General features: G+C 40.8%; 1 long non-coding RNA gene, 1 other non-coding gene and 1 pseudogene across 2 annotated transcripts; all 3 read right to left on the bottom strand.

The window, feature by feature from the left end:
- Positions 1 to 42438: 42438 nt before the first annotated feature.
- On the bottom strand, positions 42439 to 93717 carry LOC149123098 (glycine cleavage system H protein, mitochondrial pseudogene; annotated as a pseudogene).
- On the bottom strand, positions 44722 to 44951 carry LOC127484068 (small nucleolar RNA ZL1). Its single transcript, XR_007910846.1, has one exon. It is a non-coding gene; the product is annotated as a small nucleolar RNA ZL1 (small nucleolar RNA).
- A 22334-nt stretch (positions 93718 to 116051) lies between the features above and the next one.
- On the bottom strand, positions 116052 to 121106 carry LOC149123097 (uncharacterized). The gene is made up of 2 exons (XR_016218091.1): positions 120662 to 121106; positions 116052 to 118606 (listed from the first exon to the last, which is right to left on the bottom strand). It is a non-coding gene; the product is annotated as an uncharacterized LOC149123097 (long non-coding RNA).
- Positions 121107 to 144179: the final 23073 nt, after the last annotated feature.

Here is a 144179-nt window from a genome sequence, read left to right as displayed (position 1 = left end):
GAAGGAAAGCTCACAGCAAAAGATCACAGGGAATTCAAAGCATATATTAGAACTTATCTTTGGCAAATGGCAGGGCAAAGTTACCACTTATCATTAGTCACATTGAACGTGAATGTCCTGAACTGTCCAGTTAAAAGACACAGATTGGTTGATTGGGTTAAGGAACAAAACCCATCTATTTGCTGCTTACAAGAAACACATCTTTCCAACAAAGATGCACACAGACTGAAAGTGAAAGGCTGGAAAAAGATATACCATGCCAATAGAAATGAAAAAAGAGCAGGCATAGCCATCTTAATATCAGACACCATAAACTTTACCACAAAAACTGTTAAGAGAGACAAAGAGGGACACTATATAATGATTAAGGGATCAATACAACAAGAAGATATAACAATTATCAATGTATATGCACCTAACTACAGGGCACCGGTTTATCTAAAAGATTTGTTAACGGACTTAAAGGGAGACTTAGACCCCAATACAATAGTACTGGGGGACTTCAATACTCCACCCTCAGAAATAGACAGATCAACAGGACAGAAGATCAACAAGGATACAGTAGATTTAAATGACACTATAGCCCAAATGGATCTAACAGATATATACAGAACTTTCAATCCTACAGCAAAGATTTTACATTCTTCTCAGCAGTACATGGAACCTTCTCTAGGATTGACCACATACTAGGCCATAAAGCAAGTCTTAGCAAATTCAAAAGAATTAGAATCATACCATGCAGCTTCTCAGACCATAAAGGAATGAAGTTGGAAATTAGCAACTCAGGAATCCCTAGAGCATACGCAAACACATGGAGATTGAACAACATGCTCCTGAATGAACAATGGGTCATAGAAGAAATTAAAAGAGAAATCAAAAAGTTTCTGGAAGTAAATGAGGATAACAGCACAACATACCAAAACTTGTGGGACGCAGCAAAAGCAGTGTTAAGAGGAAAGTTTATATCAATAGGTGCCTACATCAAGAAATTGGAAAGGCACCAAATAGATGAGCTTTCAACGCATCTCAAGGATCTAGAAAAACTGCAGCAAACCAGACCCAAATCTAGTAGGAGAGGAGAAATAATTAAAATCAGAGAAGAAATCAACAGGATTGAATGAAAAAAAAAATTACAAAAAATCAGCCAAACGAGGAGCTGGTTTTTTGAAAAAATAAACAAAATTGACACCCCATTGGCCCAACTAACTAAAAAAAGAAGAGAAAAGACCCAAATCAATAAAATCAGAGATGAAAAAGGAAATGTAACAACAGACACCACAGAAATAAAAAGAATCATCAGAAATTACTACAAGGACTTGTATGCCAGCAAACAGGGAAACCTATCAGAAATGGATAGATTCCTGGACACATGCGACCTACCTAAATTGAACCAGGAAGACATCGAAAACCTAAACAGACACATAACTGAGAAAGAAATTGAATCAGTAACATAGGCCCTCCCAACAAAGAAAAGCCCAGGACCAGATGGATTCACTGCTGAATTCTACCAGACATTTAAAGAAGAACTAACACCAATTCTTCTCAAACTATTCAGAACAATTGAAGAAGAGGGAATCCTCCCAAATTCTTTCTATGAAGCCAGCATCACCTTAATTCCTAAGCCAGAAAAAGATGCAGCACTGAAAGAGAATTACAGACCAATATCCCTGATGAACATAGATGCAAAAATCCTCAATAAAATTCTCGCCAATAGAATGCAACAACACATCAGAAAGATCATCCACCCAGACCAAGTGGGATTTATCCCTGGTATGCAGGGATGGTTTAATGTGCACACGACAATCAATGTGATACACCACATTAACAGACTGCAGAAGAAAAACCATATGATTATCTCAATAGATGCCGAGAAAGCATTTGATAAAATACAACACCCATTCATGATGAAAACTCTAAGCAAACTGGGCTTGGAAGGAACATTCCTCAATACAATCAAAGCAATCTATGAAAAACCCACAGCCAACATCCTATTGAATGGGGAAAAGTTGGAAGCATTTCCACTGAGATCTGGGACCAGACAGGGATGCCCACTCTCACCACAGCTATTCAATATAGTTCTGGAGGTTCTAGCCAGAGCTGTTAGGCAAGAAAAAGAAATTAAAGGGATACAAATTGGGAAGGAAGAACTCAAACTATCCCTCTTTGCAGATGATATGATTCTTTATTTAGGGGACCCAAAGAACTCTACTAAGAGACTATTGGAACTCATAGAAGATTTTGGCAAAGTAGCAGGGTATAAAATCAATGCACAAAAATCAACAGCCTTTGTATACACAGACAATGCCATGGCTGAGGAAGAATTTCTAAGATCAATCCGATTCACAATAGCTACAAAAACAATCAAATACCTTGGAATAAACTTAACCAAGGATGTTAAAGATCTCTATGATGAAAATTACAAAACCTTAAAGAAAGAAATAGAAGAGGATACCAAAAAATGGAAAATTCTTCCATGCTCATGGATTGGAAGAATCAATATCATCAAAATGTCCATTCTCCCAAAAGCAATTTATAGATTCAATGCAATACCAATCAAGATACCAAAGACCTTCTTCTCAGATCTAGAAAAAATGATGCTGAAATTTATATGGAGACACAGGAGACCTCGAATAGCTAAAGCAATCTTGTACAACAAAAACGAAGCTGGAGGCATCACAATACCAGATTTCAGGACATACTACAGGGCAATTGTAATCAAAATAGCATGGTACTGGTACAGAAACAGATGGATAGACCAATGGAACAGAATTGAAACACCAGAAATCAATCCAAACATCTACAGCCAACTCATATTTGATCAAGGATCCAAAACCAATCCCAGGAGTAAGGACAGTCTATTCAATAAATGGTGCTGGGAAAATTGGATTTCCACATGCAGAATCTTGAAGCAAGACCCCTACCTTTCACCTTACACAAAAATCCACTCAACATGGATTAAAGACTTAAATCTCATGGGAACGAGCCACGGAAGCCAAGCCGCGGGACTGAGCTGCGCAAGCTGCAGGGTCTGCGCGCAAGTGCTCGAAGGGGAGTGCAACAGCGGGGAGACTTGGGACGTCCAGGGCTCCGAGTCCACACATCAGCGCTGGAAGGGGAGCAGACCTGCGTGGAGAGCGTGGGAGCCCACAGTTCGGGACACCAGCGGCAGACTCAACACACCAGCGCTGGAACGCGAGGTGAGCCGAACCTCAATAACCCGAGACACCGGCAGGCAAGCGGAGAGAGGAGACTAGAGGGAACGACCCCCGGGGGGGGGACTTCACCAAGCTAACTGGAAGAGAGAGAGAGGGAAAAAAAAAGGTGACTGGTACGGACACGGGTTTCTCTCTCTCCGCTCACCTCTCAAGGGCGAGCAAGACAAAGAGCAGGCGCCATCTTGGACATACGTCATAAGCAGAGCGACCTCAGGTCTGCACCGGCCCTGAGCCTAGCAGAAAAACCTGACTCTGGGCGGGGCGAATTAACAGGAGATTAGGACCTAGTAAACTTGTGGTGCTACTGAACTGAGACTGTGAAAAAAGAGACAGTGGGGGAGAGAACTCACGGAATTCACGTGAGCACTCTCCAGAGACGCTACAATTCCGTAACTTTGGCAACCCAGTGGGAGACTGAAGGAGAATTTGAGCCCACTCTGAGGGCCGAACAGATTCCCTGTGTGGTCCTTGGGAAAGAGCTTCCGGTCTCTGGCTCCTGTGGGTATATCATTTGCCTGCTAACTACCTCCAACTTCGTTCAGCTGTGCAGAATAACTTCCCTTTTGAATCAAAAAAGAGAGAGAGAGAGAGAGAGGTTTAGCACGCCTAACCTGGGAGTGTCACCTTTGGCACACCAAACAGAGCTCTCAGGCCACACCCATCTCAAGCCCTAAGGCTCCATCAAAAACACATAGTCCACTTAATCTAGAGTCATAGTATAACAAGAAAAAGCACCACAGTGAAGAAACCAAATATCTCCAATATGACAAATAACAAACGCAAAAACCAAGGTAATAAAAACAAGGAAGTCACCATGAAGCCCTCAAATGAAAAAGACACCCCAATTCAAGATTATGAGGATGATGACATAGAAGAAATGCAAGAAGCAGATCTCAAAAAATTGATAAGAACATTAAGAAGTTCTCAAAAACAAATTCTTGAACTACAGAAATCCTTAATGGACAAGATAGAAAATCTCTCTCGTGAAAATGAAATATTAAGGAGGAATCAAAATGAAACGAAACAACTAGTACAACAGGAAACTGGGATAGTGACTGAAGTGAAGAATTCAATAGATCAAATGAAAAACACAATAGAGAGCCTTACAAACAGAATGGGAGAAGCAGAAGAGAGAATATCGGACTTAGAAGACAGAGAACAGGAAAGGATACAGTCAGACCAAAGAAAAGACGAGGAAATTAGAAATCTAAAACATATTGTCGGGAATCTTCAGGATACTATTTAAAAACCCAACATTCGGGTTCTAGGAGTTCCTGAAGGCATGGAGAAGGAGAAAGGATTAGAAGGCCTTTTTAGTGAGATATTAGCAGAAAATTTCCCAGGTTTGGAGAAGGACAGAGAAATCCTAGTACAGGAAGCTCACAGAACCCCTAATAAACACGACCAAAAGAGATCCTCACCACGACACGTTGTAATTAAACTCTCCACAGTGAAACATAAAGAAAAGATCCTAAAATGTGCAAGAGAGAAACGTCAGATTACTCTCAGAGGATCTCCAATCAGACTCACAGCTGACTTCTCATCAGAAACTCTACAAGCTAGGAGGGAATGGCGAGATATAGCCCAGGTACTAAGAGAGAACAACTGCCAGCCCAGAATATTATATCCTGCAAAGCTATCATTTGTGAATGAAGGTGAAATAAAGACTTTTCATAACAAACAGAAATTGAAAGAATTTGTTGCCACTCGTCCAGCCCTGCAAAAGATGCTTAAAGATGTGTTACACACAGAAACAAAGAAACACGGTCATCAATATGAAAGAAGGTAAAGGAAGGAAACCAAGGAAGGAAAGCTCACAGCAAAAGATCACAGGGAATTCAAAGCATATATTAGAACTTATCTTTGGCAAATGGCAGGGCAAAGTTACCACTTATCATTAGTCACATTGAACGTGAATGACCTGAACTGTCCAGTTAAAAGACACCGTTTGGCTGATTGGGTTAAGGAACAAAACCCATCTATTTGCTGCTTACAAGAAACACATCTTTCCAACAAAGATCCATACAGACTGAAAGTGAAAGGCTGGAAAAAGATATACCATGCCAACAGAAATGAAAAAAGAGCAGGCGTAGCCATCTTAATATCAGACACCATAAACTTTACCACAAAAACCGTTAAGAGAGACAAAGAGGGACACTACATAATAATTAAGGGATCAATTCAACAGGAAGATATAACAATTATCAATGTATATGCACCTAACTACAGGGCACCGGTTTATCTAAAAGATTTGTTAACGGACTTAAAGGGAGACTTAGACCCCAATACAATAGTACTGGGGGACTTCAATACTCCACTCTCAGAAATAGACAGATCAATAGGACAGAAGATCAACAAGGATACAGTAGATTTAAACGACACTATAGCCCAAATGGATCTAACAGATATATACAGAACTTTCAAGCCTACAGCTAAAGATTTTACATTCTTCTCAGCAGTACATGGAACCTTCTCTAGGATTGACCACATACTAGGCCATAAAGCAAGTCTCAGCAAATTCAAAAGAATTAGAATCATACCATGCAGCTTCTCAGACCATAAAGGAATGAAGTTGGAAATGAACAACTCAGGAATCCCTAGAGCATATGCAAACACATGGAGATTGAACAACATGCTCCTGAATGAACAATGGGTCATAGAAGAAATCAAAAGAGAAATCAAAAAGTTTCTGGAAGTAAATGAGGATAACAGCACAACATACCAAAACTTATGGGACGCAGCAAAAGCAGTGTTAAGAGGGAAGTTTATATCAATAGGTGCCTACATCAAGAAATTGGAAAGGCACCAAATAAATGAGCTTTCTATTCACCTCAAGGATCTAGAAAACCTACAGCAAACCAGACCCAAATCTAGTAGGAGAAGAGAAATAATTAAAATCAGAGAAGAAATCAACAGGATTGAATCAAGAAAAACATTCCAAAAAATCAGCCAAACGAGGAGCTGGTTTTTTGAAAAAATAAACAAAATTGACACCCCATTGGCCCAACTAACTAAAAAAAGAAGAGAAAAGACCCAAATCAATAAAATCAGAGATGAAAAAGGAAATGTAACAACAGACACCACAGAAATAAAAAGAATCATCAGAAATTACTACAAGGACTTGTATGCCAGCAAACAGGGAAACCTATCAGAAATGGATAGATTCCTGGACACATGCGACCTACCTAAATTGAACCAGGAAGACATCGAAAACCTAAACAGACCCATAACTGAGACAGAAATTGAAACAGTAATAAAGGCCCTCCCAACAAAGAAAAGCCCAGGACCAGATGGATTCACTGCTGAATTCTACCAGACATTTAAAGAAGAACTAACACCAATTCTTCTCAAACTATTCAGAACAATCGAAGAAGAGGGAATCCTCCCAAATTCTTTCTATGAAGCCAGCATCACCTTAATTCCTAAGCCGGAAAAAGATGCAGCACTGAAAGAGAATTACAGACCAATATCCCTGATGAACATAGATGCAAAAATCCTCAATAAAATTCTCGCCAATAGAATGCAACAACACATCAGAAAGATCATCCACCCAGACCAAGTGGGATTTATCCCTGGTATGCAGGGATGGTTTAATGTGCGCAAGACAATCAATGTGATACACCACATTAACAGACTGCAGAAGAAAAACCATATGATTATCTCAATAGATGCCGAGAAAGCATTTGATAAAATACAACACCCGTTCATGATGAAAACTCTAAGCAAACTGGGCTTGGAAGGAACATTCCTCAATACAATCAAAGCAATCTATGAAAAACCCACAGCCAACATCCTATTGAATGGGGAAAAGTTGGAAGCATTTCCACTGAGATCTGGGACCAGACAGGGATGTCCACTCTCACCACTGCTATTCAATATAGTTCTGGAGGTTCTAGCCAGAGCTATTAGGCAAGAAAAAGAAATTAAAGGGATACAAATTGGGAAGGAAGAACTCAAACTATCCCTCTTTGCAGATGACATGATTCTTTATTTAGAGGACCCAAAGAACTCTACTAAGAGACTATTGGAACTCATAGAAGAGTTTGGCAAAGTAGCAGGGTATAAAATCAATGCACAAAAATCAACAGCCTTTGTATACACAGACAAGGCCATGGCTGAGGAAGAACTTCTAAGATCAATCCCATTCACAATAGCTACAAAAACAATCAAATACCTTGGAATAAACTTAACCAAGGACGTTAAAGATCTCTACGATGAAAATTACAAAACCTTAAAGAAAGAAATAGAAGAGGATACCAAGAAATGGAAAAATCTTCCATGCTCATGGATTGGAAGAATCAACATCATCAAAATGTCCATTCTCCCAAAAGCAATTTACAGATTCAATGCAATCCCAATCAAGATACCGAAGACCTTCTTCTCAGATCTGGAAAAATTGGTGCTGAAATTTATATGGAGGCACAAGAGACCTCGAATAGCTAAAGCAATCTTGTACAACAAAAACAAAGCCGGAGGCATCACAATACCAGATTTCAGGACATACTACAGGGCAGTTGTAATCAAAACAGCATGGTACTGGTACAGAAACAGATGGATAGACCAATGGAACAGAATTGAAATACCAGAAATCAACCCAAACATCTACAGCCAACTTATATTTGATCAAGGATCTAAAACTAATTCCTGGAGCAAGGACAGTCTATTCAATAAATGGTGCTGGGAAAATTGGATTTCCACATGCAGAAGCATGAAGTGAGACCCCTACCTAACACCTTACACAAAAATCCACTCAACATGGATTAAAGACCTAAATCTACGACCTGACACCATCAAGTTATTAGAGAACATTGAAGAAACCCTTCAAGATATTGGCACAGGCAAAGAGTTTCTGGAAAAGACCCGGGAGGCACAGGCAGTCAAAGCCAAAATTAACTATTGGGATTGCATCAAATTGAGAAGTTTCTGTACTGCAAAAGAAACAGTCAGGAGAGTGAAGAGACAACCGTCAGAATGGGAAAAAATATTTGCAAACTATGCAACAGATAAAGGGTTAATAACCAGAATCTACAAAGAGATCAAGAAACTCCACAAAAACAAAACCAACAACCCAATTAAGAGATGGGCCAAGGACCTCAATAGACATTTTTCAAAAGAGGAAATCCAAATGGCCAACAGGCACATGAAAAAATGTTCAAGGTCATTAGCAATCAGGGAAATGCAAATCAAAACCACAATGAGGTTCCACCTCACCCTGGTTAGAATGGCTCACATTCAGAAATCTACCAACAACAGATGCTGGCGAGGATGTGGGGAAAAAGGGACACTAACCCACTGTTGGTGGGAATGCAAACTGGTCAAGCCACTATGGAAGTCAGTCTGGAGATCCCTCAGAAACCTGAAGATAACCCTACCGTTCGACCCAGCCATCCCACTCCTTGGAATTTACCCAAAGGAATTTAAATTGGCAAACAAAAAAGCGGTCTGCACCCTAATGTTTATTGCAGCACAATTCACAATAGCTAAGACCTGGAACCAACCTAAATGCCCATCAACGGTAGACTGGATAAAGAAATTATGGGATATGTACTCTTTAGAATACTATACCGCAGTAAGAAACAACGAAATCCAGTCATTTGCAACAAAATGGAGGAATCTGGAACACATCATGCTGAGTGAAATAAGCCAGTCCCAAAGGGACAAATACCATATGTTTTCCCTGATCGGTGACAACTGACTGAACACCAAAAAGGAAACCTGTTGAAGTGGAATGGACACTATGGGAAACGGTGACTTGATCAGCATAGCCCTGACTGTTAATGAACAACTTAATACATTATCCCTCTTAGTAGTTTTTTTGTCTGTTCTACTTAATATGACTGGTTTAATTCTGTAATTAATACACAGTTATTCTTAAGTGTTGAAAATTAACTGAAATGTGATCCCTGTTAAACATAAGAGTGGGAATAAGAGAGGGAAGAGATGTATAATTTGGGACATGCTCAAGCTGACTTGCCCCAAATGGTAGAGTTAGAAACATACCAGGGGATTCGAATTCAATCCCATCAAGGTGGCATGTACCAATGCCATCTCACTATTCCAAGTGATCAATTTCAGTTCACAATTGATCATAATGAAAGGACTAAGAGTCAAAGGGAGCACATAAGCAAGTCTAGTACCTGCTAACACTAACCGATAGAATAAATAAAGGGGAGAGTGATCCAACATGGGAAGTGAGATACTCAGCAGACTCATAGAATGGCAGATGTCCTAAATAGCACTCTGGCCTCAGAATCAGCCCTAAAGGCATTCGGAGCTGGCTGAAAAGCCCATGAGAGTATTTCAGGCATGGAAAGCCAAGACACTCTGGCAAAAGATCTCTGTGAGTGAGATCTCAGTGGAAAGAACAGGTCTTCAAAGAAGGAGGTACCTTTCTCTGAAGGGAGGAGAGAACCTCCACTTTGACTATGACCTTGTCTAAACAAGATAAGAGTCGGAGAACTCAAGGGGCTTCCATAGCCTTGGAAACTCATGACTGGAGCATAGGGGGATTGCTGATGCCATAGACAGGAGTGTCAATTGGTAAAGTCAACAACAGGAGTCACTGTGCACTTACTCCTCATGTAGGATCTCTGTCCTTAATGTGCTGTGCATTGAGATTTAATGCTATAACGAGTACTCAAACAATATATTTCACTTTGTGTTTCTGTGTGGGTGCAAACTGTTGAAATCTTTACTTAATGCATACTAAACTGATCTTCTGTAAAAAAAAAAAAAAGAAATTATCAACGCCCAACTTGACTCTCACTGGGATTAAACATGACAATAGGTCTGCTCTGATTTCATCATCATTTAAAAAAATCATCTATTATTTTTCACTTTATGTTTCTGTGTGGGAGCAAACTGTTGAAATCCTTACTTAATGTATACTAAGCTGATCTTCTGTATATTAAGATAATCGAAAATGAATCTTGATGTGAATGGAAGGGGAGAGGGAGTGGGAAAGGGGAGGGTTGTGGGTGGGAGGGACGGTATGGGGGGGAAGCCATAGTAATCCATTATTCGTACTTTGGAAACTTATATTCATTAAATAAAAGTTAAAAAAAAAAAGACTTAAATCTACGACCTGACACCATCAAATTATTACAGATCATTGGAAAAACCCTGCAAGATATAGGTACCGGCAATGACTTCTTGGAAAACACCCCAGTAGCACAGGCAGTCAAAGCCAAAATTAACATTTGGGATTGCATCAAATTGAGAAGTTTCTGTACTGCAAAAGAAACAGTCAGGAAAGTGAAGAGGCAACCGACAGAATGGGAAAATATATTTGCAAACTATGCAACTGATAAAGGGTTGATAACCAGAATCTACAAAGAAATCAATAAACTCCACAAGATCAAAACAAACAACCCACTTAAGAGATGGGCCAAGGACCTCAATAGACATTTTTCAAAAGAGGAAATCCAAATGGCCAACAGACACATGAAAAAATGTTCAAGATCACTAGCAATCAGGGAAATGCAAATCAAAACCACAATGAGGTTCCACCTCACCCCAGTTAGAATGGCTCACATTCAGAAATCTACCAACAATAGATGCTGCAGAGGATGTGGGGAAAAAGGGACACTAACCCACTGTTGGTGGGAATGCAAACTGGTTAAGCCACTATGGAAGTCAGTCTGGAGATTCCTCAGAAACCTGAAGATAACCCTACCATTCAACCCAGCCATCCCACTCCTTGGAATTTACACAAAGGAAATTAAATTGGCAAACAAAAAAAGCAGTCTGCACATTAATGTTTATTGCAGCTCAATTACAACAGCTAAGACCTGGAACCAACCCAAATGCCCATCAACAGTAGACTGGATAAAGAAATTATGGGACATTTACTCTATAGAATACTATATGGCAGTCAAAAACAACGAAACCCAGTCATTTGCAACAAGATGGAGGAATCTGGAAAACATCATGCTGAGTGAATTAAGCCAGTCCCAAAGGGACAAATATCATATGTTCTCCCTGATTGGCGACAACTAACTGAGCACCAAAGGGGAAACTTGGTTGAAGTGAAATAGACACTGTGAGAAACAGTGACTTGTTCAGCTCTTGTCCTGACAGTTGATGTACAATGTAATACTTTATCCATTTTAGTATTTTTTTTTGTTCTAGTACTATTGGTTGAACTCTGTAATTAACACACAATTATTCTTAGGTGTTTAAATTTTAACTGAAAAGTGATCCCTGTTAGGAATTTGGAAAACATTATGCTGAGTGAAATAAGCCAATCCCAAAGGGACAAATACCACTTGTTCTCCTTGATAGGTGACAACTAACTGAGCACCAAAAAGGAAACCTGTTAAAGTGAAATGAACACTAGGAGAAATGGTGACTTGATCAGCCCTCACCCTGATTGTTGATGAGCAGCTTAATATGTTATCCCTCTTAGTATTTTTTTTTTCGTTTGTTCTACTTAATACTTTTGGTTGAATACTGTAATCAATACACAATCATTCTTAAGTGCTGAAACTTAACTGAAAAGTGATCGCTGTTAAAAATAAGAGTGGGAATAAGAGAGGGAAGAGATGTGCAATTCGGGACATGCTCAAGCTGACTTGCCTCAAACAGTAGAGTTAGAAACATACCAGGGGATTCGAATTCAATCCCATCAAGGTGGCATGTACCAATGCCATCTCACTAGTCCCAGTGATCAATTTCTGTTCACAATTGATCGTAATGATAGGACTAAGAACCAAAGGGATCACAGAAACAAGAATAGTGTCTGCAAATACTAGCTGATAGAATCAAAAAGGGAGAGAACGATCCAACATGGGAAGTGAGATACACAGCAGACCCATAGAATGGCAAATGTCCTAAACAGCACTCTGGCCTCAGAATCAGCCCTTAAGGCATGCGGATCCGGCTGAAATGCCCATGAGAGCATTTCAGGCATGGAAAGCCAAGACACTCTGGTGGGAAAAAAAAAAAACCTAAATGAAAGATCTCTGCAAGTGAGATCCCAGTGGAAAGAATGGGTCATCAAAGAAGGAGGTACCTTTCTCTGAAGGGAGGAGAGAACTTCCACTTTGACCATGGCCTTGTCTAAATATGATCAGAGTCAGTGAACTCAGGGGGCTTCCATAGCCTTGGCAGCTCATGACAAGAGCCTAGGGTGATTACTGATGCCATAAACAAGAGTGTCAATTTGTTAAGTCAACAACAGGAGTCACTGTGCACTTACTCCTCATGTAGGATCTTTGTCCTTAGTGTGCTGTACATTGAGATTTAATGCTATAACTAGTACTCAAACAGTATTTTTCACTTTATGTTTCTGTGTGGGAGCAAACTGTTGAAATCTTTACTTAATGTATGCTATACTGATCTTCTATATATAAAGAGAATCGAAAATGAATCTTAACATGAATGGAAGGGGAGAGGGAGTGGATAAGGGGAGGGTTGCGGGTTGGAGGGACATTATGGGGGAAAGTCATTGTAATCAATATTCTGTACTTTGGAAATTCATATTCATTAAATAAAAGTTTAAAGAAAAAAAGACCTGTGTGTCTCTTTGTAACTCTTCTTTCAAAGAAATAAACTTTAAAAAAAAATAGACAAAACCTTGTATCATTTTATATGGTAAAAGTTGGACTCCTGCTACCCACTGACTTGTAATTTGTCAAACAATGCATACTCTGTATAGTAAATAATCCATTTTGTGACACTACTTTAAAAATTGATTGACTGATCTGAAAGTGTGATAAAATTTGTAAAGATAACAAACACTGTTAATTTGACATGTATGATGTTAATTTGCAAGAGGGTGAAATTTTTTATGATTAAAACTTCAAAAATAAAAAAGATAATAAACATTCCCCATTGTCATTGCAACAGATCTTCAAAAAGTTCTTGACAAGGTATGTAATATGCAGACACTATGCCTGGATTTCCATTTTTTTCCATATAAAAATAAATATATCTTTTAGTTCCATTGTTCAAAGTTTTTGAAGTACCTTTGAATACAAATTCAAAACAACTCAGTCTATTAAGGAAATGGATCTTCCTGGAGCACAATGGGTGTCTGATCAAGAGCTGTCCTTCCACACCCATCAGGATCACACCCTGTTGGACTCTGGTAAGTAATCTCCTATTCTTGAGCACTAACAGTTTGTCTATGAGTAAAGTCTGTGTTAGTCTCATAATGAATGGAATCCCATGGTGCATTTTTACTTTAACCCAAGTCATCCCTAGGTCTCATATTTGTGAATATGTGGGACCTCTCATTGCTTCTTCCTATCAAAAAGATGGAGAGATAAAGGAAGTTGGTCAATCCTCCCTAAGGCTTAGGATAGCTATATAATCATCATATCAATATGAAATCTCACCAAACATGAGCAGGAAATTCTGATTAATGCAAGTTTAGTTAGATTTTATGAAATATAGCTTTAGAATAAAACATGATAACATTGATATAAATATTAGGAAATTCACAGTGATCCCTTAATGAATATATACCATGTCTGTACTTTGCACATATTTGCATGCCTTAGTTTCCAATAAAAAGGGTAAAATTTCATTTGGTCACATTAAATATTAATATTTGCCAAACTACACATACACACACCTGAATAATATATATACCATACAGAATATCTGCACATGTGTCCAAAGGGTCGTTCAGAATGTATGTCCTAACAAATCAAACTAGAATTTTAATATGCCTCTGTGAAGATAAGCTTTATGACTGCTACTTGATACCAATTTCGCCAAAATGTTTTTGCCTTTATCTGCTGTCTGTTGCTATGACAGAATACTAAATACTGAGTAATTTACAAAGCAAAAATATTAACTGCCTCACCATTCTGAAGGCTGAGATATTCAAGAGCATGGTGCTAGCCTATCTGCTTGGTATCTGTTAAGTCTTCTATGTCACAACTTAGTCAAAGGTCAAAGAAAAAGAATGAACCACCAGGAGAGCGTATGGGCAGAGAAGGCCACTCTTGCAACAACTCACTCTTGCTGTATCTTTCAAGCCCTCAAAATGACCTGAACACTTCCCATTAGGTTCTACTTTCCCACACTGTAGCACTAGGCATTAAAGTTTCAACATATGTACTTTTAGGGGACAAATTCAAACCATAGCAGTCTTGGAATGTTTGGTTCCTTACATAGGAAATCCAAAAGTCTTTGCTCTTGCTATGGCTGAAATGTTGTCACTTTTATCTGTTGCCCTCACAACCCTGTGGTGTCACAGGCTGGAGAAAAGCCCATAATTAAACAGTGTTTGTCTCTTTATCCCACTACATCAATAGATTTTCCCCCCAGCGGAGTATAGTAGATCTCCAGAGAGCAAGCACATTTACAATGAAAACTAGAAAATATTGCTAAAAGTAATGGAGAATCTAAATCAATGGGAAGACACCACATGCTTATGGATTGAAAACATATTAAGATGGCAATTTTTCTCAAACTCATCTATAATTCAACATAATCCTTATAAAAATTCCAATTGTTTTTTCGGAAATTATCAAGCAGATCCTAAAATTCATTTGCAAATGCAAGTGATCCATAGTGGCCAATCTTAAAAAAAAAAAAGTTGAAGGACTTACACTTCCCAATTCAAAACTTCCTACAAATCTATAATGATCTCATCAGTAGGATACTGGCAGAAGATTAGACATATTGTGGCATGTGAATATCTCAGTAAATTTATTAAAAAGACTTGGGGGCCAGTGCTATGGCACAGTAGGTTAAGCATCCACTTGTACTGCCAGCATCCCATATGGATACCCTTTCAAGTCCCAGCAGCTCTACTTCCAATCCAGCTCCCTGATGGCCTGGGAAAGTAGTGGAAGATAGCCCTATAGTGCTTGGGCCCCGTACCCATGTGAGAGATCTGGAAAAAATTCCTGGCTCCTGGCTTTAGCCTGGCTCAGCCCCAGCTGTTGCAGCCATTTGGGGTTCTATGTGCTTCCTGTATTTGAATGGCCTTATCTTTCTCCAAATTGGGGAAATTTTCTATTTTCTATTTCACTGAATCAGTTTTAAAGCCATCTTTTTAAAAACACAACTTGATAAACTCTTAAGACTCGCTAATTTGGTTGTTTGATGGTATCACCATTGGTCCCAGATACTGTTTGTCTATTTTTTTGTCTGAAAAGATTTTTGAAATCTCATTCAAATATTCTGCCTCACCAACTCTGTTAAGGCTTTTGACTGTACTTATTTTTTTTACATTTATTGAATACTACGTTTCTTTTTTTAAAAGATTTATTTATTTATTTATTTATTTGGAAGTCAGAGTTACACAGAGAGACAGAGAAAGGTCTTCCATTCGATGGTTCACTCCCCAATTGGCCACAACAGCTGGAGCTGCGCCGGTCTGAAGCCAGGAGCCAGGAGCTTCTTCTGGTCTCCCATGCGCGTGCAGAGGCCCAAGGACTTGGACCATTTTCTACTGCTTTCCCAGGCCATAGTAGAGAGCTGGGTCAGAAGTGGAGCAGCTGGGTCTCGAATTGACACCCATATGGGATGCTGGTGCTTCAGGCCAGGATGTTAACCCACTGCACCACAGCGCCATTTCATGAATACTACATTTATAATATTTGTGTTTTTTCTTCCATATTTCTTTTATAGAACTTCTCCATGTCATATATAGATTTCCATATTCAATATAACGATTTCTCCACTTTTTAAAAAGATTTACTTTATTTATTTGAAAAACTTACAGAGAGAGGTAGAGACAGAGAGAGAAGTCTTCCATCTGCTGGTATACTCCCTAGATGGCCACACAGCTGGAGCTGCACCGATCTGAAGCCAGGAGCCAGGAGTTTCTTCTGGGTCTCCCACGTGGGTGCATGGGCCCAAGGACTTTGGTCATCCTCTACTGCTTTCCCAGGCCATAGCAGAGAGCTGGATCGGAAGAGGAGCAGCCGAGACTACAACCAGCACCCATATGGGATGCTGGCGCTTCAGGCCAGGGCTTTAACCTGCTGAGCCACAGCACCAGCCCCAATTTCTCCATGTTTTTGAGTAACCATACAATCATTCCTTTGAAACCCTTTTCAGGCATTTCATCAATCCCTCCATGTTCACAGTCCAACATTAATGTATTATTGTGTTCCTTTCGGGGAGTCATATTGCCTTCATTGTTGATGTTTCTTGTGCTTCTGCTTTCATTTTTCATGCATCTGGGGGATCACTTGCAACTGTCTCTTCTGGCAGAAGTTTTTGATGGAATGCTTTATTCCTGGGAATATGCCTCTGTTTTGTCAGAGGGCCTAAGAATTAGACTGAAGGTCCAGGGGTGTGTGCTACATGGGGTGAGGGACATCTGGCAGCTATTTTTGGAATGGGAAAAACTCCCAAGAGACCCAAGATGGACATGACAGAATGCCTCTAGCTATAGTCAGTGTGTGGGGGTGTGGATGTTGGAACAGGCTAGTGTGTTCAAAATCCCATCCCTTCTCCATGCCAGGGTGAACTTGCTGATGGACAGTCTAAAGTGAGCTCATAGCTTCAGTGTGCCTCATTCACACAGGCACATACGCCATCCAGAGCACCAACCTGCTCTGCTGTTGTTGGCCCATCAAAAAGATCTATCCCCAATGTGCAGGGAGCTCTGAGTCTCTACAGTGAATCCAAGATGGCACACAGGAACACATCCGTAACCCAAGAACCTCTCAGTTCTATGTCCTATGCCCAGAACTCCCAGTCACAGACTTCAGGAAGACCGTTTTCCACCCTGAAGGCTGCTTTGTCTGCAACTCAGCAACACCCTCTACTGCCAGAGGTGGCCATAGTGTTACCCAAGTCAGAACATCGTGCAAGTGATCAGGGAAGAGGAGGCAGTGGGCACAGAATATGGTCCCTAGAGCTGACAGAGCAAGCTTCCTTATTTCCAGAGTCCTAGCAGGCTTTCTAACCCAGACGCCCTGCCCCACTGCCCACCATGCAGTGCGGAGTGCTGTGTGGGCCTGGGCTACAATAGCCACTGCCCTCTCAGCTGAACGATGGGGCTCAGTCTGCTCTGCAGAAATGCAGGAATGTCTATCTAAGCTGGACTTACAGCCAGCAAGAACTGAAACGCTCTCACAGCCAGGGATGCTGGTTTGTATTGCTCTCCTTGGTCATGGCACCTCATTTTTTTATTTCCAGCAAGCATGATGGCAAGCAGGTAAGGTAGGAGCTATAGCTGTCAACAGCCATGGTAACGTGTCTGTCTTCTCTCTCTCCTGGCTTATGGTGTTTCTGTGTTGTACCATCACTACTTTTTGGCTCCCCTTTGTTAAGGCAACTTAGTGTATGAATAACTGTTCAAATTTCTGTCTCTGGGGAGACAATCACTGTAGCTTCTTACTCAACTGATATCTTGCCGCCAACCCTAGTTTTATGTTTCTAGACTAAAGTTACTTTATTTCTTGACTCAATGAAGTTTTGTTTGAACAATTCTGAGAATTATCTGATATGTCCTACATTTTGCCTGAACAATCTAGGTTGGATGCTTGAGGCTTCACCTTTAATTGGAACGAGAGATGATAGTGGATTATTCAGAAGGGCGTTGACTCTGATCTGACAGCTCAATGGACCAATGAACCTCCTCCTACAAGTTGTTAAGAGTCTATTTTTAAAGAGAAGATGAAGGCCAATATCCTTAAGGACAATGAAGTGATCAGGTATGTGTTCAGATAACTCTTAGTACACTAAAACCACCTATATTCAGGTTCTGCTTCTCAGGCAATCTAGCCTAAAGCAAGATTCTTCTCATAGCTAATTCATAGGGCAGGTCAGATCAGAAAGCACCTTTGAAGGAGGGAAGAGGTGAAATGGTTGAAATGGTCATTGAAATTTGTCAGTGAAGCCCATAACAAAGAGATCACAGCAGTTATCGAAAGTCTTCCATTAAGGAAAAGGTCTGGACCTGGTGGTTTTACTGCTCAATTCTACATGATAGTCAAAGGTGAAGTAACTCCAATACTCTTCAAACTATTCCAAAATACTCAACAAGATGGAACTCTGCCAAACTTTTTATGAGGCCAGCATTACCTTGATATCAAAACCAAGCAGACATGACATAGAAAGAAAACTACAGACCTATATCCTTAATGAACATAGATGCAAAGATTTTTGACAAAATATTAGCAAATCGAATCCAAAACCACATTAAAAAATCACATATCATGATTAAATGAGGCTTATCGCAGAAACATAATGGTGGTTCAACATCCACAAATAAAAATCATATTTCACATCAATGGAATGAAAAGATACGACCATCTCATCAAATGCTTTCTCTTCATCTATTAAGATTCAACACACCTTCATGAAGACACCCTCCACAAATTAGGAATAAGAGGGACATTCCTCAAGATTTTAAAGGCTATATATCACAAACCAATAGTCAATAGCATAGGAAATGGGAAAAAGCTGGAAGCATTTCCCCTCAGGTCTGGAACAAGACAAAGATGTCAACTTTCTCCACTCTTAGTCAATATAGTACTAAAAGTTTTAACAAGGGCAGTTAGGGAGGAGAAAGAAATAAAAGGCATCAAAATTGAAAACCAGGAAGTCAGACTATCCATGTTTTCAGATAACATGATGTTGTTCATGGAAAAACCTTCACACTCCTCCAAAAAGCTGTTACAATTGGTAAACCAATTCAGTAAATTGCAAGTTACAAAATAAACATGAAATAACACTAACTTTTTATATGCTAATGATGAACTTACAGAAAGAAATCCCATTCACAATAAACATAAAAAATTGTAATATTTAGGAATTAATTTAACAAAAGAGAAGAAAGATCTCTACAGTAAAAATTATTAACCTTTGATGAGAGAAATCATCAAGGACACACATATACCAAAAGAAAAAAGGGGGGGGAGATATTCCTTACTCATAGATTGGAAGAATAGTATCATTAAAATGTCTGTATTACCCAAAGCAATCTATAGGTTCAATGCAATTCCTATCAAAACACCAATGGCATTTGTCGCTCCCCCTCTTCGTGGAGGAACGACACAGGACCCTGCGCTGTTCTTTCGTCTGCTCGGCCCTCCCCGGGTTTGCTGCTGGTTCTTCCCGGGTTGGCTACTATCCCTTCCACCTCCGTGGAAGGGCAGTTCCCCCTGGCCACATTCCCCACTTCCGCAGGGGAGCGGCACACCGCCGGCCGGCTCTCTCGGGGGGCTGCACAGGTGTTCCCTCAGATGTTCCCCTTAGATGTTCCTGGTGCATGCCGTCTCTCTCCTCCTTTATAGTCCTCCTCTGCCAATCCCAACTCGGCTGCCCACACGCCGAGTACGCTGCTCTCCTCCAATCAGGAGCAAGTCCTACAGTTTATTGGTTGAACTGGAGGCAGCTGTGCAGAAGCTGTTTACTTCTCTCCCAGCGCCATATTGTGGGAGAGCAGATGCATAGAATAAGTCCTAATTCCAGCAACTCAGTCTAGTCCGGATTGCTCCCCACAGGCATTATTTACAGAATTAGAAAAAAAGCAATCCTAAAACTGATACGGAATCACCAAAGACTCAGAATAGCCAAGGCAATCCTGAGCAAGAAAAATCAAGCTGGAAGTATCACAATACGCAACTTCAAAGCACACAACAAAACTAGAGTAACCAAAACAGCATGGTACATGGCATAAAAACCTATACACAGATCAATGGTACAGAACACAGCATCCAGAAATTAATCCACATACATACAGCTAACTGATTTTTGACAGCAGTGCTCAGACCATACAATGGAATAAGGATAATCTCTTCAACAAATGCTGCTGTCAAAATTGGATGCATATATGTAGAAAAACAAAATTAGATCCATACCTCTTACCATATACAAAAATCAACCCACAAGCAATTAAAGATCTAAATTTAAGACCTGGGACTATGAATCTGCATGAAGAAAACATCAGGGAAACACTGCAAGGCACTGGTGTAGGGTATGATTTCTTGGATAAGACCCCCAGAGCACACACAACAAAGCACAACTAAACCTATATGGAACCTATATCAAATGGAACCTATATCAAACTCAGAAGCTTCTGCAAAGCAAAGAGACTGATCAATAGAGTGAAGAGACATCCAACAGATTGGGAAAAAATATTTGCAAACCATCTATCCAACAAAGGATTAGTATCCCAAATTTATCAGCAACTTAAAAACACAAAAAGTCAACAAATCCAGCTAAGAAATGCACAAAGGACTTCAATAGAGTTCTCAGAAAAAAAAATACAAATGCCCAAATATAAAAAAAGTCCAACATCATTAACTATCAGGGAAATGCAAATCAAAACTAAAATGAGGTATCACCTCACCAATGTAAGAATAGGTAATATCCAAAACAGAGCAACAAATGCTGGTGAGAATGTGGAGAAAGGGGGAACACTGTTATACCCTATTGGTGGGAATGTCAAGTATTGCAGAGACTGTGGAAAGCAATATGGAGATTTCTTTCAAGACTACAAATAGATTTTCCATGTGATCCAGCAATCCCACTGCTAGGTATATTCCCAAAAGACTTCAATACAATGTATCAAAGAGATACCTGTACCACCATGTTTATAGCAGTACTTTGCACAATAGCCAAAATTTGTAATCAATCAAAGTGTCCATCAGATGAATGGATAAGGAAAATGTGGTATACATACATGATGGAATGTTATTTAGTTATAAGAATGAAATTCTTACATTTGCAGCAAAATGGATACAACTGGAGGACATTTTGAATGAAGTAAGCCAGACCCTTAAAGACAAATACCACATGTTCTCCTTTCCATGTGGGAGCTAAAATTTAAGAAATACATGAAATTTGCATATCTTAAAAAATTTAATAAAAAACAAAGAAACGCCTGTGTCGCTCCCCCTCTTCATGGAGGAACGACACTAAACCCTGCCTAGGCTTCATATCCGAGTCACGGCACCATTATGTCGCTCCCCGTCTTCGTGGAGGAACGACACAGGACCCTGCGCTGTTCTTTTGTCTGCTTGGCCCTCCCCGGGTTTGCTGCTGGTTCTTCCCGGGTTGGCTACCGACCCTTCCACCTCCGTGGAAGGGGCGGTTCCCCCTGCCACATTCCCCACTTCCGCGGGGGAGCGGCACACCGCCGGCCGGCTCTCTCAGGGGCTGCACAGGTGTTCCTTCAGATAGATGTTCCTGGTGCATGTTGTCTCTCTCCTCCTTTATAGTCCTCTTCCGCCAATCCCAACTCTGCTACCCACACGCTGAGTACGCTGCTCTCCTGCAATCAGGAGCAGGTCCCACAGTTTATTGGTTGAACTGGAGGCAGCTGTGTAGAAGCTGTTTCCCTTCTCAGCGCCATATTATGGGAGAGCAGATGCATAGAATAAGTCTTAATTCCAGTAACAGTCTAGTCCGAGTTGCTCCCAGTTGCTCCCCACATGCCTGGATCAGTATTATAGCAAATACTTTTTATAAAACTTAGTTTTATACCTTTAGTCAAACCAGTGATTAAGAATGTTATACATGGGGCCGGCACTGTGGTGCAGCAGGTTAAAGCCCCAGCCTGCAGCTCCAGCATCCCATATGGCCACTGGTTTGTGTCACTCCCCCATTCGCAGAGGAACGACACAGGACCCTGCGCTGTTCTTTTGTCTGCTCGGCCCTTCCCGGGTTTGCTGCTGGTCCTTCCCGGGTTGGCTGCCGACTCCTCCACCTCCGTGGAGGGGCGGCACCCCCTTCCACTTTCCCCGCTTTCGCGGAGGAGCGGCACACAGCCGGCCGGCTCTCTCGGGGGCTGCTCAGGTGTTCCTTCAGATGTTCCTGGTGCATGTTGTCTCTCTCCTCCTTTATAGTCCTCTTCCACCAATCCCAACTCTGCTGCCCACACGCCGAGCATGCTGCTCTCCTCCAATCAGGAGCAGGATCAGCTCCTGCAGCTTATCAGTCAAATTGGCGAGAGGCAGCTGCATAGAAGTTTACTCCTCCCCAGTGCCATATTGTGGGAGAGCAGATGCATAGAATAAGTCTTAATTCCAGTAACTTAGTCTAGTCTCAGTTGCTCCCCACAGGTTTGAGTCCCAGCTGCCCTAGAAGAGGCTCCTGGCTCCAGACCAGCTCAGCTCTGGCCATTGTGGTCATTTGGGGAATGAACCAGTGGATGGAAGACCTCTCTCTCAGGCTCTTCCTATAACTCTTTCAAATAAATAAATCTTTAAAAAAAAGTTATGCTGCCAGAGTTTTAATGATATATAATTACTGTAAAATTTACTGAATATGGGTGAGATGGTGATTTTTCCATTCAATTATTATTTATAGCTGCTGTCTATTACCACACTAGTGTCTTTTTCCTTTTTACTTGTTAAACTTCTTATTCAGTGAAATATTAAGCCCTTTTACTGTAATGTAAATTAAAATATCTTGGAAAAACAAGAGGGAGAAGGAAGGATGGTAGGAGGGAGAAAAAGGAGAAAGGAAGGAAGGAACAGAATATTATTCTTAGAACATACCATATTGAATCTGTCAAAAGCCAAAAATTAAAATTTAAAAAGAAAAAGGTATTAGTGAAGGGTATGTTATTGATACATTATTACTACATGCAACTCAAATTCAAATCCACAGAGGACTTCTGGGAAACCATGTTGAAAACACCCATCAGAGAAGTTGTCTTTAATTATTTACCAAGGGTTTCAGGCTGCTCCTGAGAGTGTAATCTCCCCAGAACTTTCTCCCCTCCCATGTGACAAACAATCTCCAGAGGCCAAATAAAGCCATTAGGTAAAGAGTTGCAGCTTCTTGCTGGAACAAGCCTTTGGCAAGTATGGGCACAGTGAGAGCCAAAGGGATATAACAGGATATACAGACAACATTTAATTACAAAGTTCTGAGTCTTCTGCTGTCATCAGATAATAATGGGGGTCTTGAGCCCTAACAGTGGGTGTGGAGTAGTATTTGTAAATGAATTTAAGAGTATCAACAAGACTAACAAGCAAAACACCATTAACAAAACAGATCAGAGCAACAGTCAGGTCTCTGGCTTATCACAGTGAATGACGTTATCTGGTTTAGGAAACATAATAACATCTCGCATCCTCTTTCTGTAATCTTTTAAAGTTTAGTCACCTTGGGTGGGGTCAGCACCTGGGCTGAGTAGGTTAATCCTCCGCCTGCAGTGCTGGCATCTCTAATGGGCAATGGTTCTAGTCCCGGCTGCTCCTGTTCCAATCCAGCTCTCTGCTGTGGCCTGGGAAAGCAGTAGAAGATGGTTCAAGTCCTTGGGCCCCTGCACCCACATGGGAGACCCAGAAGAAGCACCTGGCTCCTGGCTTCAGATCATCTCAGCTCTGGCTATTGTCGCCATTTGGGGAGTGAATCAACAAACAGAAGACCTTTCTCTCTGTTTCTTCCTCTCATTGTCTATAACTCTACCTCTTAAATAAATAAAATCTTTTTTAAAAAAGTTTAGTAGTTATGAGACTCCCATCAGTATCACAAATTGGATTTCCTGGGAAGTAAACTACAAAGTGTAGATTAGCAGGCATGAGGAGGTTTACTGGAGAATAGAGTTGAAACTCAAGTCATAATGAAGGGAAGGGAACAGCAATGGGCAAAGGGACAAACTAGACACCAGTGCAGTCTCACCAGGACACCCAGCCAGCCCTTGGAGATGACTACAAGATAGGATAACATCAAGGGTGATGCTGAGATGAAAGGGTCAGGAATTTCTAACAGTAAGGCCACCACAAGACGCACCAAACACCAGTTAGAGGAAAGGTTTATTGTTGGGTCGGGGAAGTCAGCGGGCTGGGGGAGGAGGACAAGAGAGTGAGCGCATGTACCAGAACAGGTCCTATTACATCTTTGCTGGGGGTGCAGGGAAGTAGGAGCAGCAAATCCCATTAAGGTGGAGGTGGAGCCGATACATGGAGTTGGGCCACCTGGTCACTTGGCTTTCAGCAATGGTGGTGGAGGCTAGAGCCTAGGATGGTGTCCAGAATTAAATCACACCTCAGACAAGACCATGCCATTTTATTAACCCTTTATTGATCATTAGGGGGAGACTGCTTCAGCTAGGACCTGAGATTGGGTGAGACGTGTCTCTTCATTCAAGATAATCCCTGCAGATGGCAGGCAGCTGTGAGCATTCCCACAATGGGGGAAATATGATTTTATTCCTAAATGCAGTTCTAGACAAATGTCATGGCATCCAACACAAGCAGTATTATAATCACAAGTATCCAGCCATTAACTGACACACAGGTCTAGTGCACAGAACAACAATCCAGGTAAGCAATATATTTACAAAGTTCCCAGCTTTAAAAAATGTTAGTAACTTGGACAGATGTTATAGAACAAAGAATTATTTCCAGACCACTCCAAATAGGATTATGGTAAATAATGACAACTCTTCTTGCTTAGAAAATAGTCATTAAAATACAGTACAGGTTATATATCATCTGTTGACAGTAAAATGTAGAGATGTGACTTAATTGCTTCATTTCAAAGGTGGATAAGTAAAATGGTAAAGTAAAAATATTATGAAGAACATAAACATACATAGCAGGGATAATGTTTCTCTCTTGGTGTATATGAGAATCATAGCAAAAGAAATTACCCAATTTTTCTGTCAGCTTCCTTTGGATATTAAATTAAGTCTATAAATGTGTGATTAAAGAAAATATGGCTTTTAATACTCATGACAAATGTAGCAATTTGAAACAAAAATGTGAACTGTTTGCTCAATGCTATATTCCACATGATGAAACAAAAATAAAGCACACACAAAAATACTAACAAATCTGCATAGTGTTTTCCAAGGATACCTTAAACTGAAGCTTAAGAAATAACTGAGATCACTCTAAATAGTAAAGCAGTTTTCTCTAATACCTGTCCTCCTATTGTCTACCCTAGGGTCATCAATATTTTTAATAATTTCTGCAGAGGAAGTACGGTGCAGTGGACAATGGTACCAATTTGGAAGTTAGACTCCTTCCTCTTTTACTTTCTAAATATGACAAAGCTATGGGTAAACCTCCCACCTCTCTGCATCTGAGTTTCCTCATCTGTAAATAGGTAAACAGAAAGTTCCACCTCCTGTAAGTCAACATTATTTAGCTAGAAAGGTCTGTGCAAAACCATACAAGTGCCTCACTTCTGCCCTCAGAACTTGCCAAAGGCAAACTATCAGTGATTGGCCGATCTCCCACCAACGAGGTTAATGAGTTCTAAAGTATTCAGACACCACCACTTCCCTTAATGCCTTGTGGTACTCAACAGCTCATTTTATTATGCAAAAAGGTATGTATGAATTCTACATCTTCATGGCCCTGAGTGACAATGGACAGAGCAGAAACACATAGAAAAGAGCAGTATTTCCCTTTTCACCCAACTCAGCATAATTTTGGGGAACTCTGAATTGTGGATTCCCCTTTTATACTCTCCATCCAAAAACTTCAGTGGGATTCATACAATAATCCAAATTCACAGAACTCCCAATAGATGAGAAAAAATCTTCACCATGACACATTGTAGTCAAACCTTCAACAGGAAAAGACAATGTTCTGAAATGTACATGAGACAAACACCAGATTACTTTCAGATGATCTCCAATTAGACTCACAGCTGCTTTCTCATCATAAACACTACAGGCTAGCAGAGAAAGGAGAGAAATAGTTAAAGTCTTAAAAAAATAAAACTGTCAACCCAGAATACTGTACCTTGGAAACCTTTCATTTATGCAAGAAGGTGAAACAAAGACCATCCATAACAAAAAGAAATTGAAAGAACTGGTCACCACTTGTCCAACCTTACACATGATGCTTAAGGATGTGCTACACACAAAAACACAGAAAGATAATCATTATGAAATAACGTCAAAACAGAAAATCTAGTAACGGTACAAAATATCCAAAGCAAGCAATAGGAATATTTATGGGAGAATGGCAGGGCCAAGTCATTACTTACATATAATAACATTGAATGTAAATGACCTAAATCCTCCAATTAAAAGACACATGCTGAAAGAATGAATTAAGAAATAAGACCCAACTATTTGTTGCCTACAAGAAACACACCTTATCAACAAAGATACATGCAAACTAAAAGGGTAGAAAAAGATATTCCATGATAACAGAAAGCAAAAAATGAGCAGGTGTAACCATCCTAGTATCAGAGAAAATATAATTTAACACAAAAACTGTAGGAGGAGGAGGAGGAAGAAGGGTGAGGGAAAAAAAACACAAAGCTAATCAACAATATGGACTAAATGGACCTAACTGGTATCTACAGAACTAATCATACCACAGTTGCAGAATATACATTCTTGTCAGTTCAAGGAAATTTTTCTAAGATAGACTATATGCTAGGCCATAAAGAAAGTCTCAGAAAACTAAAAAATAAATAAATCATACCATGCCTCTTCTCAGACCACAAGGGAATGAAGATGGAAATTAACAACTCAAGAATCTTGAGGGGCCAGCACTGTGACACACCAGGTTAAAGCCCTGGCCTAAGGCACCAGCATCCCATATGGGTGTTGGTTCTAGTCCTGGCTGCTCCTCCTCCGATCCAGCTCTCTGCTGTGGCCTGGGAAAGCAGTATAAGATGGCCCAAATCCTTGGGTCCCTGCACCCATGTGGGAGGCCCAGAAGAAGCTCCTGGCTCCTGGCTTCAGATCAGCCCAGTTCCAGCCTTTGTGGCCAATTGTGGAGTAAACCAGCAGATGGAAGACCTCTCTCTGTGTCTCTACCTCTCTCTGTAACTCTGTCTTTCAAGTAAATAAAATAAATCTTAAAAAAATCAAAGAATCTTGAGAACACATGCAAACATACAGAGACCAAACAAGGTGCTCCTGAATGAACAGTGGGTCATAGAAGAAATCAAAAGGGTAATCAAAAAATTCTGAGAAACAATATAACATATCAAAACTTATGGATACAACAAAAGCAATGTTAAGAGGAAAGTTTATAGCGTGTGGTGTCTACATCAAGAAATTGGAAATACACCAAAATAAATCAACTATAAATACATCTCAAGGACCTAGAGCTACAACAACAAACCAAACCCAAAAAAAGAAATTAAATAAAATTGAAATAAGAAATCATTGAAATGATGTAAAAATTAGCTCAATCAAAAAAGAAAGAGGGAGAAGGCCCAGATTAATAAAATCATAGATTAAAAATGAAATGTAATAACATCAAGAATTACTAAAAACAGCTATATGCCAACAAACTGGAAATCTAAAAGAAATGGTTAGATTCCTGGACACATACAACCTATCTAAATTAAGCCATGAAGACATAGAAAACCTAAACAAACCAGTAACTAAGACAGAAACTCAATCAGTAATAAAGACCCTCCCAGCAAGTAAAAGCCCAGGATTGGATGGCTTCACTGCTGAATTCTACCAGATTTTTAAGGAGAACTAATTCCAGTTCTTCTCATGCTATTCAAAACAACTGAAAGGTAGGGAATCCTTCCAAACTCCTATGAGGCCAGCATCACCTTAATTCCAAAGCCAAAAAAAAGATCACAGAAAGAGAACTATAGACCAATACCCTTGATGAACATAGATGCTAAATTCCTCAAGAAAATACTAGCTAAGTTGAATCCAACAACACATCAGAAAGATTATTCAACAGGACCGAGTGGGATGTATCCCTGGTATGCAGCAATGGTTCTACATAGGCAAGTTAATAAATGTGATACATCACATCAACAAAATTACAAACAAAAACCATATGATTATCTCAATAGATGCAAAGAAAGCATTTGTTAAAATATCCCACCCTTTCATGATGAAACCTTATGTAAATAGGGTATAGAAAGAACATTCCTCTGAAACAATCAAGGCAATTTACGGCAAACCCATAGCTAACATCTTATGAATGGAAAAAACTTGTAAGCATTACCCCTTATATCTGGAACCAAATAAGGATGCCCACTTTCACCATTACTATTCAATATAGTCCTGAAAGTTTTACCCAGAGCCATTAGGGGAAAGAAAGAAATCAAAGGGATAAACATTGAAAAGGAGCAAAGTCTAATTACCCCTATTTGCAGATGACATGATTCTATACATATTGGGAGAACAAAAAGACTACACTAACAGAATATGACACTCCTAAGTTTGGTTAAGTGGCATGATATACTATTAAACATCAATAGCCTTTATAGGCAGATGATGTCATACTAAGCAAGAATTTTTATGATCAGTCTAATTCACAATAGCTACAGAAAATTCAACAGCACAGAATACATTTAAGGAGGTCAAAGTTCTCTGATGAATATTACAAAACATGAAAGAAATAGAAGAAAAAAAGGGAAAAATCTTACATTGTCGCTCCCCCTCTTCGTGGAGGAACGACACTAAACCCTGCCTAGGCTTCATATCCGAGTCACAGCACCATTATGTCGCTCCCCCTCTTCGTGGAGGAACGACACAGGACCCTGCGCTGTTCTTTTGTCTGCTCGGCCCTTCCCGGGTTTGCTGCTGGTCCTTCCCGGGTTGGCTACCGTCCCTTCCACCTCCGTGGAAGGGCGGTTCCCCCGGCCACTTTCCCTACTTCCGCGGGGGAGCGGCACACCGCCGGCCGGCTCTCTCGGGGGCTGCACAGGTGTTCCTTCAGATAGATGTTCCCGGTGCATGTTGTCTCTCTCCTCCTTTATAGTCCTCTTCCACCAATCCCAACTCTGCTACCCACACGCTGAGTACGCTGCTCTCCTGCAATCAGGAGCAGGTCCTGCTGTTTATTGGTTGAACTGGAGGCAGCTGTGTAGAAGCTGTTTCCCCCTCTCCCAGCGCCATATTGTGGGAGAGCAGATGCATAAAATAAGTCTTAATTCCAGTAACAGTCTAGTCCGAGTTGCTCCCAGTTGCTCCCCACATTACATGTTCATGGATTGGAAAAACATCATCAAAATACCCGTACTATTGGCCGGCACCACGGCTCACTTGGCTAGTCCTCCACCTGCTGCACCGGCACCCCAGGTTCTAGTCCCGGTTGGGGCGCTGGATTCTGTCCCAGTTGCTCCTCTTCCAGTCCAGCTCTCTGGGAAGGCAGTGGAGGATGGCCCAAGTGCTTGTGCCCTGCACCCACATGGGAGACCAGGAGGAAGCACCTGGCTCCTGGCTCGGATTGGTGCAGCCCACCAGCCACAGCACACCGGCTGCAGCTGCCATTCGGGGAGTGAACCAACAGAAGGAAGACCTTTCTCTCTGTCTCTCTCTCTCTCTCTCACTGTCTAACTCTGCCTGTCAAAAAAAAGAGAAAAATCCATACTATTGAAAGCAATTTAGAGATTCAATGCAATCCCAATCAAAATACCAACAACATTCTTCTCAGATATAGTTTTTTCTAAAACTATATAGAAATATAGAAATATCAGAGACCCCAAATAACTAAAGCAATCTTATACAACAAAAAGCCAGAAGCATTGTAAGACCAGATTTCCAGAAATACTATGGGGCAGTTATTATCAAAACAGCCTGGCACTGGCACAAAAATAGACACATACACCAATGGAAACAGAAGTTAATCCACATCTACAAACAACTTATCTTTGACAAAGGAGCTCAAATCAATCCCTGGACAAAGGACAGTCTCTCCAAAAAATGGTGCTGGGAAAACTGATCTCTGAAGTAAGATACAAATACCTACCTTACACCTGACACAAAAAACACAAAAATGGATCAAGAATTTAAATCCTTGACCTGAAACCATCAAATTACTCAAAGAGGACATTGGAAAATTCTGTAAGACATTGGTTTAGGCAGACTTCTTGGGAAAAAATCCAGTTGCACATTTCAAGCCAAAATATACAAATAAGATTACATCAAGCTGAGAAACTTCTCTTGCCAAGGAAATACTCAGCAATATGAAGATGCAACCAACAGAATGGGAGAAAATACTTACCAACTATGTAACTGATAAAGCATCAATATCCAGGTTCTATAAAGAGCTAAGAAACTCAATAAGACATACACTCGAATTAAGGAATAGGCAAGAGAAAGTTCAAATGGCCAACAGACACATGAAAAAATGTTCAGGATCACAGAAAATTGCAAATCAAAACCACAACGAGGTTTCACCTCATCCCAGATAAAACGGCTTTCATACAAAAATCAACAAGTAACAAACGCTGGTGAGGATGTAGGGAAAAAGATACCCTAATCCACAATTGGTGTGAATGTAAACTGGTACAGCCACTGTGGAAAACAGCATGAAGATACCTCAGAAAGCTGAAAATTTAACTACCACATGACCCAGCAATCCCATTCCTGGAAATTTACCCAAACAAAAGGAAATCAGTATATGTAACAGTTATCTGTACCCCCATGTTTGTTGCAGTTCAATTCACAATAGCAAAGATATGTAATCAACCCAAATGATCATCAACTGATGACCAGATAAATTGTGGGATATGTATGCTTTAGAATACTACTCAGTCATTAAAAAAGAATGAAATCCTGTCTGTTACCACAAAATGTATGCAACTGGAAACCATTATATTTAATGAAATAAGGCAGTCCCCAAAAGACAATTCCATAGGTTTACCCCAATTTCTGGTTACAAATAGAGGGAGTGAAGCAGTAGATAAAAGATCTGTCTCTCCCTCTCTAACTATACCTTTTAAATAAATTTTTTAAAAAGTTTCATATAATTTAGCAGAAGCTATCTGGTTCTGGGCTTTTCTTTGTTGGGAGACATTGATTTAATCCCATCACTCAGTCTGTTCAGGCTTTCCATGTCTTCATGGTTCAATTTTGGTGGGTTTTATGTGTCCAGAAAGTTATTCATTTCATCCAGGTTTTGCAATTTTTATGTATAACTGTTCGTAATCCCCAATGATCCTCTGTAGGTAGAATCTTCAAAAAGTCCTTAATAAGTATGACTTTTTAAAAAATGTATTTCAAAAATGTTACACCAAAATAAATTTTTTGTTCTAACTTATCCCTCATGAGTTTTTTAAATTACTCTTGTATTCTAAGGCTGTAAGACCTCACCCAGGTATTTGAGATGAACATCCCTCAACAGTGCTCAACAAAGCTAACAGGTACAATGGCACAGAGAACCACAGGAGGAGAAGATGGGGTCACTGAAGGCCTCAGACTTCACCAAACCTTGACGGAAGCAATAGAGGCCCAATTATTCCATTTCTCAGACTATCCCATAATACAGGGTACTCTACTGCTTTCTGGAATTCCTCTTTCACCTCAATATGGGTTTTTTGTTCTCAAAAAAGAATGATAAATTCTAGCCTGTGGCCATATGGACTTGAATCTCCTCATGGTCATACCTCATCTATTACCCCTGCCTGGGAATAGAGTTAACAGAGGCAGTTATGACCAAGGCTGTTAGTACCATGTATTTTTTTTTTTTTTTTGACAGGCAGAGTGGATAGTGAGAGAGAGATAGAGAGAAAGGTCTTCCTTTTGCCGTTGGTTCACCCTCCAATGGCCACTGCAGCCGACTCACTGTGGCCGGCGCATCACGCTGATCCGAAGCCAAGAGCCAGGTGCTTCTCCTGGTCTTCTATGCGGGTGCAGGGCCCAAGGACTTGGGCCATCCTCCACTGCACTCCTGGGCCACAGCAGAGAGCTGGCCTGGAAGAGGGGCAACCGGGACAGAATCCGGCGCCCTGACTGGGACTAGAACCCGGTGTGCCGGCGCCGCAGGTGGAGGATTAGCTTATTGAGCCGTGGTGCCAGCCAGTACCATGTCTTCACTGTCCACTTCCTAAAGCACATTAATAGAAAAAGGCATGGTATAGCAGTTTGTGCAACATGCATAGGTTCATGTCTTGTCTATGTTATAGAGCTGTCTGATCTTAAGCAAATCACTTAATGCTCTGGCAAGTAGTTTTTCAACTTTTTAAGTAAGATGAATTATTAGTTCTAGTTATAAATGTCTTGAGCTCTTATAGCAATTGTCAGGTCTTTCTAGAATAGTACTAATTGAAATCTGTGATGATGGCAATATTCTACATCTATGCTCTTCAACAATGGCAGCCACTAGCCAACTGTGACTACTAAGCAGTTGGAGTAAGGCTACTGTGACTGAGCAATTAGTTTTTACAATTTTATTTAATTTTAATAACCACATGTGACTAGTAGCTACTGTACTAGACAAAACTCTAGAAACACAAGTACGAGAAGAGAGAATGTTTAATAATATGCACTCAGTTATTGCATTGTTAACTGTGTTGTTACAGGGATTAAATGAAAATACAGGGATTAAAAGAAAACTTCAAACTGGCCAATAGCAGCATGAAATGTTAGCTTTTCTATTAATAGTAAAGCTTAAACTCCATCTCCTCTGAGCCATCAAAGGGTCTCAACCTCCTTTTTCTGTGGCTCAGTAGTTTTACAACCATTGAAAGAAGCTCATTTTACTTCTTGTTAGGTGCCCTTCCGAGCAAGGTAAGATGGCTAATTACATATGCCATTAACCAAATGCAATTTCAACTAATTGGCAAAAAGCATCATATAGTAGCAATTTTTGAAGACCAAAGTTGTTTGAAATATAAGGTCATACTTCACAAGTTTGTCCCTAGGAACAAAGAATTCTTAATATTCACTGTCTCACTGTGAATTCTATTCAAATCTGACTTTTAAGTGCAGTGTGCCAGAACTATGAAGTTTTATCATGGAACCAAAATTCACTGAATCCCTGTTCTAGGATTAGCAGCTCTTCCAGGCATCATAGAAGATGTAAAGGCATCCAAGACATTGTCCCTGACCCTCATGAAGCCTGCGTTCTGCTCTATTTGCAGGGTTTCAGTGGCTCCCCTTTGCTCCTATGATGGCATCTTTAGCAAAGACAGTGATGCATCACATGGCAGCACCAGCTCTCCTGCTGAGCCTGATCTTTCCAGTTATCCCTCCTGGAGTTTAGTGCTTTAGTCTCATTGGATTGCATCGTGCTCTCTTTCATCAGTGCACCCCTGCAACGCACTGAAGTCCCCCAACCCTGCCACTGCTGCCAATTCATCAAGCTGTTACTCTCCTGCATATTTTCCCTAACACAGAGAATTTCATTCACTGCTACTTTTAAACATTAACATGATTTCTCCTTCTTTGAAACCTGTCCTAAAACCTCCCTTTTATTTTGATTTTGCAGCTTAACAATATGGTGATGGCCATGACGGGTATAGTATTTTGCTACTCCTTCTACCTTAAATTATAAGTTCCTTGAAGATAATCACCAAGTCTTCTGAGTATACAACCTCCTACATCCAAGGTTTGCCAAACTTATTGAATAAAAGAGAAAAACTTCATGTAAAATGTTTAACTAGATTATAAGGCAATATATAACAGGATGCATCATATTTTCAAGTAGTTACAAGAACATAAATGGAGAAAAAAATCTCCTATAGTAAGACTCAGGAAAATTTTGTTATTTTTGCTAGAGGTAACAACTAAACTGGTATCTAAAATGCAAGGTAGAAATGAGAAGCAAAACATATTGCATGTGGCAGGCAGGTGACATGTGACCAATATTTATTATTCCTAAGATCATGTAGTTCATGAGAGCAGTGAGAAGCCCAAGTCCAGAAAGGATAGTGCATGCATGGTTCCTGTCCACAGAGAGCTTAGGATTTAACTGAGCAGAAAAGAATTTTTGTATATTCTTATAATGAAGGATGCAACTGAACTCAGATTATGAGCCTGACATTCATAAAAATAATTCTATTTCTTCCTCGAGAAAGCAGAGTCCAGAAAGAGCATATAGAGGCCAGAGGGAAGTAGGGGACAGTCTTAATCAAGATACCTTCAAGATGCTTAGCTGTTTGTGCCTTTCGCAATGAAAACAAGATAAAAGGTGCATACAAACCCACCCAGGAGTAATTGATGAAGAGATTGTATCACATTGGGGGTTGTTCTCTCCAACCCGTTGACACACAAGTCTGGGCAAGTATAAGTTCTCTCAACTGTTTCTTTCTCTCAGCATCCCATCCATGAAAAAGTGCCCCTCTACTTCTATATCCAGAAGAAAATCCACAATGAAGGATATGAATCTGACTCCCCGAATAGCAGTTGTGGGGCTCCTGATGCAAGAGTTGGCTCCTCTTGGGGAAAAAAAAAAAAAAGTCAAGCAGATCAAGGTCTTCTCCACGGACCTCCGAGGTGTTCCTGTGGCTGATCCCTGTGTGTACCGAGTGAACTCAACTGCCGAGCAACGTGCTCTGTGCTTCCAGGGTCTATGGAGTAGAAAGAAGCAAAACGATGACACTTGAATTGCCTCTCACTTTTCCCTCACTCACCTTCTTTAATCTTCATTGCCCCGGGCTGCATCTCTCAAAGCTCTAAGCACCTTAATCCTTATCTCAGGCTCAATTTCTAAACACTCCTCCTTAAGACATTGTCTTATCCCTCCTTTTCCCACGCACAGTGATTTGTTGATTCAGTGTTTACTGAATGACACAATGAGGACTATAACCTATAGACTGTGTATAATAGAGATGGCTAATTATAGCTTATCGGTTTATCTAAACTATAGCATATATCCCTGCAAAGAAGTGTTCCTAAATAGTACCTAATGATGGAACAGTTTTTACTATGTGCAATATTCTATATGCTTTGCATAGATTCACATGTAATACTCACAAAAACCTATGAGACCGTGTAATGACCATTCTCTTTTTGTACATGAACACACATGCCAAGGGACCTTCATGTCACTTAGTAAAGGTAGCTAGTAGCAGCTTACATCGCACTGCTTCTGCTTCCTATCTTCACACCGTCTGCCCTTTCCTTCCTCACCCTAAGCTCCACTATCAGCCCTTCACCTTAATCTACATTTCTAGATGACCAGGGAAGACACATAGTAAGCTCGTGGCTCCATTTTAGAACTGTACAGCCTCTTACTACAGTAAGACACCTGAATCATACTAGAAATTACTCAGCTTCAACTAAACCTCCTCTGCAAGGGGATTTCAGTTTGCCCAGTAGAACAGGCACAGACTGCTACAGAATTAGCAAGAAATCATGCAATAGAGACTTACTTTAAATGTAACATAACCCCTGGTTGCAAGACCATGGGCAAGAAAAATTATAGCTTTAACCTGTTTATTGCTCACTCCCCTAAAGATGAAATAATTGCCATCCATTGCAAAAGCTGCCTACAGTGATTCACCTGTGAACAAGAGCAGACTTTGCCCCTTTATTAACTATGCTATGTTGGCTATCACAAAAATCACGGTAGTTTATGCAAAAAAAGTGCAATATGCACTATTAAAATATAACATGTTGGTACTGTGGAAAACATGCATGAATGAGAAGAACTTGGATATAGGAGCAGTTGAGGTACTATCTTTAAGGAAAAAGTGATCCAGAGTTAGAGTTACATTCAATTAACATTTACTGTCCTGATACCACGTGCTAACTGTACACAATACAATGGTCAACAAAGCATTGTCTCACAGATAAGGTCACCACATAAGGCACAAGGTGTGACTTCAGAGTACATATTCAGTTTGAATTTCTAAAACATGATTTGATGATTGGTATGAGTGTAAAAGCTTCTCAAGATGTGCCATGGCTTTCACAGGGGTTTTACATAGAAACCACATGGTACTTCAGAGTTCCAAGAACTGTACTGATCATCATAGTAAGTATTACTCCCGTATATATGTAAATTGAAGAATCGTGGAGATCATAAGACTGTTGGTGATACATTTAAAAACTGGAACTTGATCTCAACCCACACTGACATTTATAAAGGATCACTGAGGGCCCACTATACTTATGAACTAAAGTTTGTCAATTCAAAATTTGGGCTTAACAAAACTTATCTCAAAATTGTCCTAAAGCCTTCATTGTATAGCAGGAATGGAACTACTCAGGCACTTCCTGTATATGCAGGTCCCTGAAATATCCAAATAAAATACATAGTGACTGAGACTTACTTTGATCATCTCTAGAAGTGGAACCAAAAGTTTGATGACTTAAAACTAGTAATTGGTACACAAACCAAGTCTGATTGCAAAACCAGCCATGTTTCTTTTATAGTCAGGCTTCCTTGCTCGTGCTGGGTAAGGAAATGTCTGCTGCTGTCTCTTACTGTTGGTTTTGAACTTGTCACTAAAAATTCAAAGCAGAAATAGACCTTGGAAACTGCGGCTAATTCCTGCATATCATAAATGGAGACAAAAATGTTCACATGCTCAAAGAAACATAGAACTGAGAGCATTTGACAGGCATTAGTGTTCTATTGTGATAGCAGAAAAATTCCACTGATGTGTTTACTCCCTCCAGAGACAAGTTTGGTTATATCCTTTGCAGAAATATCCTCAAAATGCCTGTAAGGAAAACCAATCAATTTAGAATAACTGTCATTTTTACTTTAAATGTACCTCAGGTGAAAAAGAAAGAAATCAGCTAAATCTTGCCATAACAATATGCAGAAGGTTCTTCAATCAAGATTTTTAAGTAAATGCCAGAGTCAACAGAGACCATGAGTATCTTTAGTTAGAGTAAGATTGCTGCATTATTTATTATCTCATTATGAACCTACATGTTTTAATGAGTTCATTTCTCCCGAGGCCCATTCACCAGCAGGTATGAGAAAGAAGAGGAAAAGGTCATGGGGAAAACCATGAGGAATATGTTGATGCTGAATGGAACATGAAAACCCAATTTGGGAGCACTTATATTCATGGGCTTGCTTTTTCATTGCCTTGACAAAATAAAGAATACAAAATCCAAAAGCACTCTCTACCCTCCCTCTCTCTCCCAGCTTCATTTCTTCTTACCAGGTATAGGATTTTCTTTTTTACAAGTATTGGTTTCAGCTAGTTAAAGCTATTAAACCTACGTTGGCATGCCTCATTCAACTTGTAAAATAAAATACTTTTCTTTAAAACATAAAATTATATGAGTACTTCAAAATGTTCATGAAAAGTTGAATTAAAAGACTTTGCCACCAAAAAGCCCAAAAGCCATGCACACAAGTGATCCTTAGGAAGTTCATAAAAATGTGTGCCTGGGCCGGCGCCGCGGCTCACTAGGCTAATCCTCTGCCTTGTGGCGCCGGCACACAGGGTTCTAGTCCCGGTCGGGGCGCCGGATTCTGTCCCGGTTGCCCCTCTTCCAGGCCAGCTCTCTGCTGTGGCCAGGGAGTTGCAGTGGAGGATGGCCCAAGTGCTTGGGCCCTGCACCCCATGGGAGACCAGGAGAAGTACCTGGCTCCTGCCATCAGATCAGCACGGTGCGCTGGCCGCAGCATGCCGGCCACGGCGGCCATTGGAGGGTGAACCAACGGCAAAGGAAGACCTTTCTCTCTGTCTCTCTCTCTCACTGTCCACTCTGCCTGTCAAAAAAAAAAAAAAATGTGTGCCTGATACTGATCCCTGTGTGTGCCGAGTGAACTCCACTGAGACATGATTGGGCTATTTACAAAGGGGTAAGAGCCCAGATAAGGAAACCAGAAACCGACAAGATGAGACTTCCTCCTCTTGCTCCTTTACAGGTAGAGGTGGTAAGATAGCCCACGTATTACTAGACCCAGGGTCTGTTTACTGAAACATGGGGAGACCCCTGGCCCTCTCGAGAGGAGGAAAGCATCCTACAAAAGCTGTGGTCTTGTTTTGGAAATGCAGCTACTACAAACCTGAAGCCCGCCGGGAAGAAGTCCCAGGAACACATCCTCTAGCCTCTCTGCCCTTTGATTTCCCAGTGAGACCTCCTTTTGGCCAAACCCACCTGGAAGCCAGGAGCAGGGGGTCCATAGGATCAGAGGATGGAGCTCCGCCTGCTGCGGAACAAGCAGAACAGATCACAATCAAAGTGAATCCAGAACGAAAGGTCCCTGCTGGAATTCCCTATCATTTCTATAAAACATGGAGAATAAAATTCAGCTAGGCTTTTAACTTCTCCTTCCATATAGCATGAAGAAGATGGCCACTCTGTGTTCCCAAGTTTATAGATCACTCTATAAATAGATCATCATCTCATTGGTAATCTCCATCTCAACTGCCAATTCATGACAGAATGTCCGGTCTTGCTATAGCCAGAAATTTACATCTCACTTACCTGTGTCATCAAAAGTATGACTGTAACTGCAAAGGACTCAACTCAGATTATCAGTAAAAAATCCACAGAGTCAGGGCAACTCAGAGATCCCCAAGAAACCTGCCACTGAATCCTAGGGCAACACCTCAAAGCAATGCCCTGATTGCAGTCATGATCAAGTTACTTACTTATCCACAAGTTCCAAAGTACAAAAATCAACTGGAAATAAGGATTTACCAACTCCCTGGGCTCCATCTTTAATACAACCAAGTGTGATGCCCACCCTGTTAGTACCTAATGCATTGAACAAATTAAGCAAACTGCAAAGACCATTTTCATTTACCAACAGATCTCAGAGTTAAAAATACGCTTGGGTATTGTTTCTGTTTATTTGCCTCAAACTTCGCCTCAGGCTCATTGAGTACTGCTTAACCAAAAGCGCATCTCAGTAATGGTTCAAGATAAAATTCCAACTTCAGAAAATGTGTTGGTAACTTGAAAAATTAAAAAAAAAAAAGAAACCCACAAGGATATGCAAGATATTCTGCCTCTGCTATGGAAATAGCAAGTATTCTTTTATAATTTTATTGCCCCAAGATGTACAGTAGTGATGAACATTGCAGAAATTGAGTCATTCATGCTACAGAGTTCTCCAATGTGTGCAATTTGGGCATAAAGTGCCAGAAATTGCTTCTTTTAACAGATCCATTCTATTTTGAATAATATAATCAGAAACCCCATTCCATATCTTCCTGAAAGATCATTAGAATAGGAATTATGTGCTGTCTCTACTGTGTAAATATTTTTTCATTTTTAAAATTTAGAGGCTGGCACTATGGCAGATAAAGCCACTGCCTGCAGTGCCAGCATCCCATATGGGCGTGGGTTCAAGTCCCGCTGCTCCACTTCCAATCCAACTCTCTACTATGGCCTGGGAAAACAGTGGACGATGGCCCAAGTCCTTGGACCCCTGCACCCATGTGGGAGACCTGGAAGAAGCTTCTGGCTCTTGGCTTCAGATCGGCCCAGCTCTGGCTGTTGTAGTCAACTGGGGAGTAAACCAGAGGATGGGAGACCCCTCTCTCTACATCTCCTCCTCTCTGTGTGTAACTCTGACTTTCAAATAAATAAGTAAATTTTTAAAAAATAATTTCCATAAAATAAGATAAATGGAATGTATGCCTTGGAGACAGACTTGGACTCAAATTCTGGATCTGCCACTCGCTATGTGACCCACTTAGCCCTGGTCCTTCAGAAAGCCGAACCTGGGGAAAGGATTAAAGTTCTCACACCTCAAATGGCAAGCACTAGGGCACAGCAGCCAGGACGAAAGAGGAGAGAATTGAGAACAGAACAGTGTAATAGGATATATTACCAAGCTGGCTACTACTCACGACAAGCTGGGAAAAGACTAACTAGATTAAGCAAAAGGTGCTTTCCCTTGGTAACAAGACTTTTGTGAAGGTTAATAGCACAGGTGTGCACACACACACACACATATCTGTACACACAGACATTAGTCCATTGAAGAGGGGTAGAGGAGAGAGGTTCAGTTGGTCCATGTTTATCCCAAAGGACATTAACTCCCCCACACTTTTAAGTTGTATCATCTGATTCCTCATGAGTCACTCGAGAGGCCAGACGGCATGCCCAGTGGTAGGTGGTTGCTTTAATATAACTTATATGCCTTGTAACAAATTGCTATAAACTTATTTTTCCTAGAAATGAATTTAATGACAACACAACATATGAAAACTTATGAGATACAGAAAAGCAGTATTTAAGTTTATAGCAGCTACTGCCTACATCAAGAAGTTGAAAAGGCATCAAATAATGATCTAAGAATGCATCTCAAAGACCTAGAAAAATAACAAACCAAACCCTAATTAGTACAAGGAAAGAAATAATTAAAACTAGAGAATAAACAAAATTGAAACAAAGTAGTGAAATGAAGAGCTGCATTTTTGATAAAAATAAACAAAATCAATACACTATTGAACTACCCAGAACAAAAAGAATACAAGTATTTTTAAGAGGTATTTTTCATCTTTTCATTTTATTTAATTTTATATTATTTGAGACACAAAGAGAGCATGTTCCCATCCACTGGTTCACTCCTTAAATGCCCACAATAGCCAGGAGGCCAAAAGTAGAAACTCAGTCCAAGTCTCCCACATAAGTGGCAGGAACTTGACAACTGGAATCATTCCTGCTGCCTCCCAGGGTCTGCATTAGCAGCAAGCTGGAATTGGGAGCTGGGAATCAAATCCAGGCATTCTAATGTGGGAAGCTAATTTTCTAAGTGCTATGCCAAACACTCCTCTTCTATTGAATTTATAGTAACATATGCATAGGGGTGCTGAAGAGTAGACTAGGAAATGTAGCACACTACATTTAACACCCAACTATTAAGTCACTTACTGTCTCTATCACCTTTCTGAGAAATACTGGCAGTAATGGGTTCTTACCTAGCTTGGGCAGAGTAATATAAGAGGTCACCTTCAAAATAAAAAGGTAAATTTATATAATTATCATGCCAATTCTGGGGGCAGATTATGTGTGACTTGTGCATTTCCAAAGCAGAGAGTCAGATTAGATAACCTGATTAATAGTTACTCCAATAGACAGTTATCTGGATACTCTACTGTTAAGGGAACAAATCGACAGTTCAGCAGTGATGTGGCCATTAGGACACCCCTGGAAAGATGCTTGCTTTTGCTGAAGAGCTGAGAAGATTTGCATGTTATTTACCTACTGACTTCCAAGTTCTCATATTTTCATTTTACCATCAGAAGGTGGTAATATCTCAGTATTTCATTTTTCCTATAGTAGCTGAGGAAATGATGCAGGAGTAAGCTCTTGCTTTGTGTGTATGAATATCTATTTATTTGTACATGAATTTAACCCACCCCCCTGAAACTGTTACAGTTGACTAATTTAGAGATAGTAAGTATGCCATATATATTATCCACTTGATAATAACATTTGGCACCCTAAGTAAGCAGTGGTCCAGCTTTAAAAATACTCCATGTCTGAGTCAGCGCCACAGCTCACAGCCTTCACTGATGGCCATTTCTGCTCCCATTTCTTAAGTAGAAACCTGTATATGGTTTCAGTTCTTAAGAATACCATGTGCTGGGGCCAGCGCCGTGGCTCACTTGGTTAATCCTCCACCTGTGGCACCGGCATCCCATATAGGCGCCGGGTTCTAGTCCCAGTTGTTCCTTTTCCAGTTCAGCTCTCTGCTGCGGTCCAGGGGGGCAGTGGAGGATGGCCCAGGTGCTTGGGCCCCTGCACCACATGGGAGACCAGGAGGAAGCACCTGGCTCCTGGCTTCGAATCGGTGCAGCGCGCTGGCCGTAGCAGCCACTTTTGGGGTGAACCAACAGAAAAAGGAAGACCTTTCTCTCTGTCTCTCTCACTGTCTAACTCTGCCTGTCTAATAAAAAAAATACCATGTGCTGTGCTGATCAAAAAAGATTCCCATTTCCTTGTTTTTCCTCTTCTCATTTCTAATCTAGCATGGTGAAGTAGTCAACAGTTTCTTTGTGCCTGTATTAAAGATGACAAAAGTACTTGATTCTACCAGAATTAATTTGCAACTAAAAGGAAACATTTCTTGGAACCTTTCATTGTTATGGTTTAAACTTCCTTTTAAAACATAACTTTCTATAAGTTAAAATTAGCATTTTCATAGATACTAGCCAAGTCAATCAAATGTTAACCTCAAAACATGATTAGGGAGGAAGTTGAAAATTTTGTTTCTTATTTTGCTGCAGAGCTGCTGCTTCATGGTATAAAACAGCACAAGCAAATGCAGTATATTATAAAACTAAGATAGTAGTACAGTGCCAGAGAAAGAACAATCCTAACAAATGCTGTCCTGCATTCCCAGTTACTTCCAATGGAAAGATCATTACATATTTTGACCCCAATCCAGGGATGAGTATAGCAAGTTACATTACATTATGTTACATTAGGCTTAAGATAACAATGTTATCCTTGAATTACATTGTTTGTCTAACTAGTTTTTACCACAGATAGCTTCATGTATTCTGAATACTAATGCCTAGAGCCTAGTATAAAAATCACAAGGTACTGCGAAAAAGATGCGTAGTGTTTATCTGCAATCATTACAAAATTAGGGGATATTTTCTTCCAGCAGCAAGGGTGGAAGTAGTGCTTCTTCCCATCAATATTGCTAGAAGTTGCTATCTTAAGTCCTGTCCACTGCTAATTTAAGGTAACTGTGGTGGATTTAGTTATTCCCTGCTAGTTCATGTAAGGGTTCTACTTTCATTCCTCAATAGATTTTAGGTATTTCTCATAGGTGTCTTCACTCATTAGTTCATTTAGTTCTGAAGGGCTACTCAATGTCATCTTGATCAGCCACCCATCTTCATAACGAGATTTGTTGACAAGTCCTGGGTTTTCTGCAAAGGCTTCATTAATTTCAGTTACTTCTCCTGCTAGAGCTGAACAGAGTTCACTGGCAGCTTCCACACTTTCCAAAGCACCAAGCTCATCTTGTTTTTTCAGTTTTGTCCCAACTTCAGGCAGACTACAATAAACAACATCTTCCAAAGCTCCCTGTGCAAAACTGCTGATTCCCACTGATTCAAAACCATTTGTCTGTTGTTATCCATTATTTTTTGTGTGTGTGAATTTAGGCACCGAGAGTCGAGCGGTTACAGTGTGGGCTGTGAGCAGGCTGCAGGCCACGCTTGCGTGCACTGCATCACTTGCACACAACACCATGTTCACAGGGCAGCCGAGGGTCCCTGTGCTAAGACAAGGCCACCAGACCAGGATGGGGTGAGGTGGGGTGGGGCCCAAACTTAGCTTCTAAAACAGTTATTATCTCACAGCTTCAATGGGCCAGGGGTCCAGCATGTTCTAGCTGGTTCCCTTCTTAGTGTCATAAGGTTGAGATTAAGGTGCCAGGGGACTGTAACCCCATGTGGAGGCACAACTGGACAAAGATGCACTTCCAAGCTCCCGTGGATTGTTGATGGAAATCGTCTCCTTGTGGCCATGGACCCTATGCTATTACTAGTATTACTAGCTCTTGGTAAGGGACCATCTGAGTCCCTAGTGGCCTCTCTTGAGCCTTAACTATGTTGCTCTCCTCACACCATAGCAATTTGCCTCAAAGCCAGTGAAAGTACCATTTCTCTGATGACTCACCTTCTGTTCTAAGAACGCCCTTGCTGTGTTCATGCCTCTCCAAAATTCACACGTAGAAACCGAATCCCCCAGCAAGATGTTATTTGTAGATAAGTTCTTCAGTAAATGATTAGGTCATGGGGTAAAATCCTCATAAAGCAATTAATGCCCTCCTAAAACAGATCCATGGAGCTCCCTCACCCTTCTACCACGTGAGGATGCAGAAGAAAATGGCTGTCTACATGGGCCCTCAGACACTAAATACACCCGCTCCCTTATCCTGGACTCCACAGCTACCAGAACTTTGAGAAATGAGTTTCTGTTGTTGGGTAGCCTTAGCAGTTAGGATGTGCAGGTCCTGCATCAGGTTTAAGCATTGGCTCCAGCCCCTGATGCCTGTTCCTACTCATCTGCCAACCGGGAAACAGTAGGTGATAGACCAAAGACTTGGGTCCCTACCGCCCACGTATGAGATATGGGTTGAGTTCCCAGCTCATGGTTTCAACCTGCCTCTCCCAGCCATTGCAGGCATTTGGTGAGTGAACCAGTGGATGAGAGATTACTCTGTCTCTGCCTTTCAAGTTAAAAAGAAAAATCTGTTATTTCTAAGCTACCAGTCTGTGCTATGTTCCAGCAGTCTGAACTGGCAAAGATTTTCCTGATTAGTTCAGGCCCACACAAAATAACTTCCCTTATGATTGACTCAAAGTCTATAGATTAGTAACTTAATCATGAAATTTTCTGTTCTGGAATGTGTACCCCAGGGGCAGAATCTTAGGATCTGTTTAGAACTTTGTCTGATATAATCCATTTCCAAAAGTAGAAGGGTGGCCAAGTATTGCTGTGAAAAAGAAAAAGGGAATTGGGACAGTGAGAACACATACAAGGCTTGTGTCACACTATACTAACCTTTGTCAATTCTCTGTGGTATTTTCTCCATGTTAAAGGTGGGCCAGCCTGTGCCGCGGCTCACTGGGCTAATCCTCTGCCTGCGGCATCGGCACTCTGGGTTCTAGTCCCGGTTGGGGCGCCGGATTCTGTCCTGGTTGCTCCTCTTCCAGTCCAGCTCTCTGCTGTGGCCAGGAAGGCAGTGGAGGATGGCCCAAGTGCTTGGGCCCCTGCAACTGCATGGGAGACCAGGAGGAAGCACCTGGCTCCTGGCTCAGATTGGCGCAGCGTGCCAGCTGCAGCTCGCCAGCCATAGTGGCCATTTGGGGGGTGAACCAACGGAAGGAAGACCTTTCTCTCTGTCTCTCTCTCTTTCACTGTCTAACTCTGCCTGTCAAAAAAAAAAAAAAAATGGGCCAACTAAAGCTAAAGACTTGCATCATTTGGTGGTGGTGAGGTATGTTAGCCTATGTATTATTGCTTATTCTCATTTCCTCTGTGCCATACACTGAACTACATACTGTGTATGCACTCCAACTCCGTCTGTTATGGCCCAACAGAAAGCATGGAACCAGCTCTCTATAAGCAGCCACACACATTTGTACTCCCAGACATGTGTGTGCATGCCCGGGCAAAGATACTCTCTCTCTCTCTCTCTCTCTCTCTCTCTCTCTCAAACATACACACACACACACACACACACACACACACCTCTTTGAGGCTGCCGCAGGTATTGCTTATCCCTTTGCACATTCTCATTCAGTTCCTTCCACTCCCAATAAACTCATGTATTTGGCCTTCAAAGCTCCATTTTACAGGTGAGGCTATCCATCATCTAACTGACTGTGCATCAGATAACATACTTAGCAAAGCATCTCACATAAAAGCATATTTTAAATGGTGACTACATTAGAAATTGTGTGAATATTATTGAGTTATACTTTTCTATTTGTATAAAATTAAACCAAACTACACCAGTAAGAATGCCTAATGATGACCTGACTGCCCTAAGAATGAACACAATTAAAATTCTTTTTTTTAACTTTTATTTAATGAATATAAATTTCCAAAGTACAGCTTATGGATTACAATGGCTTCCCCGCCATAACGTCCCTCCAACCCGCAACCTTCCCCTTTCCCACTCCCTCTCCCCTTCCATTCACATCAAGATTCATTTTCGTTTCTCTTTATATACAGAAGATCAGTTTAGCATACATTAAGTAAAGATTTCAACAGTTTGCTCCCACACAGAAACATAAAGTGAAAAATACTGTTTGAGTACTAGTTATAGCATTAAATCTCAATGTACAGCACACTAAGGACAAAGATCCTACATGAGGAGTAAGTGCACAGTGACTCCTGTTGTTGACTTAACAAATTGACACTCTTGTTTATGGCATCAGTAATCACCCTCGGCTCTTGTCATGAGCTGCCAAGGCTATGGAAGCCCCCTGCGTTCACTGACTCTGATCATATTTAGACAAGGCCATGGTCAAAGTGGAAGTTCTCTCCTCCCTTCAGAGAAAGGTACCTCCTTCTTTGATGACCCATTCTTTCCACTGGGATCTCACTCGTGGAGATCTTTCCTTTAGGTTTTTTTTTTCCCCCAGAGTGTCTTGGCTTTCCATGCCTGAAATACTCTCATGGGCATTTCAGCCAGATCTGCATGCCTTAAGGGCTGTTTATGAGGCCAGAGTGCTGTTAGGACATTTGCCATTCTATGCATCCGCTGTGTATCTCACTTCCCATGTTGGATCATTCTCTCCCTTTTTGATTCTATCAGCTAGTATTTGCAGACACTATTCTTGTTTATGTGATCCCGTTGGTTCTTAGTCCTATCATTACGATCAATTGTGAACAGAAATTGATCACTGGGACTAGTGAGATGGTATTGGTACATGCCACCTCGATGGGATTGAATTCGAATCCCCTGGTATGTTTCTAACTCCACCGTTTGAGGCAAGTCAGCTTGAGCATGTCCCGAATTGCACATCTCTTCCCTCTCTTATTCCCACTCTTACATTTAAGAGCGATCACTTTTCAGTTAAGTTTCAGCACTTAAGAAGAATTGTGTATTGATTACAGTATTCAACCAAAAGTATTAAGTAGAACAAACGAAAAAAAAAATACTAAGAGGGATAACATATTAAGCTGCTCATCAACAGTCAGGGTGAGGGTTGATCAAGTCACCATTTCTCATAGTGTTCATTTCACTTTAACAGGTTTCCTTTTTGGTGCTCAGTTAGTTGTCACCTATCAAGGAGAACAAGTGGTATTTGTCCCTTTGGGATTGGCTTATTTCACTCAACATAATGTTTTCCAAATTCCTAACCGGGATCACTTTTCAGTTAAAATTTTAACACCTAAGAACAACTGTGTGTTAATTACAGAGTTCAACCAATGGTACTAGAACAAAAAAAAAAAATACTAAAATGGATAAAGTACTACATTGTACATCAACCGTCAGGACAAGAGCTGATCAAGTTACTGTTTCTCACAGTGTCCATTTCACTTCAACAAGTTTCCCCTTTGGTGCTCAGTTAGTTGTTGCTGATCAGGGAGAACATATGATATTTGTCCCTTTGGGACTGGAACCAACCCAAATGCCCATCAACAGTAGACTGGATAAAGAAATTATGGGACATGTACTCTATTGAATACTATACAGCAGTCAAAAACAACGAAACCCAGTCATTTGCAACAACATGGAGGAATTTGGAAAACATCATGCTGAGTGAATTAAGCCAGTCACACTTAAAATTCTTAAAAGACAGCCTAAATATTTTAAGTATTGATTAAAATGACCTAAGTTTAGATTTAAGAGTATGTGTGTACATATTTGCTGGATCCAAACATGTACTACTTAAGTACAGAGGTAGATGCCAGAAAGTATCATTTTCCCCTTAAACCTACCCAAACTGCACAACAGGCTACTTACAGCATTAAGAATTAACAAATCTTGGGGCCGGCGCCATGGCAGCGCTGGCATCCCATATGGGCACTGGGTTCTAGTCCCGGTTGCTCCTCTTCCGCTGTAGCTCTCTGCTGTGGCCCGGGAGGGCAGTGGAAGATGGCCCAAGTGCTTGGGTCCCTGCACCCGCATGGGAGACCAGGAGGAAGCACCTGGCTCCTGGCTTCAGATCAGTATAGTTCCAGCCGTAACGGCCATTTGGGGAGTGAACCAATGGAAGGAAGACCTTTCTCTCTGTCTCTCTCTCTCACTGTCTAACTCTATCTGTCAAATAAAAAAAAATTAACAAATCTTCAAAAATATGAATTCAAAATTAAGTATGTACTTTTTATACCTTTTTAACATTAAGGCATTTGAAAAGCAGAGCGACAGGAGAGAAATCTTCCACCACTCACCACCCCCAGGTCACTCCCAAAATGATCTCATCAGCTGAGGCTGAGCCAGGAACTGCACCTGGTTTCCCATGTGGGTGGCAGGAGACCAAGTACTTGGACCATCTTCCACTGCCTTCCCAGATGCATTTGCAAGAAGCTGGATCAGAAGTAGAGCAACCAGGGCTTGAACCAGCATTCCTATATGGTATGTTGGTGTTATAAGCAGTGACTTCCATGGCATGAAAATGCCATACCCTTTTCTCTTCTTTTAATCATTGAGCTACTTGTTATCTCTACCCAGAAATAGGGATTACTTCCAAGTTTATGTTCCTTATGCCCCTTCTCTTTTTCCCCCTTCTTGCTTTTGCTGTTTCATGAAAATGAAGACAAAATAAAGTTACCAGATTATAGGATTAAGATCCAAAAGCAAATTATACTTTTTAATGTTTTTACCAGAGACAGAATCACTACAATCTAGGGTACCTTAGTCATTTTTAAGTGACTGTATCATCTCCAATCAAAATATATACAAAATGAAACTATGGAACTTGACCATATCAGATGATTTGGAGTAAGTTACACCATGATAATAAACAACCCTTCAAACATCAACATCCTATGACAGCAGAGGTTTTTTGCTCACTACCTTTGCATTTGTACCATGAATCAGCAGCTTTGGCTCTACTCCACAAAGTTTCAGTCCATGCCTGGACTAACCCCCTAACTAGAGTATGTCTCATTTTGTGGGAGAAGGAAAACGAGACCAAGTAGCAGACCGTGCAACGATGCCTGGAGCTTCTTTTTCAGGTATGACATATCATCTTCATTTAGTGGCCATTTCACTTCACAGCAATCACATAGCCAAGTGTGACATCAAATCACTAAGGGAAAGTAGCAAGTACTTTACACAATCAACTCTATATCAAGTCATAGTTAGGTTATGAAGTTACCCACTACACTCAAAGCAAAAGCAACGCAATGCTTTGTATGTTACTCGTGATGATTCCCCAATGAATGATTTCAAACATCCCACCAATTTGGGTTCATGAAATCAATAGGTGCATTTATCTGCATAAAATCTCAAATGATGACAGAATACCTTAGCTCAGCAGTTCAAGATGTAACTTATAGGACCAACAGATCTCCTGCAAGCCTGGGGCGAGACCTCCCTATCTAACACTATTGATCAGTCAGAAGTCTTGCATGTCCAGCCGGTGTCTCTGTCCAGTACAGTCCATTAAAAGTCAAGCATCTTAGCTGATAATCTCACTCTCTGGCAAGTTTATTCCTGAGGGGCACTGTCTCAGAAGACATTTAATACCTAGTTTACAGATCAACATGATAAACACTCTTGTAATCTAGACCCTTCTAAGTTGCCTTTTTTAAGTACAACACGTTCACATATAGAACTTGGCAGTGATACTCTTCCAAGACTGAAGAGCTTAATATCATAGGAACACACACTATTCAATGCTTACAACAAAATTCTTCTTTAACAAATTACCTTATTTTCAGTGAGTATTACAGCAGATGCTGTGTTATATCACAGTTTCTCATTCAGGGTTAATATACTCACTCCACCAGCCACAAGGAATGTTGGCTCCTAACGGCCATCATCTGTGACCATGTACAGGCATTTCCCAATGTCAAGAAGCCACATATGCCAAGGCTGGTGTTTTGTCATAGTGGGTAAGGCCACTGCATCTTACTCTGTCATCCCATATGTACACTGGTTCATATCCCAGCTGTTCTACTTCTGACCCAGGTCCCTGCTAATGGCCTCGGAAAAGCAGGGCAAGAAGCAAAAACATCTGGGCCCTCGCCACCCCCTTGGGAGACCCAGATTGAAACTCCTGGCTTTGGCCAGGCCCAGCCCCAGTCATTAGGGAATATACCAGGGGATGGTATATATCTCCTTCTTACTTTCAAGTTAATAAATCTTTAGGAAAAAAAGAGTCACAAATGTCACTGTCCCTAACCAGGGCAAACTTCCCATTCAATAACTGGCTGACATTATGTGCTGTTAGAAAAATCTGTATCATTTTCTAACTTGGAAAATCTCAATGCCCATTTTTAGTCTCAGATTGACTGAAGCTGTTATCACAATGGTATTATGAATCAGCTTCTCCCTGGGTCCATTCTGCATTCATTGTTCCTTCAAAAAGGTATTGATCTAGAGAACTCTCCCATATAAGCTTGTTACATGAAAACTATAATATGTCAGAGTCTATTTCTCTGGAATCCTGATCTGCAGCAGTTGATAATGAAAACGATTATTCAAAATAAACTATAAAATAGATTTTGGAGCAGAGTCACTCACTGTACAGCTAGCAAAGGAGATACCATCATTGGTAGTAGGAGAAATATAGATATCCTTTGGCTTTCTAGAGTGGTATAAGTGCTAGAACTTTTTTTTTTTTTTTTTGACAGGCAGAGTGGACAGTGAGAGAGAGAGATAGAGAGAAAGGTCTTCCTTTGCCGTTGGTTCACCCTCCAATGGCCGCTGCGGCCGGCGCATCGCGCTGATCCGATGGCAGGAGCCAGGAGCCAGGTGCTTTTCCTGGTCTCCCATGGGGTGCAGGGCCCAAGCACCTGGGCCATCCTCCACTGCACTCCCTGGCCACAGCAGAGAGCTGGCCTGGAAGAGGGGCAACCGGGACAGAATCCGGCGCCCCAACCGGGACTAGAACCCGGTGTGCCGGCGCCGCTAGGTGGAGGATTAGCCTAGTGAGCCGCGGCGCCGGCCTAGTGCTAGAACTTTTATGGTTGATAAACTAGAATAGAAAGGAACATTCACTGTCAAGTATAATGTACAAAGCAATTTAGAGGTGTAGGGGAAATAGTTATTTGAAGGATTATAGAATCCAGTGCTGTTGCTGGATATTTCAATTCACTGAAGAAAGTAATGAAAGGCTGAAGATTATTAATCATCCATTTAAGGCATACTATGAAAGGCCAAAGACATCCTTGGCAACATATAAATAGATTCTTAAGTCCTACAGGCAGTGAGAAATCATAGCTAAATGCAAGAACTCCAAGAGAAGTTGAACTCAAATTCAAATCCTCTACTCCAAAATCAGCCATTTGATTGATAAAGTCAGAAAGCATGGAATGGAGACATCTGGTTTGCTCAAAAATCTTGAGTCCCATAACTCATGTAAAAGTTGTGGGCCTATGGAAATAACCTGCCAACTTCTTTCATGTTGAAGATCCCCACTGAGGAGCCTGAGACCTGGTCATCACATCCTTTTTAAGCTGTAGCTACCAGTTAATTTATCATAAAAAATTATACCATAGAGTATAAAGATGTTCTCAATGGATCACCAGACATTATTTCCTATTTCTGTCATTTAACAGTCTTATCTCTTTCTCCTGGAAGCCAGGATGATGATGCCTTGCTGACTCTTTTCATGGTATAAGCCTCAAGTGTGTAGGCAGCAGTCATAGCTTAATGTATTGGGATTTTTTTGGCAACATGCCAACAGAAATACTTCCATTCTAGGAACCAGGATTCTCAAACCTGGACAACCTAAAATTATAGAATAAGAAGCATAAGTTTAAGTGGGCAATAGGAATGATATTAAGTCAAGCTATTTCTACTTAATATCCCTGGTTTCTAGGCTGTTGGATTTTACTTTTTGGAACATGAGATGACATCATGCTAAGTAATAATCATGGACAGAGGGTATACCAGTATGTGGCAGTCATTCTCACAAGGCATCATCTCCATGCTGGCTCCTCGGCTGCATATTCAAAAGCCATTTTATCCATTTACCTGTCTTATGATTATTATGGTATGTAACTGAAATAGCAGATCTCGTAGTCATATACCCATGGCCACATCTCCTTTCCTAAGTGAGTCATTGAGGCAATGTTATCAAATACTCTGCATTCAAAGATCTTGTTGCTGGCAGAGGCCTCTGAAATATGTGTCAGTTCCAGTCACAATGAATCACCATTTCTCTCATTGGGGAAGGGATACAATGTTATTGCTACCAAATGACCAGTTGATCTCCTCAAAGGAGGACACCAAGTCAGGGGCTTCGCACCAGTATTTTCTACTGGCAGGTTGAAAAATCTGGCAGTATCAGAAGCTAATTAAACCTTGGTAAGCAGAAACCCATGCTATTGGAACCAAAAATATCCTCTATTCTTGCCAAAATAGCTATTCAAGTGCCAAACTGGTACTCTAGCCAAATCCATCTACTTGGTTATTAACCACCTCCTCTGTGATTGGCATATCCTAGAACATGCTAACATGTGACTTGAAGACCTTCACATTTCATGCCAACTCTTTCAGCTTTTACTATGACTGTTCAAGATCTTTTCCCTCTTCACCTTTCAATCTTTCTCCTTCCAGGTCCAATCAAGCCACCTTCTATTGCGCATAGTTTAAAGCCTGGTTCACCCTTTAGTTAGGCCACCTAGAACAGAAGAGGTGCTAAGCAAGGGTGAAGGGGGTCTACAACAGGTATTAGAAAGGCAGTTTAATATCAGTTGTATTGTCAAGATGATCTCCACAAACAGGGGATGTAACTTGTCTCATGGATTCTTTTTCCATTAAAGCACATCTAGGAAAATAAATCAATGACAATCCTGGAGTCACTCTTTGAAGATGGTAGGAATTCTTTTAATGAAGCAAGTGGATCCAAGTGCCACAAAAACTTAATGGATCGAGATCAAGGCATCTATTTTCCCTACTCCTAGGAATGCACTTGCTACCACAGGTTCACAATTATATTTTGCACATGGAACTACTCTCAGCTCAAAGAATCCGCTTTAGCCAAAATTATGTCTCCCCCACCCAACCCAACTCATGAAAGGTTAAATAGCCTGGTCCTTTTGCCAGTTTGGAACTTCCCTGAAATGTCATACCTGCTGCAGAGCTCCTACTGTTACTGTGTATCAGTTACATCACTGTTTAGTTTCTCCAATTGAAAAATCCCACTTTTCTTATTCTTATACAGATGTTGTTCCCAAGAGCATTCCCCAGTTACCAACACACAAATGACATAGCCTTGGAGTATGTTTCCCAGGGCATGCTATCAACAACAGGCTTAGGTTGTCTAACAAACGCATCTTTTGAGATTGTTTCTCCTCTGTAACTTCCTTCTATTTGTCACTTATAAAATGTCAGATTTCTGAATTCTGAAGTCCTCCATTCTGATAAGTTTTTATTCAACTTGACCCATAACCCATTCCCTTCTAGGACTAAAGGAATCAGTGTTCAGTATTCTGGATGTTTAACAGGGATCCATGATGGCCCAACTTAATTCCAAATAAAATACCTTACTAATTCAGTAACCAAATCACAAGATGCCTAAGAAATTGGCCACCAGCTAGAATAAATGGATTTCATAATTCAAGAACATAACCAATGGGTTAAACTTCCACTTGCAATGTGGGCATCCCACACCAGAGCACCAGTTTGAGTCCAGGCTACTTGGCTTTTAGTCCAACTCCTTGATAATACACCTGGGTAAGCAGTGGAAGACAACTCAGGTATTTCAGTCCCTGTCACCCATGTAGGAGACTTAGATGGAGTTCAACATCTGGGTTCAGCCAGGCCCAGCCCCTGCCCTTGTGGCCATTTAGGGAGTAAACTAGTAGATGGAAGATCTGTCTGTGTCACTCTGACTTTCAAATAAAAGCAGATAAATCTTAATTTTTTAAAAAAGAATACAGACAGTCTGAGCCAGGTAATGAGGAACTTCATAATGACAGAACCCTAGGAAACAAAGAGGTCCAATACAGCCAATAATAGAGTCAACCAGAAGTGACCAAAACCATTGATGAATACAAACGTGAAATGACTGGTTTAAAATGGCCTCAAACTACAGAAGCAAAAAGTCATCTCTTCGGAGTAAGTTCAAAGACAAAAATGAAAACCGAGTTGCACTCTGTAGGTTGGGCGACTTTCCTTTCTTAACCAGTAAAAACAGTATCTGTCCCTTCACATTGACATGCTGACAGAGCAAGAGGAATAGTAACTCAACTACTTGATTTTTCCCTTTTTCATCTTAGTGAAGAATTGATAGGAATGTTCCTTTTAACATTGCTACTTAGTAGATATTTTCTGATTATTTTAACTTCCAAGCCATGTCCTCTGACATTCTTTTATAGAGTATATCAAATACACAGCTCAATGACATTTTACATCTGTATATTCTCATGTAACTGTCACTTGGATCAAAATAAAACATTTTCATGGCCCCAGAAAGTTCTCATGCCCCTTTCCAGTCATCTCATAACCACTGAAGGTAAGGACTTTCTAATTTTTATCCCCATAGCCTAAATGTCAATGCCTCTTTTCAAGAGAAATCAAGTCCAGAAACTTTGTTTCCAAGTTCTCCTTGCCATAGTTGGGGAAAAATGATGAAAAGGAGCTAGATGGGACAAGAAAATAAGCAGTCAGGTATTTTCCTTTGAGAGTTCATTTTGAAGTGCTTTCTCTCCTTCTTGATGCACCTACAGTCCCAAGAAACACAACCCAAGTTCAGTTCTCAAAGGATGATTTTGCTACATTAAATGCTCAAATGACTTCACTATCTCATCTAATAAATTCCTCAAGAGAAACATCCGAATGTTGAACTAGATATCAAGTTATCACAACGTAGCCAAGTTCACTCATGGAAGTTAATGATTGCACTGCCCAGAAAGGCATGACCTCGAGCAAGGCCACTGTAGGCAGTGAAAGCAATTCCTGGAAGGACAGCGGGGGACCTGCTGACAGCACCCTCAGTAGCCAGGGCAGCAAGTCCTTCCTTGAAGCAGGACCTGGGCAGGGCCTTATCACACAGATGAGGTTAATTAACACATTCAAAAGCTAAACACACAATTAAAAATCATATTCAATATTGTGTTTCAAAGCAAAGGTTAGTAGCAAAGGTTAACATAAAAATGAAGAACCAATATGCTTTTTTGTTCAAATTAAGGGTGTTTAACATCTCTGAAATTATTATTTTCGTATGCAAATCAGTGTCAGGTTCACATCACTTTTGCTATGAAACATGGTTTTAATCACTCATCCTGCAATCCTTCAGAGCTAGCTTCTATCTTTTATCCGTTTCAGAACCATAGATGGGCCTCTTAAGGTGGATGGGGTGCAGGTTATGAAAGACAGAGAAACTTACCCTGTGACTTAAACATTTATAATATGTCCTAGAATCAACTAGTGATTACGTAAGAATAACAAACCAGCATTAAGAACAGAAACACACAAGTTCAGAGAGCTCAGTTTCCATCTGCATTCTGTTTCTCTGGGTCCTAGTAGGTATCACATCAGACCTCAAGACTGTCCACTCCATTTCTGGAGTGGCTGAAGTTAAACAGTTCCCACTGGGGGTGTGCTTCCTTCCTTCCTCCATCTTCTAGAATTCATTCCGTTGGAGGGTTCACCCATTGGAACATCTTGGCTCATGTAATCTGCATGAGCTTATTTATCTCTCCCCTTTCCCCCTGGCCACATGGATTGGCTCAGGGATCAGCATGTGAGCCAGGAAGAGTCAGTGAAATCTTTCAGTGATGTTTCTGGGAAAGGAGGAGGGGAAAAGCATTGTGAAACCTGAGATTTCTGCAGCCATTTCAAGGATGAAGTGGATGGACACAGGTGAGTCTTGGTGTTAGCATTCGAGCCTCTGGATAGAGAACACAAGGTTAGGCCTCCCCCTGGGTTTACCATTTGTGTACATCTGTGGGGTTTTTGTGCTTTTGAGAATATAAACACACAAAAATTCACATCTGTTTATATGAGGTTAATACAATTATAAAGTAAACACCAATGAAATCACAAATCAAGGTAAGAAATGAATTTCCAGCACCTCAGAAGGAACCTGTTGGTTGTCTCACTGCCTAGCAGTAACCACTTCCCTCATTCTTAAATGTTTCTTCTACATTATGTAGTTTGTTTGTCTTCCAGATCTACCAGCCACCTTTAACTCTGCTGTCTACCCCTACAGAAAGAAACTTATGGATTTTATCAATAGATTCCCTTATCTTCTGATTTCCACTTGAATGTAACCAAAGGGAGATATTAGACTATGATTAGAATGTGGGGAGAATTGGTCACCTAGGACAGTGTCTTGCAGTAGCTATGTCTCTTCTTTGCAGCTTTTACCAGTGTGGCCCTTTCTTCTGGGGTTCTCATGCCATCGTGGTCCCAAGCTTCTTAGGACCTCAGCATCTGCACTCTGGTGATACTACTTCTCACCTCAGGCCAGTTCCTACCTTTGCTGATCTCTTAGGATCCAACATTCAACCTTTGGCCTCTGTTCCGTCATCATGTCTTCATTTCTCTGCCTTTTATTCCCTCTATTGAAATACTTAGAATGGTTTCTATTTTTCTGAGAAGACTATGAGATTAAGAGCAAGAAAAAAACAACATCAACTAAAGGAACATCTTTCACTATTCCCTCACCAATTTTGTTTGTTAATCAGGACACAGAAGTTTCTCCTACACAAAACTTTTATTGTTGGTTTCTTTCCAAATTTTTGTTGGGGTAAAATAGCTATAACATAAAATATACTGTTCTAGCCATTTCTAGGTATACAGTTCAATTGTATTGAGTTTATAATATGTAACCCATCACCATTGCCCATATCTAGCATTCTTTTCATCGTGCAAAATAAAACTCTGTACCTATTAAATAAAAACTCCCTATACCTCACTCCCCCTGCAACCATAATGCTATGATCTGTTTCATCATTTTCACTACTTAAGAACCTCATATGAGTGGAAAAATACATTGTCTCCTTATTTGGGGTGTTTATATATTTGTTTGCTTATCTTTTATTCACAATTGTCTGTTTCTGTTCATGAAAGGATTTTCTTTAGTAAGTGCTATCAAGGTTATCCTATCAGGATAAACTTGGGGATACTGTATCATCTTTTAATCTGTTTTATATTGGGGATACTTCTTTAATAACTGATGAAACTCACTGGTAAATTTAAGTTATTTGGATTTTTCTTTGTTTTTAATTATGGCTTCAATTACTATCACTAGATAACAATTCTTGTTTTCAATTTCTAACATTTTTATTAATATGAAGGGAACATATTTCATATATTTCACAGGTACAATTCTAAGAAGAGACCCATACTTCCCTCCCTTTCTCCATTCTCCCTCATCCCCCTCCTTCTTTCAGTTTTTTTCCCAAGAATAAGAGTCAGTCTATCCATCCTCACAGACTTAATGCACACTACCATGATACTGAGCAAATAACAAGTGGAAACACCACAGTCCCACATAAGTATAAACAAGACCCAAAAAAACAAAGTCCAGTTCATCCCTATACATTTTTTAGATTCTACATTAACTACCACATATCAGCAAAATATTTGTCATTTTGGAACGTGCTTATTTCAGTAAGCAAAATGGAATCCAGTTGCATCCATATGGTTGCAAAAGACAGGACTTCATTCTCTTTTATGGCCAAGTAGTACTCTATAAAATATATATACCACATTTTCTTTATCCAGTCCTGAGTTGGTCTTCTATTTTGACTCTGTATCTAAGCTATTATGAATTGTACTGCTATAAACATGGTAGTACATATAACTCTCATATGCCAATTTCCTCTGGGTAAGTTCCCAGGAGTGGGATGACTGGGTCATATGCTATCTATTTTCAGATTTCTGAGGAATCTATACTATCTTCTATAATGTTTACATTCCCACCAACAGTGGATTTGGGTAGCTTCTCCCCTACCCCAACACACATCTTCACTAGCATTTGTTTGATTTTTGCATAAGAGCCACAACTTCACTGTGTTTAAAACTTTTTATTTTTCCCATTTGATTCTTTGAGCTGTTTCTGTCTTTGTAAATGAGTCATTTGTAAGTTCTAGAAAACTATCAGTTACTATCTTCTTAAATATCACCTCCTCTTGCCTCTGTCACTCTTTTTGGACTCCAATCAGAAATACACTATGTATTTTCACTATCTGTAGTAAGCCATTATTATCCTCATGTGATTTTTCCATCTTTGTGCTGTACTCAACTTTTAAAAAACTATCCCCTAGCCCTACTCTACTCACCTAAGTGCCATCTTCTTTTAGACCCATCCATTAAGAAATTTCTTTAAAAGGTAGAATGACAGAATAGGGGTAGGGGGAATGAGATACAGACAGACATCTTATATCCACTGGTTCACTCCTCAAATGGCCACAACAGGCAGGGCAAGGCCAGGCCAAAGCCAGGAGCTTCTTCCTGGTCTCTCATGTGGGTGCACAAAGTCCAACTACTTGGGTCATCTTTTATTGATTTCCCCAGCCATTAGCAGAGAGCTGGATTTTAAGTGGAAAAGCTAGGACACAAACTGGTGCCCATATGTGATACTGGTGTCACAGGCAGAGGCTTAGATCGGTATGTCATAAAGGCAGTCCCCACTGAGTTTTAAGAGGCATTTTGTCACAGCATAATTTAATTACCTATGAGTTTTAAATTTGGGTTACTATATATATTTACTAAGCTTATTTTCATAGTTTCCTGTTCTCTCCTCACATTTTCAAGTTTGTCATTTGTCTCATTTTATAATCAGTTTCTGATCATGCCAGTATCTCTAGCCTTTGTGGTCTGTCTCTGCTAAGTACTACTCCTTCTAGCAGATTTCATGTGCCTCATTAGTTCCCCTGGGACCTTTCAGTGTGCTTTGGCTGACTCCCTACTGCCAGCATCAGTACTCTGTACCTGATGGCTGTTTGTCAAAACTATGGCAAGCCGTGCTACCCATGTGTGGGACTGCCTAGAAGTAACAGGGAATTCCCAGTAACCGCGTTGAAACAACAATCAATAGTCAAGCACAACTGGCATTTTGAAGTTGCCTTCTCTCTCAGATGGGATTTAAAAAAAATGTTCTTTACCGTTTCCTTTAGTTCTCTCATGAGTTTATTACATTTTAATTCCCTGCTTTTGGTTTTGTTAACTGCCTTCCTGTACCACTTCTTCACATCCCAGTGAATGTCATCTGATATCTTAGGTTACATGATCAGTTGCTTCCCTTTCAATCTGCTAATAACGGGAAACAAAATTCTGACTATGTTTTGTTTACTTTCTGGGCTCAATTGTTTCCCTCCTCTTATCTGAATTTGTAAGCTAATTTAGATTTTTTAAGAGCCTAGGATAAAGCATTTGGATTTGCTCCTGTTAATCTTTTTGGACCAAAGTAATGTAAACTTCAGAGAACAATTCATTTGAGGGCCTACCGACCAACTGTTCGAACCTCTCAGTGCCTCTTACCTTCTTGCTCTGCTCAGCACCGAAGTCAGTTTCTCCTGCAGTTCCCTGGGGGTAATACCTAGAGAAGATTTAATCTCAACCTCTTGTACTATGAAAAGTGGTCTTTTGAGCCCCAGCTTTATTAAGGGAGGGTCTCCCATTGAATGCTCTATTTGAGGAAATGCTGTGTTTCATGGTTTGGTTAAGTTTCATGAAAACTCCTACTGTCTTTAATGTTGACCAATTCACCTCTCAACTCCTGTCTTTGATGTTTACCCTGTAATCTCTCACTCAGAATTTTTAACTCAGAGTTTCAATGGAAGAGTTAATTCAAATACTTAACTATATCACCAGAAATAGAATACTAGTACCTTTTATTGAAAGCCAGCTTTAGATAGGTTTTTTTTTTTTTTGTCCCTCCTGCACAGAGGCCTAATGATTCAGATAAAGAGAACGGGCTACTCCTGCATCAAAGTGTACTAGGTTGACCGGATAGTAAGGATACTTTCTCTGCATTTTCACCAACCTATCATATCTGAATGACACTTCTCAGAACCTTTTCTCTAGTATACTCTGGGCATACCCATCATTTCCTGCATATTAATTTGTGGGTTCTGCATCCATGCAGTCTGTAAGGACCCTCAGAACCATTCTTTTTAGACTCACGTCAGTCAATATTTGAGGGTCTTGTATAGTCGCTACAAATACAATGGCATGCAGAAGGAGCCAAGGTTTCTTCCCTCATTTAGCTCACGTACAAAAGAATAAAGCAGACATCAACAGGATGACCACATAAGGAAATGTGTGCACAGACATGGTGCACTCAGAGTGTATGACATGGCTCTGAGTTCTAGCAAGCAAACCAGGGAATGGTTCTAAGAATGGATGTCATTCACATCTATTAAAAACATTTGGTCTTAGGAATCAAAGGTAGGGGAACACTTTTCTTACTTTGAAGTTGTTTTTAATAAACTATTTGTGGGCCAGCCTAATGGCACAATAGGTTAAGCCACCACCTGTGACACCAGCATCCCCTTTGAGTGGCCTTTCAAGTCTTACCTTCCCTGCTTCCTACCCAATTCCACACTGATGTGCCTGGGAAAGCAGCAGCAGATGGCCCAAGTGCTTGGGCCTTTGCCAACCACATGGGAGACCTGGATAGAGCTCCAGGCTCCTGGTTTCAGCCCAGCCCTGACCATTATGGCCACTTTAGGAGTGACCTAGTAGATAGATCTTGCTGTCTCTCCCTTTCTGTTACTCTCACTCTGCATTTCAAGCAGATGGATTTTAAAGAAAAAAAAAAACGAACATGAGGGTCTCTAACCTGATTAACTTGTCAAGTAAATTCTTTCAACTCCTATCATGCCATTGAACTCTTCCTGGTATACTTTCAACAGCTGAATTCAAACTTTAGGCATTCATGATACATTTAATACCCATGTTGTCCTAGTCTTATTTTCAACAAATTACAGCTGGCTATGGATTCTTGTCAGTCTTTTTTTTTAATTTATTTTACAGATAGAGTTAGTGAGAGAGAGAGACAGAGAGAAAGGTCTTCCTTCCATTGGTTTACCCCCTAAGTGGCCGCTACAGCCGGAGCTATGCTGATCCGAAGCCAGGAGCCAGGTGCTTCCTCCCAGTCTCCTATGCAGGCACAGGGCCATCCTCCACTGCCTTCCCGGGCCACAGCAGATAGCTGGACTGGAAGAGGAAAACCAGGACTAGAACCAAATGGGATGCTGGTGCCGCAGGCGGAGGACTAACCAAGTGAGCCATGGCGCCAGCCTTGTCAGTCTATCTTAAGAAGTTGGCTCCATTGGAGAATTCAAGAACCTCTGCTTCAACATGAGACACTAATAAGTGGTGTGCATTATCATTTGGACATGTTTTTCAGTAAAGTGTTTAAGATTTATGGGGCCATTTTTTATGTGTGTGATTATTGCTGATGTTTTCACACTACATTCGCCATTTTCAGAGCTCAAAGCAGCAAGTACTACTCACTAAATCACGCCCAGCCATCTCATAATTCACTCCAGCAAGGCACTAACTGAACCAGAACCATTTTGTGTTTCCATCTGCAAAGTAAGACCTGAGAAGTGGAAAACTATGTTTTTCAGCCAAAGTAGGGCAATTCAATGTTTTATAAAAGTCACCTTCAATTTTCCTGTCTCCCGATGTGTATTTCTTCACTGAACTCTAATTCTGTAGAATTTCATTTTGAAACAAAGAACTTTAAAATACAGCAACACTTAAAAAAAAACCACACACAACTTTGTACTTTCATATTAAACCAATAGGCTTAAAAATGTAATTTTCCTAGATCAAGACTTAATTCCCAACTGTGAAATTCCATTTAGAAAATGCTCGTCATGATAGACACACCACATGCAGTACAATTCCAAAACAAACAAGTATGCATCACAGTCAGCTGTCTAACACTTAAGCCAGCAAGTCAAGGAAAACAATTTGTGTTCACACTTCATATTGTATTTGATCACATTCATTTCACATGAGGATTGATGAATGAATTAAGCTAACATTTACTTTTTCAGTTTCTTCATTATTATCACATTTGTATGTTATTAGGACAATAATTTGTCAAGGTGCTGGAACACATTTTATTGAAAGTGTTTGTCAGTTACAAAAACTTTTTTATTATAAAACTGTCCTTTATGTAGTTCTGAGAAACTCTGCAGAGTCCTTGTTCAACAGTTTATGGATACACACATACTATCTTCCACTTCTGGTTCCCATCGCTTAGAAGAAAAGTTCTATGAATCAGTTACAGAAGAACCAAGACATTTTCAAAGAAATATCATGAGTAAGCTAAGTTTTCCACATTTGGCCTTAAATCAGAAGAATAGGATCAGTGACCAAAATGAACTACCCATTGTCATTAATGGCTAGTATTTAACCCCAAGTAACATTTTTATGAGCCAAAATATTTTTTTAACTTTTATTTAATGAATATAAATTTCCAAAGTACAGAATATGGATTACAATGGCTTCCCCCCCATAACGTCACTCCAACCCGCAACCCTCCCCTTATCTACTCCCTCTCCCCTTCCATTCACATCAAGATTCATTTTCGATTCTCTTTATATACAGAAGATCAGTTTAGCATACATTAAGTAAAGATTTCAACAGTTTGCTCCCACACAGAAACATAAAGTGAAAAATACTGTTTGAGTACTAGTTATAGCATTAAATCTCAATGTACAGCACACTAAGGACAAAGATCCTACATGAGGAGTAAGTGCACAGTGACTCCTGTTGTTGACTTAACAAATTGACACTCTTGTTTATGGCCTCAGTAATCACCCTAGGCTCTTGTCATGAGTTGCCAAGGCTATGGAAGCCCCCTGAGTTCACTGACTCTGATCATATTTAGACAAGGCCATGGTCAAAGGGGAAGTTCTCTCCTCCCTTCAGAGAAAGGTACCTCCTTCTTTGATGACCCATTCTTTCCACTGGGATCTCACTCCCGGAGATCTTTCATTTAGGTTCTTTTCCCCCAGAGTGTCTTGGCTTTCTATGCCTGAAATACTCTCATGGGCATTTCAGCCGGATCCGCATGCCTTAAGGGCTGATTCTGAGGCCAGAGTGCTGTTTAGGACATTTGCCATTCTATGGGTCTGCTGTGTATCTCACTTCCCATGTTGGATCATTCTCTCCCTTTTTGATTCTATCAGCTAGTATTTGCAGACACTAGTCTTGTTTATGTGATCCCTTTGGTTCTTAGTCCTATCATTACGATCAATTGTGAACAGAAATTGATCACTGGGACTAGTGAGATGGCATTGGTACATGCCACCTCGATGGGATTGAATTCGAATCCCCTGGTATGTTTCTAACTCTACTGTTTGAGGCAAGTCAGCTTGAGCATGTCCCGAATTGCACATCTCTTCCCTCTCTTATTCCCACTCTTATATTTAACAGCAATCACTTTTCAGTTAAGTTTCAGCACTTAAGAAGAATTGTGTATTGATTACAGTATTCAACCAAAAGTATTAAGTAGAACAAACAAACAAAAATACTAAGAGGGATAACATATTAAGCTGCTCATCAACAGGCAGGGTGAGGGCTGATCAAGTGACCATTTCTCACAGTGTTCATTTGACTTTAACAGGTTTCCTTTTTGGTGCTCAGTTAGTTGTCACCTATGAAGGAGAACAAGTGGTATTTGTCCATTTGGGATTGGCTTATTTCACTCAACATTTGAAAGAGCAGGTGTAGCCATCTTAATATCGGACAACATAAACTTTACCACAAAAACTGTTAAGAGAGACAAAGAGGGACACTATATAATGATTAAGGGATCAATACAACAAGAAGATATAACAATTATCAATGTATATGCACCTAACTACAGGGCACCGGTTTATCTAAAAGATTTGTTAAGGGAATTAAAGGGAGACTTAGACCCCAATACAATAGTACTGGGGGACTTCAATACTCCACTCTCAGAAATAGACAGATCAACAGGACAGAAGATCAACAAGGATACAGTAGATTTAAACGACACTATAGCCCAAATGGATCTAACAGATATATACAGAACTTTCAAGCCTACAGCTAAAGATTTTACATTCTTCTCAGCAGTACATGGAACCTTCTCTAGGATTGACCACATACTAGGCCATAAAGCAAGTCTCAGCAAATTCAAAAGAATTAGAAACATACCATGGAGCTTCTCAGACCATAAAGGAATGAAGTTGGAAATTAGCAACTCAGGAATCCCTAGAGCATACACAAACACATGGAGATTGAACAACATGCTCCTGAATGAACAATGGGTCATAGAAGAAATTAAAAGAGAAATCAAAAAGTTTCTGGAAGTAAATGAGGATAACAGCACAACATACCAAAACTTGTGGGACGCAGCAAAAGCAGTGTTAAGAGGAAAGTTTATATCAATAGGTGCCTACATCAAGAAATTGGAAAGGCACCAAATAGATGAGCTTTCAACGCATCTCAAGGATCTAGAAAAACTGCAGCAAACCAGACCCAAATCTAGTAGGAGAAGAGAAATAATTAAAATCAGAGAAGAAATCAACAGGATTGAATCAAGAAAAACATTCCAAAAAATCAGCCAAACGAGGAGCTGGTTTTTTGAAAAAATAAACAAAATTGACACCCCATTGGCCCAACTAACTAAAAAAAGAAGAGAAAAGACCCAAATCAATAAAATCAGAGATGAAAAAGGAAACATAACAACAGACACCACAGAAATAAAAAGAATCATCAGAAATTACTACAAGGACTTGTATGCCAGCAAACAGGGAAACCTATCAGAAATGGATAGATTCCTGGACACATACAACCTACCTAAATTGAACCAGGAAGACATCGAAAACCTAAACAGACCCATAACTGAGACAGAAATTGAAACAGTAATAAAGGCCCTCCCAACAAAGAAAAGCCCAGGACCAGATGGATTCACTGCTGAATTCTACCAGACAATTAAAGAAGAACTAACTCCAGTTCTTCTCAAACTATTCAGAACAATCGAAGAAGAGGGAATCCTCCCAAATTCTTTCTATGAAGCCAGCATCACCTTAATTCCTAAGCCGGAAAAAGATGCAGCACTGAAAGAGAATTACAGACCAATCTCCCTGATGAACATAGATGCAAAAATCCTCAATAAAATTCTCGCCAATAGAATGCAACAACACATCAGAAAGATCATCCACCCAGACCAAGTGGGATTTATCCCTGGTATGCAGGGATGGTTTAATGTGCGCAAGACAATCAATGTGATACACCACATTAACAGACTGCAGAAGAAAAACCATATGATTATCTCAATAGACGCCGAGAGAGCCAAAATATTATCTTGTGATGCTGTGTGATTTTAGCTCTCCAGCTTACCTATTCAAGACAGAGATCAGTAAATCAGACTTGAGAGAATTTCAGATCATCTTCTGATCACCTTTCATCTCCCAAGCCTTTATTTCTCCCTACTCTAGTTTTTCCTCAAAGCAGACTGGAAAGGTTTGAAAGGGGACTTAAGATCTCTGCAGAGTTCAGAGCTTAGAGATGGGTAGTATCTTCCTAAGTGTTGTTAACAGAAATCAACCTCACTAAGCATTAAATACAGATTTCAAACCTGTCCCTGCACTCAGCTGTTGTCTATTGCTACAGCTACAGTGCTATACCAGTATCTTCCACCTGATAATATTTAGGGCAAACTTGTTGTATAGCCAAGGGCCAACAAACTTTGTCAAGTACTGATCCCAGAGGTCCTTATCACTTTCCTCTCTAAGGGGAATTGGAAGCTGGGTCAGAACACCGTTAAGTATCCTAGGCTTCAGCCCCATCGGTCTGAAACCAGGGGTCTCCCTTATCTTCTGTACACCTGGGCAATGAGTCAGATTTCCTGATTTTAACTTAATAGTACAATAACCCTGCCCAGAAGTCGCTTAGGTCTCTATCCAATAGGTTTATAATGTGGTTATGCGAAGATCTGTTCATGACCCTAGTAGACAAACTGTAATCTGCCAAGAGAGGGGGCTCTGGGGGGTTCTTAAAGGAGAAAGATTTGAGGACAGGAGAATCCCAAGACAATAAGGGAGAGCTGGACAAGGACCAAACTGAGCCTTGGCAATGTGAATAGGCTGTGGCACTGGCTCATCTCACTGTGACAAATGTGCCAGCACTGACCAATATTGTCTTTAAGACAAATACAATGAAGATGGCTGGGAGATGGATTCAATTTATGGTTGCCTATACATCAGCTTGGCTCCCCCTTGGCAACGAGGTGAAAAGAGGAATGTGCAATTCTTTCAACAGGGATGCTCTATTCCATTCCAATTGGAGGGGTTTACATTTTCATGTTAAACTGACTCCTGAATGGATGACTCGTGTGAAAAATAGACAAGGATTTCACCAGCTATAATGTGCCAGTAATAGCCAAATGCAAGTACTACCCTTGACACTGGGGACACAGAGCAGAGAGATGTGTATTTCCTCATTGAAGCCTTACATTCTGGTCTGTTAACAATCAAGAAGATAGGATGCAGGTGTTCTGCGCAGTTCAGTCACCCACATCCCGTGCTCTAGTGCCTGGCTTGAATCCCAACTCCTCTACTTCCTGTCCAGCTTTCTAGCAGTGATGTTCTGGGAGGTCACAGGTGACGGCTCAAGTACTTAGGTCCCTGCCACTAACGTGAGAGATGTAGATGGAGTTGCAGGCTCCTGACTTCGACCTGCCCAGTCCTGGCTATTGTAGGCATTTGGTAAGTGAACATTCTGATTGAGATCTCTACTCCCCACCCCCTAGCAAGTAAAGTTGAAATAAAGATTTTGAGAATTAAGTACTGCATTCTAGAACAAATGCTGAGGAAAAATAAGAAGCAGCCAAGTCACAACATGTTAGGTAAGATAATCACAGAAGTCTTCAATAAGAAGTAGCTTTTAAGATCTAAATGAGGAGCAGGTGTTAAGACATAGCCGGTAAAGCCACTGCCCCAGTACCACATGTGGGTACCCATTCAAAACCAGCTGCTCCATTTCCAATCCAGCTCCCTATTAATATACCTGGGAAAGCAGCAGAAGAGAGCCCAAGTGCTTGGGCCTCTGAACCCATCTGGGAGACCTCGAAGAGGCTCCAGGCTCCTGGCTTCAGTCTACACAGCTCTGGCCATTGCTGCCGTTTTGGGAGTGAACCATCAGATAGAAGTGCTCTTTCACTCTCTCTCTGACTCTGCCTTTCAAATCATTAAATAAATCTTTTAAAAATCTGGATGAGTTGAGGTACCTTATCATATATATTCCTTGGGGAAGAGAATTCCAAGCAGAGAGAACAGCAAGAAGGGCCCAAAGCAGCAGTGTTTATGGGCTGCTTGGAAGAGGCAGTAACAGCCCAAGGTCATGCCTTTTCTATGCTTTACAGAGCCCCATGTGATCAGGTTCCTTAAACAAGGTAGGAAATCAGTGTACCATTGGCAGCATCACCTGACTTGTATTTTCATTAAGCCAGTCTGGAAAGCCAGGATTTCGTAAAGATCATAAATATGGATATTAAATCAATTACAAAAGGAATATCATTGAAGAGTTAACTGAAAGCTAAAACATATCAAAGAATGAGAGGGAGTGGAGTAGAGATAGGAGGCAATAAAGGACAACAGCAAAGAGGAGTAGAGGGGGGTAGCGGTCCAACCACAGGAGACTGAAAGCCAAGTGTTTACAGAGCATAAAGAAACAAATAGGGAGGAGGACATGCAGGGGAAGTGCAACGTTAATAGGACTTCAGACTCCTAGGTAGGGTGGGGTGAAAGCAAATACCCCGTGCTGGAGCATTACAGGAGTCAGGGCCCACTTTCAATTACAAGTGAAATGAACCTTCTCAGTAGAGGCTCTGGGAAAAGGACATTTTAACCATAACTGACTTCATGTTCTGGGACAGAATGAAAAGCTTCAAGAGACAGTGAGAGTAAGGGAAATGATTCGGAAGAAGCAACAGTTAAAAAGTGGGGGATGGAGAATGACCTTGGGTTTCCCATGCCTCAGAGAGCCCGCCTTCACGTTCCAGCTTCACTTCCAATTCTAGCTTCCTACACGTACACGCCCTGGAAGGCAACAGGTGATGGTTCCAGTGACTGGGTCCCTGCTCCCAATATGGGAGACCTAGATTGAGTTTCCAACTCCTGGCCTCTCTCTTTCTTCCTCCCTCCCTCCTTTTCAAATAAGAAATATTCATTAAAAATAGGTCCTGTTCACCAAAGTTTTGTGATAGGACCTAATGAATATTCTCATTTCACCCTCTGCTATCCACCAATTCCAGCTGGATATTGTACTATTTTCGATGAGGAAAGTGAGGCTTCGAGCTCTGTGTTTTAGAACGCCCACTGCATAACTGGTAGGTTCAAGATTAGCACGTTGGTCTAAATGTTGCCTAGTTACCTCATTGGCACTGTGCTGGCTGAGAGAGCACACAACTGTTGCTTGGTGGAGATCTTCGTTTGCTGAGCCAACCACAACCAAAAGTAACTGCAAGGAAATGACACTTAGCCAAGGCAGGTCTGCGGGCTCTTCAGGATGAACGCCAGGAAGCACTACCCCAGGGCCCAGAGCTTTTCCTTTCAAGAGACTACCTACATCAGCATCCCTCAGTTTAGAGCCTGAGAATACCAGCCAGTCTCTCTGACCCACTGTGACAAGATCTGGGACAGAATCTACAGCCTATGGGGGCCGACGTTTTGTTGCAGTGGGTTAAGCCAGCATCCCACGTCAGAGTGCTGATTCGAGTTCCACGTCTGGTTCAGCTTCCTGCTGATGCACCTGGGAAAGCAGCAGCAGATGACCCAAGTATTGAGGTTCCTGCCACTTTCATGTGAGACTCAAATGGAGTTCCAGGCTCCTACTTCAGCCTGGCCCAGCCTGGCCCAGCCTGGCCCAGCCTGGCTGTTGCAGACATTTGGGAAGTGAAACAGTAGATGGAAGATTCTCTCTCTCTCTCTTCCACACCCCCGACTCTCTCATAGCTCTGACTTTCAAATAAATAAATCTTTTGTTGTTGTTGTTTGTTTTTTAAAAAGATTTATTTATTTATTTGAAAGTCAGGGTTACACAGAGAGAGAAGGAGAGGCAGAGAGAGGTCTTCCATCCGCTGGTTCACTCCCCAAATGATTGCAATGGCCGGAACTGTGCCAATCCGAAGCCAGGAGCCAGGAGCTTCTTCTAGGTCTCCCACGCAGGTGCAGAGTCCCAAGGACTTGAGCCATCTTCTACTGCTGTCCAAGGCCATAGCAAAGAGCTAGATCAGAAATGGAGCAGCCACGACTTGAACTGGTGCCCATATGGGATGCTGGCACTGTAGGCAGCGGCTTTACCTGCTATGCCACAGCACTGGCCCATAAATAAATCTTTAAAAAAATCTATGGCCTGAATTCACACCTTTGAGAAGGAAGCCCCAGCACTGGAGATTCTCTCCACGCCAGTAGAAGAGGACCACACCAGCTGAATGGGGCCCTAACCACTCACATTCTCTCCCTTTCAATGGACTGAGCAGCATCCTGGGAATTAGAAGAGCTATGTCTCCCTTCATCTTGTGCTGTATATAAGAAAACAGTGACACTCTTTGATATACAGGAGATGTATTCTTGAAACACGTATAGAAACATAAGTTTTCTATTAATAAATCATAACTTACAATCCATTTCTAAAGAAACAATTCTGGCCTCAAGATGTCATGACAAAGAACATAAAATGCCACATAACAAAGTAACACGTTGGTAAAATATTCAGGATGTGAATTGAAAACTATACTGCAAACGTGCTTTTGTCAACTACCAGAAACCAAAGTGAGAGCTGTGGAGTGTGCTGTGGAGTGTGCTTCTCATGCCACTAGAGGTGCAGGCAAGAATTCATTTTACAAACACCAAACAAAACAACAAAAAATAAACAAGCAGTGGCTCAGACTGCTAACTGCATGGAACAAATGCTCTTCCATTCAGTCCCCTGTGTGTCTGAGGAGTCATTAACACCCCTTGAAATGTGCGGGTTACATACATGATTGCATCTACTTGATAGCATGGCAAATCTGCCTTTACTCTTAAAGCTGATTAAACTAAAGCCTCCCCCAAATTTACAGATTTCTGACTCCCCTTAATCCAGGTGGTGAAGCCTTAAAGAAATGCAAAATACCTCACAGGTGCCCCAAATAGTGCCATGTCTAATCGCAGAGGTATGCAACTGTGCCAGAGTGCCTGCAGTTCTCGGGAGAACTAGCAGCCCGGGGATTTGTACCAAAGTTCTAACTGAGTCCTGGGTCAGCTGTGCTCAGCCCAGCCTCAGGACTCCTTTGATGACAAGGGGATATCCTGTATTTCACACATTTGCTGAGAAACACATTCCACATAGAATGCCTGACATGAGTAGGCACCCCAGTACTGAAGGTCACAAGTTCAAATGCCCAAGAGGCCAGGCATAAACGGGAAATGAGAGCAGGCAGGCACCGGCCTCCTACAGAGCAGCTGCTGTCCCACTGCCCAGAGGGCTGGTGGGAGATGGAGCCAGTGCTGACGGAGCTTCTGCTTTCTCCGTACTAGAGCAACTCTGAATTTTTATTTCTTCTTAAGATTTATTTATTTATTTATTTGAAAGGCAAAATGATAGTGAGGGAGAGACAGAGAGATTTCCTACATGCCAATTCACTCCCCAAATGTCTGCAACAGCTGGGATTGTGCCAGGCCCAAGCCAGGAGCCAGGAACTCCATCTGGGTCTCCCACATGGATGGCAGGGGCCCAAGGACTTGGGCCATCACGTTTTGCTTTCCTGGTGCCTTAGCAGGGAACTGGATTGGAAGTGGAGCAGCTGAGATATGAACCTGCAGTCATATGGGATGCTGGTGTTGCAAGCTGTGGCTTCACTTGCCATGCCACAATGTGGGCCCTACACACTGCGTTTTTAAAAGTTCCTTCCCACCTCTCTACCCCTCATATCTACTCTGTGATTTATAGCCACGATTAAGAACCAAATATTAACCTTGTTAAGCTCTCAAACTGGATGGGCTTAAAACAAAATACAACTAAACAAACAAAAACTCCGCATCCCAGACTCTCAGAATCAAAAACTAGTAGCTAGAGGGAGGGCCCAGGAGTTTTCTTTGTTATTTAGCCTCCCAGATGGTTGTGATTCTTGAGTACTTTCTTTCTAATTTCCCAGCACAGCACAATGATTATAAAGTTTCTGGTTAGCTGGGTGTATAAGGGTACTGCAGAAAGTTTGTAAGAAAACAAAATTAAAAGATGTTTATTTTGCTGCAAAATGTTTTTGCGATCCAAAAATAGTGTTTTTTTTCCATAATATTCATTTTCATGAGCTTTTGGTAGGGCCCTCAAATTGGGCCATGTCAATGGACTCAGCTGCTCATAATTAACAGGCGTGCTCCATCCTTGTTAAGTATGAAATCATTCTTTAAAGGCTTGCTTTCAGCATCTCTCAATCAGCATAATTAGTTGAACACCTGTTAGGTATCCTGAGCTGTGACCTGAGTGTTACAATGAGATACAGAGGAAATAAGGACACAAACACTTTTCATATTCCATGCCCAACCCCAGTAACCATAAACACAACCAAAAGTGACAAGGGAATATAGTCAAGGAAACAAGAAAATGCACCTCTCCAGTATATCGTACCCTTCCTCATAAGACTGGAGCTGCTGGACTACCACCAAGACATTCAGGGAGCACCAGCATGGATCTGAAGAGCCTCCGCTGACTTCCAGCTGCCAAGCATCAGAGAAACCTTGACTAAATGCTGGAGTTCTGAATGCACTAAAACAAGTCATTTCCTTGCAGAAGAGAGGGGATGGATGTTCTCTCCCATAGAGTTTTACTTTTCCTTGCAGACGCCAGTTGAGTGCTGTTTATACTCAAAGCCCTCTTGGATTTTGATGTGAAACAACTTTCCACGTCTACCTACAGCCCATGTTTCTTCCACAGAACAAGGGGTCACGAGGCAAATCTGAATGGTTGCCAGGAATATGCACCAGGGAAGGCTCACTCCTTCCTTCTGGTGAGTCCACGTTAATTACTGTCCATTCTGTTTAACTGCCTCTTCCTTAAGACAAGGATCCTTCCTAGGGGGCACCCATGCTATGCACATAACATATTTGGGTAAGTGTGCCTCTCCAGTTATGTTCAGATGTCTGGACAAAATCACATCCAACCTGTACCTATCATCCCCTCCCACAACACCACAAAGAAAATGATTAGAAGCAGCATGTACTATCACTTAGTTTTGCCTCTGAATTCACACACAAAATGTGTAAACTTTGCAAACTTTAAATAATCTGGGGAAAAGTGAAGGCAGAGAACATAGGAGAGTTGAGTAGCTGAGTTAGTCTCATGTTTGTGCACCATCTTCATGGCTGTTAGGTTCCAGTCCTTTCGGAGTCCAACCTCCTTGGGCCCCTTAAATTCTCCCACTTTATTATCTAGGGGGAAAGCCATTGTTTGAAAACCTTTTCTTACCTTTGACTTTGCAACTATGTTCTCACAATCTGTTCTTCAACTGATTCTTTAGACCAAGAATCAGATGCCGTGTCCCTTTGGGGAGGAAAAAAAAAAGGTGTCTTTGCTCATTCCATTCCATGGTCATCACCACAGGGATGAGTTAAATCTCACATTACAGGGTTCTGTGCCCCGTTTGTGATTGAGTACATCTGGGGTAGAGTCTGAGATTTTGTGTTTCTTTTTTTAAACTTTTATTTAGTAAATATAAATTTCCAAAGTACAGTTTATGGATTACAATGGCTTCCCCCCATAACTTCCCTCCCACCCGCACCACTCCCATCTCCCACTCCCATCCCCATTCCATTCACATCAAGATTCATTTTCAATTGTCTTTATATATAGAAGATCGATTTAGTATATATTAAGTAATGATTTCAACAGTTTGTACCCACACAGAACATAAAGTGTAAAATACGGTTTTAGTACTAGTTATAGCATTAATTCACATTGAACAACACATTAAGGACAGAGATCCTACATGAGGAGTAATAACACAGTGACTCCTGTTGTTGACTTAACAATTTGACACTCTTGTTTATGGTGACAGTAATCTCCCTAGGCTCTAGTCATGAGTTTCCAAGGCTATGGAAGCCTTTTGAGTTCGCCGACTTCAATCTTATTTAGACAAGGCCATGGTCAAAGTGGAAGTTCTCTCCTCCCTTCAGAGAAAGGTACCTCCTTCTTTGATGACCCATTCTTTCCACTGGGATCTTACTCGTGGAGATCTTTCCTTTAGGTTTTTTTTTTCCCCCAGAGTGTCTTGGCTTTCCATGCCTGAAATACTCTCATGGGCATTTCAGCCGGATCCGCATGCCTTAAGGGCTGATTATGAGGCCAGAGTGCTATTAGGACATTTGCCATTCTATGGGTCTGCTGTGTATCTCACTTCCCATGTTGGACCATTCTCTTCCTTTTTGATTCTATCAGCTAGTATTTGCAGACACTATTCTTGTTTATGTGATCCCTTTGGTTCTTAGTCCTATCATTACGATCAATTGTGAACAGAAATTGATTACTGGGACTAGTGAGATGGCATTGGTACATGCCACCTCGATGGGATTGAATTCGAATCCCCTGGTATGTTTCTAACTCTACCGTTTGAGGTAAGTCAGCTTGAGCATGTCCCGAATTGCACATCTCTTCCCTCTCTTATTCCCAGTCTTACATTTAAGAGCGATCACTTTTCAGTTAAGTTTCAGCACTTAAGAAGAATTGTGTATTGATTACAGTATTCAACCAAAAGTATTAAGTAGAACAAACGAAAAAAAAAAATACTAAGAGGGATAACATATTAAGCTGCTCATCAACAGTCAGGGTGAGGGTTGATCAAGTCACCATTTCTCATAGTGTTCATTTCACTTTAACAGGTTTCCTTTTTGGTGCTCAGTTAGTTGTCACCTATCAAGGAGAACAAGTGGTATTTGTCCCTTTGGGATTGGCTTATTTCACTCAGCATAATGTTTTCCAAATTCCTAACAGGGATCACTTTTCAGTTAAAATTTAAACACCTAAGAATAATTGTGTGTTAATTACAGAGTTCAACCAATGGTACTAGAACAAAAAAAAATACTAAAATGGATAAAGTACTACATTGTACATCAACCATCAGGACAAGAGCTGAGCAAGTCACTGTTTCTCACAGTGTCCATTTCACTTCAACAAGTTTCCCCTTTGGTGCTCAGTTAGTTGTCGCCAATCAGGGAGAACGTATTATATTTGTCCCTTTGGGACTGGCTTAATTCACTCAGCATGATGTGTTCCAGATTCCTCCATCTTGTTGCAAATGACTGGGTTTCGTTGTTTTTGACTGCTGTATAGTATTCCATAGAGTACATGTCCCATAATTTCTTTATCCAGTCTACTGTTGATGGGCATTTGGGTTGGTTCCAGGTCTTAGCTATTGTGAATTGAGCTGCAATAAACATTAATGTGCAGACTGCTTTTTTGTTTGCCAATTTAATTTCCTTTGTGTAAATTCCAAGGAGTGGGATGGCTGGGTTGAATGGTAGGGTTATCTTCAGGTTTCTGAGGAATCTCCATACTGACTTCCATAGTGGCTTCACCAGTTTGCATTCCCACCAACAGTGGGTTAGTGTCCCTTTTCCCCCACATCCTCTCCAGCATCTATTGCTGGTAGATTTCTGAATGTGAGCCATTCTAACTGGGGTGAGGTGGAACCTCATTGTGGTTTTGATTTGCATTTCCCTGATTGCTAGTGATCCTGAACATTTTTTCATGTGTCTGTTGGCCATTTGGATTTCCTCTTTTGAAAAATGTCTATTGAGGTCCTTGGCCCATCTCTTAAGTGGGTTGTTTGTTTTGATCTTGTGGAGTTTCTTGATTTCTTTGTAGATTCTGGTTATCAACCCTTTATCTGTTGCATAGTTTGCAAATATTTTTTCCCATTCTGTCGGTTGCCTCTTTACTTTCCTGACTGTTTCTTTTGCAGTACAGAAACTTCTCAATTTGATGCAATCCCAAATGTTAATTTTGGCTTTGACTGCCTGTGCTTCCAGGGTCTTTTTTAGAAGTCTTTGCCAGTACCTATATCTTGCAGAGTTTCTCCAATGCTCTCTAATAATTTTATGGTTTTGGTTCATAGATTTAAGTCTTTAATCCATGTTGAATGGATTTTTGTGTAAGGTGAAAGGTAGGGGTCTTGCTTCATGCTTCTGCATGTGGAAATCCAATTTTCCCAGCACCATTTATTGAATAGACTGTCCTTATTCCAGGAATTGGTTTTAGATTCTTGATCAAATATAAGTTGGCTGTAGATGATATGATTGGGTTGATTTCTGGTGTTTCAATTCTTTTTTTTTTTTTCATTATTCAATATCCATTTATTCCGGGATCAGATAGGCCAGGTTTTCCAAGACATCCCACGTAAAGGTATGGTGATATTTTCTTTTTTTTTTTTTTGTAGTCATTACATTTATTTATTTTTTTTAAACTTTTATGTAATGAATATAAATTTCCAAAGTACGACTTCTGGATTACAATGGCTTCCCCCCCATACCGTCCTTCCCACCCACAACCCTCCCCTTTCCCACTCCCACTCCCCTTCCATTCACATCAAGATTCATTTTCGATTATCTTAATATACAGAAGGTCAGCTTAGTATACATTTAGTATGGATTTCAACAGTTTGCTCCCACACAGAAACATAAAGTGAAAAATAATAGATGATTTTTTTAAAATGATGATGAAATCAGAGCAGACCTATTGTCATGTTTAATCCCAGTGAGAGTCAAGTTGGGAATTGATAATTTCTTTTTTTTTATAGAGGATCAGTTTAGTATGCATTAAGTAAGGATTTCAACAGTTTGCACCCCCATAGAAACACAAAGTGAAATATATTGTTTGAGTACTCGTTATAGCATTAAATCTCAATGCACAGCACATTAAGGATAGAGATCCTACATGAGGAGTAAGTGCACAGTGACTCCTGTTGTTGACTTTACCAATTGACACTCCTGTCTATGGCATCAGTAATCTCCCTATGCTCCAGTCATGAGTTTCCAAGGCTATGGAAGCCCTCTGAGTTCTCCGACTCTTATCTTGTTTAGACATGGTCATAGTCAAAGTGGAGGTTCTCTCTTCCCTTCAGAGAAAGGTACCTCCTTCTTTGAAGACCTGTTCTTTCCACTGGGATCTTACTCACAGAGATCTTTTTGCCAGAGTGTCTTGGCTTTCCATGCCTGAAATACTCTCATGGGCTTTTCAGCCAGATCCGAATGCCTTTAGGGCTGATTCTGAGGCCAGAGTGCTATTTAGGACATCTGCCATTCTATGAGTCTGCTGAGTATCTCACTTCCCATGTTGGATCACTCTCCCCTTTATTTACTCCATCAGTTAGCGTTAGCAGGTACTAGACTTGTCTATGTGCTCCCTTTGACTCCCAGTCCCTCCACCATGACCAACTGTGAACTGAAATTGATCACCTGGAACAGTGAGATGGCATTGGTACATGCCACCTCAATGGGATTGAATTGGAATCCCCTGGTATGCTTCCAACTCCACCACTTGGGGCAAGTCAGCCTGAGCATGTCCCAAATTGTACATCTCTTCCCTCTCCCATTCCCACTCCCATGTTCAACAGGGATCACATTTCAGTTAATTTTCAACACTTAAGAATAACTGTGCATCAATTACAGAACTAAACCAGTCATATTAAGTAGAACAGATAAAAAAAACTACTAAGAGGGATAATGTATTAAGTTGTTCATTAACAGTCAGGGCTATGCTGATCAAGCCACCGTTTCCCATAGTGTCCACCTCACTCCAACAGGTTTCCCTCTTGGTGTTCAGTCAGTCGTCACCGATCAGGGAGAACATATTATATTTGTCCCTTTGAGACTGGCTTATTTCACTCAGCATGATGTGTTCCAGATTCCTCCATTTTGTTGCAAATGACTGGATTTTGTTGTTTCTTACTGCGGTATAGTATTCTAAAGAGTACATATCCCATAATTTCTTTATCCAGTCTATCGTTGATGGGCATTTAGGTTGGTTCCAGGTCTTAGCTATTGTGAATTGAGCTGCAATAAACATTAGGGTGCAGACCTCTTTTTTGTTTGCCAATTTAAATTCCTTTGGGTAAATTCCAAGGAGAGGGATGGCTGGGTCGAACGGTAGGGTTATCTTCAGGTTTCTGAGGGATCTCCAGACTGACTTCCATAGTGGCTTCACCAGTTTGCATTCCCACCAACAGTGGGTTAGTGTCCCTTTTTCCCCACATCCTCGCCAGCATCTGTTGTTGGTAGATTTCTGAATGTGAGCCATTCTAACCGGGGTGAGGTGAAACCTCATTGTGGTTTTGATTTGCATTTCCCTGATTGCTAATGACCTTGAACATTTTTTTCATGTGTCTGTTGGCCATTTGGATTTCCTCTTTTGAAAAATGTCTGTTGAGGTCCTTGGCCCATCTCTTAAGTGGGTTGTTGGTTTTGTTTTTGTGGAGTTTCTTGATCTCTTTGTAGATTCTGGTTATTAACCCTTTATCTGTTGCATAGTTTACAAATATTTTTTCCCATTCTGTCGGTTGTCTCTTCACTCTCCTGACTGTTTCTTTTGCAGTACAGAAACTTCTCAATTTGATGCAATCCCAAATGTTAATTTTGGCTTTGACTGCCTGTGCCTCCCGGGTCTTTTCCAGAAACTCTTTGCCTGTGCCAATATCTTGAAGGGTTTCTCCAATGTTCTCTAATAACTTGATGGTGTCAGGTCGTAGATTTAGGTCTTTAATCCATGTTGAGTGGATTTTTGTGTAAGGTGTAAGGTAGGGGTCTTGCTTCATGATTCTGCACGTGGAAATCCAATTTTCCCAGCACCATTTATTGAATAGACTGTCCTTGCTCCAGGAATTAGTTTTAGATCCTTGATCAAATATAAGTTGGCTGTAGATGTTTGGGTTGATTTCTGGTGTTTCAATTCTGTTCCATTGGTCTATCCATCTGTTTCTGTACCAGTACCATGCTGTTTTGATTACAACTGCCCTGTAGTATGTCCTGAAATCTGGTATTGTGATGCCTCTGGCTTTGTTTTTGTTGTACAAGATTGCTTTAGCTATTCGAGGTCTCCTGTGCCTCCATATAAATTTCAGCACCATTTTTTCCAGATCTGAGAAGAAGGTCTTCGGTATCTTGATTGGGATTGCATTGAATCTGTAAATTGCTTTTGGGAGAATGGACATTTTGATGATATTGATTCTTCCAATCCATGAGCATGGAAGATTTTTCCATTTCTTGGTATCCTCTTCTATTTCTTTCTTTAAGGCTTTGTAATTTTCATCGTAGAGATCCTTAACGTCCTTGGTTAAGTTTATTCCAAGGTATTTGATTGTTTTTGTGGCTATTGTGAATGGGATTGATCTTAGAAGTTCTTCCTCAGCCATGGCATTGACTGTGTATACAAAGGCTGTTGATTTTTGTGCATTGATTTTATACCCTGCTACTTTGCCAAACTCTTCTATGAGTTCCAATAGTCTCTTAGTAGAGTTCTTTGGGTCCCGTAAATACAGAATCATGTCATCTGCAAAGAGGGATAGTTTGAGTTCTTCTTTCCCAATTTGTATCCCTTTAATTTCTATTTCTTGCCTAATAACTCTGGCTAGAACCTCTAGAACTATATTGAATAGCAGTGGTGAGAGTGGGCATCCCTGTCTGGTACCAGATCTCAGTGGAAATGCTTCCAACTTTTCCCCATTCAATAGGATGTTGGCTGTGGGTTTTTCATAGATTGCTTTGATTGTATTGAGGAATGTTCCTTCCAAACCCAATTTGCTTAGAGTTTTCATCATGAACGGGTGTTGTATTTTATCAAATGCTTTCTCGGCATCTATTGAGATAATCATATGGTTTTTCTTCTGCAGTCTGTTAATGTGGTGTATCACATTGATTGTCTTGCGCACATTAAACCATCCCTGCATACCAGGGATAAATCCCACTTGGTCTGGGTGGATGATCTTTCTGATGTGTTGTTGCATTCTATTGGCCAGAATTTTATTGAGGATTTTTGCATCTATGTTCATCAGGGAGATTGGTCTGTAATTCTCTTTCAGTGCTGCATCTTTCTCTGGCTTAGGAATTAAGGTGATGTTGGCTTCATAGAAAGAATTTGGGAGGATTCCCTCTTCTTCGATTGTTCTGAATAGTTTGAGAAGAATTGGAGTTAGTTCTTCTTTAAACGTCTGGTAGAATTCAGCAGTGAATCCATCTGGTCCTGGGCTTTTCTTTGTTGGGAGGGCCTTTATTACTGTTTCAATTTCTGTCTCAGTTATGGGTCTGTTTAGGTTTTCTGTGTCTTCCTGGTTCAATTTAGGCAGGTTGCATGTGTCCAGGAATCTATCCATTTCTGATAGGTTTCCCTGTTTGCTGGCATACAAGTCCTTGTAGTAATTTCTGATGATTCTTTTTATTTCTGTGGTGTCTGTTGTTACATTTCCTTTTTCATCTCTGCTTTTATTGATTTGGGTCTTTTCTCTTCTTTTTTTAGTTAGTTGGGCCAATGGGGTGTCAATTTTGTTTATTTTTTCAAAAAACCAGCTCCTCGTTTGGCTGATTTTTTGGAATGTTTTTCTTGATTCAATCCTGTTGATTTCTTCTCTGATTTTAATTATTTCTCTTCTCCTACTAGATTTGGGTCTGGTTTGCTGTAGGTTTTCTAGATCCTTGAGGTGATTTGAAAGCTCATCTATTTGGTGTCTTTCCAATTTCTTGATGTAGGCACCTATTGATATAAACTTTCCTCTTAACACTGCTTTTGCTGCGTCCCATAAGTTTTGGCATGTTGTGCTGTTATCCTCATTTACTTCCAGAAACTTTTTGATTTCTCTTTTGATTTCTTCTATGACCCATTGTTCATTCAGGAGCATGTTGTTCAATCTCCATGTGTTTGCGTATGCTCTAGGGATTCCTGAGTTGCTAATTTCCAACTTCATTCCTTTATGGTCTGAGAAGCTGCATGGTATGATTCTAATTCTTTTGAATTTGCTGAGACTTGCTTTATGGCCTAGTATGTGGTCAATCCTAGAGAAGGTTCCATGTACTGCTGAGAAGAATGTAAAATCTTTAGCTATAGGATTGAAAGTTCTGTATATATCTGTTAGATCCATTTGGGCTATAGTGTCGTTTAAATCTACTGTATCCTTGTTGATCTTCTGACCAGATGATCTGTCTATTTCTGAGAGTGGAGTATTGAAGTCCCCCAGTACTACTGTATTGGGGTCTAAGTCTCCCTTTAAGTCTGTTAATAAATCTTTTAGATAAACTGGTGCCCTGTAGTTAGGTGCATATACATTGATAACTGTTATATCTTCCTGTTGAATTGATCCCTTAATCATTATATAGTGTCCCTCTTTGTCTCTCTTAACAGTTTTTGTTGTAAAGTTTATGTTGTCTGATATTAAGATGGCTACGCCCGCTCTTTTTTCATTTCTGTTGGCATGGTATATCTTTTTCCAGCCTTTCACTTTCAGTCTGTATGGATCTTTGTTGGAAAGATGTGTTTCTTGTAAGCAGCAAATAGATGGGTTTTGTTCCTTAACCCAATCAGCCAATCGGTGTCTTTTAACTGGACAGTTCAGGCCATTCACGTTCAATGTGACTAATGATAAGTGGTAACTTTGCCCTGCCATTTGCCAAAGATAAGTTCTAATATATGCTTTGAATTCCCTGTGATCTTTTGCTGTGAGGTTTCCTTCCTTGGTTTCCTTCCTTTACCTTCTTTCATATTGATGACCGTGTTTCTGTGTTTCTGTGTGTAACACATCTTTAAGCATCTTTTGCAGGGCTGGACGAGTGGCAACAAATTCTTTCAATTTCTGTTTGCAATGAAAAGTCTTTATTTCACCTTCATTCACAAATGATAGCTTTGCAGGATATAATATTCTGGGCTGGCAGTTTTTCTCTCTTAGTACCTGGGCTATATCTCGCCATTCCCTCCTAGCTTTTAGAGTTTCTGATGAGAAGTCAGCTGTGAGTCTGATTGGAGATCCTCTGAGAGTAATCTGACGTTTCTCTCTTGCACATTTTAGGATCTTTTCTTTATGTTTTACTGTGGAGAGTTTAATTACAACGTGTCGTGGTGAGGATCTCTTTTGGTCGTGTTTATTAGGGGTTCTGTGAGCTTCCTGTACTAGGATTTCTCTGTCCTTCTCCAAACCTGGGAAATTTTCTGCTAATATCTCACTAAAAAGGCCTTCTAATCCTTTCTCCCTCTCCATGCCTTCAGGAACTCCTAGAACCCGAATGTTAGGTTTTTTAATAGTATGCTGAAGATTCCCGACAATATGTTTTAGATTTCTAATTTCCTCTTCTTTTCTTTGGTCTGACTGTATCCTTTCCTGTTCTCTGTCTTCTAAGTCCGATATTCTCTCTTCTGCTTCACCCATTCTGTTTGTAAGGCTCTCTATTGTGTTTTTCATTTGATCTATTGAATTCTTCACTTCAGTCACTATCACAGTTTCCTGTTGTACTAGTTGTTTCATTTCATTTTGATTCCTCCTTAATATTTCATTTTCACGAGAGAGATTTTCTATCTTGTCCATTAAGGATTTGTGTAGTTCAAGAATTTGTTTTTGAGAACTTCTTAATGTTCTTATCAATTTTTTGAGATCTGCTTCTTGCATTTCTTCTATGTCATCATCTTCATAATCTTGAATTGGGGTGTCTTTTTCATTTGAGGGCGTCATGGTGACTTCCTTGTTTTTATTACCTCGGTTTTTGTGTTTGTTATTTGACATATTGGAGATATTTGGTTTCTTCACTGTGGTGCTTTTTCTTGTTATACTATGGCTCTAGATTAAGTGGACTATCTGTTTTTGATGGAGCCTTAGGGCTTGAGATGGGTGTGGCCTGAGAGCTCTGTTTGGTGTGCCAAAGGTGACACTCCCAGGTTAGGCGTGGTAAATCTCTCTCTCTCTCTTTCTTTTTTTTTTTTTTTTTTTGATTCAAAAGGGAAGTAATTCCGCACAGCTGAACGAAGTTGGAGGTAGTTAGCAGGCAAATGATATACCCACAGGAGCCAGAGATCGGAAGCTCTTTCCCAAGAACCCCACAGGGAATCTGTTCGGCCCTCAGAGTGGGCTCAAATTCTCCTTCAGCCTCCCACTGGGTTGCCAAAGTTACAGAATTGTAGCGTCTCTGGAGAGTGCTCACGTGAATTCCGTGAATTCTCTCCCCCACCGTCTCTTTTTTCACAGTCTCAGTTCAGTAGCATCACAAATTTACTAGGTCCTAATCTCCTGTTAATTCGCCCCGCCCAGAGTCAGGTTTTTCTGCTAGGCTCAGGGCCGGTGCAGACCTGAGGTCGCTCTGCTTATGACGTATGTCCAAGATGGCGCCTGCTCTCTGTCTTGCTCGCCCTTGAGAGGTGAGCGGAGAGAGAGAAACCCGTGTCTGTACTAGTCACCCTTTTTCTCTCTCTCTCTCTCTCTCTCTCTTCCAGTTAGCCTTGTGAACTTCCCCCCCCCCCGGGGGTCATTCCCTCTAGTCTCCTCTCTCCGCTTGCCTGCCGGTGTCTCGGGCTATTGAGGTTCGGCTCACCTCGCGTTCCAGCGCTGGTGTGTTGAGTCTGCCGCTGGTGTCCCGAACTGTGGGCTCCCACGCTCTCCACGCAGGTCCGCTGTGAGTCACGCGTTCCGGAAGAGTTTCATCTGCTGTTTCCTACCCTACTCTTCCTTGAACCTGCAGTATCTCCACTTTTATTAAACTATCTCTCCCCAGACTATCAGTGTGCTTCCTTCCTATTCCGCCATCTTGCCGGAATCTGGTGTTTCAATTCTGTTCCATTGGTCTATCCATCTGTTTCTGTACCAGTACCATGCTGTTTTGATTACAACTGCCCTGTAGTATGTCCTGAAATCTGGTATTGTGATGCCTCTGGCTTTGTTTTTGTTTTACAAGATTGCTTTAGCTATTCGAGGTCTCCTGTGTCTCCATATGAATTTCAGCATCATTTTTTCCATATCTGAGAAGAATGTCTTTGGTATTATGATTGGTATGGCATTGAATCTATAAACTGCTTTTGGGAGAATGGACATTTTGATGATATTGATTCTTCCAATCCATGAGCATGGAAGATTTTTCCATTTTTTGGTATCCTCTTCTATTTCTTTCTTTAAGGTTTTCTAATTCTCATCATAGACATCATTAACATCCTTGATTAAGTTTATGCCAAGGTATTTTATTTTTTTGTGGCTATTGTGAATGGATATTAGAAGTTATTTTTCAGCCATGGCATTGACTGTGTATACAAAGGCTGTTGAGTTTTGTGCATTGATTTTATATCCTGCTACTTTGCCAAACTCTATAACTTCCCATAGTCTCTTTGGATCCCCTAAATAAAGAATCATATCATCTGCAAAGAGGGATAGTATGACTTCTTCCTTCCCATTTTGTATCCTTTTAATTTCTTTTTCTTGCGTAATGGCTCTGGCTAAAACTTCCAGGACTATACTGAATAGCAGTGGTGAGAGTGGGCATCCCTGTCTGGTACCAGATCTCAGTGGAAATGCTTCCAACTTTTCCCCATTCAAGAGGATGCTAGCCGTGGGTTTTTCATAAATTGCTTTGATTGTATTGAGGAATGTTCCTTCCATACCCAGTTTGCTTAGAGTTTTTATCATCAAAGGGTGTTGTATTTTATCAAATGCTTTCTCAGCATCTATTGAGATAATCGTATGGTTTTTCTTCTGCAGTCTGTTAATGTGGTGTATCACATTAATTGTTTTGTGAATATTGAACCATCCCTGCATACCAGGGGTTAAATCCCACTGTGGTCTGGGTGGATGATCTTTCTGATGTGTTGTTGCATTCTATTGGCGAGAATTTTATTGAGGATTTTTGCATCTATGTTCATCAGGGAGATTGGTCTGTAATTCTCTTTCAGTGCTGCATCTTTCTCTGGCTTAGGAATTAAGGTGATGTTGGCTTCATAGAAAGAATTTGGGAGGATTCCCTCTTTTTCGATTGTTCTGAATAGTTTGAGAAGACTTGGAGTTCTTCTTTAATTGTCTGGTAGAATTCAGCACTGAATCCATCTGGTCCTGGGCTTTTCTTTGTTGGGAGGGCCTTTATTGCTGTTTCAATTTCTGTGTCAGTTATGGGTCTGTTTAGGTTTTCTATGTCTTCCTGGTTCAATTTAGGTATGTTGTATGTGACCAGGAATCTATCCATTTCTGATAGATTTCCCTGTTTGCGCATATAAGTCCTTGTAGTAATTTCTGACGATTTCTGTGGTATCTGTTGTTACGTTTCCTTTTTCATCTCTGCTTTTATTGATTTGGGTCTTTTCTCTTCTTTTGTTTTAGTTAGTTGGGCCAATGGGGTGTCAATTTTGTTTATTTTTTCAAAAAACCAGTTCCTCGTTTGGCTGATTTTTTGTATTTTTTTTTCTAGATCCTTGAGATGCAGTGAAAGCTCATTTATTTGGTGCCTTTCCAATTTCTTGATGTAGGCACCTATTGCTATAAACTTTCTTCTTAACACTGCTTTTGCTGTATCCCATAAGTTTTGGCATGTTGTGCTGTTATCCTCATTTACTTCCAGAAACTTTTTGATTTCTCTTTTGATTTCTTCTATTACCCATTGTTCATTCAGGAGCATGTTGTTTAGTCTCCATGTGTTTGCATATGCTCTAGGGATTCCTGAATTGCTAATTTCCAACTTCATTCTCCTATGATCTGAGAAGCTGCATCATATGTTTCTAACTGTTTGAATTTGCTGAGACTTGCTTTATGGCCTAGTATGTGGTCCGTCCTAGAGTAGGTTCCATGTACTGCTGAGAAGAATGTGAATTCTTTAAGTGTACGATGAAAAGTTCTGTAGAGATCTGTTAGATCCATTTGGGCTATAGTGTCATTTAAATCGACTCTATCCTTGTTGATCTTCTATTGTTGATCTGTCTATTTCTGAGAGTGGAGTACTGAGGTCCCCCAGTACTATTGTATTGGAGTCGAAGTCTCCCTTTAAGTCCCTTAACAAATCTTTTAAATAAACTGGTGCCCTGTAATTAGGTGCATATACATTGATAATCATTATATCTACTTGTTTAATTGATCCCTTAATCATTACATAGTGCCCTCTTAGTCTCTCTTAACAGTTTTTGTGTTAAAGTTTATTTTGTCTGATATTAAGATGGCTACACCCGCTCTTTTTTCATTTCTGTTAGCATGGTATATCTTTTTCCAGCCTTTCACTTTCAGTCTGTATGCATCTTTGTTGGAAAGATGTGTTTCTTGTAAGCAGCAAATAGGTGGGTTTTGTTTTTTAATCCATTCAGCCAATCTGTGTCTTTTAACTGGACAGTTCAGGCCATTAACATTCAATGTGACTATTGATAAGTAGTAACTTTGCACTGCATTTGCCAAAGATATTTTCTAATACATGCTTTGAACTTCCTGTGATCTTTTGCTGTGAGGTTTCTTTCCTTTACCTTTTTTCATATTGATGACCGTGTTTCTGTGTTTCTGTGTGCAACACATCTTTAAGCATCTTTTGCAGGGCTGGACAAGTGGCAACAAATTCTTTCAATTTCTGTTTGCAATGAAAAGTCTTTATTTCACCTTCATTCACAAATGATAGCTTTGCAGGATATAATATTCTGGGATGGCAGTTTCTTTCTCTTAGTACCTGGGCTACATCTCGCCATTTCCTCCTAGCCTATAGGGTTTCTGATGAGAAGTCTGCTGTGAGCCCAATTGGAGATCCTCTGAGAGTAATCTGACATTTCTCTCTTGCACATTTTAGAATCTTTTCTTTATGTTTCACTGTGGTGAGTTTGATTACAATGTGTCGTGGTGAGGATCTCTTTTGGTCATGTTCACTAGTTTTTTTTTTTTTTTTTTTTTTTTTTTACAGGCAGAGTGGACAGTGAGAGAGAGAGACAGAGAGAAAGGTCTTCCTTTGCCATTGGTTCACCCTCCAATGGCCGCCGCGGCTGGCTTACCACGATGATATGAAGGCAGGAGCCAGGTACTTATCCTGGTCTCCCATGGGGTGCAGGGCCCAAGCACCTGGGGCATCCTCCACTGCACTCCCGGGCCACAGCAGAGAGCTGGCCTGGAAGAGGGGCAACCGGGACAGAATCCGGCGCCCCGACCAGGACTAGAACCCGGTGTGCTGGCGCTGCTAGGCGGAGGATTAGCCTATTGAGCCGCGACGCCGGCCCTACTACGGGTTCTATTAGCTTCCTGTACTAGGATGTCTCTGTCTTCTCCAAACCTGGGAAGTTTTCTACTAGTATCTCACTAAAAAGGCCTTCTAATCCTTTCTCCCTCTCCATGCCTTCAGGAACTCCTAGAACCTGAATGTTGGGTTTTTTAATAGTATCCTGTAGATTCCCAACAATGAGATTTTGTGTTTCTAACACATTACCAAGTGATGCTGAGTCACGGGTCCAGGTGTCACACTTTGAGAACTTCTCAACTAACACGGATTTCCTGGGGCTGTCTGAGCAACGTGCTGTGTCACAGCGAGGAAATAAACTGCATCACGAGCTACATTGAGATGCATGGCTCGGCCCCACTCCCTCCCTCCCCTTCAGCCACACTTCCAAGGACACTGTATCCACTTCTGAGGACACTGTATCCACTTCCAATGACACTGTATCCACCTCTCCTGCCAGATTTGTGTGCACGATGCCTTTGAGGACGAGGTTTACTATAGGATTTTTCTGTGGGTTTTTCAGATTTGCATTATCCTATCTCTTCATCTGGTGAACTCAGTAGCTTGAAAAATCTTTAAAACAAATCTTTCATGCTGTTTCAACAAGCTTAAAAAATAGGAAATGGAAGACTGCAGGAGCACTCAGAGTACAGCGCCTTTAGGTCCTTTTTGCATCTGCAGGATCAAAATGCCCAGTTGCACTACCATAATTATAGCCACCCTGGCACAAACCTCATACCCCAGGGATTGCTCAGAGAGAGTTATGGAAAGGTTACTTATCAAAAACACACATTGGGTTCAAACTTGTCTCCCATCAGCCCATTTTAGCAGCCATGACTTGTTAAATAAATTTGAAAATGATTCAGTCTCCAAGTAACTGTAACTACCAGTTGAGATAAACAGTAAGACAATACAGGATTTTTTTCTCCAAACAGCAAACACTTATTCTTTGCTTTAATCTAATTAAATCAAAGGTTTAATGATGTAAATGAGATTATTCAGTGAGCTTGAGTTCAGACTCAGTGAAGGAACAATTAAGAACTTCTCTATTATTGAAAACCAGTGTTCCATGGCCGGCACTGTGGCTCAATAGGCTAATCCTCCACCTGCGGCGCTGGCACACTGGGTTCTAGTCCCGGTCAGGGCGCTGGAATCTGTCCCAGTCACCCCTCTTCCAGTCCAGCTCTCTGCTGTGGCCTGGGAGTACAGTGGAGGATGGCCCAAGTCCTTGGGCCCTGCACCTGCATCGGTGACCGGGAGAAGCACCTGGCTCCTGGCTTCGGATCAGCACAGTGGGCTGGCCTCAGTGGCCATTGGAGGGTGAACCAACAGTAAAGGAAGACCTTTCTCTCTGTCTTTCTCTCTCACTGTCCACAAACAAAAAAACAGTGTTCCAGCTTTCCTGGAGAACAGACTTGGTGCTTAAATTTAGACTTTCCACATTTCCCTACCGGGAGAAGTCAATAGGTCAGAACTGAGAAATTCTGGCATGATATGAGCTTGGATATTTATAAAGTCTCATTTAGGCTGAGGAAGAAAACAGGAACACACATCCAAAACGGTATTGTGCCCTCCCTTTACCTGCACCATCCACCTTGACTGATGCATGTTCTGCAGGTGATGATTCAAGGTTTTACATAAGACTTTTTAATTCCAGCACCCTCTCTGAAACTGTAACTGAATCAAACCTTAGATTTGTTCAACATTCAACAAATATTTATCTAGAACCTACCATGTGCCACTTAGTTAACACTTATTATTCATACCAATTTAATTCACATGTTTTATTTAAAATTTTGTCTGTTCTTAGATTTGAGCACCAGAAGAGGAAATCTGGACGACTCTAGAATGAGAGTTAAACTCCCAACAAGCTGCTTCCTGGGGCACACCAAAAGCCCCCTGGCTTCATGTTTCTCTCTGAAGAAAGATAAGCAGTACCACAACAGGGCTTCTCAAACGTTAGCAGGCATCAGAACCTCCCACAGGACTCCACAAACGCAGATGCCCAGATGCCGGGGTCTACCCTCAAGTTTCTGATTCAGAAAGTCTGGCGTGAGGTTTGAGAATCTTCATTTTAACAGCTTTCCAGCTGCTGCTGCTGGTTCAGGGACCACATTTCGACTAGAGGAAAGTGGTTATTGTCAAAATGTTTCTGTCTTGCTGGTCCACCCCTTTCCAGGTTCACAAGTCAGACTTTCTGGGTTTGTGTTTATTTGCTTTTGATTTTTTTTCTCTCCATGCCTAGCGGTACTTTCAGGTTGCCAGTGTCTTCAGCTATAGATGAGGCAGAAAGAAATCAAGGAACCCAGCACAATGTCATTCCTGAACTCCTTGGTCACCCTGTCTTCTTTTTCTACCATTCAGAGTCTTGTGTTTGCTTTATTTTAACATCCGGGCATTATGCTATGTGAAATAAACCAGGCACAGAAAGACAGGTACTGTATGATCTCACTCACATCTGGAAGCTAAAAAGGTCAAACTTAAAGAACTGGAGAATATAATGATGGTTACCAAGTCCTGGAAGGCAAGAGTCATGCAGAATGGGAAACTGTTGACTAAGGGGTATAAGGTGGCAGCTAGATGTTTTCAAGGTCTATTGCACAGCATAGTGACTGGGGTTAATAATAATGTATATTTCCAGTTGCTAAAAGAATAGATTTTAAATGTTCTCAACACAAAGAAACAGGTATGTGAGATGATGGATACACTTGTTAGTTTGATATAAGCATTCCAGTGCATACATAAATCAAAACATCACATTGTACCCCATAGGTATAATCATTTATAAATGAAACATAAAACTTAAAAAAAAAAAACACAAAGAAGATTTTAAAGGCCCAGGGTGTTTAGTTGTCCTTACCATGAGAAATAGGGAAAATTACATTGACTCCTTCTTCCCCTGAAATGGACGTCTCTAAACCTCACTTTGAGAACCCCTCCATTAAAGGACCTCTCACATTCCTGCCTGATCTAAACCCTATGATGACAATTTGTAAAAAGAACTCCCTGAGTCTACAACACAAGGGCAGAGCAGACAGTACACAGCACACAGCCAAGGCTGGCTCTCTGGGCCTCTCTGTCCTTCCTTCTGTTCTGATTAGCCCTGATGAGCAAGATCAGGTGTGGACTATGGGGTCTCTGCTAACCCCCAGTTGCCAGGGTTCACCTACCACACTTGTCCAGACTGCACCACTCAAAAAGCGTTGTGGGTTCTACTCTTTGTTAACCCAGGACCCACTCTCTAGAGCTTCCCACCTTACCAGAACCGATCTGGCAAACCTTTCTGCAATGGTACTGGGAAGTGCTAAATGACTTGTGCCTCCCATTAATGTCTTTTTTTTTAACAGGATGTTTACTTTTCCTGAACTCATAGGAGAGCTGGGTGGTGGTTTCGGATACTTTGGATCATCTTAGTCAAAGTCAGCTTCACTTCTTGCCTGGGCTCCCTCACTGTTCTTCTCTATAGACTCTCACTCCTTTCCAACCTCCTCTCAACACCAGAGGTCTGAGTGAGCAAAATGAGATTCTCCAGGTTGGCTGAAAACATTTCCAGGGCCTCCTGCAACGCTCAAAACAAGCAGTGAAAGGCATGGTATGTCTGGTGTGGCCCTGTGCGGGCTGGCCCCGCCCACCTTGCATCCACCCCCCATTCACTCTCCCCTGCATTTGGACACAGTGACCTGGCTGCCTGCACAACCTCCCTGGTTCAGTACTCCTTCCAACAACTGGACTTCTGCTCTTGCTGTTCACTGTCCTGAAACGCAGTCCCTACTTAGCTAGTGAACTCCTACTCATTGTCCCGCACATAGGAACTCAAGGATGTCCCTGATCACTTAGATCTGGCCACATTCTTCTGTTATTTATAGCACTGTTCCCATGCCTCACAGCACCTGTGATCAAATAGTCACTTTTTTTTTTTTTGTACATGTTATACCTGTAGCACTTAGCACAATGCCTGGTACAATGTATTCAGTAATAAATTTCACTTGAATGCAGTATATTGGAGCAGGAGAGAATTCTTCTAAAATATCACACCTTAATCATATTTTGTGCTGAAAAACATCTTCTTTTTAACTTCAATCAATAGTTTCCAGTACACAGTGGTTGTTCAAACATGCTGCCAGAGATCAAAGTTTTCACATTTTATCTAATTTGTTACAGAATTTGGCATAGTGCTCAATATTCAACATGGTGGAGTTTTGCCATTTACAAGAGCTCTGTCTGGATACTGTGGCTAATCCCTCAACACATAAACAAACCCCCATTTTGTACTCCACAAAAGTGTGGTTTAATGATGCCAAATAAGCCTTTAACTCCTGGTACTTCAATGAAACAATTGTTGAATGTCCTGAATCTCATTTTGCATTTATACAGAAACATGGTAGTGAGTTTCCACTGAGATCACTGCTGGTTCAGCATTAAACTTGTCTCTCAGTTGATGAACCATTGTAGAGCTAACCAAAGTATGTTTTGAAATGCTACAAATCACATTTCTTGTTCCATAGAATACCTGAGGCAAACTGGCCAAGGACAGAATGCTAGCTACAAACCGTAGATGGTTGAATTCCACAAGAACCATCACTTTCTTTGGCCTTGTCCAGAGTCACAGACCCTGTAAGTTGAACAGACATCTACCCACAGGCGCCAGGTGCAAGAATCTTGATAAACTACAAGTCTCAGACTAAATTATAATAACGAGTTACATACGACAAGATCCTAGTTCATTTATTTAGATGTAATGTGCACAATCTATAATCAGCATATATTTACAGATATTTTTAAAAGAAACATGTTTTGACGCATTGCATTTATAGAATTGAGCTAAAGATTGTCAGATATTCGTGGGATATCAAAACCCTTTTATATAATATAAAAACATGACTCTTATACAAGAGTGCTTATTCAAAGCTGCACTTCAGTGAGAAAAACTGATTTGGAGCATAAGAAAATGCACCCATCAGAATTATTTTAACACCCAATCAAAAATGGTCAGACACCCAGAGGAGGTTGTATGTGTCAACTTTCAGAATTCAGTAACTAAGAATACTAGCAGCTGCTGTAGCGCTTTATAAAAAATATGAATCCATTGAAAAGTATAAGCCATCATAACATACCCACCATAAACAGGGAAAGCACATAACGAAACCAGAAAATTTGAACTGGGTCATGCAAAAAATAGTAAGAGGTGATTTGAAGAAAAATGACTTTGGACTAAGGCAAACATGGTTAACAGGCATCATCATTTAACTTCCCACTCTGATGTGCTGGTGGGGACTGCCCAGAGAGTTAGGCTTAAATAATTGAGAGGCAGAGGCTAAACTTAGCAGGAAAGAATAATCTTGAAATATCTGCCTTGGTCTTGGGAGAAAAGGGCAGCGGGGCACATGCCATGTTTTACACAAAGTGTTGGCTTTCTTTGAGGTGATACTTTTCACAAGGAATTGATGTAGGGTTTTGTTTACTTTAGCAGAATTTCTACTGAAGGGCTAATGCATAGTGGACAATCAAGTCCCACTGGGATGTGGTAAGGTTTACCAGCTAACTAAGTGGCTTACTGCACATAGCAGCCTCACAGCAGGATCAGTTCCAGGGCCAGCCTTGGCATTTTCCAGGCACTACACAGGCCTTTAGGGTCACTCACTATCAGTTAAAAGCCTGGTGGTTAAATATGGAAATGAAATTCAGTACTTGCTTTGTGCATGTGATTGTTGTTAGATATTATCCTTGAAACAAGTTGGCAATTTTAGCTGAGAAAGTAAAGACAGTTGATGAGTATACATGTAAACAATACTAACTCTGCAATGTGAAACAAAGAGCCCTTTAGAATGGAGCCTTGAAGGAATACAATTTTGGAAGCAAGTTTAGTGTAAGAAAGAAAATATTTTAGGCTGAGCATTCCTTTTTGCTTCTGCTGTTTCCTGCAAGGACCCCATGGCTCTTTACCAATACTACTGAAGGCTTGCTTCCTGTTGACTCGCCATTCCCCTGCCTCTTGGCTGTGGGTTTACTGGATGTTTTTCTAGGACATACCAGAGGGGGAAAAGACACTTCACAGAGCTGAAAAACCACAGCTGTGGTCTACTGGTCCCTTCCTGCTTATCCTGAGCTTCCAGAGCAGATGAAGCCATGAATGGGTTGTGCTGTGTTTTGCATTTTCAATATTCATTGGGATAAGGGAGCAGCAGACATAGTGCCTATAGTTCACAACAATTTATTGTATATATTATAAAGAACTAGAAAAGAGGAGTTCAACAGTTTCCCAACACAAAATAACAATGTTTATGAAGATGGAAATGCTAGTTACTTTGAGCATTAACATATTGTATATGTGCATCAAATTATCACACTGTACTCCATACAGATGTATAATTAGTATATGTATGTCAATTTAAAAAATTAACATACTGATGACAGGACAGGGGACACTGTACCACTTCATAACCCAAGGCATTTTTTGGCTGGATCAGAACACAAATGGCATCATGGCTTCCATGGCACAGAAAAAGTTTTGAATGTTCTGAGCTAGCTTTTCTGGCTAGAAAGGCTCCACGCCTAACCACAGATGCTTGCCCAGCGTGGATGAATAAAGTTTTCAAACCTGCAAGTATGCATCTACTATTTACCTAAGTAAACCCTGTGCTTGCGGCCAAGAAGAATGGTATGTAGGAAACCGTTTTACTGAGCTTCTCTGACCATAACCTGTAATGTATAGGTGAAAATTTTAATGATCATATTTCTGAATGGAAAATATAGAATCCAGTGTAGCCTTCTGTATTCTGTATTTCTTTCTATTAAGAATTTGGCTATGTGCACATTTTGGCATCAAATAGCACCATGTTAAGTCAGGTGCTACAGAACCAGGGCCTGAGAAGAGGATTCTTGTGTGCGTTCAGGTGAGTTGCCCAGGAGAGCTTGCAGGAGATGAGGCAGGAGGAAAGCAGCTTAGGGCCAGGTACAAAGCAAAGTAAGAATGCACTCTCAGTTGAAGACTGGCTTCAGCCTGGTCTGGGAAGCTCTGGGGTAAAAATGGCACAACAGAGTTAGCTGCACCTTAAGAGGAAGGGACCAGCCTCTGTACACATGTGCCATAGTCATTAACCAAGCCCAGTTCTCACATGGGGTGTCTGGGATGCTGACCAGCACTCACAGCAGCTGGCCGATCTGGGCAGGAGCACCAACAGCACTCACTACAGGTGTTTTCATTGGTAACTGGGCACCAACGACTGTTCCATTAACCAACTGGTTTCTCCTGCTTCACCCTCCTTTCCTTTAGCCCAGGGATTGGCCATCTTTTTGTAAAAGCAGGTTATGCAGGCCCACATATCACCTGTGCCACAACTGCTCAGCTCTACTGTCATGGCACTAAAGTACCCATAGATACAAGCAATTGAGCCTGATTTGCTCCAATAAACTATATTAACTAAGCAACAGGCCACAGTCCAGTGGTGAACCCTAAGCCACTGCTAGGGCCCATCTACTTCCTGGCTTATTTCCTTGACCACTTGCAATTACATGCAATTGTGCCCTTTAATTCCCTATCATCCCTCCTTCCTGCTAGGCTGTCTTCCTGTCATCTTCTTACCCTTTCTAGTCTTCTTATTCTCTTACTCAATTTTAGAAATACTGTACCATTTGAAGTGCCTCATATCTGCTCTATAAAGTCCTCATTGTTCTCTCTTTCATTGACTCCTTTCCCTGTGTTTTCTTACCATCACATCTCTCCTTTAGTTCTTATTTATCTCTGATCCATCCACAAATCTATAAATCCTAAAACACAGTCTTCTCAGGCTAGTCTTGTAGAATGCAGCAAACACAGCGAATCCACTAACCAGTAACACACATCCTGTGCTCTTCCAGCTGCCTGTAAGGATCGGGGCTTTCTGCTTTCTGCTTCTCTTTCTCCAGCCATTTCTTTGGTATTAGGAACACTGGTTCATGTTTTATCTGACGTGTCTCCAACAAGAAATCCTATTGATCTGCAACCAGTCTGGTAGCCCAGTCTAACCTCACAAACTCCTCAAGGAGGATCTAAGGCCATTACATAATCAATACTCAGGAAGACAATCAGACACAGGGGGTGGAGGCATCTGTAGAGCAGAGATCAATTTGTTTTCCATGTGGAGGGCTATTTTATCCCCTCTTTTTAACATTGCTTGGAACTCACTTCTGAAAAGAACAATCTGAAAACTCCATGGGCAGGAGGCATTCTTCTAGCATGGGGGACTGAGAGGCAAGAAGGCCTAGAGATGCAGCAGAAAACTCAGGATGAGTCGTCATAGTTCACTCTTAGTTATGACCAGTTCTGCAAAGGAAGAAATTACCTCAAGGTGCTGATCACAGCTCTGATTACTATTAAGGAAATCACTGTCACTGGAGGGCCCACAGCACATATCCCTAGAGACTCCGTGGAATGACAGCATTCACAGTAAGCAGCTGATCAGGATTTGAGGATTCAGTTAATCCTGTAGATTGTAGACTCCTGGAGCAGTAAAATAGTTAAAGGTGACTGTGTGCAGAAGGGTGAGGGACATGGACGATAGGGTCACTGAGACACATCACACTGTGAGAGCAACTTTACTTCTCATGGGAAAAATCCCAGGAAAAAAACATCTGTTATTGGAAGACATTCGCAAACCATTGGTTCTAAAAGTTACATCAGTGAGAGTAAAGTTTCATCTTAAGTACTAAGGCAGTTTCAATCCCAAACTTCAAATTATAATAGCACTTACGTATCTGATCCTACTTGGAACAATAGGATTTCATCATGGTTGGGCTGAGAATACATTTCTAGAATAAGGCAGACTCAGCTCACACAGGGAAGTGTACTGTGGGCCTGACAGTATGAAGACATAGTAGGAAGCAGAGCATCACTCTCTTTTTGTTTTTCCCTCTTTTCTCTTGTATTCACTAAGGGTTGGGGACTACCATTGCTGGGAATGCAGAACTGTGAATTTTATTTAGGTTTCTTGTTATTTGTGGGGAGCAGTTTGCTTACCAGAAAGCAGGGGAGTCTTAATATTTCCAGAAACAGATCCTGAGACGAGGAATAGAGTGTATTTGTTTATTTTTGAAACAATCCAGGAAACAATAGCAAGGGCACAAGAAATAAAAGAGGGAAGGGAAGGTATAAGCCAATCTACCACTGTGGGCAACTAGCTTCCTTCCACTAGGAAATTCCTCTGGAAATCAGAGTAGAACAGGCAATTCAGACATTATGCACCCAAGTCATTGATTAAAGGCTGATCATGGAACATTAATTCTGTGGCACTTCTAGCCTGCCTTGGGCATAAGCAGTGGGCCTCAGCTGTCTTAGAAAACATTCCAGCAAAGAAATGCACCTGCTGATGATTTGAAACAAGAAAGAAAGTGGACTGCAAACATGAGTCTCATAAGGGTTTCAGTAGGGTACAAAAGTATCTCCTTCAGGGTATAATCCTGAGCTCAAAACATGTGTATTTTGGTGAGAAACAGCAAAAGTGCAGAGCCCAAAGGAACAGTCCTCTTTTGGATACTCAGAGTATGTGGCCAGGACACTAAATGGAAGAAAAGAGTCTTAAAAAGACCTGAAGGAGAAAATCTTACCATCTCACACTTAGAAACTATATTAAAAGAAAAGAAAGTTTTAGAGTTTTATATATATATTTTTCCTCCCCCCTTCTCTCTCCAAATCAAACATGATCATTATGTTTGAAGAGTCCATTGTTAAAAGGGCTATTCTGTATGGGTTTTAAATTCAGCTCACACAGTCTCTCTCTCTCTTTCTCTTCCTACCTCCCCTTCTTCCCTCCCCCTTCTCTCCCTCCCCTAATCCTTTTCCTGTGTATCTGATTCCCCACATATACTACATCTCTATGGTTATGTTGCTGATAACAAGTTAGGGTTATATTGTAGGATATGTGCTTAGTACAGGAAACACTGCTTTGCTTGAAAAGCACATTTGTGTAAGGCAATCTATACGCAGATTGAAATTTTAGCTTAGTAGATTTCTATCCTGGGAGCTCCTAAGAACACTGGAGATATGAGGTTTGAGAATGAGTTAATTTCTGGATGTGCCAAAGAGCAACACCATCTCCTGAGAGAGGTAGCTCAAGCTGCAGCTACTGAAGAGCTCCAGGCACCAGGCAGACACCCAGAAGACACCACAGAGCCAAACAAGAGCACAACTGGGGGAAAGTACTCCATATGTATGTTATCCTACCTTTGCTTTCTTCCTAAGAGTAGTGATTTACTTTGCAAAAGAAAATATCTGCGAAGATTAAATCAAATAAATTTGTCAAGAGAGAGTAACAGAAACTAGATTTATCCTCCCACCTTGAACAACTAAAGACCCAGACAAAATATAAGAAACTATCGTATACAGATATTAAGCAACAAAATAGAAGCACAGTGATTCCTTGGAGAGGAGAAACAAATAAGACGAACCCTATAACTATATCAGTTTATGGCTCGTTTGATTGAATTAAGTGTGTTCTAAAGCAGCGTCTGTATGTATTTTAAATTTGGCCTAAAGATTTCTGTTTATATAGTGAGCTGTAATGTAACGTGATGTGTAAACAGGCTATTACCTACTGTGTAACAAGTAAATGGGTCTCAGCCAATCACAGCAGCTAAACTTTGGTAAACCATACGCAAGCAATGGTAGTCCCCAACCCTTAGTGAATACAAGAGAAAAGAGGAAAAAAACAAAAAGAGAGTGATGCTCTGCTTCCCACTTGTCTTCATACTGTCAGGCCCAAAGTACCAAGGCCAGTCCAGTTCTCTTTATTCCTCAGTTCCATTTTCTCTACATCATTTCCTTTTTTCTGTCTATAAATGTTAACCATCCATAAGCCAGCACAGTATCTGAACCTATAATTCCTTGCTAACTCCATTACTTTTAATTTGTCTGAAGATTTTTATTTAACAGTTTGGAGGCCACTTCAAGTCTCAATGCAGGCAGAAAGAACCCAAACAAAGTCCAGCAGTCTCCTGCTTGAGTTGAAAAAACTGAGCCTGGAGGTCAGAAGAGTGTGATAGCTAGAATTGGTGATGCAGAAAACCAAACAGGAGGCATTGTGTCAGCAGGGGAGCTCCAGATTTCTGTGAGCAGTCCACTACAGGCTGTGGCTAAGTAGAGAAGCACAGGTGTGTTGGGGGAAAAATCAATCAAAAAGAGTAATTTAAGAAGTTCACACCAAGATTAGAATAGTTTGTGTTCCTACTAGCCAAGAGTGTTGAGATATTGTAATATAAGGTACAACATGTAAAAGGATATGGTCACAGTGGTGGACCTAACTCACTGCTAGACTAAAGGATGGTCTGAACCCACCATAATGATACTTAAAAGCAAAACTCAAAAAGATCCAATAGATTGCAGATAATTACGGCTAAGGAAAAAAACCCAGTACTATTTAAGTGAAAACAGCAAAATCTATCAATCAACACTGTAAACAATGTAAAATCACAATGTCAGAGATCAAACCAAAAGTTATAAAGCATGCAAAGGACCAGAAAATTTTTAAGACAAGTAGGCAAACAAAAAATAAAATAAATAGATAATGAAATGACTGAGAATGGAACTAGTACACAAAGGCATTTAAAAAGGTATTATAACTATTCTAAACAATTAATAGAGGAAAATAAGAGCATGATAAAGAAGTGAAAAATAAAAGCACAAATGCATTAAGAATAATGATAATATTTGGATATGTACAATAAACAAAGAAGAAATAGCTGTATTAAGGCAAAATAGATTTAGAATGAGAAATATTACACAAATAAAGAAGGATATTTTATGATAATAAAAATGTTAATTCATCCGAAAGCTGTCTTTGTTTCCTTGGGCTACTCTAGCAAAATATCATATACTGCAAAAATATGCATTATTTTTAACTATATCCATAGAGTGTTTGTCAAAGTATCTCCTATACCACAAAACTAATTTCAACAAATTTAAGAGGACTGATGTAATAAATCATGTTTTATGACAAAAAAATAGAAATAACAGAAAAATGCTGGAAAATATCTGTGAATCTTTTTTGCCATTTCTCAAGATGCCTTTAAAATTTTAAATTAACATATAATAATTGTGGATATGAGGGTAGTCAAAAAGTTTGGAGGAAATGGAGTTGAAAGATGAGTTTATTTTGGTTCAAAAAAATTGGGGTAGGCCAGCTCCCCGGCTCACTAGGCTAATCCTCCACCTTGCGCACCGGCACACCAGGTTCTAGTCCCGGTCGGGGCGCTGGATTCTGTCCCGGTTGCCCCTCTTCCAGGCCAGCTCTCTGCTGTGGCCAGGGAGTGCAGTGGAGGATGGCCCAAGTGCTTGGGCTCTGCACCCACATGGGAGACCAGGAGAAGCACCTGATTCCTGCCTTTGGATCAGCGTGGTGCGCCAGCCGCAGCGTGCCCTCCGGCCACAGCGGCCATTGGAGGGTGAACCAACGGCAAAGGAAGACCTTTCTCTCTGTCTCTCTCTCTCACTGTCCACTTTGCCTGTCAAAAAAAAAAAAATGGGGTAGTGGGTTAAGCCTCTACCTGTGGCACCAGCATCCCATATGGATGCTGCCAATTCGAGTTTGGACTGCTCCATTTCCAATTGAGATCCCTGCTAATGGTCTAGGAAAGCAGTGGAAAATGCCACAAGAGCTTAGAGCCCTGCATCCATGTGGCAGACCAAGAATAAGTTCCTGGTTCCTAGCTTTGGATGGGCACTGCTCTGGCCATTGCAGCCTTTGGGGAGTAAACAAGATGGTAAAAGACCTCTCTCACTTCTAAGAGTACAGTTTAAAAACTTGTCATGGGACTCCAAATCCCATTTAAATTGGTGATTAAAATGCCATCCTAATTTCTAAAGTGATCATATTAAGTGTTAAAGTGAACACATAGATTGGATTAAGTGTTAAAGGGATCATATAGGGGCTGGCACTGTGGCTTAGCGGGTAAATCCACTGCCTGCCGTGCCAGCATCCCATATGGGTGCCAGTTCCAGTCCCAGCTGCTCCACTTCCAATCCAGCTCTCTCAATGGCCTGGGAAAGCAGTAGAAGATGGCCCAAGTCCTTGGGCCCTGCACCTGCGTGGGAGACCTAGAAGAAGCTCTTGGCTCCTGGCTTTGGATTGGCACAGCTCTGGCCATTGCAGCCAATTGGGGAGTGAATCAGCAGATGGAAGACCTCTCTCTATCTTTCTCTCTCTCTATCTCTCTCTCTCTCTCTGCCTCTCCTTCTCTCTGTAACCCTGACTTCCAAATAAATAAATAAATCTTAAAAAAAATAAAATGATCATATAAATAGTATCAAATACCTGGTAGAAATAATAGACATAATTACAAAGGAGAGAATGTCTAACATGAGAACCAGTGCACACAGCAGACTCATAGAATGACAATCACTTTAACTAACACTCTGACCTACAAATCAGCGCTTAAGTCTTTCAGATGTGGCTTAAAAGCCTCTCAGAGCATTTAAGGCATGAAAAGCCAAGACACCATGGCAAAAAATATCCTATATGAAGGATCTCTCTGAGCAAGACCCCAGTGGAAAGAAGGGACCATCAAAGAGGGATGTACTTTTCTCTGAAAGGATGAGAGAACTTCCACTTTGCTTATGGCCTTGTCTAAATACTGATGGAGTTTGTGGTCACAAAGTACTTCCACAGCCTTGGCAGCTCATGGAAGAGCTTTGGGTGATCACTGACATCATAAATAAGAGTGTTAATAGTTAAATTTTTCTTTTTTTGACAGGCAGAGTGGACAGTGAGAGAGAGACAGAGAGAAAGGTCTTCCTTTGCCATTGGTTCACCCTCCAATGGCCACCGCGGCCAGTGCACCATGCTGATCCAATGGTAGGAGCCAGGTACTTCTCCTGGTCTCCCATGGGGTGCAGGGCCCAAGTACTTGGGCCATCCTCTACTTCACTCCTTGGCCATAGCAGAGAGCTGGCTTGGAAGAGGGGCAACCGGGACAGAATCCGGCGCCCCAACCGGGACTAGAACCCGGTGTGCCGGCGCCGCAAGGTGGAGGATTAGCCTAGTGAGCCGCAGCACCAGCTAATAGTTAAATTAACAACAGCATTCACTGTGCACTTTCCATGTAGGACCTCTGTCCTCAATGAATTGGACTATGAGAATTAACTGCAAAACTTGTTCTCAAACAGTACTTTATACATTGTGTGTGTGTGGGTGGGTGCAAACTGTTGAAATCTTTACTTAGTATAGAGTTGGTCTTCTGTATATAAAGTTAATTAAAAACGAATCTTAATGAAGAATGGGATGGGAGAGGGAGTAAGTAGTACATGGGATGGGGTGGGAGTGGGAGGGGCTATGGGTGGAAGAACCATCATATACTAAAGTTGTACCTATAAAATTCGCATTCATTAAATAAAAGCTTTTTTTAAAAAAAATACCTTTATCTCTGTCCCTGTCTTTATCTGTAAATCTGCCAAATAAATAAAATAATTTTTTTTAAAAAATTGAAATCCATACATACAAGGACTCTTCAAAAAGTTCATGGAAATGAAAAACCTATACATAGATTTTGAAGTATTTTCGCACCAAAAAGTCCATGCCTTTTAACAGTTTTTCCATGAAACATTTGAAGTACCCTCCTGTCGCTCCCCGTCTTCGTGGAGGAACGACACAGGACCCTGCGCTGTTCTTTCGTCTGCTCGGCCCTTCCCGGGTTTGCTGCTGGTTCTTCCCGGGTTGGCTACCGACCCTTCCACCTCCGTGGAAGGGCGGTTCCCCCTGCCACTTTCCCCACTTCCGCAGGGGAGCGGCACACCGCCGGCCGGCTCTCTCGGGGGCTGCTCAGGTGTTCCTTCAGATAGATGTTCCCTGTGCATGTTGTCTCTCTCCTCCTTTATAGTCCTCTTCCACCAATCCCAACTCTGCTACCCACACGCCGAGTACGCTGCTCTCCTCCAATCAGGAACAGCCCCTGCAGCTTGTCAAGTTGGTGAGAGGCAGCTGGGTAGAAGCTGTTTGCTCCTCTCCCAGCGCCATATTGTGGGAGAGCAGATGTATAGAATAAGTCTTAATTCCAGTAACAGTCTAGTCCGAGTTGCTCCCCACACCCTCCCATTTGTGGGGTAAGTGTAAAATTTAATACATATATACAAATAGTAATCAAATCAAAATAATTAGCATGTCTCCTAAAGCATTTATCATTTTTACATTTTGGGAACCTTTGGACACTTCCCTTCTAGTGATCTTGAAATTTACCATTGACTATTGTAGACTATAATTGTGCTGCGGTAAAACACTAGAATCACTTCCTCCTATCCAAATCTATTTTGGTGCTAGAATGGTTATTATCAATTATCAGCGCGGTGTGCCGGCCGCAGCGCGCCGGCCGCGGCAGCCATTGGAGGGTGAACCAACGGCAAAAGGAAGACCTTTCTCTCTGTCTCTCTCTCTCACTGTCCACTCTGCCTGTCAAAAAAAAAAAAATAACAAATCATGGTGAGGATGCAGAAAAAAGGGAAATTCTTAGATACAGTTAGCAGGAATGTCAATTAGTATAATCATTATGGTAACAGTACGGAGATACCTCAAAAGCTAAAATAGAACTACCTTATGAATATATGTCCAAAGACAATGAAACCATTATATCAGAGCCGCTTATACTCTTGTGTTTACTAATGCAATATTCACAATAGCCAATATATGGAATCAATCAAGCTATCCATCAAGAGATGAATAAATACAATGGATATACAAAATGGAATATTATCTATTTATAAGAAGAATCCTGTCATTTGCAGCAACATGAAAGGAACTGCGAGACATCATACTAAATGAAATAAGCCAGGCATAGAAAGAGAAATGCCACAAGTTCTACTCATTAACAAAAGCTAGCAAAAAGTCTCTGAATGTTTTCTTTATGTGAGTCAAGTTGAACACCCTTCCAACTGATTATTGGTCACAGCCCTTGAATATTTTCTTGGTGGACTATGTTCTTTCCACTTGTTCTTTGTTAAACTCTATTTAGTACAGTCATTAATTCTTTGACTGTAAGTTAAAAACATATTATCTCAAAAAACAATAAAATATTAAGTTAAAAAAAGCACTTCCAAATAATTGCATATATTGAAGAAAAAATAACAAGAGACAAAGCATTTGGAGCTGCACAAAAATGCAAATGTGTCATCTAAAAATGTGTAGGATACTGGTAAAATAATGCTTAGGCCAATAAAATAAGTGTGTACATTAGAACAGATGAAAGATTTTAAATAAATTGCCTAAACCTCCTGAAAAAACTAGAAAAAAGAAGAGTAAGTTTAACCCAAATAATAAGAAACTAAATATATACAACAAAATAATAAAATAGAAACAGAAAAATAATGCAGAAAGTCATTGAAACACAATTATATCCTTTCTTAAGTGCAATACAAAATTGATGAACCTCTGGTAAGTCATACTAATTAAGAAGGGAGAAGACACAAATTATCAATATCAAAGAAAAAAGTGTTCATCACTACAGATGTTATAGGCATTTAAAAAATAATTACAGAATAGCATAAGCAATGTTATGCCAAATGACATTTGACAATTTAAATGGATTCTCGTGACTTAAGGCACAAACTTCCAAAGCTCACTCAAGAAGAAAGAACCAAAGTAGTCTTTTATCTGTTAAATACATTGAATTCTTAGATAAAACTGAATCACAAGTAAAACTCCAGACAGAAAGCCTTATTAATGTATTGTACCCATTTTTTTTTTTTTGACAGGCAGAGTGGACAGTGAGAGAGAGACACAGAAAGGTCTTCCTTTGCCGTTGGTTCACCCTCCAATGGCCGCCACGGCCGGCGCACCGCACTGATCCGATGTCAGGAGCCAGGTACTTATCCTGGTCTCCCATGGGGTGCAGGGCCCAAGCACCTGGGCCATCCTCCACTGCACTCCCTGGCCACAGCAGAGAGCTGGTCTGGAAGAGGGGCAACCGGGACAGAATCCAGTGCCCCGACTGGGACTAGAACCCGGTGTGCCGGCGCTGCAAGGCGGAGGATTAGCCTATTGAGCCGCAGCGCCAGCCATATTCTACCCATTTTTAAAGAAGACATAATGTTAACACTTCCCAAACATCAAGAAATAGAAGAGAAAAACTCCCCAAGTTGTTTATGAGCCCAAATGTTTTATAACACAAAACCAAGTAAAGGTGCCACAAGAAATGAAAAATATAAAAATGGAAATGAAAAACCATAAATACAGTAGATAACATTATTAACAAAATATTTGCAAACTAAATCCAATTATTGTATATATATATACAATTGTATATATAGTATATATATAATTATTGTATATATATTATGAAATATATATATACAATATATATATATTGTATGTATATATTTAAAATACCTCATGGCCAACATTGGCCCCGAGAGCAGGAATTTAAGCAACATCTCCAAGGAATTCTGTTGCATATCTTTTTGCGAATTGCTGCAGTAGGCCAAGATATCATCTCTTATTCTATTATTTCATCTCAAATTATGCCTACATAGGTTGTCAATGCCTCCTTAGAGTAAGAATATGGTATATACAATGAAACAAATAGAAATATTGCTGCATTTCATTTTTAAAAATCAGCCTTGCAAAAATTTCACTGAATTTTTTGATGAGTTTTGACAAATCTATTTAAGTCATGTAACCATCCCACAATAATGATAGGTAGCATTTGTATTTTCCCTAAAAGTCATTTTGTGTCCCTTTGCAATTATTCCCTTCTCTGGCCCCTGGCAACCATTGTCTGGCTTTCTGTCAATATAATTTTGCTTTTTTCTAAAATTTCATATAATAGGATCATACTGTATAGGGTCTTTAATTATTGGCTTCTATTATTTAGTATAATGTTTTGATATTCATCCAGGTTTTTCTATGTATCATTAGCTGTTTCTTTTTTATTGTTATACTGCATTATATAGCTATACCACAATTTGTGTATAAATTCACCTGGGCTATTTCTAGTTTCTGCCTATTATGAAATATTTGTGTGAACTTTATTTCTTCTACATCAATACATAGGAGTGAGATTTTGGGGGTCAAATGGTGTTTGTTCACCTTGATGAGAAAACGCCTAATTCTTTCCCCACGTGGACGAAAATAGAGTGAGAATTTCAGTTACATCTCATCTTCTCCAGCATTTGTATTGCAAACCCCTTTAATTTTAGCCATTCTAATTATGTGTAGTGGTATATCAGCATAATTTTTCAATTTTTTGTTTCCTAATGATTACTGATATTTGGCAAATTTTTTTTCTTTTTTAATTTTTTTATTTCTTTTTTTTAACTTTTATTTAATGAATATAAATTTCCAAAGTACAGCTTATGGATTACAATGGCTTCCCTGCCATAACGTCCCTCCCACTGCAACCCTCCCCTTTCCCACTCCCTCTCCCCTTCCATTTACATCAAGATTCATTTTCAATTCTCTTTATATACAGAAGATCAGTTTAGCATACATTAAGTAAAGATTTCAACAGTTTGCTCCCACACAGAAACATAAAGTGAAAAATACTGTTTGAGTACTAGTTATAGCATTAAATCTCAATGTACAGCACACTAAGGACAAAGATCCTACATGAGGAGTAAGTGCACAGTGACTCCTGTTGTTGACTTAACAAATGGACACTCTTGTTTATGGCATCAGTAATCACCCTAGGCTCTTGTCATGAGCTGCCAAGGCTATGGAAGCCCCCTGAGTTCACGGGCTCTGATAATTTTTAGACAAGGCCATGGTCAAAGTGGAAGTTCTCTCCTCCCTTCAGAGAAAGGTACCTCCTTCTTAATTGACCCATTCTTTCCACTGGGATCTCACTTGCAGAGATCTTTCATTTAGGTTTTTTTTTTCCCCCAGAGTGTTTTGGCTTTCCATGCCTGAAATACTCTCACGGGCTTTTCAGCCAGATCCACATGCCTTAAGGGCTGATTCTGAGGCCAAAGTGCTGTTTAGGACATTTGCCGTTCTATGGGTCTGCTGTGTATCTCACTTCCCATGTTGGATCATTCTCTCCCTTTTTTATTCTATCAGCTAGTATTTGCAGACACTATTCTTGTTTATGTGATCCCTCTGGTTCTTAGTCCTATCATTATGATCAATTGTGAACAGAAATTGATCACTGGGACTAGTGAGATGGCATTGGTACATGCCACCTCGATGGGATTGAATTGGAATCCCCTGGTATATTTCTAACTCTACCGTTTGAGGTAAGTCAGCTTGAGCATGTCCCGAATTGCACATCTCTTCCCTCTCTTATTCCCACTCTTATATTTAACAGTGATCACTTTTCAGTTAAATTTCAGCACTTAAGAATAATTGTGTATTGATTACAGTATTCAACCAAAAGTATTAAGTAGAACAAACAAACAACAATACTAAGAGGGATAACATATTAAGTTGTTCATCAACAGTCAGGGCGAGGGCTGATCAAGTCACCATTTCTCATAGTGTTCATTTCACTTTAACAGGTTTCCTTTTTGGTGCTCAGTTAGTTGTCACCTATCAGGGAGAACAAGTGGTATTTGTCCCTTTGGGATTGGCTTATTATTTTTGGCAGATTTTATATAAATATTTGCCATTCTTATTTCTCCTTTGGTGAAATGTCTATTCAGTTGAATTGTCTTCCTACTATTTCGCTGTAAGAGTTATTTAAATATTCTTCATTAGATGCTGACAAACTTTATCTTAAAAAGCCAGATAGTAAAAAACTTTAGGCATGTTGACTAGAAGATCTGAGTTGAAATTACTTAACTTTCACATTTTATTATGAAAGGAACCATACATTACAAAATGCCACTTACAAAAACATAACTAATTTGCTAATTCTTGTTCTGGATAAAAGTTCTTTATTAGATACATGTTTGTCAAATATTTTCTCCCAGCTCATAATCTTCTTTTTCATATTACTTAGTAGTATCTGTTAAAGAGTAAAATTTTTAAATTTTTCAAAGAGATTTATGTATTTATTTGAAAGGCAGAGTGACAGAGAGAGAGAGAGAGAAGGAAAAAGAGTGAGAGTAAGAGAGAGGTCAGTCTTCCAACTGCTGGTTCACTCCCTAAATGGCTACAATGGCTGTAGCTGGGGCAGGCTGAAACCAGGAACCTGAAATTCCATCCAGGTCTCCCACATGAGTGGCAAGGCCCCTTGGACCAATTTCCACTGCCTTCTTAGGCGCATTAGAAAGGAGCTGGATAGTAGTCGAGTAGTCAGGACTTGAACAGGCACCCCTATGGGATGCCAGCATTGCTCATAATGTCCTAAACTGTTGCGCCACAACACCAGCCCCCCAAAATTAAAACTTTTCATTAAATTAGATTAATCAGCTTCTCTTAATGGCCTAGGAAAATAGTGGAAGATGGCACCAAGTGTTTGGGCCCCTGCCCCCACATGGAAGACCTGGATGAAGCTCCTGGCTTCAGCCTCATCCAACTTGGCCATGAAGCCATAGGGGAGTGAATCAGCAAATGGAAGATCTTGTCTGTCTCTCCCTTTCTTGGTAACTCTGACTTTCAAAAAAATAAATAAATCTTTTTAAAATGCAGCTTTCTGGAACCCACTTTCAGGGATTCTTATTTGCAAGTCAGGAATGGGGGTTATACTTCTTATGTTCCAATGGGTTCTGCAGGTGATTACAATGATGGAAAAATTGTTTTAAATATTTTATTTATTTTTTTGAAAGGTAGAGTTACAGACAGGGAGAAAGGCCCTCCACCCACTGGTTCACTCCCCAAATGGCTGCAGCAGCTGTAGCTGAGCCCACGCGAAGCCAGGGGATAGGAACTTCTTCTGGGTCTCCCACGCAGGTGCAGGGGCCCAAGCATTTGCACCATCCTCTACTGCTTTTCCAGGCCATAGCAGAGAGCTGGATCAGAAGAGGAGCAGCCGGAACACAAACCAGTGCCTGTAATGGATGCCAGCGCCGCAGATGCCATACAGACTCACCTTGGAATACATTTAGATATGCTATCTTCTAGTCCATTTCAGAGACTTCTGAGAATATTATAAATATTATAAAGGACCTTGAAGCAATAAACTGTCAGTGGCGTTGGCTAAATGGATCCAAAAAAGGTTCAAGGCTTGGCAAAGTCGCCTCTAAAGACAAAGGTGCAAGCCTTGTGATGTGTCATTAATCCCCTTCTCTGACCTCATTCTGGCCATCTTTGAGCCTGAATTTTCTCACTGTTTATCTGGCAAGATCAGCAGGACCTACCTATCTTGTATAGTTGTTCTCAATAAATGTCATCTCTTAGCATTATCGTTATCATATTTCTTGGTATATTTATTGCCACTATTATCTTAGTGGTTTCCATATCAATAGCCATCATCTTTCTCCTGTCTGGGTTTACCATCAATACATTATTTTGTAGGATTGAAGGCATTTCTCTCTCGAGTATCCAGACAGATATCTATTTACCTATTAAGTAGTCATTGTATACTTTAACCAAGCCACATGAGACAGTTCTATAAATACAGAAGAAAGATGATTTTGAAATTTGGGAACATATAACCAAGGATTGAATTGGTAATAAAATGATGACATTCAATCCCCTGTTCAAGGCCATTATTATCATTTTGAGTAATCTCAGATGGCACTTCTAGCCACATTTTCTCATTTTTTCTCTAGTCTACACTCCAGGGACTTGGTGGAGAAGGTAATTAGAACCGGAGTTTTTGACACAGATGAGTGGAGGTGATTCAGACAGGCAGTGACAGCAGGTGAGGAGCCATCAAAGTTTTCCCTCTTCTCCACTGTACTTCCCTGAGCTGTTCTTCTGCAGTGGCCAAAATCAACAACCTTTTCGCAGGTGCAGACATTAAGCAGAGCACAGTGATCAACGCTGAGGATGCCATATGCTCCCCATCACTGAGGTCTTCGTAATGTTATAACTGATGTTGGAGAAATGCTCAGTAGTCCACAAGGTAGTTATTTTCTAGATGAGAAACTAAGGCTCAGAGAAGTCATACCTTCACAAGCTGATTCAGCAGTGCCATGACTTAACCACACTCCACAGCTCTCTCTACTATTCTTAGACAACTTCCCAGGTCTAAGGGAGGCTATGTTAGGACTTCTCAAGTAATAGTTGACTTATGAGCCAAAATCTTTTTTTTAAACTTTTATTTAGTAAATATAAATTTCCAAAGTAGAGTTTATGGATTACAATGGCTTCCCCCTCCCATAACTTCCCTCCCACCCGCACCCCTCCCATCTCCCACTCCCTCTCCCATTCCATTCATATCAAGATTCATTTACTTTTCTTTTTCTCTTTGACAGGCAGAGTGGACAGTGAGAGAGACAGAGAGAAAGGCCTTCCTTTGCCGTTGGTTCACCCTCCAATGGCCGCTGTGGCCGGCGCACCGCACTGATCTGAAGGCAGGAGCCAGGTGCTTCTCCTGGTCTCCCATGTGGGTGCAAGGCCCAATCACTTGGGCCATCCTCCACTGCACTCCCTGGCCACAGCAGAGAGCTGGCCTGGAAGAGGGGCAACCAGGACAGAATCCGGCGCCCCAACCGGGACTAGAACCTGGTGTGCTAGTGCCGCAAGGTGGAGGATTAGTCTATTGAGCCGCGGCACCGGCAAGATTCATTTTCAATTATCTTTATATACAGAAGATCGATTTAATATATATTAAGATTTCATCAGCTTGCACCCACACAGAACATAAAGTGTAAAATTACTGTTTCAGTACTATTATAGCATTAATTCATGTTGGACAACACATTAAGGACAGAGATCCCACATGAGGAGTAAGTACACAGTGACTCCTGTTGTTGACTTAACAACTTGACACTCTTGTTTATGGTGTCAGTAATCTCCCTAGGCTCTAGTCATGAGTTTCCAAGGCTATGGAAGCTGAGCCAAAATCTTGATTCCTATCTCCCCTTGGTTGTCAAGGTAGCTGGGTGGGAACTGTGTGACTAGATGAGCTGGTTGGTCCACTCAGTCTCAGCAGTGAGCAGCCTCAGTTCCTTAGCCCAGTATGCTATGGCAGTCATGAAACAGAAAATCTCAGGAAGCACCAATATGTATTATTTGTTGTTGCTGCATTAATCTTTTTACATTTCTGTCCTACATTTCAAAGGAGTGGTATTCATGTGTTGAGTTATCAGGATTTAGAGAATTCAAAGACTGTAATCCTTTCTGCCCGCAAGTATGAGGGCTCATGGAATCAGATCTCTTATGGGTGAATCGCAACCCATCCCAAAGAAATTGTTCAGATCAGAGAGGTCATAGGAAAGCAGAATTTGCAAATTACAATGTTCTAAATCTTCTTGCCAGGTACTCCCATACCAGCCAGTGCTTCAACATTCCAAACAGGCTATCAAACTGAATTATACTGTTCTGTTTCCTTGTTGATTTCTCCTGCTAGACTATAATCTTTTTAGGAGCAAGGGATCAGTCACCATTGTACTGTGATTGTCCACCACAGTGCCTAAGCCACTATAACAGTCTCTTAACCACTCTGTATGCCTGCCTTCTTATGACCTTTCTTCAAGTTTGAATAAAATTCTTTAAATGGCAAACAGGTCAAGTACTCTCCATGCTTAAAACCCTCCAACATTGAAAATGTTCTATATCTTGATTGTGGGGATAATCATGACCAAATGACTTTTGTCAAAAGTCATGAATATGTATGTAAAAGGAGGGAATTTGGCCAACACTGTGGCTCACTAGGCTAAGCCTCCACCTGCAGCGCCGGTGCTCCAGGTTCTAGTCCCGGTTGGGGCACCAGTTCTGTCCCGGTTGCTCCTCTTCCGGTCCAGCTCTCTGCTGTGGCCCAGGAAGGCAGTGGAGGATGGCCCAGTCCTTGGGTCCCTGCACCCGCATGGGAGACCAGGAGGAGGCACCTGGCTCCTGGCTTCAGATCCGATGCACAGCGCGCCGGCCGTAGTAGCCATTTTGAGGGTGAACCAACGGAAGGAAGACCTTTCTCTCTCTCTCTCTCACTGTCTAACTCTGCCTGTCAAAAAAAAAAATTTAAGTAAATAAATAAAAAACAAAAGGGGGAAATTTATTATACCTAAAATATACCTCAATAAACATGACTTAAAACTTATAATTAACTTTTTAAAATCTTTCAGTTTTGTATATGAAATAAAGATGTAGTTATTTTACAGCTAATATACATAATTTTTAGAGGAATAATTTTTAAAAATTCTTTTTAATTAACATCTTCAACAGCTTTCCATTCTACTTAAAATAAAATCCACACTCTTTCATAAAGCTGACATGACTCTGTGAGGCAGGGGCCCACAGGAAACAGATGATATATTAAAACTAGGAAAAAGTCATAAATACTTCATTGAACTCTTCTCAAAAGTGCAGGCAGGCTGTCATGAATCTATAGGTCTGATAGAGTCCCCAGGGCTAGAACAGTGGAGTGTAGTCACACCCCAATCCTGAAGACAGGCACTGGTATGGAGTTGAATAACCCAGGCCCCCAACTCCTGCTGGATCCAGAGAGAAGACGGAGGAGGGTTGAAGGCAAGTCTGGAGAGGCCAGTAAGTAGTGGAGAATGGTCTGACTTCTCGTTCCCTGTAGGGCTTCATGTCCCAGAGCCAGCACTCTCTGCGTGCTGTGATTCACACCAATCCACCTGAGGACATTCATACTTACTTATCTATGTGCCAGACCTTCTCCACCCCTTAATCTTTGTAAGCTGGTACCTTCTTGACATTCACATTGCCCTGTCAAACAGAAGTAAAACCTGTTCCCCAATTTCTCCTTAGAGACTCATCTCTGAAATCATTTTGATCATTTTTTGCATGCACATTACTTTTTAAAAAATGCATATGCTTAATGGCATACAACTATACAGCAAAATGATCACTAAAGCCAAGCTAGTTAGCATGTTTGTCTCCTCACATACTGCATACAGTATGAACTATAGTCCTCTTGCTGTACATTACAACTCATTATTTCATCCTACATAACTGCAATTTTGTACCCTTTGACCAAAATCTCCCCCATTCCCCCCTCCCACTCCAGATTACTTTCTTCTCTCTGATTCTACGGATTTGACTTTTTTAGATTCTATATTCAAGTGCCATCCTGCAGTATTTTTCTCCAAGGCCCAAACAGTGTAGCACAGAATGCCTAAGTTCTGGAAAGAAGGAAGGAGAATGTAGGTTCCTTCTATGAGTGCCAAGTCTCCATTCACCACTGGCCACATGGCACCAAGTGAGGAGTGCTGGGATTCAGGAGGGAAGAGAGTGTGGGTAGGGTGCTAGAAGCCTCTATAACTGGAGTACCCAATGTACAGTGAGAATGCCAGGGCCAGAAGAGACAGATATAGCCAACATGTCCTGAGATCTGTGGAGAAGTAGCTCCTTTATTCTTATTCAATGTAACAGCAGAACCACTCTCTCTACACACAGAAAAGCAGCAGAGCCACAGTCAGAAGCAAGGTCGGCATCGTAGGCCAGAATGAACCAAATCATGCACGCTCAATAAACACTATTCTGATTCACTCATGGGATGAAGATCAGGAGACAATCTCCCTAAGGGAAAACATAAGAGATTGTGATAAAAAATGAGTCTGTTTTCTTACTATGGAACATTTAGCCACTGAGCTATATAGCAAGTCAGTATCTTTTAACCAAGTTGATTTAAAATAAGTATCTTACTTCCCAGACATAACATATTACTGTTATGTCTGGCTTCTAAAAACAGTTAAGTGAAGCCATTTCTTTTTAATTTGGAATAATGCATTTACAAAAATAATTCCTCCAAACCAAAACCTGCCTATTTCTTGCTGCCTTTTAGCTATTATTTTCCTTTATTGTTTTATAGGCAAAATGACCCTACAAAAATTCTTCCAGGATTTCTCAATTATGTCTAGAGCTGGTAAATTTCATATACAATAGTTTTCCTCTTTGCTACAGAACAAATCTCATCAATTGCAAAACTGTGAACATTTTTAATCAGAATAAAGGCTTCCTCAAATCATTCTCTATAGATGATATGGTCTCCCACTCTCAGCATTCCCTGGTTTTAAAAGGACTGACTCTCCCAAATATTGATTGGGAGTTTTCTCCATGTAGTTTAGAAGACAGCAACATTGATTACACTGGGCTTTTCTTATTTACCACCTTTTCATTTGTGATGGGTCATCTGGGTATTCAGTGTTTAGTTATGTGTGTCTAAACTCTTTGAGGAAGACAGTTTATTTGTCAGGCTGCAAATACCTAGAGAGCCGGTAACAATTTTCTTTCAACAAGCAACTGTCAGGCTTATTCTGGTTTGGAACATTGCCTGCCCAAATCCTCCTGAGTGGCACACGTGGTCAGAGAAAAAGCGGCATAACAGACTCTGAACCTGACCTGGATCCAGAATTTAGTCCCAATCACGAAACAAGGAGGTTAATTTGTGCAGCAAGATGGCTGTGTCTCCTTGCACAAGGCTTTCTTTTCTTCTGTCACTGGAATCTCTCTTTCTCAAGAGGCTATCCAGAGAGGAAGACAGGGCCGCATAGCCAGGACATGACCTTGACATGGCTCTCTCAATCAGACTGTACACTGTGGTATGTTCAGGGAGCTGCCATTGATTGAGGGCTGGGAATGCCTCATAAATTATTTCTACCACTTATAATGAGAAAAGTAGATATTATCCCCTATTTTCAGAGAAGGAAATTGAGCCTGAGAGGAGAGAAGACTTGATTGTTCACAGTGGAACAACTTGTAGAGCCAGGATCTAGATGCCAGGTCCCACTCTGATTCCTGTGTTCTCGCCACAGTGCCAGCAGGCGGAGCAGATTTCTGGTCAGCAGTGAGGCCACGCAAAGGAGAACTCGGTTGTAAATTCTATGACTCCAGTTTTCTAGTGCAACCTCAAGGCACGTGACACTCCAAAGGACAAATTTCTGCTGCTGTGGTCTGATCCTGTTGATTAGGTAAGGAGAGCCACTTCAGTAAAAGTGAGGAACTGGGACCCTGCAGCTAGGCTGCCACCTCATGTTCCAAAGATCAGGCCTTTTGTTTGGACTGAGTAGGAAATGATTGATCCCAAAGAAACTACATCTCATACCCATACCTCCACCAGCACCATGAAATTCCCATCTCATATATTCCCTGGGGTGCAAGCAACCCTCTTTACAGGAATGTTTTTGTGCATTTACTCTATGGCAGGTGCTACCAATACTGAGAATACAGCAGTGAGCAACACACGTTCTCTCTACAAGGAAGCTGCAGACATGTGGGATGATGGACAAGTACCACAAGTATCACAATAAGGATAGAAAGAAAAGACATGTGGAGGGGCTCCTTCCCCAACTTCTTGGAAAAGGGTGAGAGGTACTGACATGGGAAGTGCAGTCCAAGTGGAGAGTGTCAGGGTGATGAGCGGCTAAGTGAGAAGAGACCAGCTGGAATTGTTCTAGAAAACCAAAAGGGACAAAGATCTGGACACAAAGGAGGGCCTAGTGAGTTCAAGCTGGGAATGGTGAGACAGTAAGTGAAGTTGGAGACATTAGCTGATGCCCTGTTACTTGGGGCTTCTATGGCTACAGAAAGAAGTTGGGCAATCTGGGTAGTGATTACTGGGGACAGGGTCTGGCACCCTGGACTTACACTGGGATCAAGTCTGAAAAACGAAAACAACAATTTACCTAACTCACAGGGACTTAGGGAGGACGTGACTAGCTAACCCATCAAGAATGCTTTGTACAGTACCTGGCATACCTAGAAGCCATGGGGGTCACACTGGAGTTCCAAGAAGGTGAACATGTTCCATTTACCTTCTAGAAACACTGAACAAAGGCAATTGATGATCCATTTACAAAGGGCATAGATGAAAGCAAATGAAAATAACAAGGAAGTTTTTGGGCAGGAAACCAACCCCTTCCAAATTGCTCCTGGCACACAGTAAATATTTGAGAATGCTGAATGGTGGTAGTCACTAAAAGGTAGACATTTTCCAGTGAAAGACATGAAGACACTATCTAGTATCCATATCTACATTTCGTATTTGAGATCAATTTTGATATACAGGGAGACCAAAGCAAGGGAGCCTGGGGCACAGGGAACCATAATACGGCAGATAGACAGGAAGACCTAAAAATGCAAAACTACCTTAACATGTTTGGGAAGAGAAAAATCTGTGAGTGGGGTAGCTAGGGTGACCAGAGCTACTCTCAAGATCAATTCTGCGCACTTCACCCTTTTGCCCAGAAACCCCCCTCCTGGGCTATAGCTCATCAAAATGCAGTCCCCGGTGCTCGCCTGTGCTGCATTCCCCTTTGCTCACTCTGATGTTTAACAATGATCTGATGACTGTCTTAAGCTGCTCTTCCTCCCATACCAAGTGCCCTCCAGAAGCAGATGTCGATGGGTTTGGAATCAACTCTGTAAAGGAGAAACATGTGGAAGGGTTGCTCCCCCATGCAGGATCATGCTGGGTCTTAACCCTGCTTCCAGCCCAGTGGCTGTGAGAGGAGGTGGAGTAGATCCAGAGGGGGCCCAATCTGCCTTTCAGGGAAAGGGCCTCTGCCCTTGCTTTCAGCATGGAGCGGGTTGGGGAGGCAGGGCATGGTAGCCGGGGAGGCTAGGGAGGCAAATTCTTCAAGGACATCCACAGGGATGCATCATTGTCTCATGTTTTCCTAACCTAGGTTCTGAGCGTGGCATAAGAGACCTTTTGTGTTTGGGTTGTTAACATTCCTTGAAGTTCACCACTCTGACTTGCAGATTCTGAGCATGGCCCTTGGATTTCTCTACCTTACTCTTGCAGATAATGACCAAGCTACACTTTCCCTTGGCCTCCAGTGTAAGTTATCTTCCTGTAGGATCACTTGCAATAAGCCACAGCCAGCCAATCTTATGGTCCTTACAACTACAGTTTCCTGTAAATTTCCAGTACCTGACATATCACTCTCCACTTCAGCAGGACAATTACCGATGGCGACAGTGGTCACAACTGACCTGCCACCTTGTATCACAAAGCTGATTGTGCCACTCCTACTACCAGGACAAGATCCTCTGTGCCAGCCAGGGTCAGGAACCATTCAAATCCCCATCTCATCACCGGCCTTCTCAGAGCAGGGCCCCCACCAAGTCTCACAGGCTGGGTCCTCCACAAACAGACATGTAGGCGGAGTGTGGGGCACAGGACATCCATCCAGAGTCAATGCCTGCATGCATAAGGGAACAGAGGCAGGACTGAGGAAGCAGGAGGTACTGGACAGCAACACAGGCCCACTCAAGTGTCCAGGAAACTCAGGAAAGTGTCTGTCATTCTGTGTTATCTGGTAGACTGACACAACCAAGTGTTATCGCTTCACCCCACTCAGTCACTAAAGGAGGTCATCTGAAAAGGGCAGCAGGTGCACTGTGGCTCCCTGCAGCTGACAGTCAGCAGCTGTCTTGCTGGCCACACTCTCCCTGCACACAGCTTTTTCTTAAAGGCAGCACATACCCATGTCTCCTATACTTTTCCTTCTTTCCTTCTGAGGATATTTTCTGAAGGTTTATTTTGCTGCTGTCTTTTCCGGGTTATCTTAACTTAGGGATTTTTTAAGTAATTCCCATCAAACTCAGGGAATCAGCATGTTTGCATGCTCACACACATACACACACACACACGTGTTAAAAAACCTTACACAACATACCAATGGAAGTTGTCTCTTACAAAAAGAGACGGCATATTTTGTTTCATACAAGTTAACATATGGGGTCCAGTGCTGTGCCATAATAGGTAAGGCATGCTTGCACTTCTGGCATCCCATATGGATGCCATTTTGAGTCACAGCTGCTCCACTTTCCATCCAGCTCACTGCTAATGCACCTGGGAAAGCAGCAGCAGATGGTCCGGAGTACTTGGGCTCCTGCACCCACATGGGAGACCCAGCAGAAGCTCCTGGCTTTGCATAGGCCCAGGTCCAGCCATTGCAGCCTGTTGGGGAGTGAACCAGCAGGCAGATGGAAGATCTCTGTTTCCCTCTCTCTCTCTCTCTCTGTGTGTGTGTGTGTGTGTGTGTGTGTGTCTTTCCCTCCATGTCTTTCTGCCTTTTAAGTAAATTCAAAAGCAAGGAAGAAAGAGAGGGAAGAAAAAGAAAGGAACAGAAGGGGAGGGGAGGGGAGAGGGGAGGAGGGAGAGAAAGAAAGAAGGAAGGATGGAAGAGAGGGAGGGAGGAGAAAGAGAGAGAGTGAAAGAAAAGGAAAGGAAAGAACCAAAAGATGGGGGCAGATATCACTGTGGCACAGTGGTTAAGCCACCACTTTGCAATGCCAACATCCCTCATCAGTGTCAGCTGGAGTCCCAGCTGCTCTGTTTCCAATCTAGCTTCCTGCTAATGAGCCTGGGAAGGCAGCCAAAGACGGCCCATGTGCCACGCGTGAGGGAGACAAAAATGGAGTGCTTGGCAGATTTTAGCATCAGACTGGCCCAGACCTGGCTTTCGTGGCCATTTGGGAAGTGAGTCAATAGATGGAAGATCTCTCAATCCACCTCTGTGTGTGTGTGTGTGTGTGTGTGTGTGTCTGCCTTTCAAGTAAATAAAAAAATCTGGAAGGGCGGGAGGAAGACAGACAGACACCAAAAGACAGATTCTCTTGATGTGGGCAATGAATGTATTGATGTTTAATCCAGGTTCTTGCCTCCCACAGAGGTAGACATACTAAAGAGAGACCAGTGTCCTGTGCAAATAGGAACAGAATTTATTTGGCAGTGAGGGAATAAACACATATTCACGCACAAGTGTGGGCCACCCCACACAAAGAAATACCCAACAGAAGTGGGCCCTGAAATGAGAGAAAGAGAAAAATCCAAAAACAGTACCTCGGCAGGAGAGGAACGTCCTAGAGTGGGTTAGCTGGAGAGCGGAGCTCCGCGCTGGAAGCGCACACGGGAGAGCGGCCTCCCTGGCAGCTTTCTGTGATGGAAACAGAGAAAACCAGAGAGGTACTTCCAGGCGGGTCTGTGGCAGAAATCACTCTTCCCCCATTCCACTCTTTTTACAAGGAAAGGGGTGGTACTCAAATTAGATATGCAAATAAGGTCCCAGCTGGGACAGGTGCATCCTGGGAAGGTGGGTGTATCAAGTCAACAGTTAAAGAGACAGTGCCTGCGGGCTGGCGCTGTGGCATAGTGGTTCGAGCCCCACCTGCTCCACTTCCAATATGGACACCAGTTCAAATCCCAGCTGCTCTATTTCCAATCCAGCTCCCTGCTAATGTGTCTGGGAAAGCAGCAAAGGATGTGCTTCGGTCCCTGCTCCCACGTGGGAGACTGGAGGGAGCTTCCTGGCTCTTGGCTTGGACCTGGCCCAGCCCCAGAACCAGCTGATGAAAGATGTCACTCTCTTTCCTCTGTAACTCTGCCTTTCAAATAAATAAATCAGAGAGAGAGAGAGAGAGAGAGAGAGAGAGAGAGAGAGAGAATACCTGGGCCAGCACTGTGGCACAGAGGGTTAAGCCACCATCTGCCTGCATCCCATATGGGCACTATTCAAAGTCCCTGCTGCTGAGCTTCTAATCCAGCTTCCTGCTAACGCACCTGGGAAGAAGGCAGTAGAAGGTACTTGGACCTCTGCCATCCATGTGGGAGACCCAGGTGAAGTTCTTGGCTTCTGGACTCAGCCTGGCCCAGCCCAGGCTATTGCACTGGATGGAAGAGCTCTCCCTCTGTCTCCTTCTCTGTCATCTGCCTTTCAAATAAGTAAGTCTTTTAAAACACACAGAACAAAGAAAAAAAGAAAAAAAAAGATCATCTATTGTCTTCGGGTTTTAAGAGGACCTTGTGGACACCAAAATCGCTTCACGAACATCACTGCTGGATCAGCCTTAGCCTCGGCGGTGTGGCCACCCAGTCTGGATGGTTCAGAGGAAGGGGCTGTTCTGTTGAACAACGGGAAGGGGAAAACACAGCCCTGTTTTTTCTCCTGTTGGTGTTCTTACAGATTTGCTTATTTTACTTACACTGGCATATGTGAAAAGTTCTACCACAGGGTGCAGGAAAAAGACAAAAGGAAATGCACATTGTACCCTAATCCTGGGAGGCCACCATCATCCAGCACAGTACAAACTCCAGACAACAAGGACACGGTGAACACAGATCCTAGTGAGCGAGAATCAGAAGTCAAAGACAGAGGAAGACTTTCTCCAGGTTTTCAGTCTATTTCTGTTTTAAAATATTCAGTAGCAAGACTCACAGCAGAATGTTTCTTGCCAGCTAAGCCACAACTCTCTATTATAGGGTCTTCCAGGAATTGATTTTAATCTGCTCAGTGATGCTTAGATCCACGTAAGAAAAATAAAGCTAATGCAGGCCTCATGGAAACTTCAGGGAACTAACTCCACACATTTTTATACCAACACTGCAGGTGCACAGGGGCACAGTAGGAAGCTCAGAGACCCTGAGCAAAAATTCGGAAAGGCTTTTTTTAATTTTAACTTTAAAAATAAATAGACCCCTAACTCTGCACAATAAAGGAGTTTGTTTTGCAGCATTTATACCTGTGGAGGGAGCAGGCGCCAGCAGCTGAGAGAACCCAGGGTTTTCTTTCTTACTCTAACCTGCTTCCCATTATTTTTGCAGTGCCCCATGCAAGCCAGAGACCCCAACGTGTTTTATTCAAGCTGTGTCAACAACCCCAGTCAATGGGTAACTCTAAAGAGCTTATTCAAAATGGGAGAAGCGTCAGTGTTGGCTGTCTTGAACCCTTCATTTCTGAGGAATCTGCCAACGGTGGAAAAAGTGCTGGCTGTGCCCTCACAGCACTGGGCTCTGCTGGTTGCCTTAAAGGAGTGGCCTAAACTTTGCTTGCCTCTGGCCTTCCCTGAGATGAAAACGGAAGCACTTCGGGCAGAGATTGCTGAAGGTAGGTAGAAGCGTTCTAACGGGCATGAGGCTAGGAAACCTTAGAGGGCAAGGGCAGCGGGCAGACTGTGGAGGGTGATGGGGTGATGTCAGATGCTCCATCAATGGCTAGGCCCCCAAGGCTGGATCCTGAGGACCGATAGAGTTGCTCCAATATGCTTGGTCTTCCTCTTTACTTCTTTCCCACTTTTTTATCCACTGCCTTCCGTCCTGGAATTTCAACCATTTTCATGGTGCCGTTTCATTTCTGTTCTTGTTAGTTGATAGTGCAGTATGGGGGCCCACTGTGCACTGCTCTGAACGCCACGATGCAGTGGATCAGGCTGAGCTGGCTTTAAGTCGTTGTCAGCTGGATTCAGCAGGAAGTAGTCTCCTGGAAGGGAATTAGTGAACCGGAGGGTCATTAGAGAGTGTTCTTGGGAAAACAAGAAAGTCAGAGTTGGCGGAGGGAGAAGCTTGACTGCAATGCAGTTTCAATGAAGGCCCCCACCAACTCTATGGGGAGTTCTGAATCCCACAGGGGGCCCTTTAGCTTTGCCGAACAGAGACAAAAGGATCAGGTTGTCAGGTCTCCATGAAGCTGGGTCACGAGTGGCAGGCAGCTCTGGGAAGGGGCATGACCTCAGCTAAGGCAGCAGGAAGCAGATAGTGAAGTCTCCCTTCTATCAGCATCTCAGCAGCTGGGGGAATAAAGCTCTGGTCCTGATGAGAGAACTGAGTGGTACATCTCAGTCCACCTGCCCAGGGGCCATTGAGTTGCCTTGACTGCATCCACCACTCACTAACACACTGAATTGACTTCCTGCTCTTCGGAGTGAGGAGACTCATTGCTGTGCTGTAGCATCAGACACAGAATTTGAGCAAAAGGCTCAGGCAAAGGGGCCAGGAAAGGCCAGGCATAGGTAAGCCCTGGAGAGTGTCACTTTCTGAAACAAGCAAATAGTTTTGGAACCAGGGAAAAAGCCAAGTCTGAAGATGAACTGGGGGTCAGGAATGAAGATGTGAGAGTCCAGCACAGGAGGAAGACCCAGATCCAGAAGTGGGAAGTTCACTGATAGGGATAGACAGCAGCAGGTTCCACTCTCCATGTCAGGGATCATCTAAACATCCACCCAATTCCCATCCTCCAAACAGGAACAAAATCTACTTTTGTGCTGTCAAAAATGTATGAGAGACATGTAATGAACAATGGGGGTGGGCGTTTGGTGTGTTGCCCACCTTCTATATCAGAGTGCCTTGGTTCAAACTGTAGTTCTGCTTCCTGTATAGCTTCCTGCCAATGTACACCCTGGGAAGAAGCAGTGATGGCTTAAGTACTTGGGCCCCTGGACCCATTTGGGAGGCTCCAAAGAGTTCAGGTGCAGGCATTTGGGGACTGAATTAACAGATGGAAGATCAATTTCAATCTCTCTTCTCTCTCTTCCCCCCCCCTTCTCTTTCTTGCTGTTACTTTCAAGTAAAATGAACAATAAATTATATATAGAGAGAGAAATATATATATAAAATATATACATATAAATATAAAAATATATATTTAGAGCCAGAAAACAATTGGTCTCTGTTGGGTAATGTGTTTCCTCTCATTAAAAACTAAACCTGAATTAGCCATTGTTGTTTTTCCTCCCCAGTCTTGGATTCTAGGAAGCCTAGAATCAATTTCATCATTGATCTTCAACAACCAGTAAGTCACAGAAACCTGGTAAAATTTTCCTTCTCTCTTTTTCCTGTATTTTCCCCCCTACTTGTCACACTTTCATTTCAAACTCTTTTTATTTGTAGTATAACATTTTTATTTTAGCTATTTCAAATCCACTGGTAAGTGGATATGAGGCATGATGTAGCCAATAACTAGTCATAATTCTGGGCAGGGAATATGGACTGTTCCTATTTGGGGAGTTGTATAACCATGAGCTTAGAATTTGCAGACAAGTATGGGGAATAAAGGTGTGTTTATTCTGCTGCCTTTCTTGAAACCCACAGATACCATCAAAAATAATTTTAAAAAGTTAACTTCTACCTAAAGCAACAATAGGAAATGACTACACACCCCCAATGCTAGATGTTGAAGCATACTGTGAAAATAGAGTGAAACTTGGACTCAAACTAGCAATGCTCAAAACAAACCAAGCCTCTTTGGGTCTTGATATGACTATAGTTTTCTCTGAAATGAGTGGGCGGACCCTAAGGGACTTAGCTTTACCCAGAAAGCTGAAGATGAGGTCCACATGAGGCCATGCGAGGTGGAGGTCATCCAGGGAAAGAGTGCAGAGGGAGGCTTATTGCACACTGCTGATCAGAAGGGAAGAAAGGGTTGAAGGACACTCTTTAATCTTCACCTCCCTGAGTTAGGATTCCTATGCTGAAAGCAGCAGAGGTGAGGTGAGATTAAGAAAGATCAGAGACAGCAACCAGCTTTGCACCTGCTTACCAAATCCAACGAAGAAAGATAAATTAGTGCTCAGTCACCAAACAAAAGTCCTATGAGTCATGCAGCAGTGCTGTGATGTACATGGATCTCCTAGCTGGAAACCTGCTTGTCCAGGAGGAGGAGAAGAGAGAAATTACCCCAGTATCAGAAGGATGATCATAACACTGATGCTGTGAAATATCAAAAGGAAGAAAGCAATAAAAGAAACAGAAGATAAAGAATGTAAGTGGGGCCAGCGCTGTGGCGCAGCAGGTTAAAGCCTTGCCTGGAGTGCTTTTGTCCCATATAGGTGCCAGTTCTAGTCAGCTGCTCCACTTCCTATCCAGCTCTCTGCGATGGCCTGGGAAAGCAGTAGAAGATGATCCAGGTCCTTGGGCCCCTGCACCCATGTGGGAGACCCGGAGGAAGCTCCTGGCTCCTGGCTTCAGATCAGTGCAGCTCCAGCTGTTGCGGCCATCTGGGGAGTGAACCAGAGGATGGAAGACCTCTCTCTCTGTCTCTACCTCTCTCTGTAACTCTTTCAAATAAATAAAATAAATCTTTTAAAAAAAGAATATAAGTATTTGGAAGAAATAAAGTAGGAAAATTATAAAGGTAATATAACAAAACTAATACAAAAATGAAACCATTAGAGGGAGAAAAAAGGAAACATATCTGAATTGCAATGACATGGATTTTTTTAAAATAATTAGACAATAAATGGCAAACAAACTATGGAAGAGGCTACATATCAGAGACATGGGAGATGAAAGCAGTTTCCCAACATATGTAATTGTTACTTCTCAGGGAGAAAGAATAAACCCCCTCAAAAAAAATAAAATCAAAATATAATAAAGGAAAAACTACAGAGAAAGAAGAAAGCCCTAATTCTGCAGTAGCAAAAAGTATGCCAAGTACCCCCAAAAAATCATGCAAAAGCATTATCCACACTGAAAAAGTCAAGTCATCTACAAGAAGATAGGTAGAGGGACTGGTGCTATGACTTATAGGCAGAGCCTCCACCTGCAGAGCCAGCATCCCATATGGACACCGATGCAAGTCCTGACTGCTCCACTTCTGATCCAGCTCTCTGCTATGGCTCGGGAAAGCAGCAAAAGATGGCCCAAGTTCTTGGGTCCCTGCACTCACATGGAATACCTGGAAGAAGCTCCTGGCTCCTGGCTTCAGATTGGCCCAGCTCCAGCCATTTTGGCCATTTGGGGAGTGAACCAGAGGATGGAAGACCTCTCTGTCTCTCTGCCTCTGCCTCACTGTAACTCTGCCTTTTTCAAATAAATAAATAAATATTTTTTAAAAATGAAGTTTAGTAGAATCATCATCTCCACGGTGACAAAAATTGATTATTGGGAATATAAAATACTTTATTATTATAGATTGTAACCCTCCAGAGACCCACAAACCTATAGGTAAACAAAGAATGTATCTGTGTTATTAAAGACACTTTAGGTGAGAGAACAATAATGAAATAAAAACACTGGGTTATCATAATACACCCACAACATATTCAGTGCCATAGAAATGTTTAGAGAATCTTTGGGAGACATAACCATGCCCCAGTAAATTTAAGTCAACTAATTATCAGTCATTAATATAGTCATTAGACACACATGTATAAATATGAGAAGAGTTAGAATATAAACAGCCATCAGTACTTATGGGAAACAACTAATAGAGAATGAACCCTAGCTAGCCACAAAATGAAACAAAATAAAAAACTGCAAATGGGGAAACTGTGGTGTCTAAGGATTGATGGCAAACACTGAAGTCATTAGAATCTTATAACATTCAATATAAGTGTTGTAAACTTTGACACAAAAATAAAGAACCAGGAAGCAAGGTAATGGGATAGGAGTGGTGGAAAGGTGGTCAAGGGCACTAACTTTTCCATATTTCATAGCAAAGAGTCAATAGAGCTAGCCTTGAAAAATATTTACAGTCATAAAAGTAGCCATAAGAGAAACTAAAAATCAGATTATAAATCTCCCAAAATATCCGTAGGACGAGAGCAACAGAACAGACATAAAGAAGACATAAACCATACAGCAAAAGATGGAAAACAATAGAAGCATCAGAAAGAGAAAGGCTAAGATGCTAACTGAAACTCGTGTTCCATATGTAATGGATATGTTATGTATATATGTGCAAATGCTCCAAAGTCATCCAATTCTCAAATTGGATTTTTTAAAATATTTATTTATTTGAAAGGCAGACTTACAGAGAGAGAGGGAGAGACAGACAGAAAGAGATTTTCCACCCACTGCTGCATTCCCCAAATGGCCCCAACAACCCCGGATTTGCTGGGGCAAAGCCAGGAGCCAAGAGCTTCATCTGGGTCTCCCACATGGGTACAGGGGCCAATGCAAGGAGCTGGATCAGAAGTGGAGCAACCAGGACACGAACCAGCCTATATGGGATGCCAGCATGGCAGGTGGTGGCATTACCCACTACACCACAATGCCAGCCCCTCAAATTGGATTAATAAAAATGAACTATATGCTTTATATTCCTCAAATAGTCATTCAGAAATGTTAAGAGTAAAATGACTGATGTTAAGTGAATCAAATTTTTTCTATCTATTATATCTTTGTTAGAATTAAGGCAAAAAGACACTTAAAAAAGCAAAAAGATTATCATTACCAAAAAATTTAATCTACATTGAAGATATAATTATTGCTATATTTTACATCTCAATTATTGTACTATAACAACAAATAAAGCTTAAGACGCAGGAAATTAAGGGGAATCCTCCAGATAGAGGGGACTTTAACTTCTCTTACTCGCAAATGGCTCAAGAACTCCAAAAATAAGTGAGTATATAAAAAATTCTGCAGTCTAATCTGTTACATTAGCTTTTTTTTTTTATTTGACAGATACAGTTAGTGAGAGAGAGAGACAGAAAGGTCTTCCTTCCATTGGTTCACCTCCCAAATGGCCACCACAGCCAGCGCTGCGCCGATCTGAAGCCAGGAACCAGGTGCTTCTTCTTGGTCTCCCATGTGGATACAGGGCCCAAGGACCTGGGTCATCCTCCACTGCCCTCCCAGGCCACAGCAGAGAGCTGGACAGGAAGAGGAGCATCCGGGACTAGAACCTGGCGCCCATATGGGATGCTGGTACCACAGGTGGAGGATTAGCCAAGTGAGCCATGGCGCCGGCCCCTACATTAGCTTTTTAAAAATAATTCCATACCCTGAAAACACTAGATCTGTTTTCAATCATTTTTAAAAGCATTTACAAAACTTAGCCATACAATAACTATTGTAAAATCTTCAAAAAAAAAAAAACAGTAATAAATAGTAGTGACTATGCTCTCTATTTACAATGCAACAAAAGTAAAAAGAGTAATAAAAGCAGCCACCTGAAAGGGTGATGATCCCCTCCTTAGCAATCCAGGTCATGATTCCCGTAGTGGCCCCAACACAGCAGAATGTCTGGAAAATAATATTAAAAGCACTGCACTATAGACCTGTGGTAAATGCCTGAAGCTGTGAACAGGAGAAACGCTGACGTTCCATCCACTCACATTACTAAATAAAAATTCAACTCAAGAATTTAAGAAGAATGAAACTTAAGGAAAGCAGAAAGAACAAGTTACTTAAAACAAACAGCAGAAACTGATCCATTATAAAAGAGAAGTGAGAAAGTAGAATTAATCCATGTCGCTCCCCGTCTTCGTGGAGGAACGACACAGGACCCTGCGCTGTTCTTTCGTCTGCTCGGCCCTCCCCGGGTTTGCTGCTGGTTCTTCCCGGGTTGGCTACTGTCCCTTCCACCTCCGTGGAAGGGCGGTTCCCCCTGGCCACTTTCCCCACTTCCGCAGGGGAGCGGCACACCGCTGGCCGGTTCTCTCGGGGGCTGCACAGGTGTTCCTTCAGATAGATGTTCCTCTTAGATGTTCCTGGTGCATGCTGTCTCTCTCCTCCTTTATAGTCCTCTTCCGCCAATCCCAACTCGGCTGCCCACACGCCGAGTACGCTGCTCTCCTCCAATCAGGAGCAGGATCAGCTCCTGGAGGTCATCACTCAAGTTGGCAAGAGGCAGCTGCGTAGAAGCTGTTTTCTCCTCTCCCAGCGCCATATTGTGGGAGAGCAGATGCATAGAATAAGTCTTAATTCCAGTAACTTAGTCTAGTCCGAGTTGCTCCCAGTTGCTCCCCACAAATCCACAGTACCAAAAGGTGAGTCTTAAGAGGAAAAGGCGATATATACATACATCATCAGCCTGCACAAAAAACAGAAGGAGAAAGCACAATCACAAATAATTAACAGTCAGGCTAAGGGGGGTGGGGGAGCAGGGAGAAAGCATGTATACATAAGATATTAAGAATAATTATGAGTCTTTTAGGGCGACTATAAAAGTAATTCTGCATTGCTAATGAGGGGGGTATTTTCAGAGATATGGTAAATTCTCAAGATTGAAGGCATTCTTATCAGGACTGCAGATTTATCTTCCTTCTCTTCTGAGGTCTGACAGCAACCACTCTCCATGTCCCAGCCCCAGTGGTGGTCCCCCCCCCCCAAATCTTCAAGGAACTAAGAATGTGATCTTATCTCAACTGTTTGAAAACAGAGAAGACATGAACTTCCCAAATTCACAGTAACCTTTCTAATTAATGTCAACACAGAACATGAAAGAAAAAAGTACCATGACCAAATAGGGCTTATTGAAAAATGAAAGGATCTTTATCCAGTGTTGTGGATAAAGCTGCTGTCAGCATCCCATATGGGCACCAGTTCGTGTCCCCGCTACTCCTCTTCTAGTCCAGCTCTCTGCTATGGCCTGGGAAAGCAGCAGAAGATGTCCCAAGTACATGGGCCCCTGCACCCACGTGGGAGACCCAGAAGAAGCTCCTGGCTCCTGGCTTCAGATCGGCCCAGCTCCCTCCATTGCAGCCATCTGGGAAATGAACCAGCATATGGAAGACCTCTCTCTCTCTGTTTCTCCCTCCCTCTCTCTCTAAGTCTGCCTTTCAAATACATAAATAACTCTGCTTTAAAAAGAAAAAGAAAGGACTGTTCAACAATAATTAGAGGCCATGGCCTTGTATCTGATATTATTCACTCCTCTCCTGGACCCTTCCTTCTGTGTTCCCCACCCCCCAACCCTAGTCTTCTTCCCTCCATTTTATCAACAGAGTGAACTTCCTATTCCGTACACCTATATATTTTTTCTCCCTATTTTCACTCCACTGGAGAATTTTCCATAGCCTTCAAAATAAAGTTCACCCCCCTAACCATGGCGTGTGAGGGAGCCCTGCCCACCCCCCCACACACATCCTACACACATGGTACACACATCCTACACAGCCATTGAGATACTTTGAGATCCTCAACTCTTTGTACTGTTTCTGGCCTCTGTTTTCCCACATGCTGTTTTGTCTGTTTAGAGCACTTTTCTCTCTCCTCCTATCCCCCACCAGAGCTTATCCAGGCATCATCTCCTCCAGAAAGAATCCCCCAGTGCCCCACCACGCAGTGTTGGTTCACTTCTCCACCTTCTGGTGGCACCTTGCTCAGACCTCACTGGGACTCACCCTCACCACAGAGCACTGCAGTTGTCAGCTTGCATAGAATCTCTCCCTCTGCTCCTTAACCTCCTTCAAGACAAAGAGCTTCCTTTTTCTCTTATGTTGAGTATCTGCCTGGTATATGGCAGACACTAAATAAATGCTACAGAGATGAATGTTCCCAAGTATGATAGAAAAAAATAAATCTGCAGATCAAGAAAGCCACTGTAAGTGGACTTCAGTGGCTCTGCTTAAAACTGTAATATATGCCAGCAGCTGCAGGTTAGAAAAGAGTTTTTTGCAGGATTGTTCTCACTTGAGAAGTAGATGGTTATCTCAGAGGATGGTGTGGTCTCATGCGATGTCTTCCTGTACTTGGGAGTAGGAGAGGCAGAATTTCATAGCTCAGAGGGGAAGAATGCTGGACAGTAAATGATCTCCTAACAATTCAGTTGGCAACAAGTATAGATGTATTTAGTCATCACTATCCGAACGCTTCACCTGGACATGAAGGTCCCTGCTTTGTCATTCTAGAAAAGGAGTCTCACACTCTACAATCACGTGCTTTTTATATTGCAAAGTTTATCATCGACACAGAAAGAAGCCATCTTTCCCTGGGAGTTGCCACAGTGCTTTTGTTTTTTGTTTTTTTGTTTTTTGTAATATTTTATTTGCATTTCTGGGTCCTAGACTTTTGGACATTCCAGCTTCAAGCACAGCTGAAGTTATATGCATTTTGTGTAATTTTATTTCCTCCTGGAATTCTGTTTAGAGGCTACTTCCAGACTTGTTGGTGCTCTGACGTAGCACAAGTCTTATTTCACAGATGAGGAGCGTGATGGTAGGTAAGTTGGGTGAGCATTCCCACACAAGCTAGTTATTAAAACCAGAACTACAACGCAAATATGTAAGACCTAGTTACAGGGTTCTTTGGGAGAATAACAGCTGTAGATGAAATGGAAGATGACCCTAGGGGAAGTATACCACCGTGAATCTCTCCTACATACACTACGTCAGTTTTTACTGCAGACTTACATGCTAGGTTATGCATTTGGTTACTGACAAAACATGATAAACATTTTCTACTTTACTTTTACAAAACTCATTACATGTCGTGTCTTGCCAGGCCCCATCTTACCTGAGATAGATATTTTAGAAGGCTGCTATTTTTCATCCCCATATGTGGAAATTATTACACTCCTTTTAGCAATTTGTGTCTGTTTTCCACTACCAAACAATTTCTACCAAAAAATTTTAGTAAAATTATTTACTTTTATTTTACTAAAAATTATTTTTAATAAAATTATTTATTTTAGTAAAAAAATTTTACCAAAAAATTTAGTAGAGCAATTTTGTATATCCACTAGCTAGAACAATGCCAGGCACAAAATAGGTGCTCACTAACCAGAGTGGGAAAAAGGAGAAGGCAGGGGGAGAGGAGGTTGTAGATATTGAGTCATTGAGATGAGATCAATATGGGAAACATGGAAGAAGGTACAGAGCAGATGAGCTGTGAATTATTTCTTTACATGGTTATGAACTGCAGCCTTAAAGGGGACAAAACTGACAACTGACATCAAGACATAGTATTCCTTCAAACTGTGTTTGTAAATGTATACATACAGTATAGTATACACCAATTTCAGAGTATAAGCACAAAAGGATTTGTTCAAAGTAACAACAAAGCCTTTATAAAGCCCCAAGTTAATAAACCTCTTTGAGTATTGCCATGTACCTGGATGGAGTATGCATGACAATTAGGTTCAAGATTCTAAGACTGAAAGTGAACGAAACTCCTAGTATTTCAATCGAATCCACCCATCAGCCTTGCACTGGCTAATGACATTTCAGAATGTAGCAGCCAGACAAAAGGCCATGGTAGAAATAAACCATGTCTAAGACAGAAAGTAAAGATGTAAATAGAAAGCAGAGATTAGATTGACCCTGACCCCAAACACTGGCAATCCCAAACAGAAACACAAATGGAGATGGAAGGAAATTTCTCTTGAGATTAATTATGTACCAAATCTCTGGGTTACAGATAGGGGATACAGTAAATATGCTTAATCAAAAAACACTGAGTAACAGGTAGCTCAACAGATAACATTCTTTAGCATACACTTAGATCTTAAAGTTTTGTGATAAAATGATATTGGTGGTCATGTTAAAATCCCTAACTTCACAAAAGGAGAAGACAAATGTTCTGTTAATTTCCCAGTCTACAATCTCTGAATTAATATCAGAATGAAATTGCTAGATCCAACTCAAATGCTCTGCCCATTCTACCCATCTGAAATAATTTAGTAATTATGCATCATTCTACGGAATATCATTCAGTCATAAAAAAAAGAATAAAATCCTGACATGTTCAGCTACGTGGATGGAACAGAAGATCACTATATTAAGTGAAATAAGACAGACACATAAAGAAAACATACCATGTCTTCTCTTTTATATGTGGAAGCTGAATAGCTGATTTGAGTTTAGAATAGAAACTGTGAGAATAGAATGAGTTCAGATAATAGGCACCAAAACATAGCAGAGAAAAGTAGTAAGTTCTAATGTTCCACAGCACAGTGGGATGACGGTGGTCCACTATAATGTAGTAAATACTGTATAGACAGCTGGCAGAGAGGAGCTGGTAGTCTCCAAACAGGGAAAAGGATAAGAATGAATGACTAGTCACCTGGAATGATTGGTTTATGCTGTGTACAGGGTTTGAAGCATTGCATAGTACTTCAGAAAAATGTACAAGTGTTACATGTTGATAAACATTTCAAATAAAAATAAGTAAAAATATGATACACTATAAATATGCACAGTTTTATGTGCCAACTAAAATTTTTAAAATTATTTTTAAATACATCATGAAAACACTATTATTCAGGATTTGAGAGCCAGAGTTTTCAAGATGGCAGAATAGGGAGGGAAATTACTGCTCTAGTCTAGTTAAAAAAGATAGTTAAAATAGTGGAGAGAGTGTAATATCATGCAAGAGTTAAGGAGAAAACAGCAGAGGAAACTCCACACAAATGAATGTGACACTGTGGACCTACGTGGAGGGTGTGGATGCACACAACTCAATACCCCAGCAGCCGAGAGCCTCAGCACCAGCTTTGGAATAAGGTGAAACCAGATTGCAGCAGCCCAAGCCACTGGAGATAAAGCTGCGGGAAGAGCCTGGCATGAGTCCAGCTTGGTGCCTTGTGAGAGACAGTGTGCCTGCCAACGTAGAAGGGAAAAAAAGGAAGGGACATGTTTCTGTATCCCCAAACACCCTGCACCAGCATCTTGTAACTAGCCAAGAGAGGGTGGCACCATTTTGGATATACATAACATCTAGGCCAGCTCATGTCCACGTACCAGCTGAGAGTCTTGCTAGAAGAATTGACTGGGGGCTGGGAGCTTATGACTGTGAGAGCCTTGTGTGTCAGAAATGTGAAAACACTATGACTGTGTGAGAGGACACAGGGTGTGGCTAGGACTTTGGGGAGTCACTGTGGACAGCTCTACATGCTTAGGGATCCCTGGTTCCCTGGTGAGAGTCATTGCTGCAGGATCTGTGTTCACACCAAAGACTGCATGGATCCTTTGTGTAGTTCTTGTGGCACCAGGGATGAAAACTGTACCCACCATATGAATATCTCAATAGATGCAGAGAAAGCATTTGATAAAATACAACACTTTTTCATGATGAAAATTCTAAGCAAATTGGATATAGAAGTAATATCCATCAACACAATCAAGGTAATATAAGACAAACCCACAGCCAGTGTCCTAATGAATGGGGAAAAGTTGGAAGATTCCTTCTAAGATCCAGAACCAGACAAGATATCCAATTTTGCCACTGCTATCCAGTATCGTCCTGGAAGTTTTAGCCAGAGCCATTAGGAAAGAGAAAGAATTAAAGGGATACAAACTGAGAAGGAGGAAGCCAAACTCTGCATTTTCAGATGACATGATTCTATATATAGGGCATCCAAAAGACTCCACCAAGAGACTAGTGGAACTAGTGGTAAAGTGGCAGGATATAAAATCAATACAGAAAATCATCAGCCTTTGTATACCTAGACAATGCCAGGGCTGGTAAAAAAAAAAAAAAAAAAAAAAAACTTCTAAGATCAATCTCCTTCACAATAGCTACAAAAACAATCAAATAACTTGGAATAAATTTAACCAAGGATGTCAAACATCTTCATGATGAGAATTACAAAACATTAAAGAAATAAATACAAGGAAATAAAAAAAAGGAAAAATCTTATATGCTCATGGATTGGAAGAATCAATAACATCAAAATGCCCAAAGGTAATTTATAGACTCAATGCAATACCAATCAAAATACCAAGAACATTCTTCTCAGATCCAGAAAAAATGATGCTGAAATTCACATTAACAGATGAAACAACAAATAGCTAAAGCAATCTTATACAACAAAAACAAAGCTAGAGACATCACAATACCAGATTTCAAGACATACTATGGAGCAGTTACAATCAAAATAGCCTGGTATGGAACAAAAACATATTGATAGACCAATGGAAAAGACTAGAAACACTAAAAATCAACCCACACATCTACAACATATTTATCTTTGACAAAGGAGCTAAAATCAATCCCTGGAGCAAGGACAGTCTCTTTAATAAATGGTGCTGGGGAAACTAGATCTCCACATGCAGAAGTCTGAAGCAAAACCCCTAACCTTACACCTCACACAAAAATCCACTCAAAATGGATTAAAGACCTAAATCTACAACCCAATATCATCAAATTATTAGAGAACATTGGGGAAAACCCTGCAAGACATTGGTATAGGCAGACTACTTGGAAAAAACCCTAGAGGCACAGGCAATCAAAACCAATATGGACAAATGGGATTACACCAAGCTGAGAAGTTTCTGCACTACAAAAGAAACACTCAGGAAAGTGAAGAAAAAATTCAACATAATACAAGAAATTATTTGAAACCTATTCAACTGATAAAGGATTAAGAACCAGAATATATGAAGATATCAAGAAATTCAACAACAAAAACAACCCAGTGATGAAATGGGCAAAAGACTTAAAGATGCATTTTTCAAAAGAGGAAATCCAAATGACCAACAGACACATTAAAAAATGCTCTAGATCACTAGCTGTCAAACCACAAAGAGGTTTCACTTTACCCCCATCAGAATGGCTTTCATACAGAAATCAACAAACAACAAATGCTGGTGAGGATGTGGGAAAATCAGAATGGCTTTCATACAGAAATCAACAAACAACAAATGCTGGTGAGGATGTGGGAAAATATTACCTAATCCGCTGTTGATGGGAATGTAAACTGGTATAGCCACTGTGGAAGACAGTATGGAGACACTTCAGAAATCTGAATATAGACCTACAATATGACCCAAGGGAAATGAAATCAGCATATGAAAGAGTTATCTGTATCCCTATGTTTATTGCAGCTCAATTCACAATAGCTAAGATATGGAATCAACTCAAATGCTCATCTACTGAGCTCTGGATAAAGAAATTATGGGGAGGCAGAGTAGGGAGGGAGCTTCCTGCTCGAGTCTAGGACAAGATAGTTTTTTTTTTTAAAAAAGGGTGAAAATAATGCAGTCTCAGGGAAGAGTTAGGGAGAAAACCACACAAAAATGCTACACAAATTGGAGGAACAGAGTGGACCTATGTGGAAGGTGAGGATGTGCACAATGTAGGACTCCAGCAGCTGAGAGCCTCTGCACCAGTGTTGGAGAGTGAGGTGAGAACAGACTGCAGCAATCCAAGCCACTGGTGAAAAAGCTTCAGGAAGAGCCTAGAGGGAATACAGCTTGGAGCCCTGTGGGAGACAGTATACCTGCCAAACTAGACAAGGAAAACCAAAGGTGGGGGTGCATTTTCTCTCTCCCCAATCATCCTATACAGGCATCCTGTAACAAGCTGACAGAGAGCAGGCACCATTTTGGACATCCATAACAGCTGTGCCAGCTCATGTCTGCTCCCAGCAAACAGCCAAGCAGAGACTCTTGAATCTGGTGGGGAGAACAGACAGACAGGAGCTGGGCGCTCATGACTGTAGGAGGCTTGTGTGCCAGGACTGAAAACACAGAGGTTGCGTGGGAGCATTTATCATTTTTATATATTGAGAACCTTTGGACTTTTCCCTTCTAGTGACTTTGAAATATACCATAGAGTGGTGTAGACTATAATTATACTGCTGTAAGACACTAGAACCTCTTCTGCCTATCTAAATATATTTTGGTGTTAAAATGGTTATTATCAATTATGCAAAAAATAACTATCATGCTAAGGATCCAAAAAATGGGGAATTATTAGATATAGTTGGCAGGAATGTCAATTAGTACAATCATTATGGTAACAGTATGGAGACATCTTAAAAGCTAAAAAATAGGACCACCTTATGATTATATGTCCAAAGACAATGAAACCATTATATCAGAGATGCTTGCACTCTTGTGTTGATTGCGGCAATATTCACAATAGCCAAAATATGGAATAAGCTATCCATCAAGAGATGAAAAAGACAAATAGATATACACAATGGAATATTATTTATCTAAAAAATAGAATCCTATCATTTGCAGCAACAAAAGAGGAACTGCAAGACATTATATTAAATGAAATAAGCCAGGTATGGAAGCAGAAATGCCACATGTTCTTACTCATTTGCAGAAGCTAGCAAAAAGTCTCTGTTTACTTTAGATGAGTCACGTTGAACGCTCTTCAAATTGATTATTGTTTATAGTTCTTGCATATTTTCCTACTGGACTATGTTCTTTCCACTTGTTCTTTGTTAAACTCTATTTAGTATAGACATTAATCTTTTGACTATAAGTAAAAAAACATATCATTTCAAAAAACAATAAAATATTAAGTTAAAAAACACACTTCTAAATAACTACATATGTTGAAGAAAAAATCATGAGAGATGATAAAAACATTTTGAGTTGCACAAAAATGCAAATGTGTCATCTAAAAATGTATAGGATACTGGTAAAATAATTCTTAGGCCAATATAATAAGTGTATACATTAGAACTGATGAAAGATTTAAATAAATTGTCTAAACCTCCTGAAAAAAAAAACTAGAAAAAGAAGAGTAAGTTTAACCCAAATAATAAGAAACTAAATATATACAACAAAATAATAAAATAGAAACAGAAAAAGAATGCAGAAAGGCATTGAAACACAATTATATCCTTTTTTAAGTGCAATACAAAATCGATGAAACTCTTGCTAGTCATACTAATTAAGAAGAGAGAAGACACAAATTATCAATATCAGAGAAAAAAGTGTTCAACACTACATATGCTATAGGCATTTAAAAAATAATTACAGAATAGTATAAGCAGTTATGCCAAATGAAATTTGACAATTTAAATGGATTCTTGTGACTTAGGGCACAAACTTCCAAAGCTCCTCAAGAAGAAAGAAATAACCAAAATAGTTTTTTATATATTAAATACATTGAATTCTTAGATAAAACTGATTCACAAGTAAAACTCCAGAAAGAAAGCCTCATTAATTTATTCTACCCCATTTTTAAAAAAGACATAATGTTAACACTTCCAAAACATCAAGAAGTAGAAGAGAAAAATGCACATTTTTATGAGCCCAAAATGTTTTATAACACAAAACCAAGTAAAGGTGCCACAAGAAATGAAAAATATGAAAATGGAAAACCATAAATACAGCGGCTAACATTATTAACAAATATTTGTGAACTGAATCCAATAATATTTATATGTATATATTTTAAAATACCTCATGACCAAATACAGTTCATCCCAGGAATTCAATGTTGTAAAAACAAATCAATCAATATAATTTACCACATTAACAGACAAGAAAGGAAGAGTCAGGTGATATTACAGATGCAGAAAAACTTCTGACAAAATTTAATGATCTATTTGTGATTTTAAAAAAATCTCTCAGCAAACATGGAATAAAAAAGAGAGTTTCTGACAAATGGTCTCATAAGTAACATTGCACTAAGTGAAGTATGAATTCTTCCTCCTAATATCTAGGGAGTGGTAGAAATGTCTTCTGTTGCCAGTTCCAGTCAACATTGTACTTGAAGTCTTATCCTGGGCATCAAGGCAAAGAAAAGAAGAAAAACCAGGAAAGGAAAGAAGAGAGGGGAGGGAAAGCAAGCAGACTAGAGAGTTAAAACTCTCTTTATATGCAGGTGACAAGATCATCTAGGTAGAATACTCTGAGAAACTTACCAAAAAAAAAAAAAAAAAAAAAAAAAAAAAAAAACCTACTAGGACTACTGAGTGTGTGTAACAAGGCTGTAACATACAAAATCAATTGCATCTCAATGTAACTGAAATAAAAAATTGGAAAGTGAAATACCATCAAAATGTAAAATAGAGGGAAAATGGCAAAAATGAAAACTGTTTCTCAAAAACTAGAAAATATTAATTAGAGAAATTAAGGAAAACTTCAACAGAGTGAAACTTCTGATTTTCATGGACTAGAAAATTCAGTAAAGTTAAAATGTTGATTTTTTTTCCCTGAAACTGATCTATGTAATCAACGCAATCCCAAGAAAATTCTCTGAGTTCTTCAAACTTCTAAAATGTTGAAGTAAATGCAGAGGACCTAGAATAGCTATAATAATTTTGATAAAGACAAAAATACAGTGATAGATGGTGGCTATCTCTGACTTAAAGGTACAGTATAAGGCCAGAGTAATCAAGAGATTATGACATGGTTGTACGGAAATAGACCCACATATATTTGGTCAATTGGTTTGTGATAAAGGTATCAAAAGAACTCGGATTAAGATAGTGAGGTCAGGGAGGGAGCTTGCTGCTCAAGTCTAGGAGAAGATAGTTTTAAAACGTGGAGGAGCTGGTGCAGTGGCATAGCAAGTATAGCTGCCACCTGTAGTGCCAGCATCACATATGGGTGCCAATTCAAGTCCTGGCCATTCCACTTCTGAGCCAGCTCTCTGCTATGGCCTAAAAAGGCAGTAGAAGATGGCACATGCCGTTGCATCCCTGCACCAGCATGGGAAGACCCGGAGGAAGAACCTGGTTCCTGATTTCAGACACTTCCTCCACCCCGAAGCACTGAACAGAGCTCCTTGACCATACTCACCACATGTCTCTAGGTATTCCCTGAAAGCAGACAGACACTCTACTCATCCACTCAGACATAGTCCAAAGATAAAAGCTGCCACAGTGAAAAAACAAAGAAGAAACCACTGAGTATCTCCACAAATTCGAATGGCAAATGCACCAATTCAAGAAAAAAGAATAAGGAAGACAACATGACACCCACAAAAGAACACAACGCTTCAATACTATATTGTAAAGATGAGGAGACTGAAGAAATGCCCAGTAAAATTATGAAGGAAATATAAAGTAAAAATTAGAATATTTATGGAAAATGACAAGGCAATATCATTACTTATCAATAGTCACCTTGAATGTAAATGGCTCTAACTCTCCAGTTAAAAGACACAAATGGGCTGAATGTATTAAAACAAAAACCATCTATTGCTGCCTACAAGAAACACATCTCACAAGAAAGATGCATTGCAGACTGAAAGTGAAAGGATGGAAAAAGATATTCCATACTAATAGAAACAAAAAAGAGCTGGTGTAACCATACTGATATTAGATAAAATAGACATTAACAGAAAAACTGTTAAAAGAGACAAAGAAGGACACTATGTAATGATTAAAGGATCAATTCAACAGGAAGGTGTAACTATTGTAAAAGCATATGCATAGGGGCCAGTGCTGTTGCATAGTGGGTAAAGCCAGTGGCTACAGCACCAGCATCCCATATAGGCACCGGTCTGAGTCCCGGGTGCTCCACTTCTGATCCAGCTTTCTGCTATGGCCTGGGAAAGCAGCAGAAGATGGCCCAAGTCCATGGGCCCCTGCACCCGTGTGGGAGACCTGGAAGAAGCTCCTGGCTTCAAATTAATACAGCTCCAGCTGTTTCAGCTATCTAGGGAGTGAACCAGAGGATGGAAGACCTCTCTTTCTCTCTTCACCTCTCCTTCTCTCTGTGTGTAACTCTTTCAAGTAAATAAATCTTTAAAAATAAATGAATAAATAAATACATACATACATGTGTACCTAATCACAGGACACCTGGCTATTTAAAAAAATGTAAAGGGATCAAAAGCAAGACATAGACTCCAATATAATAGTAATGGGAGATTTAAATACACCACTTTCAGCAACAGACAGATAAAAAAGGCAGAAAATCAACATAAAACAACAGACTTAATTAACACTATAGACCAAATGGATCCAACAGATATCTACAGAACTTTTCATCCTATCTTGCAGAATACACATTCTTCTCACCAGTGCATAGAACCTTCTCTAAGATTGACCACATGCTAGGCCATAAAGCAAGTTTCAGCAAATTCAAAAAAATCAAAATCGGGTCCGGCACCATATCTCACTTGGTTAATCCTCCATCTGCGGCACCAGCATCCCATATGGGCATCGGGATCTAGTCCTAGTTGCTCCTCTTCCAGTACAGCTCTGTGCTATGGCCTGGGAGGGCAGTGGAGGATGGCCCAAGTGCTTGGGCCCCTGTACTTGCATGGGAGACCAAGAAGAAGAACCTGGCTCCTGGCTTCAGATCAGAGCAGCACTGGCCATGGTGGCCATTTGGGGAGTGAACCAACGGAAGGAAGACTTTTCTCTCTGTCTCTCTCTCTCACTGTCTATAACTCTATGTGTCAAATAAATTTAAAAAATCATGCCATGTGTCTTCTTGGACTACAATGGAATGAAGCTGGAAATCAGCAACCCAGAAATCCTTAGAACATATGCAAACACATGGAGATTGGACAACATGTTCCTGAGTGAACAGTAGGTCATAGAAGAAATAAAAATAGAAATAAAAAATTTGGGGAAACAAATGAAGACAACAATATGACATATCAAAACTTAAGGGATACAGCAAAAGCAGTGTTAACAGGAATGTTTATAGCAATTGGTGCCTCCATCAAGAAACTGGAAAGGCACCAAGTAAATGAGCTATCAATGTATCTCAAGCATCTAGAAAAACAAGAACAAACCAAACCCAAAACTAGTAGCAGAAAAGAAATAATGAAAATTAGAGAATAAATCAACCAAAAAATACAAAAGATAAGCAAAATGAAGAGCTGGTTTTTTTTTTTTTTTTGAAAAAATAAGCACAATGACACACCATTGGCCCAACTAATGCAGAAAAGGAGAGAGAGGACCTAAATCAATAAAATTAGAGATGAAAAATGGAAATGTAACAACAGACACCACAGAAATAAAAAAGGATGATCAGAAATTAATACAAAGAGCTGTATACCAACAAAATGGGAAATCTAGAAGTAAAGGATAGTTTCCTGCACACATACAAACTACCTTAATTGAGCCATGAAAACATAGAAAACCTAAACAGACCCATTACCAAGATGGAAATTCAATCAGTAATAAAGACCCTCCCAACAAAGAAAAACCCAAAACCAGATAGCTTCACTGCTGAATTCTACCAAACATTTAAATAACTAACACTACTTCTTCTCAAGTTATTCAAAACAATTAAAAGGGAGGGAACCCTCCCAAATTCTTTCTATGAAGCCACCATCACCTAAATTCCTAAACTTGGAAAAAACACAACAGAGAAAGAGAACTACAGAGAAAGAGAACTACAGACCAATTCCTCTCATGAACATAGACACAAAAATCTTCAACAAAATTCTGGTTAATTTAATCCAACAACACATCAGAAAGATGATTCACTGGTATCAAGTGGGATTTATCCCTGGTATGCAGGGATGGTTCAACATTAGAAAATCAATCAATGTGATACATCACATTAACAAGCTAAAGAAAAAAACCATATGAATAACTCAATAGATGCAAAGAAAGCATTTGACAAAATACAACACTGTTTCATGATGAAAACTCTAAGCAAATTGAGTATAGAAGGATCATTCTTCAGCACAATTAAGGCAATTTATGACAAACCCACAGTCAGCATCCTATTGAATAGGGAAAAGGTGGAAGCATTCCCTCTAAGATCCAGAACCAGACAAGGATATCCACTTTTTCCATTGCTATTCAATATAATCCTGGAAGATTTAGCCACAGTCATTAGGCAAGAGAAAGAAATCAAGGGGATTCAAATTGGGAAAGAGGAAGTCAAACTACTCCTATTTGCATATGACATGATTCTATATATAGGAGATCCAAAAGACTCCACCAAGAGACTAGTGGGACTCATAGAAGAGTTTGGTAAAGTACCAGGATTTAAAATCAATACACAAAAATCAACAGCCTTTGTATACCCAGACAATACCATGGCTGAGAAAGAACTTCTAAGATTAATCCCATTCACAGTAGGTACAAAAACAATCAAATACCTTGGAATAAACTTAACAAGGGATGTCAAACATCTTCATGATGAGAATTACAAAACATTAAAGAAAGAAATAGAAGAAGATGGGAAAAATGGAAAAATCTTCCATGATTATGGATTGGAAGAATCAAATCATCAAAATGTCCATTCTTCCAAAAGCAATTTATAGATTCAATGCAATACCAATTAAAATACCAAAGAGATTCTTCTCAGATCTGGAAAAAACAATGCTGAAATTCATATGGAAACACAGGAGACCTTGAATAGCTAAAGCAATTTTATACAACAAAAACAAAGCTGGAGGCATGACAATATCAGATTTCAAGACAAACTACAAGGCAGTTATAATCAAGACAGCCTCCTACTGGTACAAAAACAGGTGGATAGACCAATGGAACAGAATAGAAATGCCAGAAATCAGTCCAAGCATCTGCAACCAACCTATATTTGACAAAGGAGCTAAAACCAAGACCTGGAGCAAGGACAGTCTCTTCAACAAATTGTTCTGGGAAACCTAGATTTCCACATGCACAAGTATGAAGCAAGACCCCTATCTTACATCTTACACAAAAATCTATTCAAAATGGGTTAAAGACCTAAATCTATGATGTGATACCATCAAATTGTTAGAGAACACTGGCACAGGCAAAGAGTGCTTAGAAAAGATCCCAAAGACACAGACAATTAAAGCCAAAATTAACAAATGGGATTATATCAAATAGAGAAGCTCTGTACTACAAAAGAAACACTCAGGAAAGTGAAGAGGCAACCAACAGAATGGGAAAAATTATTTGCAAACAATGCTACTGGTAAAGGATTAATAACCAGAATCTACAAAGAGATCAAGAAATTCCGCAGCAACAAAACCAACAACCCAGTGAAGAAATGGGCAAAGGACTTAAAAAGACATTTTTCAGAAAGGAAACCCAAGTGGCCAGCAGACATATGAAAAAATGTTCAGAATCACTAGCCATCAGGGAAATGCAAGTCAAAACCACAATGAGGGGCTGGCGCCGCGGCTCACTAGGCTAATCCTCCACCTAGCGGTGCCGGCACACCGGGTTCTAGTCCCGGTTGGGGCGCCGCATTCTGTCCCGGTTGCCCCTCTTCCAGGCCAGCTCTCTGCTGTGGCCAGGGAGTGCAGTGGAGGATGGCCCAGGTGCTTGGGCCCTGCACCCCATGGGAGACCAGGAAAAGCACCTGGCTCCTGGCTCCTGCCATCGGATCAGCGCGGTGCGCCGGCCGCAGCGCGCCGGGCGCGGCGGCCATTGGAGGGTGAACCAACGGCAAAGGAAGACCTTTCTCTCTGTCTCTCTCTCTCACTGTCCACTCTGCCTGTCAAAAAATAAAAGTAAATAAAAATAAAAATAAAATAAAACCACAATGAGGTTTCCCCTCAACTCAGTTAGAATGGCCTTCATACAGAAATCAACAAATGACAAATGCTGGAAGGTCATTGGGATAAACGTACCCTAATCCACTGTTGGCGGGGAATGTAAACTGGTACAGCCACTATGGAAGTCAGTTTGGAGATACCACAAAAATCTGAATATAGACCTAACATATAACCCAGCCATCCCACAGATGGGAATTTACCTAAGGGAAATGAAATGAGCAAATGAAAGAGTTATCTGCACCGCATGTTCATTGCAGCTCAATTCACAATAGCTAAGACATGGAATCAACCTCAATGTCAATCAGCTGAAGACTGGATAAAGAAATTATGGGATATGTACACTATGGAATACTACACAGTGGTAAAAAAAAAATGAAATCTGGTCATTTGCACCAAAATGAATGAATCTGGAAAACATGCAAAGTGAAATAAGCCAGTCCCTAGATCTGTGATAACTAACAGAACACCTAAAAGGAAATCTGCAGAAGTAAAATTGACACTTTGAGAAGCAACGACTTGAACTGCCCTGGTCTTGACCATTGAGGAACAGTTTTTTTCCTAATGTAGAATGTGACTCAGAATGAGAGAGGGAGGAGGAGGTGGGTGGGAATGGAGGTGGGAGGGTGGGAATGGTGGGAAGAATCACTATATTCTGAAAGTTGTACTCATTAGAGTTTACTTTGAGGGAAAAAAAATTATGGGGGCTGGCCCTATAGCATAGCCAGTAGGGCTGCCATCTGCAGTGCCAGCATCCCATATGGGCACTGGTTCGAGTTATGGCTACTCCACTTCCAATTCAGCTCTCTGCTATGGCCTGGGAAAGAAGTAGAGAATGGCTTAATTCCTTGGGCCCCTGCACCCACATGGGAGACCCTGAAGAGGCTCCTGGTTCCTGGCTTTGGGTTGGTGCAGCTCTGGCCATTGTGGCTACCTAGGGAGTGAACCAGCAGATGGGAGACTCACTCTCTCTCTCTCTCTCTCTCTCTCTCTCTCTTTCTCTCTGTAATCTTTCAAATAAAATAAATATGTTTTTTTAGAAAAGAAATTATGTGACATGTACACCATGGAATAACACACAGCAGTAAAAAAAAAATAAAATCATGTCACTTGCAACAAAATGGATTAAACTGGAAAAAATCATACTTATTGAAATATGCCAGTCCCAAAAGGACAAATACCATTTGTTCTCCCTGATCTGTAGTAGCAAATAGAGTACCTAAAAGGTAATCTGTAGAAGTGAAATTAACACTTTGAGATGCAGTGACTTTGAGGGACAGGTTTTTTTTTTTTTTTTTTCATACAATTTGCTATACTCTTTACTTAGAATAGAGTTAATCATATGTATAGAAAGTTAATTAAAAATAGATCTTAGTTAAAAATAAGAATGGGAATAGGAGAGGGAGGAGGAAAAGGGATGGATGTATAAGTGAGAAGGGGGGTACAGATGGGTACACTCACTATATTCCTAAGGTTGTATTTATGAAATGCATCAAGTTTGTATTCCTTAAATAAAAGGTTTCTGGAGAAACAAAAAAAAAGAGGTTCTGGGCTACTATGATCCAGCAGAGTGACTACAGGTAATGTAAAGCACTTTATATTTCTCTATTTAAAAAGCTAGAAAACAGGACTTTGGATGTTTTCACACACAAAAAAAAATGTTAAATGCTTGAAAGCATAAATAGATTTACCATGATGGGACATTATACAGTGTATATATGTAGCAAATCATCATGTTGTGCCCCATAAATATAAATACATAAATAAAAATGTAATTTTGTCTATTACAGTATTTCAATTCAAAATCATTTAAATAAAAATGAAAAAGGGAAAAAAAGAGACTTTTAACCCTACTTTGTGAGTGATTCTCTTTGTCTTCCATATGAAAACATTAACTCTATTATTGTTAATTGCTTTTAAAAGCCAGGAACAGGTAATAGCCATAATTGTTTTAACATTCTAAAGTTATTAAGAAGTTACAGTATATCTTTTTAACTTTTATTTAATAAATATAATTTACCAAAGTACAGAATATGGATTACAATACCTCCCTCCCACCCGAAACCCTCCCATATCCCACTACCTCTCCCATCCCATTAACATCAAGATCATTTTCAATTATCTTTATATACAGAAGATCAATTAAGTATATATTAAGTAAAGATTTCAACAGTTTGCACCCACACAGAAACACAAAGTGTAAAGTACTGTTTGAATACTAGGTATACCGTTAATTCACATAGTACAACACATTAAGGAAAGAGATCCTACATGGGGAGTAAGTGCACAGTGACTCCTGTTGTTGATTTAACAATTGGCACTCTTGTTTATGGCGTCAGTAACCTCCCTAGGCTCTAGTCATGAGTTGCCAAGGCTATGGAAGCATTTTGAGTTCACCAACTCTGATCTTATTTAGACAAGGTCATAGTCAAAGTGGAAGTTCTCTCCTCCCTTCAGAGAAAGGTACCTCCTTCTTTGATGCCCATTCTTTCTACTGGGATCTCACTCACAGACATCTTTCATTTAGGTCTGGTCTGGTTGTTGTTGTTTTTTTTTTTTTTTTTTTTTTTTTTTTGCCACAGTGTCATGGCTTTCCATGCCTGAAATACTCTCATGGGCTTTTCAGCCGGATCCAAATGCCTTAAGGGCTGATTCTGAGGCCAGAGTGCTGTTTAGGACATCTGCCATTCTATGAGTCTGCTGTGTATCCCGTTTCCCTTGTGACATCATTCTCTCATTTTTAATTCTATCACTTAATATTAGCAGATACTACTCTTGCTTATGTGATCCCTTTGACCCTTAATACTATCATTATGATCAATTGTGAACTGAAACTGATCACTTTGACTAGTGAGATGGCATTGGTACATGCCACCTTGATGGGATTGAATTGGAATCCCCTGGCATGTTTCTAACGCTAACATTTGGGGCCAGTCTGATTGAGCATGTGCTGAACTGTACATCTCCCTCTGTTTTTCCCACTCTTATATTTAACAAGGAACAATTTACAGTTAAATTTGAACACCTAAGAATAATTGTGTGTTAATTAAAGAGTTCAACCAATAGTATTAAGTAGAACAAAAAAAAAAACTAAAAGAGATAAAGTATTAAGCTGTTCCTCAACAGTCAGGACAAGGGTTGATCAAGTTATTGTTTCTCAGAGTGTCCATTTCACTTCAACAGGTTTCCTTTTCAGTGCTCAGTTAGTTTTTTTTATTTTTTTTTTTTTGTTTTTTGTTTGTTTGTTTTTTGACAGGCAGAGTGGACAGTGAGAGAGAGAGACAGAGAGAAAGGTCTTCCTTTGCTGTTGGTTCTCCTCCAATGGCCACCACGGCCAGGGCGCTGCAGCCGGCGCACCACACTGATCTGATGGCAGGAGCCAGGTACTTCTCCTGGTCTCCCATGGGGTGCAGGGCCCAAGCACTTGGGCCATCCTCCACTGCACTCCCGGGCCACAGCAGAGAGCAGGCCTGGAAGAGGGGCAACCGGGACAGAATCCGGCCCCCGACCAGGACTAGAACCCGGTGTGCCGGCACCGCTAGGCGGAGGATTAGCCTAGTGAACCACAGCGCCAGCAGTGCTCAGTTAGTTGTCACTAACCAGGGAGAACATATGATATTTGTCCCTTTGGGATTGGATTATTTCACTTAGCATGATGTTTTCCAGATTCCTCCATTTTGTTGCAAATGACCGGATTTCATTGTTTTTTACTGCTGTATAGTATTCTATAGAGTACATGTCCCATAATTTCTTTATCCAGTTCACTGTTGATGGGCATTTAGGTTGATTTCAGGTCTTAGCTATTGTGAATTGAGCTGCAATAAACAAGGAGGTGCAGACAGCTTTTTTGTTTGCCGATTAAATTTCCTTTGGGTAAATTCCAAGGAGTGGGATGGCTGGGTTGTTTGGGAGGGTTATATTCAGGCTTCTGAGGAATCTCCAGACTGACTTCCATAGTGGCTTAACCAATTTGTATTTCCACCAACTAGGTTAGTGTCCCTAGTTCCCCACATCCTCGCCAGCATCTGTTGTTGGTAGATTTCTGTATGTGAGCCATTCTAACCAGGGTGAGGTGAAACCTCATTGTGGTTTTGATTTGCATTTCCCTGATTGCTAGTGATCTTGAACATTTTTTCATGTGTCTGTTGGCCATTTGGATTTCCTCTTTTTTTTTTTTTTTAAATGTCTATTGAGTTCCTTGGCCCATCTCTTAAATCTCTTAAGTGGCTTCTTTG

Source organism: Oryctolagus cuniculus, chromosome 12 (genome assembly GCF_051225735.1).
Source record: "Oryctolagus cuniculus isolate XC-2025 breed Fujian yellow rabbit chromosome 12, ASM5122573v1, whole genome shotgun sequence".
NCBI classification, from domain to species: Eukaryota; Metazoa; Chordata; class Mammalia; order Lagomorpha; family Leporidae; genus Oryctolagus; species Oryctolagus cuniculus.
Note: the sequence above shows the minus strand (reverse complement) of the source record. Positions and strands in the feature narration are given on the sequence as shown.